This window comes from Primulina eburnea, chromosome 6, assembly GCF_022965805.1.
Source record: "Primulina eburnea isolate SZY01 chromosome 6, ASM2296580v1, whole genome shotgun sequence".
Lineage (NCBI taxonomy): Eukaryota > Viridiplantae > Streptophyta > Magnoliopsida > Lamiales > Gesneriaceae > Primulina > Primulina eburnea.
Window position 1 is genome coordinate 34,235,499 of NC_133106.1, and position 142,966 is coordinate 34,378,464.

General features: G+C 32.9%; 15 protein-coding genes, 1 non-coding gene and 2 pseudogenes across 34 annotated transcripts; 8 read left to right on the forward strand and 10 right to left on the reverse strand.

The window, feature by feature from the left end:
- Positions 1-17,628: 17,628 nt before the first annotated feature.
- Positions 17,629-22,888, reverse strand: LOC140834571 (probable LRR receptor-like serine/threonine-protein kinase At1g63430). 3 transcript variants are annotated; one of them, XM_073199558.1, is made up of 14 exons: positions 22,608-22,888; positions 22,273-22,409; positions 21,853-21,991; positions 21,619-21,690; positions 21,383-21,526; positions 21,129-21,278; positions 20,633-20,749; positions 20,478-20,542; positions 19,557-19,811; positions 19,281-19,486; positions 19,046-19,178; positions 18,781-18,944; positions 18,457-18,672; positions 17,629-18,347 (listed from the first exon to the last, which is right to left on the reverse strand). In XM_073199558.1, exons 2-14 carry the CDS (start codon positions 22,358-22,360, stop codon positions 18,105-18,107), a joined length of 1,992 nt encoding a protein of 663 aa, XP_073055659.1. In that variant the 5' UTR covers positions 22,361-22,409; positions 22,608-22,888; the 3' UTR covers positions 17,629-18,104. The 3 variants fall into 3 exon arrangements, with proteins under 3 accessions (XP_073055659.1, XP_073055658.1, XP_073055660.1); XM_073199557.1 differs by having other exon boundaries at positions 22,273-22,888; XM_073199559.1 differs by having other exon boundaries at positions 17,632-18,347; positions 18,781-18,938; positions 22,273-22,886.
- A 5,022-nt stretch (positions 22,889-27,910) lies between these two features.
- On the forward strand, positions 27,911-28,919 carry LOC140833531 (protein LURP-one-related 11-like). The gene is made up of 3 exons (XM_073197863.1): positions 27,911-28,217; positions 28,311-28,544; positions 28,636-28,919. The coding sequence occupies exons 1-3, from the start codon at positions 27,993-27,995 to the stop codon at positions 28,765-28,767; spliced, it is 591 nt and encodes a 196-aa protein (XP_073053964.1). The 5' UTR covers positions 27,911-27,992; the 3' UTR covers positions 28,768-28,919.
- A 475-nt stretch (positions 28,920-29,394) lies between these two features.
- LOC140834572 (uncharacterized) lies at positions 29,395-34,976 on the reverse strand. Its single transcript, XM_073199560.1, has 9 exons — positions 34,277-34,976; positions 33,593-33,793; positions 33,380-33,502; positions 33,031-33,068; positions 32,532-32,640; positions 30,403-32,430; positions 30,161-30,316; positions 29,896-30,005; positions 29,395-29,823 (listed from the first exon to the last, which is right to left on the reverse strand). Exons 1-9 carry the CDS (start codon positions 34,352-34,354, stop codon positions 29,556-29,558), a joined length of 3,111 nt encoding a protein of 1,036 aa, XP_073055661.1. The 5' UTR covers positions 34,355-34,976; the 3' UTR covers positions 29,395-29,555.
- Positions 34,977-42,627: 7,651 nt separating this feature from the next.
- LOC140834573 (DEAD-box ATP-dependent RNA helicase 8-like) lies at positions 42,628-48,359 on the reverse strand. 3 transcript variants are annotated; one of them, XM_073199562.1, is made up of 10 exons: positions 47,956-48,359; positions 47,389-47,449; positions 46,138-46,372; positions 44,529-44,767; positions 44,092-44,343; positions 43,826-44,006; positions 43,591-43,679; positions 43,415-43,488; positions 43,162-43,258; positions 42,628-43,002 (listed from the first exon to the last, which is right to left on the reverse strand). In XM_073199562.1, exons 1-9 carry the CDS (start codon positions 48,198-48,200, stop codon positions 43,180-43,182), a joined length of 1,455 nt encoding a protein of 484 aa, XP_073055663.1. In that variant the 5' UTR covers positions 48,201-48,359; the 3' UTR covers positions 42,628-43,002; positions 43,162-43,179. The 3 variants fall into 3 exon arrangements, 2 of the variants coding, with proteins under 2 accessions (XP_073055663.1, XP_073055662.1); XM_073199561.1 differs by having other exon boundaries at positions 42,628-43,061; XR_012118736.1 differs by lacking the exon at positions 42,628-43,002 and adding an exon at positions 43,012-43,061 and having other exon boundaries at positions 43,762-44,006.
- Positions 48,360-49,171: 812 nt separating this feature from the next.
- LOC140833532 (LIM domain-containing protein WLIM2b-like) lies at positions 49,172-51,014 on the reverse strand. The gene is made up of 5 exons (XM_073197864.1): positions 50,735-51,014; positions 50,082-50,187; positions 49,948-49,970; positions 49,776-49,865; positions 49,172-49,581 (listed from the first exon to the last, which is right to left on the reverse strand). Exons 1-5 carry the CDS (start codon positions 50,867-50,869, stop codon positions 49,327-49,329), a joined length of 609 nt encoding a protein of 202 aa, XP_073053965.1. The 5' UTR covers positions 50,870-51,014; the 3' UTR covers positions 49,172-49,326.
- Positions 51,015-54,015: 3,001 nt separating this feature from the next.
- On the reverse strand, positions 54,016-55,145 carry LOC140833533 (endochitinase EP3-like; annotated as a pseudogene).
- Positions 55,146-60,153: 5,008 nt separating this feature from the next.
- On the forward strand, positions 60,154-61,783 carry LOC140834577 (CASP-like protein 4A4). Its single transcript, XM_073199567.1, has 3 exons — positions 60,154-60,553; positions 60,840-60,975; positions 61,521-61,783. Exons 1-3 carry the CDS (start codon positions 60,294-60,296, stop codon positions 61,704-61,706), a joined length of 582 nt encoding a protein of 193 aa, XP_073055668.1. The 5' UTR covers positions 60,154-60,293; the 3' UTR covers positions 61,707-61,783.
- Positions 60,679-64,274, reverse strand: LOC140834576 (DEAD-box ATP-dependent RNA helicase 47A). Of its 3 annotated transcripts, none has more exons than XM_073199565.1 (3): positions 64,140-64,274; positions 62,040-63,848; positions 60,679-61,055 (listed from the first exon to the last, which is right to left on the reverse strand). In XM_073199565.1, the coding sequence occupies exons 2-3, from the start codon at positions 63,689-63,691 to the stop codon at positions 61,010-61,012; spliced, it is 1,698 nt and encodes a 565-aa protein (XP_073055666.1). In that variant the 5' UTR covers positions 63,692-63,848; positions 64,140-64,274; the 3' UTR covers positions 60,679-61,009. The 3 variants fall into 3 exon arrangements, with proteins under 3 accessions (XP_073055666.1, XP_073055667.1, XP_073055665.1); XM_073199566.1 differs by having other exon boundaries at positions 62,040-63,841; positions 64,140-64,270; XM_073199564.1 differs by lacking the exon at positions 64,140-64,274 and having other exon boundaries at positions 62,040-64,128.
- Positions 64,275-64,667: 393 nt separating this feature from the next.
- LOC140834575 (pentatricopeptide repeat-containing protein At5g46580, chloroplastic-like) lies at positions 64,668-67,077 on the reverse strand. The gene has a single exon (XM_073199563.1). It carries the CDS (start codon positions 66,934-66,936, stop codon positions 64,813-64,815), a length of 2,124 nt encoding a protein of 707 aa, XP_073055664.1. The 5' UTR covers positions 66,937-67,077; the 3' UTR covers positions 64,668-64,812.
- Positions 67,078-68,020: 943 nt separating this feature from the next.
- LOC140834578 (protein ABCI7, chloroplastic) lies at positions 68,021-71,984 on the reverse strand. Its single transcript, XM_073199568.1, is given in 4 exon segments — positions 68,021-68,591; positions 68,953-69,212; positions 70,952-71,607; positions 71,610-71,984. Coding segments are annotated over 4 exon segments (1,458 nt in total). The 5' UTR covers positions 71,836-71,984; the 3' UTR covers positions 68,021-68,275.
- Positions 71,985-73,087: 1,103 nt separating this feature from the next.
- On the forward strand, positions 73,088-75,211 carry LOC140834580 (heat stress transcription factor B-2b-like). Of its 3 annotated transcripts, none has more exons than XM_073199571.1 (3): positions 73,088-73,275; positions 73,688-73,974; positions 74,288-75,211. In XM_073199571.1, exons 2-3 carry the CDS (start codon positions 73,735-73,737, stop codon positions 74,915-74,917), a joined length of 870 nt encoding a protein of 289 aa, XP_073055672.1. In that variant the 5' UTR covers positions 73,088-73,275; positions 73,688-73,734; the 3' UTR covers positions 74,918-75,211. The 3 variants fall into 3 exon arrangements, with proteins under 3 accessions (XP_073055672.1, XP_073055671.1, XP_073055670.1); XM_073199570.1 differs by having other exon boundaries at positions 73,102-73,213; XM_073199569.1 differs by having other exon boundaries at positions 73,183-73,306.
- A 1,036-nt stretch (positions 75,212-76,247) lies between these two features.
- On the reverse strand, positions 76,248-95,540 carry LOC140834581 (protein unc-13 homolog). 9 transcript variants are annotated; one of them, XM_073199581.1, is made up of 26 exons: positions 95,221-95,540; positions 94,558-94,622; positions 92,740-93,007; positions 91,724-91,790; positions 91,350-91,500; positions 90,239-90,406; positions 89,323-89,415; positions 89,021-89,230; positions 88,843-88,944; positions 88,251-88,481; positions 88,064-88,144; positions 87,572-87,661; positions 87,311-87,496; positions 87,059-87,217; positions 85,943-86,035; positions 85,582-85,653; positions 83,523-83,640; positions 82,703-82,872; positions 81,835-81,919; positions 81,383-81,514; positions 80,008-80,114; positions 79,408-79,485; positions 79,233-79,328; positions 78,387-78,482; positions 78,109-78,292; positions 76,248-76,880 (listed from the first exon to the last, which is right to left on the reverse strand). In XM_073199581.1, the coding sequence occupies exons 1-26, from the start codon at positions 95,399-95,401 to the stop codon at positions 76,705-76,707; spliced, it is 3,459 nt and encodes a 1,152-aa protein (XP_073055682.1). In that variant the 5' UTR covers positions 95,402-95,540; the 3' UTR covers positions 76,248-76,704. The 9 variants fall into 9 exon arrangements, with proteins under 9 accessions (XP_073055682.1, XP_073055678.1, XP_073055677.1 ...); XM_073199577.1 differs by having other exon boundaries at positions 87,572-87,658; positions 92,740-93,016; XM_073199576.1 differs by having other exon boundaries at positions 92,740-93,016.
- A 978-nt stretch (positions 95,541-96,518) lies between these two features.
- On the reverse strand, positions 96,519-103,060 carry LOC140834582 (phytyl ester synthase 1, chloroplastic-like). Of its 2 annotated transcripts, none has more exons than XM_073199582.1 (13): positions 102,201-103,060; positions 101,810-101,861; positions 101,425-101,480; positions 101,129-101,287; positions 100,939-101,043; positions 99,638-99,744; positions 99,249-99,370; positions 98,955-99,063; positions 98,017-98,147; positions 97,483-97,852; positions 97,271-97,384; positions 97,039-97,130; positions 96,519-96,960 (listed from the first exon to the last, which is right to left on the reverse strand). In XM_073199582.1, the coding sequence occupies exons 1-13, from the start codon at positions 102,622-102,624 to the stop codon at positions 96,660-96,662; spliced, it is 2,142 nt and encodes a 713-aa protein (XP_073055683.1). In that variant the 5' UTR covers positions 102,625-103,060; the 3' UTR covers positions 96,519-96,659. The 2 variants fall into 2 exon arrangements, with proteins under 2 accessions (XP_073055683.1, XP_073055684.1); XM_073199583.1 differs by having other exon boundaries at positions 102,015-102,344.
- A 4,428-nt stretch (positions 103,061-107,488) lies between these two features.
- Positions 107,489-110,277, forward strand: LOC140834584 (replication factor C subunit 2). Its single transcript, XM_073199584.1, has 7 exons — positions 107,489-107,731; positions 108,138-108,244; positions 108,344-108,445; positions 108,619-108,814; positions 109,446-109,574; positions 109,657-109,851; positions 109,933-110,277. Exons 1-7 carry the CDS (start codon positions 107,576-107,578, stop codon positions 110,041-110,043), a joined length of 996 nt encoding a protein of 331 aa, XP_073055685.1. The 5' UTR covers positions 107,489-107,575; the 3' UTR covers positions 110,044-110,277.
- A 1,581-nt stretch (positions 110,278-111,858) lies between these two features.
- LOC140834585 (callose synthase 11-like) lies at positions 111,859-117,803 on the forward strand. 2 transcript variants are annotated; one of them, XM_073199586.1, is made up of 2 exons: positions 111,859-112,002; positions 112,156-117,803. In XM_073199586.1, exon 2 carries the CDS (start codon positions 112,187-112,189, stop codon positions 117,509-117,511), a length of 5,325 nt encoding a protein of 1,774 aa, XP_073055687.1. In that variant the 5' UTR covers positions 111,859-112,002; positions 112,156-112,186; the 3' UTR covers positions 117,512-117,803. The 2 variants fall into 2 exon arrangements, with proteins under 2 accessions (XP_073055687.1, XP_073055686.1); XM_073199585.1 differs by having other exon boundaries at positions 111,984-112,002; positions 112,079-117,803.
- On the forward strand, positions 115,149-115,228 carry LOC140835604 (small nucleolar RNA J33). The gene has a single exon (XR_012118927.1). It is a non-coding gene; the product is annotated as a small nucleolar RNA J33 (small nucleolar RNA).
- A 2,370-nt stretch (positions 117,804-120,173) lies between the features above and the next one.
- On the forward strand, positions 120,174-123,412 carry LOC140834586 (scarecrow-like protein 28). Its single transcript, XM_073199588.1, has one exon. The coding sequence runs from the start codon at positions 121,073-121,075 to the stop codon at positions 123,116-123,118; it is 2,046 nt and encodes a 681-aa protein (XP_073055689.1). The 5' UTR covers positions 120,174-121,072; the 3' UTR covers positions 123,119-123,412.
- A 5,487-nt stretch (positions 123,413-128,899) lies between these two features.
- Positions 128,900-131,004, forward strand: LOC140834587 (BAG family molecular chaperone regulator 3-like; annotated as a pseudogene).
- Positions 131,005-142,966: the final 11,962 nt, after the last annotated feature.

The window sequence follows — 142,966 nt, forward strand, 5'->3', positions numbered from 1 at the left end:
TGCAAAAAAAAAAAAAAACAAAACACACGCATTTTTTAAAAATGTATAGATTTAAAATAAAAGTGATGTAAAATGCCTTTATTTCACAAACTTTAAAATATTTGTTTGATATATGTCTATTGTTTCGATGAATCTTTCCACTTAAATCAATTATCTAATATTATGCTAGTATTATACTATACTATATAATAATGTATTTTACTCATAATGCTCATTCTCTTATGACAATTAACTTGTTCATTTTAATTGATAAACAAAATGATCGTTCTTTCGTTCAATTAAAATTATTATAAAAACTTATTTTAATAAATTCTAAAAATAACTAAATGATTCATTTATTATAATCAACAACTTAATTTTTTTTAAAAGTAATTGCTTGTATTAAAAATATATGTATGTAAATTATCGCGTGTTTGGATTGCTAGTATATAATAAGATAAGACATAAGTATTATCGAGTTCAAATATTTCTGAATGTATAAAATTTTATTTTAGAAATTCCTCTTTAAATCAAATTATCACCTTATAATGAGTCTGTACATATATTTACTCATACTAGAAAAATGCACGTGCGTTGCACGTAAAAACTTAAACTGCTGAAAATATATGTGCGAAATTTTGATAATATTTAAATGAATTAAAACATGACTAATAACATTTATCAACTGAAACAAACTAAGCCATAAAAAATAAAAAAATATGACCATAGACGGTATATGAATAAGAGAAATTATCTTATCCACTTGACACACTTTCAAATATTCTTCTTGGTTGATTTTGAGAACTCAACAACTCTTTGTCGTAGTTTGTTATAATATGCATATAACTATTTTGATATGCTCAGCAAATATCTGATCGTCTTTAACATATATTATGTTATTTACAATCCTTATCCGGGATCTGACATGCTCATAGTTTGCTTCTTTATCACGACATTTTTTCGGTTTTCTACATTGTTTTTATCTGATAATCTTATTTTTCTGGCTATTTTTTTGTTGTTAAATGATTTTTCAGCTTTTGACAATCATCAACTATAACAACTAAGAAAAAATGCTTTTATTCGCGATAAGTTTTCACTGTGACTAAAAGTATGTATAACTTATATATTCTTCAACAACATAACGAATGAATGGTGTTGCACCTTCTTCAAATATTGTGATATTTGTGATATCATTTTTATATATTTAATATCAATATTATAAATATATAGCTATAAGGTTAATAAATTTTTAACAACTATTTCTCAATCACTGTGAGAAAAATACTTGAAATCTCTTCAAATGGTTATATCTTTAAATTGTGTCCTCATTTAATTTGACGCTATTCAAGAAAGTCATCTTCATCGTCATTTTTTGGAAGCTTTGAAATAATGATTGTGTGCATCATGTCATGAGGATGATATAGTTTCAATCTCATTTGTTGCGTTTAGAACGTAATATTATATTATTCATTGAAACAAAATAAATTTTTTTCTATCGAGTTTATATTTTGTTTTATAATATTTTATATCTCGTGGAACGATATACAAACTTAATTATTGTATTTTAAAAATCTTGAGAAGAGATACGAATAATGTAATTAAGATATGCATATGAGATATCATTCAAATATATGTCAAAGTATTTGTCTTATTCAATATCTCATCTAATAATATAACCATTTAGATTTCATGGACGAGGAGTTTTCTATGCTACCATCATATATGTTATGAATTAGTGGTTAGACACTTTGACTAAAAAAAAGACAAAAACAATCTCGTAGTCACATCGAAATATATCGAGATAATATTGGAGGAAATAAAGTGAAACTGGCTTAATGTCTCAATAAAATGCACAAAATTGATCTATTATATTGTGTCAACAAAGTTTTAGAATTGTTCTCATACCATTATAAATAGAATGAGAATTATGCACAATTTGTTTTTTATGTATTTTTTTCTGAATTAAGAATTTTTTCTTTTTGAAAAACTATTTTATTGAGAATTATTGACATTTTATATGACATTCATATGTCGGACAACCATGAAGTAACAACATAATCATTATATAACACTTAATGTACACATACAATTCTTCAATTTCTTCTTCATTGTGCTTCGTTTAAATTTAAATCTGAATCATTCTTGATCTTAATATTTTGCTTTAAATATGATTTAATATATATGTATATGTTTCATGTTACTTAGTTGAACCTAATTTCAAATATCTATAAAAAAAAATGTGCTTGAATTATATCATACAGAAATTAGGACATAGTATGTAGGACCGAGCGCTTGCGGCTTTACCAAAATCTATAGTTAGTAGTAATGGTGCAACTCAAATCTTTTAAACTGCACAGCAGCTCAAGCACCACGGTTCGACCGCTCTACCAAGCAGTAACAATTATTGCACCCAACAATCTCCCTCTCAATAATTGCACTATTCGCAATCAATGGGAATCGAACCCGTGACCTTGGCTCTGATATCAATTGTAGGGCCGAGCGCTTGCCGCTTTACCAAAAGCTATAGTTAGTAGTAGTGGTGCAACTCAAATCTTTTAAACCGCACAGTAGCTCAAGCACCACGGTTCGACCGCTCTACCAAGCATGGACAATTATTGCACCCAACATAGTAATACACAACATTATTTTTTTTATTTAACATGTCTATTTTTTTTCATTCACTATGTTTGTCTTAACTTTTTTGTTCAAAATTTGACGCATTTCGTAGACTATATGTATGAAAAACAAAAAAATTATATAATTCACAGAAACCATTTATTATTCTCTTCGTAGAACAGAAGTCCCAAAATACGTGGCTTTGATTGGTATACTATCATACTTATTTTTATAAACAACAAGACACATCATATAATATCAGAAAAATCAATTACCACCAACAATACTAACCAAAACGAATAAAAAAATCATAACACAAACAACCTCGATAAGGAAAAAATGATAACTCAAAGTTTAAAAATATTTATTTAGTACAATAACAAAGAAATTGAAGTATATACGAGCAATAAAAAGCATAAATCACTCTCAAATTAAATATTAACTCATATTATTCATAATTTGTATAAATTTTCCAATATTTTTTTCAAATAAAGAGAAGACGCCTTATTAATGTCATCGTTTTATAGATATTCATTCCACTTCTTTAAAAAAACACAAATGAAAAATGGTGCCTTGAAATCATAAGAAAACCATTTAGAAAATGAGCCGTAAAAATATAATACAAAGTCATACAATTTTTCTTAAACCATAGAAAAATATTATACTATTGACAAAATATATCTAGCAAAAACAAAGCATGTGTTAACTTGTGATATAATTAAAACTTGGAATCATGCATAATCATTGAATTAGAACAAAATCGCATGCCAAAAATCTATTGGATATTATATATTTTAATAATTTATCCATATTTGTCGTTCATCAGAGGACTCTTAGACCTACCAAATTTTGTAGTTCACCTATTATTTTCATAATAAATAATATTACAAAAATAATATAAGCAAGAACATAAAAACTCAAATTAAAATGTCTTCTATCAATCTAAGTAAAAAAAAATTGATTAGAGAATATAATAATGTCGTAAAAAAATTAAATATTGATTTATGGACAGAAGTTTGGAAATACAATTGTCTCAATAAATAAAAAATATTATCTCTTGATATTCTGAGACATAACGTAAAAACGAAGAAATATTTCAATTTTTTTAATATTTTATAAGTCACTTCAAACTAAGTAATCTAAGCAAACAGAAAACATGCATTATGTGTTTAAAAATTAACAAAATATCTCAACAATAAAAAATTGAAAAATAACCATTTTTGTTGGATATTTGATTTTGTTTCTCTTTTCTTCGTGCAAACAAAAAATCACATAAACAATCCAAAAACAATTACATGATCAATACAAATGACATATAACAATCAAACATGTTAACGCTATGGTAAAAAAAACTCTTCATTGCAAGAACACAAAATGATCAAATGGAGCATATTATTTAGTAATATTTATTTAGCAGCATTTATAAAAAAATTGACTAAATAACTTAAAAACAGTGTTTGAAATCACTTACATACAAACATTTCTCTCAATCACATATCTATATTGACACATAAAGAGTTTGAAAATATTTTTATTCTAAATAGGAGAAAGAAATTTTGTATGACATTAATATTTATTAATAATTTATTTTTATTCAGTCCGACTCGTCTCCTTTTGTCTTCTTATTATTATTTGACGGCAATATATAAATTTAAATAATTAAAATTAAATTTAAAAGTAAATTAAAATAATAATTAGTTTGATTGAGTTAAATACACTATTAATGATCTTATTAAACTAAGATAAAAAATGACTTAAATAACAACATTAACATGACAAATTGTAAAACAAAAATAATAATATAATAGTAAGCTTACAAATGAAAGTCATATATTTAATAGATTAATTAATAGATATTATATTATTTAGTAATATGTATTTAGCATCATTTATTGAAAATTGATTAAATAACTTAAATGTTTGCAATGAAATCACTTACATACAAACATTTTCTCTCAATCACGTATTTTGTTGATACATAAGTAATCTATATATATTTACCTTCTAAATGGGAAAAAAATGTTTTATATGACCTTAATATTTATTAATAATTTAATTTTATTCAATCACACTCATCTCTATTTGTTTTCCCATTATTACATTAATGTTCGTAACATTAACAATTTATTAAATTTATAATATTATGATAGTGATTTTCTGTGAATTTGATGTCAATGTAAATATTAAAATAAATAATTAAATTTAAAAATAAAAACATATTAATGATTATTATTAAATGAATAGATGAAAAAAACAAAAAAAATAAATATGTAATTATGATAGTGATTTTATGTGAATTTGATGTCAATGTAAATATTAAAGTATTTAATTTTAAATTTAAAAATAAAAATATATTAATGATTATTATTAAAAGAATATATGAAAAAGAAAATACGTAGTAATTAATTTTAAATTTTAAAATAAAAATATATTAATGATTATTATAAAATGAATAGATGAAAAACAAACAAAAAAAATAAACATGTATTTATGATAGTGATTTTCTGTGAATTTGATGTCAATGTAAATATTAAAGTAATTAATTTTAAATTTAAAAATAATATGATAGTGATTTTCTGTGAATTTGATGTCAATGTAAATATTAAAGTAATTAATTTTAAATTTAAAAATAATATGATAGTGATTTTCTGTGAATTTGATGTCAATATAAATATTAAAGTAAATAATTAAATTTAAAAATAAAAACATATTAATGATTATTATTAAATGAATAGATGAAAAAAACAAAAAAAATAAATATGTAATTATGATAGTGATTTTATGTGAATTTGATGTCAATGTAAATATTAAAGTATTTAATTTTAAATTTAAAAATATATTAATGATTATTATTAAAAGAATATATGAAAAAGAAAATATGTAGTAATTAATTTTAAATTTTAAAATAAAAATATATTAATGATTATTATAAAATGAATAGATGAAAAACAAACAAAAAAATAAACATGTATTTATGATAGTAATTTTCTGTGAATTTGATGTCAATGTAAATATTAAAGTAATTAATTTTAAATTTAAAAATAAAAATGTATTAATGAAATGATTAATATTAAAAAATATATGAAAAAGAAAACATGTATTAATTATTATTATTAAATGAAGGTAAGAATATTTAATTAAATTATTATTACTAAATGAAGGTAAGGATATTTATGTAAATTCACAATTCACATTCATATATTTAGATTAGTATATATATAGATTAAACATCGACATATAAATTTATAATTTCTTATTTTCTGTTTTGTTAAACATAAATTTTTTTTGTATTATTTGTAAAAAAACTAAGATTATGAAAAATATAATTAATACATAAATTATAAAAATAAGTTCGAAACCTCTGTTAGCATAATTTTTTGTATTATTTATTTTAATAAAAGAATGTATAACACTATTACTATTATTTGTAAGGTATTTTCACAAAATCAATTAATTTTATAAATAATATTATTACATATTGTTTCGAATCATTAGTTGTTGAATAAATACTTTGATATTATTTGTAGTCATGCCATGAAAGTGAGTGAAAGAGTAATAAATAATAATCAGTCAATGGATTAATAATTAACTAATTACATAAAAGGAAGAAAAAATATCATTAGAGTACAATTTTAATGAGGATAATAGAAGCAATTCACAATTCAATCCGTATATTTATATAGATATAGATATAGATTATAACATTATGATAGTGATTTTTTGTGAATTAGTATAGATTAACAATTTATTTAAATTTTTAACATTATGATAGTGATTTTTTGTGAATTTGATGTCAATGTAAATATTAAAGTAAATAATTTTAAAATTAACAATAAAAATATATTAATGATTATTGTTAAATGAGTAGATGAAAAAATAAATAACCATGTATTTATTTATAATAGTGATTTTCTTGAAAAAGTGAGTGAAAGAGTAATAAATAATAATTAGTCAATGGATTAATAATAATAATTAACTAATTACATAAAAAGAAGATAAAGTGTCATTAGAATACAATTTTAATGGGGACAATAGAGGAAATTCACAATTCAATCCATATATTTATATAGACTAGAAAAATGCACGTGCGTTGCACGTAAAAACCTAAAATACTGAAAATATATGTACGAAATTTTGATAATATTTATTTGAATTAAAACATGGCTAATAATATTTATCAACTGAAACAAACCAAGCCATATAAAATAAAAAAATAATGACCATAGACGATATATGAATCAGAGAAATTATCTTATCCACTCGACACACTTTCCAATATGCTTCTTGGTTGATTTTGATAACTCAACAACTCTTTGTCGTAGTTTGTTATAATATGCATATAACTATTTTGGTATGCTCAGCAAGTATCTGATCGTCTTTAACATATTTTATGTTATTTACAATCTTTATCCGGGATCTGACATGCTCATAATTTGCTTCTTTATCACGACATTTTTTCGGTTTTCTACATTGTTTCTATCTGATAATCTTATTTTTCCGAATATTTTTTTGTTGTTAAATGATTTTTCAGTTTTTGAAAATCATCAACTATAACTCCTAAGAAAAAATGCTTTTACTCGTGATAAGTTTTCACTTATGACTAAAAGTATGTATAACATATATATTTTTCAACAACATAACCAATGAATAGTGTTGCACCTTCTTCAAATATTGTGATATTTGTGATATCATTTTTATATATTTAGTATCGATATTACAACATATAGCTATAAGGTTAACAAATTTTTAACAACTATTTTTCAATCACCGTGAGAAAAATACTTGAAATCTCTTCAAATGGCTATATCCTAGAATTGTGTTCTCATTTAATTTGACGTAATTCAAGAAAGTCATCTTGATCGTCATTTTTTGGAAGCATTGAAATAATGATTGCGTGCATCATGTCATGAGGATGATATAGTTTCAATATCATTTGTTGCGTTTAGAACATGATATTATATTATTCATTGAAACAAAACAAATTTTCTTATATCGAGTTTATATTTTGTTCTATAATATTTTATATCTTGTGGAACGATATACAAAATTAATTATTGTATTTTAAAAATATTGAGAAGAGATACGAATAATGTAATTAAGATATGCATATGAGATATCATTCAAATATATGTCAAAGTATTTGTCTTATTCAATATCTCATCTAATAATATAACCACTTAGATTTCATGAGCATTTTATGATAGTCAAAATTAATTTGATGAAATATTGTAGAATTTTATTTGAATTTCAATATTTGGCTAAGTGAATTTATTTGACGAGGAGTTTTCTATGCTACCATCATATATGTTATGGATTAGCTGGTTAGACACTTTGACTAAAAAAGAGACAAAAACAATCTCGTAGTCACCTCGAAATATATCGAGATAATATTGGAGGAAATAAAGTGAAACTGGGTTAATGTCTCAATAAATGCACAGAATTGATCTATTATATTGTGTCAATAAAGTTTTAGAATTGTTCTCATACCATTATAAATAGAATGAGAATTATGCACAATTTGTTTTTCATGTATTTCTTTTTCTGAATGAAGAATTTTTTCTTTTTGAAAAACTATTTATTGAAAAATATTAACATTTTATATGACATACATATGTCGCACAACCATGAAGTAGCAACATAATCATTACATAACAGTTAACGTACACATACAATTCTTAAATTTCTTCTTCATTGTGCTTCGTTGAAATTTAAATCTGAATCATTCTTGATCTTAACATTTTGCTTTAAATATGATTTAATATATATGTATATGTTTCATGTTACTTAGCCTAATTTCAAATATCTATAAAAAAAAATGTGCTTGAATTATATCATACATAAATTAGGACATAATATGTAGGACCGAGCGCTTGCCGTTTTACCAAAAGCTATAGCTAGTAGTAATGGTGCAAATCAAATCTTTTAAACCTCACATCTGCTCAAACACCACGGTTCGGCCGCTTTACTAAGCAGGGACAATTATTGCACCCAACAATCTTCCTCCCAAGAATTTAATTCCTTGCAATTAATGAGAATCGAACCCGTGATCTCGGCTCTGATACCAATTGTCGGACCGAGCGCTTGCCGCTTTACCAAAAGTTATAGCTAGTAGTAATGGTGCAACTCAAATCTTTTAAACCGCATAGTAGCTCAAGCACCATGGTTTGACCACTATGGTGCAACATGTCTCTTTTTTTTCATCCACTATGTTTGTCGTAACTTTTTTGTTCGAAATTCGACGCATTTCGTAGACTATATGTATGAAAAACCAAGAAATTATATAATTCACATAAATCATTTATTATTCTCTTCGTACAACAGAAGACCCAGAATATGTGGCTTTGATTGGTATACTCTCATACTTATTTTTATATAAACTAACCAATTGCCGCCAACAATACTAACCAAAACGTATAAAAAAATCATAACGCAAAGAACCTCGATAAGAAAAAAAAAATGATAAGTCAAAGTTTAAAAATAATTTATTTAGTACAATAACAAAGAAATTGAAGTATATACCAGCAATAAAAAGCATAAATCACTCTCCAATTAAATATTAACTCATATTATTCACAATTTGTATATATTTTCCAATATTTTTTTCAAATAAAGAGAAGACGCCTTATTAATGTCATCGTTTTATAGATATCCATTCCAATTCTTTAAAAAAAAACACAAATGAAAAATGGTGACTTGAAATCATAATAAAACCATTTAGAAAAGCAGCCGTAAAAATATAATACAAAGTCACACAATTTTTCTTAAACCATAGAAAAATATTATACTATTGACAAAATATATCTAGCAACAACAAAACATGCGTTAACTTGTGATATAATTAAAATTTAGAATAATGCATAATCATTGAATTAGAACAAAATCGCATTCCAAAAATCTATTGGATATTATATATTTTAATAATTTATCCATATTTGTCGTTCATCAGAGGACTCTTAGACCGACCAAATTTTGTAGTTCACCTATTATTTTCATAATAAATAATATTACAAAAATAATATAAGCAAGAACATAAAAACTCAAATTAAAATGCCTTCTATCAATCTAAGTTAAAAAAATTGATTAGAGAATATAATAATATCGTAAAAAAATTAAATATTGATTTATAAAAATTGATTAGACAGAAGTTTGGAAATATATTTGTCCCAATAAATAAAAAATATTATCTCTTGATATTCTGATACATAAGGTAAAAACGAAGAAATATTTCAATTTTTTTAGTATTTTGTAAGTCACTTCAAACTAAGTAATCTAAGCAAACAGAAAACATGCATTATGTGTTTAAAAATTAAAAAAATATCTCAACAATAAAAAATTAAAAAATAAACATTTTTATTGGATATTTGATTTTGTTTCTCTTTTCTTTGTGCAAACAAACAAATCACATAAACAATTCAAACACAATTATATGATCAATACAAATGACATATAACAATCAAACATGTAACGCTAGGGTAAAAAAACTCCTCTCATTGCAAGAACAAAAAAAAATCAAATGGAGCATATTATTAGTAATATTTATTTAGCAGCATTTATAAAAAATTGACTAAATAACTTAAAAACAGTGTTTAAAATCACTTACAGACAAACATTTCTCTCAATCACATATCTCTATTGACACATAAAGAGTTTGAAAATATTTTTATTTTAAACGACAAAAAGAAATTTTGTATGACATTAATATTTATTAATAATTTATTTTTATTCAGTCCGGCTCATCTCCCTTTGTCTTCCTATTATTATTTGACGGCAATATATAAATTTACCTAATAAAAATTAAATTTAAAATTAAATTAAAATAATAATTAGTTTGATTGAGTTAAATACACTATTAATGATCTTATTAAACTAAGATAAAAAATGACTTAAATAACACTAACATGACAAATTGTAAAACAAAAAAATAATATAATAGTAAGCTCACAAATGAAAGTCAATATTTAATAGATTAATTAATAGATAATATATTATTTAGTAATATGTATTTAGAATCATATATTGAAAATTGATTAAATAACTTAAATGTTTGCAATGAAATCACTTACATACAAACATTTTCTCTCAATCACATATTTTTGTTGATATATAAGTAATCTATATATATATCTACCTTCTAAATAGGAAAAAAATGTTTTATATGACGTTAATATTTATTAATAATTTAATGATATTCAATCGCACTCATCTCTATTTGTTTTCCCATCATTACCTTAATGTTCGTAATATTAACAATTTATTCAAATTTATAACATTATCATAGTGATTTTCTGTGAATTTGATGTCAATGTAAATATTAAAGTAAATAATTTTAAATTTAAAAATAAAAATATATTAATGATTATTATTAAATTAATAGATGAAAAAAACAAAAAAAAATAAATATGTATTTATGATAGTGCTTTTATGTGAATTTGATGTCAATGTAAATATTAAAGTAATTAATTTTAAATTTAAAAATAAAAATATATTAATGATTATTATTAAATGAATAGATGAAAAACAAACAAAAAATAAACATGTATTTATGATAGTGATTTTCTGTGAATTTGATGTCAACGTAAATATCAAAGTAATTAATTTTAAATTTAAAAATAAAAATGTATTAATGAAATGATTATTTTTAAAAGAATATATGGGAAAAAAACATTTATTCATGATTATTATTAAATGAAGGTAAGAATATTTATGTAAATTATTATTATTATTAAATGAAGATAAGGATATTTATGTAAATTCACAATTCACATTCATATATATAGATTTGTATATATATATAGATATAGATCAAACCTCGACATATAAATTTATAATTTCTTATTTTATGTTTTGTTAAATATAAATTTTTTTTGTATTATTTGTAAAAACTAAGATTATGAAAAATATAAGTAATACATAAATTGTAAAAATAAGTTCGAAACCTATAAATTTTTTTGTATTTTTTGTAAAAAACTAAGATTATGAAAAATATAATTAATACATAAATTGTAAAAATAAGTTCGAAACCTCTATTAGCATAATATTTTGTATTATTTATTTTAATAAAAGAATGTATAACACTATTACTATTATTTGTAAGGTATTTTCACAAAACCAATTCATTATTGTTTGTAATCATGCCATGAAAGTGAGTGAAAGAGTAATAAATAATAATTAGTCAATGGATTAATAATAATTGATTAATAATAATTAACTAATTACATAAAAGGAAGACAAAGTATCATTGGAGTACAACTTTAATGAGGATAATAGAGGAAATTCACAATTCAATTGGTATATTTATATAGACTAGATAAATGCACGTGCGTTGCACGTAGAGAAATAACAATAATTTGTACATGATAATCTTATTTAAATATGTTCGAATTATTTTTGCAATAAGAATAACTATTAATAGATTAACAAATAATTATTTGGTTACAAATAAAATCATCATATTTTCTTGACTTTGATTTGAAGACTCCCTGAAATCTTTTTGTACCCATCGATTTTTATCTTCTTAGCTCTTTTTTTATAGGCGGCAATTGGTTCGTCATCTGGAATCTCTATTTTATCTGCATCTTCATGGATCTTTATGTTTCTTTTGATGCTTAATTCATTTGATTTTTCTACCTTTGGCGGTACATTGCTTTGTTTAGTTTGCTTGATAATCTTCCGAGATCTCCGTTTCCTGATATTGACATTTGTTGTTGGATAATTGTCATGTATCTCAATAGCTTTTGCTACAATCTTTAACACTCCATCACGCATTTCTACTGAATTATCCAACTTGAACAAGAATGTGTGGATCTTGGTTGACTTAACAAATTTTTATATGGGTTCTTTGGTAAATTTTGCATTGCAAATTTTTATTGTTAGATTGAAAATCTAAATATTCTATTTATGTAGATATAAAATCATTTGTTTGTTTTATCTTATATCTGGTCATGAATTTGAATGAAATCTTCAATAGAATATCCAACAAAAGATGCTGCAACTTTTTCAAATAATGTTTTTCTTAACGTCTCATTACAATCTTCAATTGTGATTGTTATTCTATACCTGCAACACAAAGAAGTAAAGTAGTGATCATCTTTTTTTTTTTTTTTTTTTTTTTTACCGTGGTCTAAAACTTGGGTTTGGTATTGGTATTTTTTATTACCTTGGAATGATCTTAATTTGATAGTTGAAGCAGTTGGCACAAATTGCTTTGTTTTTTGTTTTTGTAGCAGCTAGGAAACAATGATCACATGCTTCATACCATGGAGTAGCTTTGTTTTCGATTTCCTTTATCTTGCTCCGTATCAAATAGTAGTTGTTCTATGTTAAATAAAAAGCATTTCAAATCTTAGTTTAGTTTGAATGTTAGTTGTTAAAATTTTTAATATTTAGCATGAACAAATTATCTGGTTTTTGTTTTGTATCATTTTAATAATTAAAACTATTAAGATTCATAAACAGTAAATATTGCAATACCTCCGTCAACATAGCTCGGTTTTTTGTTACATCATCTAATGTCACTTATTTGGCATTTGTGAGTGTCCTCGCAACCCAAAGTTCTTTTAACTTATCTTGTTTTGGTCAGCATCCAACATACAAATTTATTATAAATAATAGTCTTTAAGCATTCATATATTATTATAAACAAAATGTCCAATTTTTTTTATCTAGTTTCTAATATCATTTTATATATTTAAAAGAAAGTTGTCATGCTAGAATTTTTGTAAAAAAATAAGTAAGTTCATACAATTTATATAATGAAATGTATAACTCACAAATACGAAGAGTTAAAAATTCAGAAATATGTCCCATGTTTGTATTTCTTTGGCGGTGTCACATAGTGGGTTAAGAATCATTGCAATTCAACGTAGTTTGTAAATATTGTGCGTCTGTTTCATTTTTTCGATTTACACCACACATTAGTCATTTTTGCTGAAAAAAACATTTAAGAAATGAAGAAATAAGGTTTATTTTATAACATACTGAGAAATATTTGCATGGTCAGATTGGAAAATTCAACAATAGGATGTTCATACTCAATGCGCTTCATCAATTGCCCTTCGTGTATTTCCAAGTCTTCCTACATAGTGACAGAAATAGTTTCCATTCTATGTTACAGATTTTAAGATATGCATGTTTATATGTGGCATTTTTTTAATTTAAATTTACCTCATGTTGAGAAGCATAACTTGTCTCATTTGACCTTCTGTTTTATCTGGTATGGTGAAATTGCTTAATGACATGATTTTATTTGGTATACCGATCACATCTATACACATTTCATTGATGTTATGAATATAAATATGACTTCTATTTTCAGCTGGAAAAATTATTTATTCAAGATAAGGGAACTTACGCAGAAGTTTTTTTGCATTTATTATATTGGCGAGTTCGTCAAATTCCTTGAATTTAAATGTCAGGTGTGGCATCTTTAGCATCCGAGGTAGCTCTGAAACTATGGTATTCTTTTGTAAATTCAGCTCAAATTTGGGGGTTGATATTTGAATATCTGGAGTCTATGCATTTGTTAAGAAGGTTGTATATTGTATACCACTTATTGGTTTCCAATAACTTGCGAAAATATTCATTGACATTTGAGAAAATCAATCCATGAATCATTGTATACTGTTTTTTGCAACAAAAAAAAAAAGTAAGAAATATTAATTTGATGGTAAAATACGTGAGTGTGAATATTAAACTTGAGGCAAAAGTAAACTTAAATATGTCTGTTTAATTTTTTTTCAAAGTTAAAGAAAGGAGCCTATGCTGAGAAATAATATTTTTTTATTACTCTGACGGTGGAATTATGTTTTTACATCGTTTTACGGTATATATATATATATATATATATATATATATATATATATATATATATATATATATATATATATATATATATTAGCTATAGTAAAACTTAGAAATATAAAAGCTAATAATTATAAAAAAAAAAAAGAAATATAAAGGCTAATTATTTTCCTATGAAATATATAATATTACAAAAATAAAATGAAATTATTTATTATCTCATTTAATTTTTTTATTTTGTTGGTTTTGTTTTGACAAATATAATAATATAAACTTTATTTTTAATATTTATATGCGAATGAAAAAATGATTTGCATCTCATTTTGGTTCAATTCTTTTCAACTTTTTCAGTTTGGATTTATGGTATTTTCGAGTCACATTAAAGTTAACACCACTATATCAACATCAATGACTTGCCGATACATTTTGAACTATGTCGTATCTGGTTTTATAACGAAAACAAAAAATAAATATGTTGCGCCTAAAATATTTTTCACATATAAATTTTTTGCTAACTCAAAATTTAAATTTTTTTTATCACTTTTTGTGCTTCATATATAAATTAATTTATATGTAAGATAATTAAATATAGAATAAATTATTATTTTTTTAACAATGGTTCAACGTTTATGAGACAAAAAATGGTAATATAAGATAATTTTAAATGATCGTATTCTATGTTAAATAAAAATATTATAAATTAGTTTGAACATCAAATTTGCTTAGGGAAAAATAATTTGGTCGATCTGATTTAATTGATATTTTCTTGAAGAAACTTTAATTATCAAATTATAATTAAATGTTTTTTATGAATTGATTAAATAATAATTCGGGAATTTTTAAAGAAAGAGTAAAAGAATAAAATAAAATTTGTGATAATTTTTGTTATGCAGTTTTACATAAAAAGATATAATAATAAATTATCGGCGTAATATTTCAATTAATGAGGATGACATCGTTTCTAGAGTAGATTGTTCGAATGATAAAAATTATATGAACAGAAGATATCTACTTTTAAAACACGCAACTTTAATATCATATGTGTATGTAGGTTTTCAACTTCAGAAATCAAACTATTATTCTAATTTTTAAATCATTTTCATCAACTAACAAAAAGTTTTTTTAATAAATTGTCGCTGAAAAAAATCAACGAAGTGTGTATACAGAGTCAAAATGCATACTGCTTCCAACTTTCAAGTGACCATAATCGATCAAACATGTAGAAAACATAATATAAACAATAGATATTATAACATATGTCACTGGAAATGTTTTTTTTTTTTTTTGGTGAAAAAGAAGTTGAGATGTTTAACAGTTATTTACTGTTGTGCAACAATTTGATGAAAAAATTGAGGTGATCAAATATGTACATATAAAAGTGAGTGAAAGAGAGTGTACATGCATGAAAATGAGTGAAAGAGTCAATTAAATAAATACAAGGATAACCAATTAAAGATGAGGAAGAGAAAGTGCCACCATGGTACAAATTTAATGATGACACCTAATTAATGAAGACAATAGAGTAAAATCACAATTCAATCTGTATATAGATATAGATTATTATTTTTTGGTTTTGTTTTGACAAATATATCCCTATCTGAACAATATAAACTTTATTTTTAATATTTATATGCGAATAAAAAAATGATTTGCATCTCATTTTGGTTCAATTTCTTTTCAACTTTTTCAGTTTGGATTTATGGTTTTTTCGAGTCACATTAAAGTTAACACCCATATATCAAAATCAGTGACTTGCTGATATATTTTGAACTATATCGTATTTGGTATTATAACGAAAACAAAAAATAAATATGTTGCACCTAAAATATTTTTCACATAGAAATTTTTTGCTAACTCAAAATTTAAATTTTTTTATCACTTTTTGTGCTTCATATATAAATTAATTTATATGTAAGATAATTAAATGAAGAATCAATTATTAATTTTTTAACAGTGGTTCAACATTTATGAGAAAAAAATAGTAATATAAGATAATTTTAAATGAGCGTACTCTATGTTAAATAAAAATATTATAAATTAGTTTGAACATCAAATTTGCTGAGGGAAAAATAATTTGGTCGATCTGATTTAGTTGATATTTTCTTGAAGAAACGTTAATTATCAAATTTTAATCGAATGTTTTTTTTATGAAAAACTGGTTGAAGTAGTAATTTAATCAAATTGATTAAATAATAATTCGGGAATTTTAAAAGAAAGATTAAAAGAATAAAATAAAATTTGTGATAATTTGTGTTATGCAGTTTTACATAAAAAAGATATAATAATAAATCATTGGCGTAATATTTCAATTAATGAAGATGACATCGTTTCTAGAGTAGATTGTTCGAATGATAAAAATTATATGAACAGAAGATATCTACTTTTAAAACACACAACTTTAATATCATATATGTATGTAGGTTTTCAACTTCAGAAATCAAACTATTATTCTAATTTTTAAATTGTCATTTTCATCAACTAACAAAAAGTTTTTTTAATAAATTGTCGCTGAAAAATATCAACGAAGTGTGGTATACAGAGTTAAAATGCATACTGTTTCCAACTTCCAAGTGACCATAATCGATCAAACATGTAGAAAACATAATATAAGCAATAGGCACTATAACATATGTCACTGGAAATGTTTTTTTTGTTTTTATTGGATGAAAAAGAAGTTGAGATGTTTAACAGTTATTTACTGTTGTGCAACAATTTGATGAAAAAATTGAGGTGGTCAAATATGTATATATAAAAGTGAGTGAAAGAGAGTGTGTATATATAAAAGTGAGTGAAAGAGAGTGTACATACATGAAAATGAGTGAAATAGTCAATTAAATAAATACAAGGATAACCAATTAAAGATGAGGAAGAGAAAGTACCACCATGATACAAATTTAATGATGACAACTAATTAATGAGGACAATAGAGTAAAATCACAATTCAATTCATATATTTATATAGATATAGATTATAGATATAGATTTACATGTAGAATATGTTTTTTTTGAGATGGTCTCACAAATCTTTATCCGTATAATCGGTCAATCATATAGATATTCACAATAAAAAATAATACTCTTAAAATAAAAAATAATATTTTTTCATAGATAACCCAAATAAGATATTCGTCTCACAAAATATGATCCGTGAGACCGTGTAACAAAAGTTTTTACCTTACATATATACATAAATAAGTGTGCAATATATATTTGATATTTGTTTTTAAATGCGATTCCCATATAAATCTACACTCTGACCTAAACAATGTCGTTTTTTAATTCAATTCGGTAGATCGTTTTTCAGTCTCCATCAACCTCTTATAGGGTTTTATGCTCCCACTCTTGCTTCTCCATACAAGCACCACCACCATGGAGGGTACCACCGCAGCCCACCGCTCCGCGGTGTTGGAGCAACTTCGTAAAGATGCAACCAGAAAAAATACGGCATAGTTCCAGACTCGACCTCCATTGCCACCATAGATCAACCCCTGCGACCTATACTAATTACCACGATCTTCAAGGCACATGTCATACAAAGAATCGGGAGATTTGCTCCAACCCATGTTTCTTACAGCACGAAAGATTTACAAGAACTTCGATACCTCAACAAGTTCATGAGAGATCAAAGAATAAAGAAAATGGGTAAAGAAAAACATATTGCTACTCCATATTTATGACATGATTTTCGTCGTGTCATGTTTGAATGGACATCAAGAAAGAGCGAGCTCAGCCCAAGCCAAAGAAGACACCTTGAGATCCGCTGATATAGATGTGTCGATCCCGGTTTCCAGCATCGTGCACAAGTCTTGCATCAATGTCCTGATACTGGAATTGGGACGGATGCATAGATTCGCCACTTCGCGAATCACCTTCAGGTCATCCGAACTGAAATGTTTCAGCTCGGGGTCCACCACGTAAGACATAACAACTGACGATTCCAAGAATTCTTTAGCCTGCAGGAGTTTAATTTTAAATAAAACAATTTTCTTTTCATGAATTGAGAAAATTCAAGAATCAAGATAGTAGTGAAAGAAAAAGTTCGAAAAGTTGGTAATTCCTTACCCAATCAACTAAGCATCCTTTATCTTTGCAGTATGGAGGTCTCCCACTGACAAGTTCGAGTAAAAGAATCCCAAATGCATATATGTTTCCCTGGGTGTCAAGACAGCGTCTTTCTAAAGAATTTGGAAGAATACAAACAGCACCTTCGTTGCTTACGGAGCCCGAGCTCTTCTCTGATCTGGATAGAATTGTCTTCCAGCACTCAAAATCAACTAGCTGCAAGAAAAGGTGGAAGTAATCTATTAAGAAACAAATTATGGGATTTGGAAGTGGAAGAACAAACCGTTCTAATATTCGTATGATCAAACAGTGATCTATAGTCACCTTGGGAGAAAATTCATCGGTCAGATAGATGGAACCCGAGTTTATTTCAGATAAAGTAAATGGCGGATTGAGTTCCGCGTGCAGATACTTTAGTCCCCGTGCAATGCCTATAATAATTTTCATACGTCTAGTCCAAGAGAATTGGCATCCTTCTCCATCTGCAACTAACCAGAAACCGTGTCATTTCTCGTGAGGCTGTTTAAACTATGCAAAGAATTTCATAGAAAACAGAGAGAGGAAAAAATTATATCAGAAACTAACTCACAATGAAGGTGCTCATAAAGAGTCCCATTCGACGCATATTCAAACACCAGCATCCTTGTAAATGGACGGCTTTCTCGACAATATCCGAGAAGTTTTCCAACATTCTCATGATTTAACCTTGCCAGATCTGCCACCTGAATAATGAATAACACATAACTCTAAATCTTATTTTCCACAAGAAAAAACGGTCAAGAAAAAATTCATAACCTTCTATTTACCAAGGAACAGACAAATACCTCCTTCTGGAAATAAAGCTCAAGATAGCCGGCCCAATTCTCTTCTTTGATACAAAGGGATATTACAGCAATCTCAGATCCACCTTTCATCGTGCCTTTGTAAACCACACTACCCGGGGACGATCCGATGATGTTGCTGAAATCTTCACAGGCTACCTCGAGTTCTTGTCTGCTGTATCTTGGTACATCTTTCAGACCTTCAGAATCTGTAAGAAAATATTTCATTGAGCTTTGGCACCAGCGAAAAAATCAAATATACACAAACATCTCATTCACCTATGTAAATTGTCATGTACTCCTTTGTACTTGAAGATTTCTTCCAGGGCATAATGATAGAGGGTTTGCTCTTCCATTTCTGAATGGCAGCTAGAAGAGCCATGACAAAGAGTAAACCGACCATTACCCCAGTGACTATTTCAAGAACCAAGAGCCACACAGGTTTTGATGCATTAGATGTATGTTTTGTTCCGTCTTCAGTAGGCATGCGTGTCATGTTAAGTCTTGGACAGGATTTTGAAGTTAGAGTATAACCTGCAATGGAAGTTTATCAATACTAGTCACAACACTGAACGTACATTGACACTAGCTCAAGGCATTTTTTTATTGATTTTCCCAGAAACATGCCCGTATCTTTCAAACTTTTTATCAAAAATACAAATTCATCCCACTTTCACTCCCGTGTAATGCATCACTCATAAAAGACAATTCTATATTATATGATATTTTAAGAAAAAAACATCATGTTTCTAATTTTAAAATATCTAGTCATCACTTGTTACTAAAAAAATAAATACCAACTTATTAATATGATATGCTATGAAATGGCTGTTTGGGAAATATAACCAAACATAAACGACACTTCCCATATAACTTCTAGAAATACATTTCAGGAAACATTTTCTGCTAACACCAGAAACATATCCAGACATTTACCTCAACCATTGGTCAAGAATTTAGAAAGGATTGCATGCCACAAAAACTCATGGCACCAGCATTAAGAAATGCAAATGCAGAATGACAGATTTTATAGTCATTTCAACTATATTTTCCATTTTTCATCAACAAGACTGTCATGGGCACGTGTAAGACCCATGACAAAGACCATAGTAATGTACTATCTATATTCTATATATTTCCTTAATGACAATTGACAAAGCAATCATAGGTACGATACGATGAACAAACAGGGTCACCTACCACATTTTGCAGCAGGCCGCTGTTTGGAACCCTCATCTTGAAAGCAATTTCCCCGAAAGCCTGATCTATATTGGAAGTAAGAACATAAAGTACCTTAAATGAAGGGCAAGGGCAATAAAAAATTGATCAAGGGGAAATGTAAAAAGCAGAAGTACCTCGGAAGATATTCCAAGCATTTGGGTATGCTTCCGATCAAAAAGTTATAAGAAAAGTCAGCCACTTTTAGCTGGGACGAACCACACAAACCCATAGGGTTGCTGTTTAGGGCATACCTGGAACAATTTCCAAAGAGGCGGTTCTAAGAAACAAGTTCTTAGATCGAGTACGCTAGGTATATGTACTAGGTGAAGCAATCAAATAAGACTCCAAAACAGATACGAGTCCACACCTTCTTCTATGAGAGATGTGGGCTTTCTATAATCCTCAAAACCGATACCCATTTATAGACTTCATATTTTTTTTTTACAAATTTTGTATACTTCATTTGGATAAAGTGATTGGAATAAACAAGTCACCACTACTAGGAGGAATCACAATAAGATTTCTGGTCAAGACAGCAAATTCCATGATACAGATAGTGAAACCAACGATCTTTTTGAGTAGGATAGAGTATTCAAAAGTTCACGAAGTTTGTGAGTATTTTCGACTTACATCTCCCGCATATTAGATGAAGATGCTAAGCCATCACTAGCAGGGATAGATCCCATAAGCTTATTTCTATCGAGTCGAAGTTCCTCCAAGTATATCAAGTTGCCTAATTCAGAAGGTATTTTTCCTGTCAATCCATTGGAGCCAAGGTTTCTGTAAAAGCAGAATGTAACAGTTAGTTAACATGAATAAAATGAATAACAGACAGTATAAATATCCATGAAAGAGTTTCGATATCTAGAACTCATTCCACAAACATTTTCACTATGGCAGTTAAGCTTCCAATCTCGGGTGGAATAGTTCCAGTTAGCTGGTTTGAACTTAAATCCAACAACTTGAGTTCTTTTAAAATGCCAATTTCCTTTGGTATTGTGCCAATCAACGAATTCCCATGCAGAATTCTATAAATGAGAGGCAGAAACAATCAATCAATGTGACCATATAGTAACAATTATCAATAAAATCCACTTTTGAGCGTACAATAAGAGCTTACAATTCTTGCAAAGCTGAGAGCTGGTACAGTTGTGGAGCAACAAAACCTTTCAATGATGCCCCGGATACGTTGCTGCAATTTGATCGATGTCACAAATGGGAGTTTTATTTGCCAATAACATCACACTGCTATGCACTCTCAAATTCTCGCTATCAATTTCATTAATTGAAAAATATAAATCCGTGCATGGGTGGCGACAAATTTATATTAAATAGAACCAATGGAAAAGCTTACATCTTTATAACATGATCTCCAGCCATAGAACAAGAAACGCAAGACCACTCACAAGGATCGGAATCCAGAGAATTCCAATTCGACAGAATAAGCATAGGGTCCTCGATAATAGCTCTCTTAAATGAAGTTAAGGCTTCAACTGAACAAAACCCAAAAATTTCTGGTAAGAAAAATACACCTTTGAACTCCACTCAACAATTTGCAATAGCCACATTCTTAAATTCACCAGCCACGTTTTTTAACAACGAAATCTCAGATGTTTATAAGATTATATAAAATAATAACTCCGTACTTGCGGAAAACTGAATAATTATCGACAACATTACTAGAAAGTGAAAAAATCATGCTTCTGAAGTAGCAATAATCAAATCAAGAATCAAGATCTGTGGAATAAAATACAAGTGCAGGGGTAAAACTCGCCTTCATTATTGGGAAATGCAGCAACACAATGAGCAAGAAAGAGCCCAAAACTCAGCAAAAGAACTCGACATGAAGTAAAATATTCCATCTTTTGCCAAGACTTACACACGTACACACACTCAACAGCTTGACAACATCTATAACAGATAAACAGAAGTTTTGAAAAAAACAAAGAGAGAGGGTGAAGATTCTGAATAGTTAAAAGGGAGTGAGTCAAGGATTAGAGTACTTAAAAAAATCTACAACCCAGAAAAGGATAAGCAAGATTCCCTCTTTCTTTCTTGGTGAGATGAAAGAACTAAAGAAACCAAAGTGAGCAATGCTTAACAGAAAACCTGGGATAACAGAATCAGCAACAACCCGTGAAAGCAAAACCACCGAAAAACGACATTGGATTTCAAAAGGAACCCACGAAAAAGAGAGAGACTTGAATCCAAACGGTGGTTTGGTGTCAGAAACAGAGAGAGACATGCGGTGAAAGCAAAAGAAAATGGATAAAAAAATGATGAAAAATAGGGACAAAAATATTACAAATTCGAGTCGCAGAAATAGCTGGAGAGAGTGTGACAGTCATGATTTTGTTTGTTTGTGTTTAGAGTATATATTGGCAGTTATTATTTGTTTCCTTGCTTCTCTTTTTGGTGGTGATGGAAGGTCGAAGCACGAAGATGATAGTGCCATAACAGCTTAACATTACATTAACTACGGCAAGAGAGACTTCATTTTTTTATATCATAATCTATTAAACGTGTCAATCTACTCATATTCACAATAAAAATTAATACTTCTAGCATAAAAATGATATTTTTTCATGGGTGACCCAAATAAGAGATCCGTCTCACAAATACGACTGATGAGACCGTTTCACACAGGTTTTTACCCATTTTTTTTATAAAAAAAAATTGTAGTGTTAAAATTTCCCATTAATTATTATTCGATTTTCGATAACTACGGTTTCCCATTTGAAATCATAAACAAATTTTTTTAAAGAGATTATTAGCTCTTTAAAACAAAAAATTGCCTTCGATCAAGACGTGTAAGATAATATTAAAGGGAAATATTAAGGAGTTTATACGTTATTATGAAAACAAAATGTAAATCATTTGAAAAAATGTGACTCCACGGTTAATATCAAGCGTATTTGAGTATATGTTTAATTTAGATATAAGAATCGTGCCTATCTAAGCTCTCGAGTATATGTTTAATTTAGATATAAGAATCGTGCATATCTAAGCTCGTAAATTTTCGAGACGAGTTTGAACTATTCATTGTCTAGTTTTGTAAATGATCTAATTCAAAATCGTGAATGAATAAAAGTATATTAGCATGTTTTTTGTGAGATGGTCTCATAAATTTTTATCAGTGAGATATATCAACTATGTCTATATTTTTAATAATAAGTAATACTTTTAACATAAATAATAATAATTTTAGTGAGTTACTCAAATAGGAGATTTGTCTCACGAAATTGATTTGTGAGACCTACTTACTAAAGTTTTTGTAAAAGTATTTTATAACAATGCTCTAAAAAGTGGTAGACGATAGTCGGACAGCTACTTACTGCCTAACGCCAAGACGCTTAAGCGATTTTTATTTATTTTTACCTAATATCTAATTTTTTTTATTATCTTCATATTTATCTAATAATTCATCTAAATCAAATTATAACTCTGGTATATGATCTCTTTATCCTGTACAAATTAATTGAAAAAAATTTCAAACTATCTTTTTCAAAAAAATTAAAGATAAAAAAATTCTATATATGCTTAATTACTGTCTAGGTGGCGACCTTTTAGAATATTATTTTATAATATTAATAAATCTGGTTCATCCCAAGCTTTTTGGCATTATTTTAAAAAAACGACAACCGATGATGTGTCAATTGCTGATAGGCTCTAATAAATATAACCCTCCTCTCTAAACCATATTTTATTCGATTCCACACTCCCTACATAAATATTAAATTTCAATATAGCTTTTTTTTAATCAACTTATTTATATTTCATTATTATTAATATTATCATCCATCTAAATCGTAGACTTTCATAAATTTTAAAAATAAATTTATAATTTATATATCAACATTACATATGTCAAAATGACTTATACTTGTTATATAAAATCTAAATGAGTTGTATTGATAATTTCCTACGCTGCCACCTTAAATAGATAAATAGAGATGATAATTTCTCTCGTCTCACCCAACTAATGACATGTTACGATAGATTGCAGGTAAGCTCGTCCCGCTAACCCGTTTATCGAAATATATATTGCTACAAAAAAAGTCCATGATTAAGGATATAATTTGACACCATGCGTAGCAAATTTGGGACTCTCTACATTTGAAAAATGGACAGATAAGATATTATGTGTAAACTGCATTTCGTTCTGCTTTCAAATTATAGGCATCTCTTCATGTGCCATGTTCAAAACCGGCCCCGCAGCTAGGGCCATAGAGATTAATTTAACCTACACTTTTGTGTGTGTGTGTATATATATATATATATATATATATATATATATATATTTTGAATTGATTATTTATTTATTTATTTTTTGTTTATAAATTTGGTATCTACATTGGCAGCTGGAAAACATTAAAGGTTCCATTGGGGTCCTTTGATTATAATGATCTTTTCAACAAGCAATAATTTATGTTCCAACATTTTTGCGTATTTCATGGCACAAATCAACTCAAGAAACTGGTAATATGTGTGAAATCTATACATATTTTTATGAAAACCATCTTTTATATAATTGAAAAGGGCTATCCTTATTTGTTCTAGCCAAATATTTTTTTAAAACAAAAACTTAACCGCGGAAATTTATCAAGCATGTATTTTCTTTAATTATTAAATAATTTATAGATAATTCATAAGTTTAAATCAATATGTACTCCCAATAATCCTGTCTAATTAGTAATTATATAGTTATTTTTCCCTGCTAAGTCAACCATATACGAATGAATTAAGAATAAACTAGTAGTATTGTTATTCTTTTTATCGAGTCAAGAAAGAAGTTTTGTTATCATCGAGTCTAGAATCTAAGATCATATCTCAAATTTAAGATACAAGTAATCGACGTAAACTAAAATTATTATTTTCTAACATGTAAATTAAAATTATATGATGACTAGATTTATTAAATTTTTGGGATGAATGACAAAAAGAGCAAGACAATTGTTTTAAGATTTTTCGTACTTTGTGTAAGGACTGTATTTGGCAGGCCTAATCATAGACCAATGTCAGCCAAAACTTAGTGATTGTCTATGTTAATAAATAAAGAGCTGACTCTCTAACTGATCTACAAGTGTGATAATATCGATCTTATTGAGATATAGAATGAAAAGTGATATTTATAAAAATAATCATTTGTATAATTCAGATAAAATAATAGATATGTCTCATTAAATTGATATATGAGACTATATTATAAAAAAAATTTGTGTTAAATAAATTAAAATAGTTTTATCTCTGAATATCACACGATAATTTCATTATCTAAGGAAAAAAACCTACAATTTAATTTCAACACTAAATAATTAAAAATTACATTGAAAATATTAATAATTTATTATATACTTTTATTTAACCAAAATTGGTTTCACAAATTATCAATATTCCATAATTAGTTACGTTATTCATTTCTAATCAAAGATTTCAAGTAAAAGATGAATATGCTCATATTAAATATGAATATTTTTAATCAAGGAATTTGACAAAATCTATTTTTTTTTTCGGGTCGGATCCTCCTATAGGTTTTTTTTTTTTTTTGGGGGTAAACGCAAACCTGAGGCAGTTGGGCTCCTTTGTAAAATGGTAATATGAAAAGGGTCTCTCACCTTTAAAATTTTTTATTGGGCCGGTCCAAGATCAAATCATATGGAACCTTCATTCCCTTCAGGCTTCAACTACAAACTAGTGTAGCTTATGAGGAAGAGAAGATTGAATAAAATTTTCGATGACAATTTTTTTTTTTAAAAAAGGAAAATTAACTCTGTTAGTTCTAGGTATCACAAGTCAGTACATTTAATTAGTATTTATTTTTAGTGTATATTCGTGAAATAAATGAAATATATAGTATCGAAAAGCTCTCGCGACAACTTACAAAATTTCGAACGATCGTATAAAAGTCCTATGCTGCACGAGAAGAAGTAACATAGTCGACAGTCAGTGTAGCATCCGTTGATGGTTTAAATAGAGCTATATAATGAAGAAATAAATATATTGAATTTTATTATATTTAGAAGGTGATTTCTAAATTTTAAGATCGAATAGAAAAATATGTATTATCACACAAAAAGCTTTTGTGAGACTGATCTCATGCATGACCAAACTCATGATTTTTTTTTATCAAAAATATTGTTTTTCATGATAGATATAAGTCGAATCAACATGTCTAAAAAAAAGTTCATAAAACTTTGTTATCAAATATGTGAGACCGTGATCTTAATCTGTGAGACGGGTCAATCCTACCCATATTTACAATAAAAGTAATATTCTTAGCATAAAAGTAATATTTTTTCATGGATGACCCAAATAAAAGATCCGTCTCACAAATACGACTCGTGAGACCGTCTCACACAAATTTTTGCCTAGATTTAATTGGTTCTAAAAAGAGAGATGATTTGAATATATAATTTTAGCACATAGACATTAAAGATCCATACAAAATCCCAATATTTGAATAATCCGTGTGAGTTATGGATAAACTTGATTTACATTAAACGCAAGTTTTCTAACTGCAATCCAAATAAATAATTAATCAAATTAAAAAATGTCGTAATAAGGTCTTTTATATATATATATATATATATATATATATATATATATATATATATATATAATGTCCTAATTGACTACGTAAGCAAAATGGTCCAAACATAAATAATTTGGTCGTGTATATTTATTTAAGTACACACGTCAAATATGATTTTGTTTTTTCTTAATGATTTATATTTCATTAAAAACACGTGGTCCTTCACTTAGAACAATGTCTATTTTAACAAGTGAATATCATTTTTTAAATGTGTATTCCACCAAAGCTATTTATAATAATTGTCCAGTTACTTAATAAGAGGTCTTCGCTAAGTATGTGTTTTCAAGCTTGTAAGTCCAAATCGATTATGGTTTAGGCTTGTCGAGTCCAACACAATTTTAAAACTAAACAATAAAATTTCAAATCGTAAAATTTAACGACTCGATTCGTTTGTACTCTTTTCAAAAAAAAAAAAGATGGAGTGCCAATAGCCAAACCAATAACCTTCGAGTTGCTTACGATATTGTTTGATTTTTATTTTAATATATTCCACAGGAAACTTCTCAATAGTACACATTTCAAGTGTGTTTAATGCATAACAGTGTGCGCTGATCATAAAAATTAGGTCAAAACAAGCTTCATATATGATATATTTTTACGCGATTTTATATATTGAAATATTTTTATTTATTCAAACAATTTAATTTAAACTATTTAGTCCACGCCTGTCCTCTTCATGACATCAAATGATTATCCAGTGTGTGTGTGTGTGTGTGTGTATATATATATATATATATATATATATATATATATATATATATATATATAACGTTTTGACCAAATCAAAATTACCTACTCATGCTGGACATGCATGTATATATATTTATATATCGATATTAGTTATTTGAATTCTCAAATATTTAGAATCAAGAGTTTTCAATAGTTTTCCACTGTACTTCAAAATGGCGAAAATACACCCTAAAGTAGAGCAAATCACGAACAATAATTCGGAAAAAGAAACATACACTGTGTGGATGAAATCCCTTATATTTCATGGAAATGGTTGCACTATTTTCAATTCCAAAGGTGAAATCGCGTTCCGGGTCGACAACTACCAGCAGAGATGCAGCACCAAAGTGTTTTTGATGGATTCCGAAGGCCAAGTTTTGTTTTCTGTGACTAGAAAGGTAAGCACGTACGTTAATCAAATACAATAATTCCTCGATCGTGTTTGGTATTATTAGTTGGAGACCTTAACATAAATTGGTTTAAATTTGCAGAAACTGCGAATTTTCCCGTGTTGGGAAGGCTTCAAATGGATTGATTGCAAGGGCAAAACCGAGAGACTACCATGGTTTCGAGTTAGAATAAATCCCAGATTATTATGCAACGATATGTCTTGCCAAGTTAGTTTCAACTGTGATGAAAAGATTGGAAGTTGCTACAAGATTTTAGGGTTGGAAGGGAAGTCGATACTCAAGATTATAGACTTTTCAGGTCAAATTTTGGCAGAGGTTAGTCTTATTAATATATATTATACACAGCAACGTATATGTAAAAAATAAATTCTTGAACAATGAATATCTTTGATGCATATATATGCAGGCAATGCAAAAACAGACATCAGGAGTTGCCTTGGGTGATGATGTGTTGACATTAATGGTGGAAGCCGATGCAGATCAGTCACTTATAATGGCTCTAATCACAGTCTATGGCTTAATTAACAAGAAACTGTAGTTATATTACAAGTTCAAAAAGAACACATATTGTACATGCATCATGTACAGCCAACCTAGAAACTAAAAATGATCTGTTTAATTTTAAACTTAAGTTTAGCTCAAATTCAATTTAAACTCATCAAAAATATATAATAATTTTTTTAAACTTTGTTTTCAATTTTTTCAAATTTACACATTTTTATCCAGGATTATTTTTTTCAGGGTTTTCCTCATCTATATATCTCAAAAGATATTATTGTTCCACCCCTTCCATTACTTTTCAAATTTCAAATTTACACAATATTGTTTGATCAGATAAATGTCAAAATTTTAATATGCAGAATTATTGCAATAAAGCTTATTTTGTTATATTTTAAAACATGAAAAGAAAAATAAACTAGATAAAGTAGAGTTAGAAAATCAATCAAGTCCCTTTCGCCCACAGTTGCCTCCATATTTGGTCAAATTATATATCTCATGTGATCCATTCTTGGTTTTGGAGTACATTTTAGACAAAACTTAGCTCGAGTAAACAAAATAAATATCGGAAGTTTTTATAAAAAAACCTTGTTTTAACTCATAATTTCACTCATATAATAACTTTTTCTTTGTTCGCAATAAGCAAACATCTGAAAAATTTATTAGCAATACCAAGCTTTTGCCCCATCATTCGTTCTATGAACACAAACATGTACACGGAGGAGAAGGAAATATCCTTTGGTTTTTTGTACTAAATCATAATATCAATAATTATGCAAATCAAGAAACCCAATTACTGATTTACAAAATAAATAACACTCGTGAAATCTAAATTCGTATTCGGGTTAAGTCGCTTATATATACCGAATCCATGCCGGTTTGTGAGCTCTTCCTCGCGTTCTTGAGGTTCCGCAATTTCATAATTAGCTGTTGCCTTTCACCCTCCACCTCTGCAAACTTGAGGCTTATTTCTGAATATCTTCCCTGCATTTCTTTCAGTTCTTCTTCCATGTTTTTGTTCTTCTCTTTCAGTAATGCCACTTCATTTGTTGTTTCACCGTCTCCACCATTAGTCGCAGCATCTTTTAGCACCTCACTGTTGTAGAAAATGCATCAAGGCTTAGCTGGAATATCAAATAATCATAGTTATAGTTAGCTAGTGTCATACCCCTTTGTCGATGATGGTGCAGAATCGTTTATTGTTGAGATTTCGCTCCCGGGATTCAAGTGTTCGTCACAATTTCTTGATTCTTGGTTTGGATTAAAATTTGGAGCCACCTGGATTTCAAGAGGAATCATCATTCGATTTCAAACTCCAGAACAGTTGTTAGGCATTGTGTTTAAAGTATTCTGAAAACTTACAAACGGCAGAAAAGGAAACTTATGGTGTTGTTTGATCACCGATCAGGGCAGTGAAGTGCTAATTTACTAACCTTTCCGACTTTACTTTCAAACAGATGAGCACCGCTTCTGTTGAGCGCTTCTAGTGTTGCTTCTAGCTCCTCGATTTTGCTATAAAGATCCTTTTCCTTCTTCGAAAACAAGTTACTCGATGTTTCTAGAGCATTGCCCTTTAACATGAGCTGACCCTGTACATCATGGAAACAAGATCAATATCTTAACTTATACAGCACGGGGTAAAATTTGAGCGTGTTTCAAAAACATGCAGATTGACCTCAAGCAACCGTATTCTCTCCTTAAGATTTGTGACCTCTTTGTTTCCCCAATGAGGAGGCGTGGTTTTTTCAGTTGATCCACGACTAGAGCTATCCTTTACCTTCCTCTCCATGCTATGGAGTGCATCTTCTTTCATCTTCAGACCACTTTTTAATTGTGATACTTGCTTCCTCAAGATGTCTCTCTCCGACTTATCCTCCGTTAAAGAATGTTTCAATTCATCATACTGCGATTGAATAGTGTGGAGCTGGGACTGCAGACTCCCAACTAATACTTCTTTTTCCTCCAAAATACGTCTCGTTTTATTTAATTCCTTCTTCCACTCTTCGGCTTCGTTCTTTAGCAATGTAACCGAGCTTTCCAGTTTAGATTGTTCGTAATTCCCTTTCTGCATAAGCAATGCCATTTCTTCACTTGATTTTCTCATATGTCCCAATTCATCTTTTAAGGCTAGAATTTCGTCGGACAGGGCCCTCTGAGTTTCTTTATCTTGTGATTTCTGTTTTTCCAGCTGCTCAATCTGATTCAAATTAAATAACATTTGCCTGGAAATCTGAGCCAATCTATCCTCATAACAACCTGTTACCGATTTGTGTTCCTCAGAAGCATTTTGGAGAATTTCTTCCAGACGGGTTTTTTGCATGCGTAGCTCGTTTGCTTCGGCCAGAGCTTTGGTGGCAAGTTTCTCATTGGCGTCAAATGTTGAGGCCATCTGCGTAGAAAGCCTTTTAAATTCCCCTTGAAGCCGTTCTGCCGTATTTGCATTTTGACATCTCGTCTTTCTCAATGTTTCCTCGGCTCTTATCGCTCTTTTTTCCTGCTCGATTTTGGTCCGTGTGAGAGCTTCAAGATCAGCTTCGAAACCTTGTGCTTGCTTTTCAAGTTCTTCCTCTAAGCTCTTTACATGAGCTTCAAGTTCACTTATCGTAACCAAAGAATCTGCAAATTCTTTTGATCGGCTTTTCAGTTCATTTTCCAGATTTTCTACCTGGCATTCGAGTTCATGAACAATTTCAAATGAGGATGAACATTCATATTGAATTTTCAGCTGTTCTTGAAGTTGGCTCTGCTCCAGCTTATATGAAATCTCGTGATTCTCCTGTTTCATAATCTCATAATCGAGGGCAAGCTGCTCCATTTGCATCTCTAGCTCATCTTTATCTCTCCTGTAGATCTCAATTTCACTACGCAGGTCGATCATCTGCTGTTCATGAAGATAAGATTCCTTTGCACCGCTGTGCTCCTTCAAGAGCTCTTCAAGTGCTTTCTGTTCTTCATCATTTGTTTCACACGTGGAGCCCACTTCTCTCGACTTTTTTTCTGTGTCAATTAACACCAATGATCTGTCACCAAGATTCGACATTTCCTGATTTTTCTGATCCAACATCTCCTCTAGATCCTGAACAGCAAGAATTAATTCAGAATTACATTCTTGCGTCTTTTGAAGTTGGATTCGAACGTTTGAATTTAGTTCTTTCGTGTAATTTAGTTCTTGTCTGAGTTCCTCGATGAGAGCTTGAGGATCTCCTTCAAAATGCATATGAATTTTATTTTTCGATCCATTGGAATGTCTCAGGGACTCTCTAAGTTTTGCACATTCTTCCTTCAAGGAATCATTTTCCTCTTTCGAGCAAGCAATCTCCTTTGAAAGATCTTGCCCCCGCTTACTCTCTTTCACAATTTGTTTACGAAGAGTCTGCAGTTCTAATTCAGACATCTCCAACTTCCTAGATAATGCAGTAATCTCAGATTTGAGATTCTCGATCAAAATACCAGATGCCACTTCAGAGGGCTGCCGTGAAAAAGTTGCTCTAGGAGTGCTTGAAGAGTCATCCGTACTAGCTTCAAGAGCAGCATTTCCAAGCCACTCCCATTGCAATTTCTGATTCTGCTCGTATATTTCTGTCGGAGTATCAGATTTTGATCCACTGTCAGAACTTGACATTGTTACATCAAATTCACTAGATGCTCGACGATCCGTGTTCAAATCAGACACTTTACTAACGGCCTCATTAAATTGCATGTCCTGTTTAGAAGAAGAAACACAAAGGGGAAATGGAATTAGAAATTGTAATCGATCGCATATGTTTTAAAAGTTGTTGAACAGGACCCTGTTGTTGACATTACCTCGACAGCATCTCTCTTGACTGATCCATCCTCAGTCCCATTAACAAAATGTGTCCTCAAGCTATAAATTTTGGGATTCAATTTTGCATTCTCAATTTCTTCAACATCTCTGAAGAGAAGGAATCAACAGAGTAACTACGTAGTCACAGATTAAGCTATTGATACAAATTTTTGATATATACACTGGTAAAATTTAATACAAAAACACTTGGCTTAAAACAGTATATTATTAAGGTGTTTTTTAATGTGATTTTTTTTATGAAAGAACCAGAAGCAGTTTTATGTTTATGTATGGCAGTTAAAGAACACCGTTGTTTTATTTTCTTGACGAGAAGCCAAAGCGGAAGCAGTAAACAATACAATTTGATTTCATCCTTTTAAAACACATTTAAGCATTGAAAAAGCTGAATCACAAATCAATATAAATCTAAAAGCATTTTTTTTAAATTCAACTTCTTTGAACATACTCAAAAGACTTATTTAAGGTACCGATCAGCACCTTTGATCAGTCGACTCCTGTATCCTCTGAATTGATACCTGTTGAGACACATTCATTAAAATGAAGATAGAATACTGAGAAAAAAAATGCAATCGATCGTCAATCATCTTCAAAGCTGCATAGACATTAGAATTCCAAAGCAACTATTCTCTCTCTTACAGATTTGAGTGTGCAAGTGGGAAACAGGATATATAACAGAACCAAGATTTCATTAGGAAGCAGAAGACATTCCAACACACAATACCAAATTTAAACATTAACAAACAGTGAGGATATTACACTTGTAAAAGAACCACACCAGAAAAGTGTCTGTCTTCGGGGTGGGGTGGGGGGGTATCGAGGGACTTACGTGCAATACCGCTTCTGTTTTTGATTTCCCGAGAGGAAGAGACACCAGAGAGACCTTAGTTGCTTCAGCATAACTCGAAAAATCAAAGGATGCTTCTCCAAAAACTCCACCTTTACATGACCCCTAAAATGCACCATTAAGGAAATTCAACGTACACAAATCACTTGGGAGCAAAGCAATGTATAAATTCCATTACCATATAGCATTTCTTACCCTCCCTACAACAAAATAGTATATCCTCTCAAGAACCTTCCCTGATTTAGAATCCCGATTAAACCTCACAGTTTCATACACGGGATTCTCCCAAAAGCAGCTCCCATCTCGAACCACCGCCTTGTCTGATTTTACGGTTGGCTTTCCAGTATCAGCAGGAACAAGAGAAATCATCCATGTCTCTCCTCTAGCTTTGGTCAACTAAAATTTTAAATGGTAGATCAGTTGACAATTGTAAACACAATTTTGCAGAGAAATATATACAAATTTTTATGATTTTCAATAAGACATAGCAAATGTGAAACAGGATGACAACAATCCTAAACTACTTTCTGCTGCTTCTTTTTCCAGTTGTTTTCCCACTCCTTTCTGTATCAAATTACACAATCTTAGTAGATTGACAGAATTAAACATAACCCTCCCCCAAAAAGTATCACTTTAAATTTGTATACAGATTTGGATGCATACAAAATCTGGATTACATTCAATGGTATCTATCTTTTCAGTGACTCAAAATCAATTCACACTGATATTTTCAGAGAGACAAAAAATTTTAAACTTGTAAAGTAAAAGAAATCCAATATTCGTAGTTTCAATCTTGAAATCAGTTTCTTCACCAAACCAAGTAGAGAAAAATACAATTACACCAACAAAATATGCAAGAAAATCAAACAACCCACATACCTGAGCTGCATGAAACTGCAACTTGAAAAGAACTTTGACTTTGTTCTTGTCGCTCCTCCATAGCGCCGACTTGAACATCTGTCCGGCACTCACCGGAGCTCAGCTCATTCACTCACTGGAGCTCCGGCGTCCACCACCAGAAAACCACCATGCAAGCAAAAGCCACCTATCCCCCCCAAATCCCCAAGTACCCCCCCTCCAAATTTCCAGATAAAAATGTCCAAAACAATGATACAGGGGAGAATTCAACCACGCTCCGCGGTTGACTCAGTAAATCAAGGCTGAGTTATTCAAAACAATGAAAACCCAGTATCAAATACAAGAATGAAGTGATAGAATTAGCACCAATTGACCCAAAGATAGTTTCTTTTCCCTTTTCTTTCCGCTCTTTTAAGTAGACTGCGCTCTGGCTACATCTCTGAATTCCTGTGTTCGTGTTCCTTTCTCTCTCTCCATACATGTCTTTAGACTTTACGTAACTATGTATCTACAGAAACAGTGCACCGACGAATCCACAATTTTTGTATACGCCAGGTTTTAAATCTAAAAAAGTTATAATAAAAACCATATTTTTTTATACAAAAAATTCAAGATTTAATCTTTGGTTTGATGTAAAAACAGGGAATATAAATGATCAGAGAAGCTTGTTGAGTATTAAACTAAATATACCATTGAAGGGGGAGTGGTCTGAATTTAAGTAGCATGAAGGAAGGTGGTACGTGTGATGACATAATTGCCTACTTTTGGCATCATGTATTTGCATTTTTTCCCTTGGAGTATTCTTATTTATCACTTATTACTCCATAAATACATACAGAAACTAAATTTATATGATTATAACGTTAGCATAGGATTCCATAGCGTTGAGAAACAGTACGGTTTTCTATATTTACTATCATCTATACATGTCAAAAACGAAGTAGCCAAGTGGATCTACCCAACCTCTCCTTTGGAAAGTTAAAAAAAATCATCACTCATTCACTTCCTATATTTTAGTGATGAATAAATCTAACCAATTTTATCTGTAAATTTAATTAGGGCAACAACTGTGTAATAGACGGTCTTCGTGTTGTATTCGGAGACGGATTTTTTATTTGGGTCATCCATGAAAAATATTATTTTTTATGCTAAGAGCAATTACCTTTTATGTGATTGAGTAGGATTGACCCGTCTCACAAATTAATGATCCTAAGACGGTCTCACATGAATCCCCTCTTTATGAGGTCCGAGGGGGTCATCTCCCCCCATTTTGACAGTCTAATTTTTGACATCATTTATTTATACAGATTTTTTATAGTCAATTTGACATCGAAGCACCAAATTTTGGGAAATGATTTTGTGTTTGATATATAATTGTAACAAACATCTACTTTAACTAAGCGAAAAATTTATCAAAATTTTACTTAAGGATGAGGATTAAAATGTAAATAATTTGTTTTTTATCACAAAAAATATAAATAAATTTGATGTGAAACAGATAGAAAAAAATTATTGTATATTTTAAAATTAATGATTAGTTTATTAGAGAATATAAATGTTAATTAAGGAATTTGGCGAATTTCAAGGTGACATGAAATTAAAAGAGAGTAATTAAAGGTTTCACACGTTTTACGCATATAATGTGAAAGAGCTGAAAAAGAAGTGGAAAAAAATTATTTGATTAATGGAATTCTATGATCGAGGCTAAGGGAATAGGACATGTTTGTATTATATATAGAAGTTTTGATCTAATACGTCTTTGAATTAATTATTGAGTTATTATTTGATATCAATAGTCAATTTCCTTCAAATGGAACGAAGATGACAGCCAATTTGGTTGATATATACTTCTTTTCTTTAATTTTACTGATTTTTCCATCTAATTATTTTCCTTTGATCTATTTAGGGTGAGATCGCGTAGAGACCCGTCCCATAACTGTTCTATTCAATATTCGTTCTAATAAAAATTGAGAATTTTTTCTTTATTTCATACCCAAATGTAGGGACATAATGTTGGGATTTTTCGGGTAAGAAGATGATATGCCGATAATTTTTTTTAATATCTGGAAGATGACGACATACAATATATAATCATTCAAAATTAAATATGATATTAATAATTTTTTTATTGGATTTACAAGAAATATCATGTTTCACTACCATGTGTTAGACATCGGGTGGACTTCTTCCCATATCTAATTTTTTATCATTGACACTAATTTTATTGAGTTCAAGCGACTAGTATTTATACTTATGTCTACAACAGAAAACGCGATTTTGTCCATCTATTTACCAATCAAATATATAAAATATGATTAAACAAATAATAAAAAATATGATTAGATTTTATAATAAAAGTGAATATATAAATTTAGGTGTCTTTGTCCTAATGGAACGAACCTAACGTACGATGTAGGTTTTTGCGTATTCGTGGCCGTCGTATGTGTTATACATCATAATTTAATTAAAATGCTAATTTATTGATTAAATATAATAAATTGAAGTAATTAAAGTAAATGGTTATTTGCTTATTTTAATCTGTTCATTTTCCTTTCAATTATTACCGCACAAACCTTTGTCGAATCACTAAACTATGCTGTAATATTATATGTGCATACCTAAATGAACATCAATGAAGCGACACTCACATATTTTATGTAATGAAACACATCAAAATTGTACATACAATACAAGAGTTTTATCTCATTTATGTTCGTATAAATATAAACTATGCACGTGCAATATATCAAATATATATATATATATATATATATATATATATATATATATATATATAGCTTGCAAGAGGATCATATGTTCATTGTCGGGGGTCTCTTAGACTTACCCGTGCCACACCATCCTATGAATTGATTCCTACCATTTTTTTAATACAAAACTTTACTTTACTAAAAGTTACGTACTAAAATAATGCATTTTTTCAACAAATATGTAACACATCTTGAATCCATCTATTTCAAACCTTTCACGTACAATTCTTTGATAAAATACATCTTTATATATAAAACTACAGATATTTTTATTAATTATTATTAGGTAAAATTCATTTAAATAGTAGACCTATATTAACTAAGTACTATAGTAAATTAAATGCCATAGATAAATAAAATTAATAAATTGAAAACAAAACTTAAACATATTATAATTATAATTTTATAAAATCTAACATTTCTTGTTTTTCTAAAATTTAAACTGATTGTCATGATACAACTCAAATCTTTTTAAACCGTACAACCACCCTACTCCACAATCAGCATTATTCATTCAATCACTCTCAAAACAAAAACATTTATTGTACCTTGATAAATTTTAGAACCTAATTATGTATTACAGTTATTCATATAAGTTAAATTTACAAAGCAAAATAAAATAAATGAGGATGATTTGTAATTTTATTGAAATGTAAAATTTAACCAATATGTTCCAAATATATTGTCACCCCGAATCGGATGATTTGTAATTTTATTGAAATGTAAAATTTAACCAATATGTTCCAAATATATTGTCACCCCGAATCGTGCCACTCGGCGTGGCTTTCCTATAATCATTTCTCGCCCATACGGCCAACTTTTGAGCCCGCAAATCATTTCATTCAATTTGATGCACTTATTTGTCTACCCCAACAATTGTTTTAAGTATATTAATAAATATTATACAAATTCAGTTTAATTGTATTTTCAAAATTATGAGGGTATTTATTTCAGTAATAAGCATTTTGTAGGACCGATCGCTTACCGTTTTACCAAAAGTTATAGCTAGTAGTAATGGTTCAACTCAAATCTTTTAAACAACACAGCAGCTCAAGCACCATGGTTCGATCGCTCTACCAAACAAGGACAATTACTGCACCCAACAATCTCCCTCCTAATAATTGCACTTCTTGCAATCAATTGGAATCGAACCTATGACCTTAGCTCTGACATCAATTGTAGGACCGAGCGCTTGTCGTTTTACCAAAAGTTATAGCTAGTAGTAATGGTGCAAATCAAATCTTTTAAACCGCACAACAGCTCAAGCACTATGGTTCGATCGCTCTACCAAACAAAGATAATTATTGCACCCAATATATTTCATATATAAATCAAAATGATTGGCTCATTTTAAATGCAAACATTATTATTCATTTTATCTCAATCACTCGATATGTACCCACCACAAGCCTACTTGACCAGTTAACAAAAAGTTATATTGCCTACTGTTTTGGCTCGATTATCATTTCACACCAAAAGTAGCGGTGGCGGATGCAGGAAAAAAGACCACATTTATTAATTTTTTGGTGGAGAGGGACCGAAATTTGTAACATTAATTCACCCAAAAAAAACACACAGTCGCATCACCATAATTGATTTGTTTGCACACAATAAATACAAATAGTTCATCAGTTTCGGAAGACACTAAATCCATGATATATTATGTTTAACAAATATAATTATATATGTTGATGAATTTTAAATTAAAATAGACAAAATAAACATTGCTATTCAAATAACTAGGAAAATTTTGATGTTATTTCAATCTAGAGGTCGTGTCGCGACATAGAAAATGACTCTTGGTCTACTAATTTTTCCTATTTCAAGTTTTTGTCTACTGATTTTTCTTAGTTTGACTAGAGCTAATTATTACAATCATATATATGTGTGTATGTAATATAGCGACAAAAGAATCCAATAATTAAAAGTAAGAAAAAGTAGAGAACTCAGCAGCTGGAAATATATTATTATTATTATTATTATTATTATTATTATTATTATTATTATTATTTACACTTCATAATTTGTTAATCAGTTAATTTTGGGGTGAGGGACAGTATGACATTAGTCAAGTCATAACTTAATAATAGTTTGAAATATACTATAAAATCGACAATCATTTTTTAACCATTTCGCCAATAAAAAGAGAGATTGTGAAAAAGTTTTTACGTCAATACATGAAGTTTAGAAGAGCGAAAATTGGAAAATTGTATTCTGAATTTTGAATGTTTGTTTTTTTTATGATTTTGATCATCTATATTATCAAATTTTAGTTTTTTTCTTATATATTTGTTATGATCGGATTAGAGTTTAGAAGAAATTGAATAAACTCTTTTAAAATTTCTCTTCTAAACCTTATCAAATAGCGTGACAAGTTTTGATGATGGTAAACATCAAGATCAGATTTTCTCCAACTTTTTCAGAAATGATTGGACCAAAAATTGTGCATAAACGGTTGATGAATCTTATGATTAATTTATAATCAAATAAGACAATTTAAATAAGATAAATAAATACAGTAAAAAAATAATACAAATGATGTTTATTGATGTTTGGAGATTCAATCTTATGTTTATTTGTTTTACAAAACTTGTAACGACATGCTTCAATCGTAGGACTTATCCACCGTCTAAATTGAAACTCCTAGTAATTTATTACAACGGTTAAGTCACAAAGTCTAACAACCAAAATAGAAATAAGATGATGAATCATTCGATTCAAACTATCGAGAAACTTCTCAAATGATCTAGGCAATAAACGATTTAATATTTTCACAGAAATCCTCGAAGATCCTTGATGATCTGAATGAGTATTCGTTGGAACGAAAACTGATAAGCACTGAATAAGTATCAAAGTGATAAATGCTCGAAAGTCTTTTTAAGAATGCAATCTTGTATCGTCTGTTTTATTTGCTTTTCTTGGCATTCTCTATGTATATTACATTATGTATTTTTCTTTTTAGCTTTCGACTGTAGTTCAATAAATGAACATTAATGCAAAGACATTGTTGTTATTGTTGTTGTTGTCTTTTCTTGCTTTGTTGTACATTTCATTCAATGAGTAGATATATATGTGCCAAATGTGAGAGAAAAAGATCGATGATAGTATAAAGTAACTAGCTCAGCACGTAGACTTTTGTGAAAAACATTCTGATCTTTTGACATCTTGTTTGTTGGATATGATCAGTCTACCAATGTTTATGAAAAAGTAGGTAAAATTCTTGAAAGATATGTTGAGTCGGCTATTTATAGATATTATTAGATACTATGAACGGTTGAATAGTTTGTCATAGACTAATGCGCATGAGGCGGTCAAGTAGCTTGGTATTTTGAGATCATTTGAAAGAATTCTACTGAAGCGGTTGAATGCCTTCAATACAGAGCAAACAATAGTTTGATATAATACAACAAGTTATTATTTATCATCACCAAAACTAAGAGATCCAACAATATTTCAGTTTTTGGTAATCTTAGTCATCGATAGTGCTGATATGAAGCTATACATGTCAGTGGCACATCAATACATCGTCATCACCACGTCGGTAAAAACTAAAATTGCTAAAAATGATAAAGATAAAACTGAAATTTGAAGATATAAAGAATCAATATCGTAAAAATACATATATAAAATAAAACAGCAAAAATACAAATTTTCATTTTTTAAAGGGTTTTGAGAGGAAAAAATATACCATTTTAAAAGAATCACAAATAAAATTTAAAGTATTTGTATAAAAACTGAAAGTTACTTGTATGGAAGATTACTTTGTATTTTTAGGCCACGTGATAAGAGGGCATATCTAACTACACAAGTTATGAGCTTGTCAAGTGGGCTAATTAATAATTAGTTTATATTCATTAAAGGAAAACGAGAAAATAATAAAGAAGAGGAATAATTGAAAGATAGAAAAAGGTCCATAAAATCACAAAGGATAGGCATAGGCTGGCTAAAATGAATATGTGAAGGTTGCAATCATTAGACGACGTAGTCGTGACGGACAACATAAAGTGCTCCATAGACAATTTTTGGTCCATTATCCATTATGCCAATTAATTCACATCGTGCCTTTGAATTTCCTAAATTATTATTATTTATTTATTTTATTGTGTTTTTTCTTAATAATCCTAAATTTATAAAGATATAGTGCATTGAATGACATACATATCAATGTATGTAAATCGTTCGTTCATCATTTCAGAAAATAAATAAAGTATCGAACTGTAGATTTCATTGTCATAAAAAAAATAATGTGAAACTAAAAAAACCTATAATGATTAAAAGCCATGGTCTTGAAACTTTTTTTTGAAAAAGAAAAAATAGAATAATAAAAGAAAAAAGAAAGAGCCAATCACGTGAGCTCGAACTTGTAGGCACCGGGTCTAGAACAGAACTATGATTTATTTGTCCAAGTGCAACCTCATATTGATGAATGGATTCAAATTCGACTTAAATCCAATTCGATCTTTTAGAATCTTTACATGATAAAAAAATTGAAAAATTATTTAAGAATATTTTTGTGTTAGCTAATGAAATTGTATTTGGCTATTTTGTAAGTTGATGATTTTATATTTAATATAGTATTACGAATATAGTTGTACCATAAATTTGAAGAAAGCGTTGTTGATTTGAAACATATACAAGAAAATAACTATCAATAATATATATATTTATTTTTGAAAATGATCTATCAAAAAAATAAATGCATTGGTGAACATTTTGATACTAAGATGGAAGTTTCTTAAGAAACAATTCGGTCAGAAGCACATCTGAACATAGCCTTGTTTGAATAATTGCTATTAAGATTTCTCCCTTAGAGGCCCAACAATTGAGGAAGGGCAAGGTGAATTCATAAAACCAAGAATGGTGAATTATAAAAGCAAGAAATATAACAAAATATATTGAAGGTTTTCTGACACAGAATTACGCAACAACCGTGAAGGTAAACGTAATGTTTTAAACTTCTCCTTTTTTTAATCTCCTTTGACCTTTAGTATTAATTTCAATAAAATTAGACGTTGCAAAAATAGTTATTACGATATAACCGTTGAATGACATCTTGAGCTATTGTAATTCTTCGTTTTAAAAACATATCTTTCGACAAACATATAGACTTAAATTTGTTTCCTCCCAAATGTCTCAATATTCCATCAAGCCCCAGCTCTAGCTCCATAAGTGAAAGCGCAGTTCAAGTCCAAGTTAATGACCTAGGTTATCATTTTGGAGAAAACTAACAAGTAATGATTGATAATGTTAAAATGAAATAGGATGTATGATAATAAAACAGATGTATTAATATAACACATGTTGTTCCTGAGTCGGAGGTAGAATTTCTGCCTCTGAGAATATAAAAAGTAAACATTTTCAACCAACTTCAAAAGATCAAAGTATTAAATAAAACAGTACATTGTGATTCTATTCACTTAATTTATTTTTTATTAGGAGATTATTGAATCCATGGCATCGAACGAACTCCGACTTCGTTCGATCATACTCAAAATCAAATTTAGTTTGGAAGTTCAACAAGAGTTCTTACACATCCATGGATTGCCCAAAGATTTAGGAATGAAGTAGTTTCATAGTAGAAAGAGGAAAAAAACACGAAACCCATTCAATCTTAGAATCCAACCCTACAATCATAATCCATTCAAGATTCTTCCAACTGTTAGTTACTCTAGCTGAATAATGATACAATTAAGAACTACGTCAGAAAAACCTACTCAATCTTTTGCTGATTAGGAAAACATATTATAGCAAGAGAATACAAGCAAAGTCCTATGCAACAGCTCGACATAAATCAAAGAAAAACTACCAAAAAAAATGAATAACAGTACAGCATGCAACGAACACATTAGATGCAATGATGGAGAAACCCCATTTTTTGGTTGATCGTGCTTTCAAAAAAATAAAGCAGTCTCCCAATTACCCAAATCATTCAGATATCCAAGCCTCCAAGCAGTAACCGAACCGTGGTTTCCATCTTGACTGAGTTGCACAAAAATATAATCAAGAACATGGAAACCCCTCAATCGTTATTTGGTATCCTAATAACATACATGAAACATTAAATAAGTCTTGATAGAACCACATTGACACACTAGGAAACGGTACGTCATCTATATAGCAAATGATTGAGGAACTCACCACCATATGGTTCAATTATCACTGACAGTAGACAGCTTGATCAATAAAAGGAGGAATTTGTTTTATTTCTGTACCAAGCTCCTGCTCAATCCTGTACCTGAAAGAAAGGGGAAGCCAAGCAAAAAAGGAGAAAAAAAGGAGAATAGTACCGAAATTCAGTGTTAACTATCAATGTGGTGAACTTATTTCAAGAACAAACCAAAAAAGAGAATTCAAGCAAAAGCTCTTTTAGGGAGAAATATCAGACACGTACAGTTTGAAGCGGTCTTCATAAGTGATCAAACTGACAGCCAATCCGAGATGCCCAAATCTCCCCGAGCGACCCACCTAAAACATACCAACATTATTTCACTATATCAGGTTCCTGTCATTGATCAAGTCCAAATTTTTCTTTGACAAGTTGTTTCTTCAGAAGTTAATTCCACATACCCTGTGAAGATAAGTTTCCGAATTCTTAGGAAAATCAAAATTGATGACAACGTTGACAGCTTGTATGTCTATTCCTCTCGTAAATAAATCTGTAGAATACACGAAAGCAAATCTTGATATTGCTGAACATAGTGTTTAAGCACACAGATATACTACTGTTGCTTCCATTACATTGATGTGACTGACTTTGAACAATAGAATTTCATCAAGGCAGTGAGAAATATCAGTAGTATACCAGTGCAAACAAGATTCCTGCAAGCACCATTTCGGAAGTCATGAAATACCCTGTTGCGATGATCTTGCATCATCTTAGCATGAATATAGAAGCAGGAATAACCCAATTCTGTGATTTTCTTGGCTAGCAACTCCACTCGATTCACGGAATTGCAAAAGATTATTGACTGGTTAATTTGCAGCTGTAAAGAGTAAAAAAGTGTTGCACATTTCCCATAAAGAAGAAGAAGGCTGCCATAAACAAGACTTGAGAAGTTATAATCAAACCTTAGAGAAAAGTGTATTCAGGCAATGAACTTTCTGTCTTTCTTCTACGAAAGCATAATACTGGGTAATACCTTTAAGTGTGAGTTCGTCCATTAAATTAATGACATAAGGTTTATGTAAATATCTATCTTTAAAATCTTTGACGGTCACTGGAAATGTAGCTGAATACATCAAAATTTGCCGATTCCGAGGAAGAAAATTTATCAGCTGCTCTATGGAAGGTTGAAACTCAGGAGATAAAAGCTTATCCGCCTGAAACATTAAATCCAAATGATATTTAAAGCGAGCACATTTTGACCACCAGAATAAGCAAAAGAGAGTCACTACAATGTTCGAAACTATGAGTTTAGCAGGCATAGAGATACATTGATTCTGAATGATACAAAAGAGGAATACTAAATAGCCAAAATGGGGAAAAGGAGTAACAAGCCACAAACCTCATCCATAACAAGCATTAAACAATCCTTCAAAATGCATATCCCTTTTTTGGTCAGATCAACTATCCTTCCGGGAGTTCCAACCAGTAAATGTACAGGCTGATACAATCTCATGATATCATCCTTCAGACTGGTTCCTCCTGTGGTCACCATCACTTGAATTTCCAAGTGCTTTCCGAGTTCCTTACAGACTTGAGATGTCTGAAGTGCTAATTCTCTAGTTGGTACTAACATAACAGCTGCATTCATTTGTGGAAAACACATAAAGCTCAGGATAAGGATTTACAGAACAGTTAACTACATCAGATTTAATTTGATTTATTTTCACAATGGTAATCGACGATCAACATTCACCGGTCAAAAAACATGAGACATGGATCGAGCGGGAAAATGATATCCTTCAAGTGAGCAGGAAAATGATATCCTTCAAGTGGCCGATGTTTCGATAAAATTAGTGAACAAACAGTAAAACCCAGCACCTTAATTAATTAGAAGTGGCTTAGATAATTAATCGCTTAAGAACTACAACTAACTTATATGCGAATATAAGATCTATAACTTTACTATATTTGATGAAATCTGGAAAATCACGCCTTTTCTGAATATAGTTAAATCACTTCTTCCATATAACTTGAAAATGAATTCATCTCAAAGATTAATTTAACGAGCAAATTCAATTCACCGTGTCCATGACAACTACAAAAACTACAAAATATAACTTCATGGAAAGTTGGAAACATGAAACCAGATAAATATAATAATCAAATAACTCTGCAAGATAAAACAAAAGTCTAAAACAACTTGTAAGCGTTGTTGATAGAATAACCAAATGGGAAAAACTAAAAACTTGTGCATATAAATAGTTTTCAGAGAACCATCTATGAAGATGATAACATTTTCTACATCATTAAATATCTGGTACTACATCAGTAGACCTTAAAATCTTCTTGACATATAATATAGATATAGGTTTTGGGTCAATAATTTGACCTTTTGTAGTTTGCCCACCAAATCGGATTAGTAATATAACAAAATATCATTGATCTCACTATTGACTTTTTTAGTAGATTCAGACTGGATTATCAATAAATCAAAATTTGGTTAAAATTTCAATTAGGTTCACAACTTTCAAATTGATAATTGAATCAGGTAAGGTGTGAGCAGCGATCCTTGACCTGGCAAAAACTCATATTTTCTATATTTTGACTCGCATTCTTTATTCCTCCCTGGTAATGATCGAAAATTCAAGTTATAATAGTTCAGCAAGTTTAAAAAAAATACTAGTTTATGAGAAAAATACAATAATTCCTCAACCAAACTGGATTGAAAAGGTAAACTTAGTGCTCGTTTACTCAAAGATTCACTAGTTTTGAGGTATTGTAATGAAGCAAGAGAAATTTCTCCGACAAATCACAGCAGTAAACACTTTCAAAGGTTAAAACGAAAGATTGACTATATTTAATTTCATATTCAGGTTAAAACGAGAGATCGACAATATTTATTTTCACACAACATTTTGAACGGCTACCCATATTAACACAACAACATAATTTTTTGTACAATGGGATAAATAGTTCTTTCGAACAAATAATAACAGGTGCATGGATACCTTGAATGACATTGTTATCCGGATCAATTTTTTCCAGTGCAGGAATGCAAAATGCAGCAGTTTTCCCAGTACCATTTTTAGCCCGGGCAAGGATGTCGCTACCAGTAAGAGCAATAGGGATACTCTCTTCCTGGATGGGAGAAGGCCTCTCAAACCCCTTCTCGTATATTCCCATCAACAGTTCACGTTTCAGAAAGTAATCTTCAAACTCATTTCCTTTTGTTGCAGTTACATCCTGTATGGAAGAAAGCATATTGAGCGATGCAACAGAAAAGCAAGCCAGAGAAACCAGCTTCTTTCCTTGGATGATTTAATTCAGGAAAAATATTCATATTAAGAGGGATAAAAAGGAGGATGACCTCATTTTAACCTGCCACATGAGCATTTATATTCCACGTGTCCAATACAATGCATGTATATATCTACGTGCCATTATATGTGCATGCGGCTTGTATATGAGGCATGCATGTGTGTGTCTGCATTCTATTACAAGTATGGAAACTCAACAGAAAGAGTGACGAAGTAATGAGCGTGTAGCAATCAGTTGGAGAAAATGGTGACTCAGGGCCATGTAGAAAATGAGGAAAAGACAAAGGTAACACGAACTTCCATAATTCTCAAGATCGCTAAACCCTCACCCTAGTTGTAGATGATAATTAGATGCGGCTAATCTTATTACTACTGCAGTTATACGTAAGCAATCAACTGTCGGCGATATCAGATGACAATGCTGGTGGCCTAAGCACATAAAAAGAGAAAAAACAGGAAAAAAGAAGAAAGAGAGTTTATATACATAATTTCCAATCAAAAAAAGAAAAGAAAGAACGTTTATATACCAGCCTCAATCATGAATGCTCGTGATTTCTATATTAATTGAAATTTCCCATTCCAAATATGCGCTCCACTCCTCTTCAGTTTTTAGGTAACGAATCCTTAACTTGGAAACAGTAAAATCACTAAATATTATTTCCCTGTTTAGAATAAATGTCTGCATAGTTGTATTAACGAGGCAGAACCAAAATCTCAATTCCCTGCTAGATTTACATTCTAATGACATTGAAACTTCTGATATAGCACTTGAAACCCCTTCGTTTGGCTGTCCAAGTACTCCACCAGATGAATTACTTGACCAACTTATCTCAATTAATAAGAGAACAGATATAAAGGCTATCTAAGCAACAACTCACATTACACCGGGAATATATAAGTTAACAGCCCAAATGTCACCATAACTAGGAAGGTTCACCATACCTCAGTCTTATACCGGGTATCAGGTGGCGGTATCATCAATTGAGCCTTCCAATCTCGTGAACTAAATGGCACAACCAAAATATAAAAAAGTGAGTTTCCGAGTAAATTCGAGAACAAAAAAAAGGATTAGCACCAGCTGAATTAAATATCGAGTTATTAGTTTGTCAGTTGTCACTCAAAACAAAACAGATGGAAGGTTCTCATGGAATCTTCGTAAAACTAAGATAAAAATGGTAGAAACAATAATCACAATCTCTTCGATTTTTTTAAGAGAAATGCAAACTTTCTTTTTGGTAGAAGAAGTAAAGCTCGTTAGGTTCGCTCGTTCGGTAAGAAAAGTAAAAACGATGGCAATTAAGAGCAAATTACGTGAATTAAAAGATTACATTCTTCACACAAGCATCATTACAGAAAAGCTACCATTTTTCACGTCAATACACATGAAGTTGAAAAATATCGAAAACAGTGAAAAACAAGCCTACGTTGCATGAAGCACAAAAATTTATGGAACATAGATAAGAAAATGAAAAATTCCTTCTAATAGACAATGAAATTGAAGACACGCACGTGGAACCGATGGCCTCAGCCTGAACAGTATTTTCGATTTCATCAGGAACAGTGGAGGCACTAGCGTTTCGCCTCATCCACTGCTGCGGCTGCTGATTCTGTCCCGTTCGTTGAGGGTACGGTGGCTGCTGTTGCGAGTAATGCGGGTTCCTGTTCTGGAAATTAGGGTTCGGGTTTAAGGCTCCGCCACCGCGGCCATTGCCTATCCCTGGTGGATACCATCCTCGCGTGTTATTGTGATTCATCAGAGATTACACAGATTAATAACTGAGTTCGAAATCCAATAACTTAGATGAAATGAAAAGAATTCACCCTAAAATTTCTAAATTGGTTTCCTTTGGAAGAAGATGTGTGAGTGGAAGAAATCTCCACAAAAATTGAAGGACCGGCCCACCGAGTTTAGAAACACCGGTTCTAGAAATATATCACTTTATATATATATATAGTTTTGATATGCTGCACATCTATCGTGCACACCCATATGAGTACCGATGAAGTGTCACTCACCAGTTAGATGTGATGTCCAATTGGTGAGTGACACCTCATCGGTGTGTTCACATAGATGTGCAGCATATCAAAACTGTTCGAAAATATAAACGATATGAATTGTGGAAATTTTAATAGTTTATTTAAAATATTACATTTAAAATCATTAATAATGTATTGTGTTATATATACTATTAAATTTAAATTAATGTCACATTTTAGTAAATAAGACCGATTTAATACAGCACTTATTATTCGAAAACCTAGAATTTGATCAACTAAACACCTTATCCACAGGTAAACTCATACACACAGCTTCTCTGGTTAACCGGCTAGACAAATTTATCAGGAAAAATTAAATTTAGGTTTTATTTGTTTGTCTTTTAATTATAATTTTGATATTTTATCTTATCAAAACTGTAACTTATAAATAATGTATCTTTCAATTTTTGAAAATTTTAGTCATTATTTTTAAAATCGACACCTTACGTGTGAGTTCCAAAATTTGACGGTAACTCCTTAGAAATCTTCTCTTTTCAATTTAATAAATTATTTTTATTTCAATCATATATTTTATTCATCTGTTAATTTCTAAATATATCATTTGCTCAGTTGATTTCATCATGAAGACATAGCTTTAATTAGTTCTTCATTAATGCAAAAGCTCACATTTGTGCTGAAATTCAACTACAATTTAACTTCCTCCAAATATATGTATTACATTAACGTACGTCCAAAACTTAAGAAATTAATATAAGCTCAAAAAAATCCAGCCAAAATAAGGCCTACATATCTTGTATAATATTCAAACAACAATATATATGTATATATGCTAACGGTTCAATGAAAGAATAGAAAAATCAAATCATGTATGTATATATTATATTACTCCTGAGCGACCTCCGGCGTAGGCTCCTCGTTTGGAGGCTGCTGTTCCTGTTCCGGAAGCAATGCATTTTTCTTGAGGGAAGTAGTCTTGGTGAGATGAGTGTAGCTTCCCTTCTCCTTGAAAAGCTGGGCAAAGTGGGGCTTGCAGTAGAGGATCCCGTCCAAAGCGGCATACGATGAAGGTGTGAGGAAGCAGCCTCCATGAGCACATCTGAAGCATGATTTGTGGTAGAATTCTCCCTCTACTGTTACCTGCATGCAAATTAAACGTAAATGACGAATGACGAATTCATATTTTAAAAATAATTTTATTCCTGTTATAATGAGCACATCATGTTTATCAATAATACATATCATATAATTTGTAATATTCTGTTATGTTTTACATAATTTAATTGTCTATAATCTTTTCACTCAATAAAGAATGTCGCGAGAAAAAACGTTACCTTCTCCAGTGGATAAACAGTCTTCTTGCACACTGCACATTTTTCTTGGGTGCCAGAGAAGAAAGATGATACTTTACTAGGTGTTCTGTCCTGCAACATATAATACATATGGCAAATTAATAAAAGAAATTGTTCATTTATTTGGATATATATATGTGCCCGAGATGTGTACCAGAGTTTCTCCTTGCTTGCCAGCTGATTAGAAAAAAATGAAATAAAATAAGAGAGCTATGGTGTCAATAATAATGTATAAAATTAAATAATTGTGAACATGAAGTAGAGGACAATGCAAGAAGGCTAAATTACATGGTGGAACGAGCTTTTTAGAAGTGAAGCTTCCAGTTTCTCTGAAGAGTTGTTCAAAGTGCGGTTTGCAGTATAAGTTTCCTTCCACAGCTGAGTAGTTGCTCATCTGGCCGGGTAAACATATTTTAACGCCACAATTAGTTCAAAGTTTAGACAATATATTCAAAAATAATTTCATTACAGAACAGTATTCGACCAGGAAATTAAATGACGAAAGTTTCAGATTGTCAGAATAAAAAAAATTTAAAAATTGGAAGCAAACTTTATATTCCAAGCAAAGAAAAAATACATTAGGGTGACTTTATGTTAAACTTGAAGAAAAACTCATCATCGTCTCAACATCATTGATCACCTATGTTCCTCGTAAAAAAAGGGGTTCCATATCATTTTTTGATTCAATGGCAATGATTCAACAATGAGTCATATCTGATTTTTGAAATTCAAGGTTACACTTAGGGCGATGTCCTAAGGAATTATCAAATGACATACAATGAGTCATATTTGATTTTTCATGCGAGATTATACATTTGACAACGTGAAAAATCATATATATGACACATTTTGTATGATCAAATAAATCGTTAATCTGATCTCATTTCATCAATCTGTTGAAATAAACGAAAATGTCAAAAATAATTAAATATAACAATTACCGCAAGACGTCCATTGCAATGACTGCATTTAAAGCAAGTCTTATGATAAGCAACTCCATCAGCAGACATCATCTCCACAAAATGTACAGTTTTATCACACGCCTTGCATTTCTGAGTCGTCCCATAATAAGCCATTTTGTCTGGATTCCCTCCCCTAATTTTTTATGCTAAAATTTGCCCTATTTTTTTTTTTTTTGATGAGATGTTCAGGTAAGAAAAAGTTTGGTGCTATTTTTGTGCCATTGGAGACTGACTTTGTAAAGCAATTGTTAAAAAAGGAAAGTCAGAGGCTGGAGATTTAAAACCAATTTTCCGTTAATTAGCGGTGGATCGGAGGTGAGTTTAGCCTACAATTAAGGATAAGCATCGGAAGATCGCTAGTGTTCAAAATTATTTATATATATATATATATAAATATATATATATAATGATGTTTTTGAATGAGATGTATCGTTGGCGGACCATAAATTACTAAAATTTTGTTGAGTCCATGTGAACCTGAGTAACACTTCCTCCGTAAAATGTTATCCATTTATATTTTAATACAATATATTCAATTGATTATATGAACGTATTGTATTAAAATATATAGGGAGTAACTCGAGATATAACATAGATTCACCCCTAAATTTAAGATTCAAAGTAGCAAGTGGAAGCAAGAGGCATAATAAGATTTCAAAACTTAAATATTTTACTTAAAACAAAATGTAATTTATAAGACAAAAAATTAATTTATATTCTTTATTAATTAAAGGGGAATGATATTTACACTTCATTATTTTATAAATGCACTCCATCTTTAATTTTGGTTGTATAAGTTGACAGTATTAACATTTGTTGTTTCAAAGTAATTTTGTTAATGACTCTTGATTCCTAATTTAGATTACAAAAAACTACTTAAAATTAGGGATGTCAACGGGTCCGGGTTTTACCTAGGCCCGCAATAGACCCGCGTGTATAGGATGGGTTTGAGCATACTAAATGGGTTATGGGGTGGGTCTAGAATCCATTTTTCAAACCCGTCCGGATATGAGACGGGTCATGGGTCCTATAAGACCCGCCCCATATATGTTGATATAAATATTTTAGGGTTTTAGTTTTATTAATTTTCATTTTTTTAGTAACTCACCTCAACCATAACGATCTTAGCTATTCTTATGTCAACTGTTGCATTTGAATCTGCTTTTAGCAATAGTGGAAGAATAGCTGGTCATCATTATGTTGCTTGCTCGCTGATTTTATATTGATCTGTTTAAATTATGTTATGACTTATTTTTGGGGATGTCAAGATTTATTTGGAGAGCTAGTAACTGTTTTTTTATGTAATTCTTTATGTCGTAAAAATACTTTGTTTGTTATTATTAAGTATGGTCGAATACATGAATTAATTTTCCACAATGTTGTATTTAGAGGCTTGTCTGTTTCATAATTCAGTCATGTGAGAAAAAATATTATTTTTTTATTTTAAAAAAATTCGGGTCTCACGGGTCTACCCGGCCCCGTTTCGTATTCGAGGTAGGTGGGTCCGAAGAATATTTAACCGGGGTGAGGCGGGTAATGTGTCAAAGTTTTTTTCATGGGAGGGTCTTGGGTTTAGCCATACCCGCCCCATACCCGCCCCATTGACTTCTCTGCTTAAAATTGATCATTAAATTTGTTATTATCCATAAATATAAATTAAAACACAAATAAAAATTTAAACTATTATAAACTAAATTGATTGCTACTTTTATTTGATTTTAATCATATGCATTATTTCTAATTTTTTTCAAATCAAAATTTTTCATCTTGTTTTAATAATCTATCACATATTTTCTTACTTTTTTTTAATAAGATAGAAAACTTCTTTTGATTAATAAAAATGTCCAATAAAAAGAAATATGGAGATTAAGAATCTTAGTATCTTAAAATAAAATGTTATTATCAAATTTATCATTTAAATATTTTGTAAACTTATTCATTTAAAAAGAAACTTACATTAATTAATTTTATATATATCAACATAAAAAATCGAGTGAAAATAACAACTATAGTTTGAAAAAAAATTCAATCACTAGAGAGTTTATTATATATTTGGTAGAAAAATATTAAAATAATGTAAGAATTTAATTTTATTTAATTTCACTTTTTTTCTCAACTTGTTCCACAAAAATTTTTGATATACCCCAAATTATTAGATATTATGAATTTTAAAGATGAACCAAATATTTTATACCCCTATAGATACGTATAGTTTAGTTATTTTATATTATATATATATATATATATATATATATATATATATATATATATATATATATATATATATATATACACGAATTTGTTACCCTACACACCAGGTGTGCAGGGTATCATGAGCACCGCCTACGTGGCGGTGCATGATTGGTCAGCCTTTTTTTAAAAAAACAAAACAAAAAATTTTGTGTGGTTGTGGGCGTGCCACGTAGGCAGGCGCCCACATGTGTGCAGGGAAGAGGTGTGCAGGGTATCATTGCTCATATATATATATATATATATATATATATATATATATATATATATATATATATATATATATATATATATATATATATATATAAAGTGATGCTTAACTTTTTAAATATGATTTTTTTTGTAAAGATACAGTATATTATATTTAAGTTTTTTTGGTAAATAAACACTTATAATTTATCTTCTAAAATTAATTATGTCCAGTGTCCCGGCAAATGACTATCTTTACAAATAACCAGATATGTAAAATCCTTTAGTTATTAACGTGTCCCCGTCCATTCCATCAACTTTGTGGGTAAAGTTTGGCTTACCACGTTGTTCATCATCTCCTGGACAAGGATGCGAGAGAGAGGCCGACCACATAATTCAGGGTTCCCCAAGAACGAATACAAGTCGAAAGTCGTCAAGTGATCGATCGTTCATGGAATTTTGCCCGACAAATTATTGTCCGATAAGTTCATTACTCCGAGATTATTCAGTTGTGAAAGGGCATCTGGAATGCGACCAGTAAGGTTATATCCTGATAAATCAAGAAAGCTTAATAGTTTCACCTGACCAATTGCTATTGAAGTTATTATGTATCTAATGTACTATTTCTTGATGATGATCAGTTTTTCGCGTGAACAAAAAAAATCAATAAAATTTGTGTCGCATTTTATAATTAATTGTATTCTGAAAGAAAATATTCAAGTGTCAAAAACATATAACTAAGAAAGGAAAACAATAATGAAATTAAAAATCTTATTAATGATTTTTATTTCGTATTATTTATAATATGGTTTCCTGCTTCACTGCATCAGTACATATTGAATATTGAAATACAAATTTCTAAAAGCAATTCTTGGACTGAATTAAACATTACTATTACCAGTGCTCTAGCAACTAAGATTCGTACCAGGATCAACTCCAAGTTTATCACAATATTCTCTATAATACTCCTACGCGAGCTCTAACCGTGCTAGGATTCGCCCCAGTTGCATTCAAGAGGGCCGTTGATTGCGCGAATTGTGCCCCCAAAACCCCCCTTTCCCGAAGTTATAATACGGTGACATTGATTCATCCAAAACCAAAGGCCCGTCTTGAACGATATAATTCTGTCCCTGCCCACGATATCCGGATCGTTAAGTCCATCGAAACCTATGCTGTCTCCCGCCGCCCCATAGTTAAAGTTCCATGACAGTTGTACGGGGCCTCGCCCGTAGTAGCCCTTGCCCCTTTGCATGGATACTCCGTGTTTTGTCTGTCACAATATTCACCGTGGGCTGCTTTTGATGGACCGTTTAACTCTTCTATGTGGCACATATCTGTAGTACAATGTAATAATTATTTACGATCCTTACCATAAATGTCTTTGTTATTACTTATTACATAAATTGAATTTTACTACAATATAGATGGTATTCTAGTTCGTTAAAGTGAAGAAAATATATAATCCAACGTACAAACATCGAGTTTGAAAATGCAAAACTTACATCCTGTCTCATGTGTGACATGCGCAAAAAATGCTGCTATTTCCCTCTTTGAAACGTCCGCGGAGCCATCAGTTCCGAAGTTTGGAAATGAACTAAGCGCTTCAAGAAACGCAGCCCGAGTGTAGAATCCCTTCCCCGGGCAGCCTTCGTCTGCTTGATCGAGTATTGCATTAAAGAATTCGTCCGTAACAATGCTTGAAACTCTTTTCCTGTCGATGTTGCGATCTTCTGGGGATGAGTAGCAGCGGCCGCTTCTGCAGCCACGGCCACAATATGCGTCACCGGTGCCGCAATAGCCAAATCGGCTGCAGCATTCGTATGTTGCGCAGCCACAGTTCTGGCCCGAAACCGATCCTGGATGAGTTCCGAGTACCGCGAATAGAGTAAAAATGGCTAAAAAGGAGATCCTTCTTGCTTTTAGAGAAAGCATTTTAGTGCGAAGTAAGGAGAGTGGACGTGATTTTGAAATATTTGTTTGGTGTGGTAAAGAGGTAGTGAGTGGCGACTATTTATATACCATCGTGTCAATAGTACGTGCAGGCGCGCAAATTGACTATGTACATTAATTTTTTTTGGGAAAATGAATTTTTTTAAAAAAATATTCTATAAAAATATTAAAATTTTATACCAAAGGAGTTAGTGGGCACCTATAAAATTTCAAATTATAGCATAAATGTGTGATATAATTATTTAATTTAAAATATTACTAGTAACAAAGACACACAATATGTATCGTTTAATACATGAATATTATCTTTTTTAGATAAATAAATCATTCATTAATAAATACTAAAGCTTCTAGCATTAGCAAATTAATTAGAAAAAGGAACAACGAAAGATAGATAACATGAAATGGAAGTTGAAAAAATTTGGTGTGTGGAAAGTTACAGTGAAAGGAGATGATTCTTTAAATGTACTTTTTAGTCCATAAACAATTTGGGAGCAAGATTTATTTTTCAGGGTTATATACGGAATTCGTTATTAATATCTAAGTCAGATCAAAACATGAGTTACTAAAATTTTATCATATAGTAAAGATTAACACAAAGTTAAATTCAGAGATGAAATGATATGGAGATTTTATTCATCTCCAAAATATATAAATTATGTAATGTATACTAATATTATTTTACTATCCCATAAATGGCCGAAATGAGATGAATTGCTAGCGGTTGTTTTGACTGCTTGCGTGTATTAATTCCAAAGGAGCATCGATATATAGACATACATGTACGTGAGTTTGGACTTGGTCAAAATAAATATTTTTTGCTAATAAAGTTAAGTTGGTACTTCTAAATGGAAAGTAGCATGGGAAAAATTGTTATATTTTTATATATTTGAAGTGTTCTTCGACAGTGATTTAGATGCAGTTAACGTGATGTGCAATTTATTCTGTTGTATAAATAGTTACATTTTTATTTTTTTGAATTGTTTGAACTCGTTTCGGTCGGCTGGTTCAATTGGTTTAATTGAATGAATACTTCTTTCTTGTCGATAGACTAAATAGGCATAATTACAATCGAACCCATGAGAGAATATAACGTTTGAAATTATTATTATTTTTTAAAATATCTTGATGATTTTACTATTATCAAATTTATCTTTCTTTGATAACTAAAGAAAAGAAAATTTCCTATTGATTGTAATTTTAGTACATTTTGTTTTAAAAAGTAATTTTAAGCGAGATAATAAAATGGGGATACGTTGAAGCATTCCAATTTGGACAGATTGTTGTTCTTGCAGGTTATCTGGGCCGCCGGCATTGGAACGCATCTCTTTATAGTTACATGTAATTGGCATCATTTTCAATGTCGGTCGGGAGAATGATTTGCTATAACCAAATCTTTACATCACGAAATGTTTTACGCTTCTAATTAAAAGATTTTTGTTTCTACCATTCACCAAGTAAAAACAAAATATGCATTTTTTAACCAGGCAAGTGCTCCCCAAAAAATTTCTTAATATATTCACGGAGGCATGATTGAGTATTCAGATTTCAGACCATCGTTGGAGCAAGCCATTTTGTCAAGATCTTCATATATATATATAATGAATATATGTCAAATCAAAATGATGTGAACTTTTTACATGTTCCACAAAACGCTGGACCATCAGATGTTAATTAACGTTTCTAGATCAGGATTTAAGAGAGAACATGCTGTTGGATCAATTTATTTATATGGGTTTATATGTGAATAATTATGTGTTGTGAGTTGTCTATTAAGTTAAGTCCAAAATAAAGTGAACAATTAATGTTTCGGGTTATTGGGCTTTAAGGTATCTAATGGGTTGTGGGCCTTTAATGTGTACAGACATAAGTGTAATTTCTGTTTTTATGATAGGCTAAAACAGAAGTATCGGAAGATATTGATAAACATTATCTATAAATATGGGTCATGGTCCCCAGATCTCGCGTTATCACTTTCATTATTTCTCTCTCCCATTAAGAAAATAGTTCTGAAGAGAAACTAAAGGATTCTCCTAAGAAAAGAGTGCCGCGTTATCACTTTCATTATTTCTCTCTCCCATTAAGAAAATAGTTCTGAAGAGAAACTAAAGGATTCTTCAGGTACGCTTCCGCTTAAGTTTTCAGTCAAATTCTTAATAATTTAAACATGAATGGCTCTGATACCACTTGTTGGGGAAAACCCATAAATCGCAGAATCAATCACATAAAACCCATAAGCTGCCCATGTGGTAGATTAATGTTATTTTTTAAATTATTTAAAATATACTTTTAAAAATAATTATCTATCTTATCTTCTTCTTAAAAATATAGAAATAAAATATATATTTTTCAAAAAAGTTAATTTAAGGAAAATAAATAAATTTCCCGTCTCACAAGAGACCTACTCCGTCACTCATATACACAATTTGCAAACATCATTCAACGAGCATAATAAATTTGATTTGAACTCAACGAGACACTCTTCCTCGTATAATTTAATAATTTAGAATTTTATATTAAAACTCAATAAATCTTTAATTCTGTCTTCTCCCACAATATAAAAATAATAATAAATCATAACTTCAAATACGGGACAACTTAGTAAGGTTTGTTCATGGAGAGCAGCAGCAAATTACGTCAACAGGACCTTGTTTGGGTGCATAGCAAACTCCAAATCTAAATCTTCTCGCTATGCAATCTGTCAAGCATTCATCGTTCCCAAACGTCTTCGTGCATCTCACGTAGCAGAAAGGGTCCACAGCTTCATTTTTACCTACACCATCTTCATGAATACAAACAAATTCACAATATATTAAATCAAAACATAGAATAAAAACGGTGATGAAACAAATTTGACTCCTTGACAAAATCGTATAATCGATATCAGGGAGAGAGGCGGTGATTTCGTGATACTGTCGAACATAATTCGTAAAAAAACGACGAGAATATGCAACAAAAGATACGTACTTTGATGTGTTATGGATACAACATTACCGGTGATCACCAAAATAATCAAACAAACCACGATACAATTATATTTGTTTGATCCCATGATAAATGCAAGAGTTCAAATAATTTTATGTAATCATATGTGTTGTAATTCAAGCTTATATACAGTTTGTTTTCAACGAGAACTAGTAAAATATTAAATATCAATATCGGGAAATTATCTAAATGGCTAGATTGACTTGCCATTTTAATGTATGAAACTAATATGTTAATGAAGGAAAAATATTTATAAAAAAGATTTTTGTTAAGAAAAGGGAAACGACTAAATATGGAACATCAATGAATATAGGAAGGAATGCGATCATGCCGCGATTCTTATAATAAATACTATAAGAAAAATATTTCACCATAAATAAATATAACACCAATTAAATCGTACGTGGTGTTTTGTTAAAAGTTATAAATTTTTTAAATTGAATTTGTAGGAGATATAATAAAATAGAAAGTCAAATGTTATTATCATATAGTAAAGTCATGTAGTTATTTTAATAAGATGAAAGATATTTTATTAATTCCATATTTACAACACAATTCTATATATATATATATATATATATATATGGCTGAACTACTTACTATATAAAATACTAATGAAATTGCTCTATGTGTGTGTGTTTGTTTATTCATATTCAATGAACCTGAACCTCAACCTGAGTACCAGATGAATTCATGATCGAGACATCCAACTATGTATATATATATATATATATATATATATATATATATATATATATACTCTAACCTATTTTATGTCACAGATTAAACCGATTTTTTTTTTGACGAATCGATTTTATTTCTGAATGGAATCGTTTCACCACCGCTCAATTGTTAGAAAAAGGTCGAATTGACACGAGAATTAACCTAGCTAGCTGGCCAATAAAAAATCATCCATGTCGGTTTGAATAGGGTGGTTAATTTGATTTTTTAATTATTTATAATTTATTATAAATTATTTGTAAATGAAAACTAAATAAATGATTGAGTGCGTGACCAAACATCCAACTATATATCTTATTCAATTTTATCCTACAGGGACCTGAAACAAACATACTAGGGTTCCAAATAGTTTTGAGCAATAGTACTTATCATCTACGTATTCTGATACATGGATTTGCAAAACTTCTAGGATCAAATACTGGAATTTTCGTGATTGGGTATATTTTCATTAAGATACTTGAGGGAAGCATTGATATTTGGAATCTGATTGTAAATAACAAATAATGTATTGCTCGAGATGGCGGGGTAATGATCAATAGAGGGAGAGATCTAAAGATTCTGAAGGAAAGTCGTTTGAAGATATAAATAATTATATTTGATGAAAGTTGATACATATTTTTATTATTATTTGTATCTTATATTCTCTCATCCAGAATCAAATGGTGTTTTTAGTACAATATTATTGAGTTGATTTATTATGTTTTTTTTAGAGATTTTCCAAAATATAGGTTTAGTATGTTTATGGGAATCGATTATTTTAATGACTTGATTACGGTGTCTCGCCGACCACTTTAGATTTATTACCAGTTCATTTGATTTGGTGGATCCCATAGTTTCTCCGAATTACTTAACCTTTACTTGATGTTGATAAATGGTAATAACTAATAATGCATAACTATGTACGTGATTGAATTTGATTATATAATAAATATATGTAGCTTCAAATATTAATATATGATATAGTTAAAATAAAGTATATTTGAAATTAAAAAAGATTTAGATGCTCATATCATAAAATTTAGTGGTTTATGCCATTATAACATGAAGACATATTTTAGACAATAAAAAATATAAATCAGATAGAAAAAATAGATAAATCGATAAATTAATATATCATGTATAGAAATATATTTTACCAAGCTTGATTTTCGTATTCAATTCCTAGGGAGTCGGCCTTGATATATTACATCATAATATAAAAGTTAAATGTTAAACCATGAGGAAAATTAAAAATTAAATGTTACGACGACGTTGACTGCAATCATGGGGGAAAAACCATAGAGTTAGTTGAACATTAAAAATTAGAAAATTGCCTACGAATCTTCCTTGCAAGAAAAGGGTACATATGTTACAGAAATGAAAAAACTGGACAAAAGACAGTCAGCAGTTGCAGAGATAGCTGAGCGTGGTCTGTAGAAGTGTTATGTCTACTGCCACAGTTTCGCCTTATACATCGCCACAGCCACAGCCACAGCCACAGCTGCCAACACCGTCACCTTACTCATTCTCAATCGCTTCGACCAGATGGAGCTCGTGGCCTCCAATTCAGGTAATCAATCTTGTTCTTCGGTTTCTAGCACTTGTTTTGGCCTTCGGCTCTGCGCTCTCACTAGCAGCAATATCACCGAGAAATTCCAAGCTCAAAAATCAATCCTCCAGATTCTGCAGTTATCCTGAACTACTGTAAGCATCACTAACCACTGCAAAAGTCATTAACCACACGACACATACAAACACAACTTGCTCACGTATACGCAAGATCCTTTTCATCGCGTTATCATTCACTGCATAGATGAACATAAATGACATCGATATCAAAGCTATGGGATAAAATTTTTATTCATGTGTTAAATGCAAGACATTTGGATGACAATAACTGGAAAATAAAAATACTAAAATATGAATAAGGGATAGCTTAAAGTCCTATGATAAATAAGTTTTAACAGTTTTTTGGTTCAACTATGGGCAGGTACTGTTTCAGCGTGAACATCCTTTCATTCCTTTACGCAGCCTATCAGCTCTTCAAATGCATTTGTGATATTTCCCATAGAGGCATTCTCATCTCGGACATGATATCTGACTGCATCAGCTTCATTTTTGATCAAGTAAGTGTACTCTCAGTGAAGACCATATCTTCATTTACACAAATTCATTAGTCTCCGCCTCTGTCAGCTTAATTGTAAGCCTGCACAAAGAAAAGAACACGCTAAACTAAAAATTCACGATGGAACATTTCGAACCAAGGAAATATATCAGTGGACAACAAATATTTTCAGAATAAAAAAACTCATTTCAGGACTGAAGTCACCTCAAAAAAATTCAGGTAAGCACCTTAATGTTGTCCATTTTTGACAACTTGTATGTGTCTTTTCAGAAGTTGGACTACATGTCTAGAGTTCATTCAACATCTTATGTTTAGTCCAACTCCACAATACTAAAAGCTCAGAAGGAAAAATAATCACAGTCCATCAATCAAATTCTCCATTCACAAGAACATCTTCCACCCCAAACAACCAACAAAAAAAAACCCACCCAATACAGAAAATAGTTAGAAATGGAAACCTTTTGAGAATAGAAACCACCCAAACTCGAAATTCTCTCTTTTTATTGAGGAGTGTTCAAAATAGTAATCTTATCACCCGTGTAACAGTTGGCAGGGTATCTCCTTATTTCATCGTCTTCTGTAGCCGTACCAGTAATACAACAGATGGAAAATGGGAATTCACTTAAGAAGGCAGCTATTGCCTCTATCTCCATGTCTTTCGCTTCATTCTTAATTATTGCAGCCAATGCACTCCTATCAGGCTACAAATTTTGTAAGAGGATTATATGGTGATTCTGCATTATGCAGGGAGCCAATTACGTTTTCTACATTATGTATGTTAAGTTAAATGTTTAGTGGTTGAACAATGCTGGAAATGTGTTTCAATTTCGTCCCCCTTCAGAATGATCTAAAGACAATAACATGGAACGGAAATTTACCGAGCCAAGTTCGCAAGCTGTCAGCTATAAAAAAGACTGGCAGTTTACATTCTTCGTTAAACTATTGGAAAAACCACAAGTTGATTCCTAAGTTGCAGTGATAATCAAACCCAAAACAGTGATCTAGCTAGGAATAAACATAAAAGCCACCATAAATCACACGATTTAAAAATAATAATAACATCACCTTGAAACATCTACCGTGTTTTCAACTTCAGCAACAAGTTTTCCCTCTGTGAACTCACAAGACTGGATTGTAACCCCAAGCTGCTTCTGCATCTTTTTCACTACAAAGACTTCTGACTCCTCGCATATGGTGACTACAGTACCTTTCCTGCCTAGACGTCCTGTGCGACCAGCCCGATGCGCGTAATGAGTTGAGTCGGTTGGCAACCCTAGATTAACTACAAGATCACATTCTGGTATATCTAATCCTCTAGCAGAAAGTTCATTTGTCAACAACACCCTCACATCCCCGTTTCTGAACCTTTTTAAGATGGATGACCTTGCAAGCTTTCCAAGATCTCCGTGAAGCTCTGATGCTTTCATTCCACGAGCCTCTAACTTGAATACGGCATCTTTTAGTTGTTTAGTGTGATTCATGAAAGCGATCACGCATTTCGCCTCCAGTGCATGTATACATCGTCTTAACATGTCCACCTTGTGCTGTATCCTTGTGACAGAATAATAGTGTTTTAGTGAAGGAGGTAGACTCTGAACTGGGGCTTGAGCTTGCAAGTTTGTATCTGGACCGGAATCAGAAGGCATTCCTGACGATTCAATCGGTGACGATTCAAGTGGGACTACACTTTTAGCCTGGACAAGAAGTGGATCGCACCCCCAACTTCTAGCTGCCCTAATCACTGAAACTGGTACTGTTGCAGATACCATTATAGTCTGACGCTCCACTCGCCTTGTTTCAGAACCATTCATAGCATGTTGACCACCACTAGATCTTCGACCAACGTGCTCCAGTATACGATGCATATCCTCCCTAAAATTGAATGAAAGAAGTTCATCCACTTCGTCTAAAACTAAGTAACGGCAACTATGTGTATGAAGCTTTCCTCCTGCACTTACTTCTGCAAGCCTACCTGGTGTCCCGACAACAATGAATGGCTTGTTCTTCTTAAGTGCTTCTTCCTGTCTCGACTTGTTTGCACCTCCAACAAGCTGTTGAACCAATCTCTTATCCGCAGGTCCAAGTAGCTTCTCAACTTCTCTCACAATCTGCATTCCAAGCTCCCTAGATGGAGCCACAATCACTGCTTCAATATTCATCTTGTTCTTAGGTTCATCATCCTTCTTTAGTGGCCCCACTTTAGAAAGTATAGGAAGAAGATATGCCAGTGTTTTTCCTGAACCTGTGTAGGACTGAATAACAGCATCACGATTACTAAGGATTGAGGGAATCGCTGCAGCCTGAACATCTGTGGGAACTTTATAACCTTCATTATCCAGCCTCTCAACTAATAAAGGCGGAAGGCCAAGTTCCGAGAAAGACTTTGCAGCAAAAGGAGCCAATGCCTCCATATCAACTTTCTTTTGCATCTGCACCGCATTATTTTCTCTATGACTAACTTTCTTTTCTCTCCTTTTGGGGACTTCAATTGTGGAAATCCCAAGATTTAGTTTATTTTTCTCATTTCCCCTGGTTGTCTCCACCTCATCACTCAATCCAAGTGTTTCAAGAGTTAGAAGTTCATTCCCATTACCAACCCGACAAATCGAGCGCACGCTTCTGTACAAGGGTTTTGCCCGTGAAAATCCCGAAAATTTTCCAAGAGATAAAGAATCACCACAAAAAAGAAGCACCCTCGTCGCTGATAAAGAATGCATTGTTCTTCGTAGCAAATTGATCAGTTGCAATGCAATCTACTCAACGTTGAGTACAGCCTCGCAGATGTAACAGTTCCGGAAATTTAGCACAATAAAGTTGCAAACCCAATTCTTGAAGTAGCGTTTGTATCGATTCAATCTCTGCGCATTCTGTCAACTTACAACAAAAAGGAAAGAAAAAAACGAACAAAACTTTAAGATTGATGCAACGACTATGCCGTGAAAAAACAATATATGTCAACTAAAAAGAATGAATGAACTCAAATAGCTTAGATAGAATGGAAACTTCATGCCAAAACAATTGAGTCATTCTATCAAATAGCTTGAATGCTACCCACGGTTCCTCATATTTCAACAACAAAATTCAAACTATTTGTATTCTGACGCACTCAAGCTCGCACAAATCTACGTACATGCATAATTATATGACTGTGTGAGAGACAAATACCTAAGAAGAAGATGTTGCAGACAACAGCGATGGTGAATGGTAAGCTGAAGAATTCACAGTAAAGCCCCAAATTTTAGCTAAAAGATAATTCCTAAAAAACCCTCTAACTTTGAGATATTTCTATATGAGTATTTTCGTAACTTTTTAAATGGAATTTTTTTTTCCCCTAAAACAAAAGTAAAAGTGAATTTCTATATTTGTTTAAACTTGGAATCACTTATTCTTATTTTAAATTTGGGAAATATTAATTAACTAATAATAGAGACGAGTAGCAAAACAACACAAGGAGAGTGATCACGATTTCAATTTAATTTAAATAATTGAATAATTCGGTTTAATAAATCGTTGTAATTGTTAAATATATTAGTTATTTTAATTTGTTCGAGTTACTTTTTTTCATAATCAACTCAACTAATCAGACTAGACTCAAAGGAAAATTTACTTTTAAAGAAATATTTGGTTTCAATCCTCTGCTAGTTTTATTATTTTGGCTGCTTTGTGGTTCGGGGAGTTCGGTTTTGCGAGATCTCATGTTCGAAACTCAATTGTAAAATATATTTAAGTAGATATGCAGCAATAAAATTTGTAGCAGTTTGGGTCTAACTTCCCAGCATTCAGAATGGAAATCTCAAAGCTACAATTGAACTGACAGTAACATTTTGTTTGTTAACGCTTAAGCCGAAGCAGAAGAAGCCTTTGATTGAACCCATTCCACCAAATCTTCTCGAGTCGCGAAAAAGAAACCAGCTTTCTCCTCACTTTCCCTAAAAGGGACTGCAAGTTTCTCCACATGGGAAGCAAAGGCACTCCCTAAACCTTGAGAAAACTTATGAGTTCCAGCTCCCGTGTTGGCCGAGAATAAAGCAGGTAAAGTTTCTTGTTGTTCGATGGTTTTAGCCAAAATGCCCATCCATTCTTCGAATGCTGTATGAGCTGCACCAACAGAGAGAGATCGAACGTTTAATCGCCACTCTTCTTGTGTTTTGGTATGCAGACCAGGATAGAGTCCATACATAGATCCGATACACAAAAGCTCGTGGGCTCGTGCATGGAGATTTGTGTTTCGGCATATATCAATCAAACAGTTGCAGAATGGTCTCCTAGCTTCAACTGATGTGCTGTTCAGTATGCCCTTGAACTCTTCTCTTATAATGTCTAAGTTAGTGATCTTTTCATTTGACAGTAGCTTCACTAAAGCAACCAATTTCGGGTTTGCTAGTTCTAAACAAGAAAGAACTTTGTTGGCATCGTCCCCGTCGCAGTATGACACAACAGATAGCAAGCAGCCACACAACCTATCATCTGGCTTCACGCCCCAGTCCACTGAGGTTTTGAACATGTTAACCAATTCGTCAATTTTCTTTGCACGTCCCAAGCATTGGATCAAACAAGTGCACCCCATGACATTGAGATTCACACCAGCCTCGGACATTTCCTTGAACAAAACCATGGCCTTATCCACGTTTCCTGCACTCCCATAAATATTAAGCATCGCTGTGTAGCTCCAACTATCCGGCTTGCTTTTCTGGGAACCTTTCATGTCCTCAAACAGTCTTTCACCCTCTTCCACCAACCCAAGATCGGCACACATACTCAACAATGTATTGTACAAAATGAAATCCACAGGCCATTCATTCGACTTCATTCGTTCCCAAAGCTCCAATGCATCTCTAGCCCACCTAGCCCTCCCATAAATCTTTATCAATGCAGTCAACGTCTTCTCATTAGGAGTGACCCCCAATTCCACCATTTCCTCAAACAAACTTCTCGCCAAGCCGGGCTTCCCAACCTTACCCATAGCCTCCAACAGTGTGTTATACACAACCAAATTTGGTTGCACTCCAAGAGACTTCATTTCTTGCAAAACATACCGAATCCCATCATAATCCCCTGCCTCGCCAAACATCTTACCAAGAACAGCAAAATCAATTGGATCAGGCTTCCACCCAGTAGCTCTCCCTTTCTCATACAAACTCAGCACCTCCTCAACCTTACCCAATTTCGCGTACACATCCAAAACAGCAGAATAAGTAACTTCATCAGGCATCAGCCCCGTCTTGTACATCCTCTCAAACCATTCCACCGCCTTATCGAAAATATTACATCTTTTCGCACAAGTAATAATAGTGGAATAGGTAATGTTATCAAGCTCAATTCCTTTCTCGATCATTTCAAGTGCAAGATCCTCAATATGTTGAAATTGTCTGCCAAACCTCAAAGACTTCATAGTAACATTGTAAAATATTGTCTCCATGGGAAAAAAATTCTGGGCTTTCACCCAATTGAAGAAAAGAAACGACTTTTGCCATGGTCTCAAGCCATTCAGCACAAAAAGCATATTTTCCCTACTGGGTGCAGTTGGAATTCCCTCAAGGACAGCCAAGAATTCGGATTCCTCACATTCATTGAGTTTCTTGGAAAACTCTCTCAAGTCTTTGATCTGTGGATTGTATGAATAAGTAGAGCGTTTGTGGCGATGGAGAGAAAGAATGGAAGGCTTAGGCTTTGTGGGGTTAACCCAAGTCGATTTGGGGTTGTTGGATAAAAGCTGGGTTTTATTTGCATTATTGTCAGAAAGAAGAGTGATGGATAAGGGCAAAAGCTGCTCAGCTAAAGATTGATTCTTTTGCTCTTCGGCTACGGAGGAAGGTGGCGCAGGTGCTCTCTTGCTTGAACTGCAGAAAACTGTGAATCTTTTCTTGTTGGGAAGTTGAGCGGGGGTGGTGAAGGTAGGCGGTTGACGTTGGTTCACCGCGGAAGAGCGGTGGTAAGGTGATTGATAAATTTTAGTTGACATGGGATGGAAAAATGGGGTTTGGGAAATTTTATTGGTGAGAATACCTATTTCCCCATGCTTATGGATATGTTTGTTCTGAGAGAGATTTTCCAAGTAACCTTACCTTATCTGCATTCAAATGAAACGAAACAGTACATTAACAGAGTTAAGGCACACAAACTACACAAGATAAAACAAGAATGGTGTGTGTGTGTCTGTGTGTGAATAAACGAGAAGAAACAGGATTTGCCTGCAAAAATTATAAATCTCATTTTAAAAACAATAAATTAAATCTTATTTTTTTAATATATATATATAGCTTATATCGACTACATTATGGTATATGCAAATTGACTATGTAGTCACTCCGAGCTAAGAAATTATTACTACAAAGAACAATAAATTTCAAAAATAAGAATAAAATATCCTATTTTAATTAGTCGTCAAAAAATCCTATAAAAATCATATTTAAAGCTCTTAATTATAATATATTCTAAAATTTTAGACAAAATATATGCCTTTCCCTGATTTTTCGTAAAGTTGAACCAATCTTATGTCTCAACGTCAGATACTTTATTTCTTGGGCAAATAAATATGGATTGAATAAACCAAAGAAAATTAGCGAATGAAGAGTCGTAAGAAGCTTATCAAATTTAAGAATAAATTTTCTATTGACACGATCTCATCACAATTTTTTTGTGCAAATTTGAAGTTATTAAAATTTGACTATTCGATGATGGAATAATTGTTTTTTCGATCCCAATATGGCCTGGAGCAAGAAAGAGTCGAAAATCACTCCAGACAGCGATCAATCATTTACGTAAAACAATATCTTGTCTAAACTTTTCCCCCTCAATCATCATTCTTTAGCATAATAATATTTAATCTAAAATATTTAAAACTGTTTTGCGTTACTCTATATTTAGACTCGATATTCTTTTATATCTCAACACTCGTCATCACATGTCACGAGTCAAACGATGTCTTTGAAAATACTTATTATTATTTTGATGAAGAAACTAATTATACCACTGGTCGAAAATCAACTGAAAACTAATATCAGTTCTTACAGTGTTACGCAATACCTGAATTCAATCAAACGTTATTGAAAATAGAGTTAATCCATACAAGTAACTTTGCATCTATATTACATATATCAAGATTATTATTACACTTGATGCATATTGCTGACAAATAATTTATATCGATTCTCTCTTGAGAGTAAAAAACAAAAGCTTAATACCCCCTATAAGGTAAACTCACATCTAAACCAGTAATAAATCTACAAGAACTTAGGAGTTTCAAATAACAAATTTATTTTCAATTAAATTTTGCGACTTGGTACACGATGAATCTGTGATTACCTTGACGGTAGCGTAGGATTGAGCAGTTTCCTTATCAAATTCTCGGCAGTCTTTTGAACACAAGGGTCAGGAAAACGTTGTATAACCTCACCTGCAAATGAGAAGATGAGAGCTTTTCTTGCAGTTTCTATGTCAATTCCCCGTGCTTGAAAGTAGAATAGCTGGTTCTCTTCCAAATCACTAATCGCAGCTCCATGAGAGCATTTGACATCATCGGCTATGATCTGGAGATTAGGTTTGACATTTACGGTCGCACGAGGCTTCAGAAGGAGGGTCCTCGTTAGTTGTCCTGCATCAGTTTGCTGGGCATCTCTGCACAAAACAGCAGTGATCATGATAGATGTATGAATCTCATGCAATGGCATTAATAGTGAGAATCATCTCAATTATGTAAAATTTGGCACGTGCTAATATATTTTAGCCCTTTCACTTTTTCTTCTCAGGTATCAATAAGAACACAAACAAACCAAGCCGTTTCCTAATTTTTTGAGTTACCTCTAATGATTTCTTACCTAACTCGGATATTATTGAAACTATCTCAAATATTTTATTCCAAAGCTAAAGATGAATTCACAGCAAGTGATAGAACCTATATATGTGGTCGAAATAATTTTTACCCCAGATAATTTGTTGCACCAAATTATCAAAAACAAATGAGAAGAAGTTTCAATACCTATTGACTTGAACATTGCCATCAAAAACAGCCTGCCCTAGTGAATGAGCCACAATACACTTGTGAAGTTGCCTAGAAAAACCACGTGGATAGTCCAACACTAGTTTACTATGCAAATCTTGTAACTGTTCGCCAATCGACAAATGAAATGTTGACAATTCTGTTGTAGTTTCCATGCCGACCTGCTGCACGTGGACATTGTGCCTGCTTAATTTTCCACCAGTGCTGACTTCTGTAAGCTTATAAACACTCATTGATTCCTGTATATTAGATCTCAGTTTAGAACATCAATTGATCAGAAACTTAAGCAATATATTTATAGATTGAAATAGTCGATACAAAATCATAGCCAATAGTGTTAGTCTCTTCTAGAGAGCAATTAAATCAATTGTAGGGAATGTTGCATAATGGTTAAAATTTAGCATCTAGTACGCGTCAGTCAGTTTAGCCAGCTGTTGGGTCATGAATATGACTGCTGTTTTGTCACGTAAGTTCAGGTTTCTACGAATAATCAATTTAATTGTAAGTATATGTTGTTCCATCCAGTAGATTATGCAAAAACTTGAAACTCTCAAATGGAAGGCTTCAAAATACCCTTTATATCGAGTCTTTCGTAGTTATGTGAGGTAAAGGTTTTTACCAGAAAAAATAAATCATCTCGGTAACCAACCTTAGCGAAAAGAATTAGAAACGTATCAGGTACTGTGATCTTCAAAATTTTCATTGATGAGAACAAATAAAATAAACTAAAAATTATAATTTTTCCAGAAAGCGGTGAATACTGGGAACCATTGTGACGTCCGAGCAGAGGAAGGTGAAGAAGAAAATCGAAAAGATTATTGCACTTTCCAGTGTAGGGAACCCACTGGTGAACAAAAGCAATAAAAAAGACAGTTTTCAAAGGTTACATAAGAGTCAAAAAAGCCTTTTGATGTAAGAGCGTGTCATCCTCTCCACATCAAGTTTTGTGCATGCGTGCATTCTTTTCATTTTAAGTCATTTCAACAACAAACTGTTGCATCCATGCTGCTCTCGTGCACTTTTGGCATACAAAGAGTCGTAGGAGCAATAAAATAGAAAACAAGGGGCAGAGACACACTTATTTAGTTCTTTTTATGGTTATATACTTATATTATATGGATTACAGAAGACGTTTTTGACTTCTAAGGTGAAATCAAAAGCTAAACAATTTGACATTACACCTATTCATCTCTTTCCATAGCGCCCAAGAACACATAAAACATCGCCTATTCGCTCCCGCTCTGCCATTAATAGTTGTACAAAGTTAAGAACACAATTCCACATCCACACAATGCTGTATGTTTAACTTGGCGAGCCCACCCAAACTTGAATAGTAGTACAACGTGAAGAACTCATGTTATTTTCCCCAATCTCTGTAGTTTTTGTTCTCCCAAATATTCATTCTTTTGTGGAGCCCACCCAAGCTTGAATGGGAAACATTGAGTTGGAGAATGTACCGAAGCTAGAAACTGTATGGGGCAGTTGGTCCATACTTTTGCTGGCACAGTCACTAGTCGGATTGGATAAAGTCATTGCATTTACAATATCCAGTTTTTCATCTTTACAAAAGAAGTTGTGCAGTAAATGGTCGCTATTAATAAAGTTATCGTATTTCCAATATCAGCTTTCTAATCTTTACAAGAGAAGTGATTACAATCTAACTCTGATGGAGTTAGGCAGTAGAACATGGCCAGATACTATAACGAAGCCAAGTAAGATATCCCCCTAAATCCACAGATCTAAAGTATAAAAAAAACCTTTGCTCCATGACAAGACTAGGTAACTTAATCATGCAAAATGGAATGAATCCACGTGGACATAATGGGTATTCTATTGGGAACAATGTATACTAACTATCATGCAGTTCATCTGCACCAAATTTATTTGTAGAAAGGACAATAACCGCACATCAAAGAAATTTAACAGTTAAGAATGAACATGATATTTGACCTAAAAACTAGATGTTAAAAAATCAAACCTGACGAACTGAGGTCCATTTCACATGCACTGCTTCCATTGACTGTCTTTGAATGTAAGAATGGGTGACCTTGCCCCCATCCCCAATGACAACTTCCATAACTGAATTGGTCCAATAACACTTTTCATCCCCATCTGAACCCATATACTCCTCAATTATACTGATCTCTCCTCCATTCTCTACCAAAACTAGCACCCTTGGATTCGAAATAGGCAGCATTTTCGTATCGCTCTTGTCCCCTTTCAAAGAAAGAAACCTCAAATGCAATGTACTCTCAACCTTGCACCCTTCTGGTACATAGACAACAATAATATCCGGAGCACCAACACCATTAAGTGACCAAAACAAATCCCCCTGAAAACTGGACGCAAATTCAGACACCCTATTCATAATCACGTGAGAATTCACACTCGACAAAGTACCAACAAACACCCCATCGGGCAATTCAGAAAAATGTGACAAAGAATCTACCAAATAACCATCAACTATAGCAAGATTGGGCAAAAGGGTATCGCCCAAAACGTTTAAGGAAGCCAGGGATTGCAAAGAGGAAGGTTGTACCGGTTGGACATCGGAATTCTTGATAAACGAAGTGTCAGTGAATCTAAAAGCCTCGTCCTTCCGAGAGGGCCAGGGAGTAGAAAGAAGGGACTCGATGATATGTCTCTGAGCTTCTGCAGAGGAGGCGGCGGGGAAGTGGAAGATATTGAAGGAATGGAGTCTTCTAGAGTCTCTGCCAAACGCAGAACGTGTGGGTCCGAGAGGATTGCAAGTGTTCGAGGCTGAGAACAAACTCTAGCTCTGGTGGCTCGCGATGGCGATGATAATTTGGGAAGGTAAGAGTCCAGGCTTGGGATAGACATTGAAAGGGTAGTTATCATCATCTGAGTTCTGAGGATTCGATGACACTCACGTAAAAACGAAGACCGCCGCCGCCGGATGAGGTTACGCCGCCGGTAATGTTTCCCGAAGCTCGCCCACCAGCTTTGAAGAGCAAACAAATAAAGAATCAGTGTTTTTTATTGCTAAAGAAATTGGTGTGTGTGTGTGTGTTTTTTTTCTCAGAGGACTCAATAATTTGTTTTTTAGTATAATCATTTTAGGAAAAATAATGTCATGATTAAAGTATGTTAGGAAAGTTATTTTGGATTATAGTTAAATATTTGGTGGATATTTAAAAATTTAATTCTTTACTGTTCAAAAAAAATTAATTAATTCTTTTAATCACCCAACTCTATATTTTATAATTCTATTTACATCATATGGGCTAATTGTGATCTTAACCAAACTTGGAAAGCTTGAAAGCCCAAACAATTCTTTGTTCTTGGTCTCTAAATTCGGCCCATGGAGTGTATGTTTTCTATTCAACCTTATCCAAATAATATATTATTTTTTATATTGAAATTATTAATTATTTTTTATTCTAAATATGAATATGATCGACTTTTATCACAAGTATAATATTTGAGACCGTCTTTTAAAAGACTTACTCAAATCATATATATAACTTAGGAAGGATGATCGGATATATCAAGATTTTCGTAATCTCATAAAAATAAGATGTGGAAAATATAAAAAATAGGAAAGAAAGTGATAATATAATCTCACTTTTATATCTCTCGATAAAATATCAAAATAATTCAAACGTTAGATCAAGAATAGTTGGATAAAGCGTTGGTAAGATAATTGCGATTTTAGGCATATCATTAAATATACATACGATTGATGGATTTTATTATCTCAACGACATATCAAAAGATGGACAATTAGTCTTACGTGTAATTTTTCATGTGGTCAAAATAACAAATTATAGATTTTTATGGTTTTTTTTATTTACAGAGTAAGTCTATTGTGAGACGATCTCACAAATTTTTATCTGTGAGACGAGTCATCCCTATCAATATTCACAATAAAAAAATAATATTCTAAGCATAAAAAATAATATTTTTTATGGATGACCCAAATAAAATATATGTGAAACCGTCGCACTCAATTTTTTGTTAAAATTGAATAACAAAATTAGACTGAGCAAGGATTGCAGCAACGAGCTTCCCAAATCGGAACCACTGGATCAATTCCCTTAGGGAGACAAGCGAAGAAACTTCTGGAAAACAAGAGAGCAGGCACCCTAATCCTGTGGGCCCCAGTAGTTCCACCACTTTCTCGAAACATCGTATTTAATATAATAAAATATTTCATCTCCTTCTCTACCAGGAACCTTCTAGAAAGATAAAAGCCCCAGCTCCCATTCTCACGCCTCCGGTGTGTGTGTTTCTCTCTGCTATAGCTTTGTTGTTGATTGTTCTGGATTCGAAGCTGAAAAAGTTGGGAGGTTTTTTCTTCTAATTATTTCAGGTTATTGTTTTTTGCATATTTGTTCTTTTGTTTATGGGTAAAATAATTTGATGCTAAAATCGAGACAATAGTTGCTTTTGTTTCTATGATTAGGAGATGTTAATGAAGGGGGAATAATCTTGGTTTTTTAATCTATAGGGATCTTGAATTTATCAGGCTTTAGGTGTAACGTGTGTGTGTGTGTGTGTATATATGTATGTGTATATTTTTGACCTTTTGCTGTGTTTTCGCTGTTTATTTCGGGATTCTTCATGTCTTCCTTTTTTGTTTCGCTTCGATCTGATATTTAGCTGGCTGATTGATGTTGTCGAATGCGTATTGCTGTAAAATAATTTGTTGCAGCAATTCAGTGAAGATTTGAAAAAGTTTGTTACGTTTTAGGTTTTCTTAACATTCGGCGCTCAGAGGATATCGAACTTGAATGCGCAATGAGCAGGGATTCTACGACAGGTGGCGGTGCTGGAGAGTCGCAGCGGTCCATTCCGACGCTGTTTTTGACGAAAACATACCAGTTGGTGGACGATCCAAAGACCGATGATTTGATTTCTTGGAATGAAGATGGAACGGCGTTTATTGTGTGGCGACCAGCTGAATTCGCCAGAGATTTACTGCCTAAATGTTTCAAACACAACAATTTTTCTAGCTTTGTTCGTCAGCTCAACACCTACGTAAGTTCTTATTGAAAAATCCCAGTCTTTTTGCTGCTCAAGTAATTGTTTGTATTTGTTTCTTCTGTAATTTAACTTTTGAAATAATTCGTAAAAGACAGTGCTCTTTTACTTTCTGTTTACATGAAAAATTTCATCTATGGAACTATTTGTTCTTCCCATATTTAATTTAATAAGAAACGATCATCCATGCAGATGTTACAAGAAATTAACTTGTTGTTCATGTATTGTTTTAACGAAATTCAATACAATCTGATCAACAAAATTGATTTCTTTCACTAGTTTCAATTATTTGTTTTGGTTAAATGTGCAGGGGTTCAGGAAACTTGTTCCCGATAGATGGGAATTCGCAAATAATTACTTCAAAAAGGGTGAAAAAGCGTTACTTAAAGATATTCATCGCCGGAGAATGTCGACCGTCGTCGCGACGTCAGCGATGCCAACGGAGGCTGTGGCAGTAAATGCTCACGCAGTAACCGTTGCAGCATCCCCGGTAGCTTTTATCCAAGTCTCTCCCACAAATTCGGGGGAGGAGCAGGTTGTCTCCTCCAACTCATCTCCGGGGGTCAACGCCGCCTCCGTCCCCCCGACTGCGATACTGCTAGCTTGCACGTCAGTGTCGGACATAGTTGAAGAAAACGAAAGGTTGAGAAAAGAGAATTCGCATTTAAGTCAAAAGCTCGATGAATTGAAGAATTTATTTAGTGAAGTTTGTGGTTTGATGTCAAGTTATGCTGCAAACCAATGCGAGATAGGTTTGTCAGAGGCGAGAGGATCGGGTGCAATGAAGGTTTCTGAGACGGATGAAGGCTGCGCCACTGTGAGCGACGGCGGAGGGGAGGCGGAAGATGATAAGGAGGACGAGACTTTCCCCAAAATTTTTGGGGTTTCGTTAGCGGCCAAGAGACTGAAGAGGAGCATCGAGGATGAGACCCGGTGTTGATTAAATCAGAGCCACGGAATTCTCGGAGCAGCGCAAATCTTGACCCTCGTGTCTAATTTTAGTGGGGATAAATTAAATGTACGATTAGTGGATAATGACACACGTGTGTGAACAATTGTAATATTTTGAGATATGGACCTTTATAATTGTTGGGCTTGCTCCGAAAGAGGATTTATGGGCTTGATTCTAAAAAAAGGTCCAACTTAAATTAGTTTTCTACGAGCATGACCCCAATCGTAACCAGCATTTCTTTCTTTATTTAAGTTTAGGCAGTAAACAGACCGCGGAATATGAATGGAAATTATACGGTTCAAATTAGTTATAGATAAGTTCAATTTTTTTTTTAATATTCTTTGCTCGAGACGCAGGGCGCATGAATATTTTTGTGAGGTATTCGACTTGCTCATACAAAATAATTTGAGATCGATTTTGGTTTGAAAAAAGTTTGAACATATTCAAATCTGAGTACAAAAAATTTAGAACTCGCGTAATCATTTTGTGTCCATCAGCTTAAAACAAGTGGGGCTTGGTCGGGCTAGTTCCTCCATATTTTAGTCATACAGATTACAGAATAAGGACGGCCTTCGAAATAAAGATGATAAAATGATTACACAAAAAGCACCAAATACTTTGAGAAACCAATTTCCAGAGGCTCGATTTATTGTGGTTTGTCGTACAATAATTCATTTCGAACACGTCCTATAACCTATTGCGTGTAAGACGAAGATGGGACGCATTTTCCTCGAAAGAATGAATTGAATTTGGGCTCAAACTGAAGTTTTGACTTTTACGGTGCACAGTGAATTCAAATGCATTTGTATTGTTTAGATAATTCGGGAAATCAAATCAATCTCCTGCAAATATTCAATTCTAATGAAAATGTTTTTTTTTTCCATTATATATATATATATATATATATATATATATATATATATATAAGTAAGAATATTATGGTATTAAATAACGTATAAATATAAATATAGTTGAATTCGAGCATTTGAGCTGAAGACATAAATTTCTAATATCAATTCAACATTGAGCTTGAATTGAACCACATCGCATCATAATCATGTAAATCTCAGTTTCAATATAGTTTTTATTGACTGCATCGACGTTCATTTTTATTGTATATGATTAAAATTAACGACTAATTATCACTAATGTGGAATAAGTCCAAAAACATCGAACAAAATCTACAACAATCCATATTCAGTTCATCTCTACATCAATCAATATGGTGAAAATGGGCTTTAAAATATTGAAAAAATATTGAAAATGTAGGCCATCGTCAGAGAAATATGAAGGAAGAAAATTCTTTTGCAGCCACCAATTCTCAATCAAGGACACCAACTATAATTGAATACTATATGAATAATGAAGCCTTTATCTAATATTTTTCCTCAATGAGCTGCTAGAGGTGCGAGAAATGTTAGACAGCGTCAGAGACAAATGAGGATGTAATCAATGGCCTAAGAAATGACAAATCACAGTGATTTTACAACTTGAAAATAAATTAATCGTTCAATGTTACAATAATTCTGGACGAAAAGACAATAGCAATCCTACATGAAACATTGCCTCGAAAATTTCCAAATGCCACCTGCATGCGCATGCCCAAGTGTTGAATTGAACTCTTGTTTCATCTCAAAAACATCACAGACAACTCCCTGCACTGATTAGCACTTGAGAAAACTGATCGGTAGAGTTTTTTGCATGCCACACGGTTTTAGCTCAAGATGACTGGTGGGCGCCAACACTGTTTTTTTCTTAATGTGCTTGATTTTATGCTATTTTGACCATGTCACATGCTTTATGTCCCACGTTGCTTCTTGGAGTTTCTTCTTCATAAATTTGAAGCTGCTCTGACTTTTATCTGACCATCGAAAGGATGCACTTCGCTTCACAATATCTGCCAATAAAGGAGAATGGAAACTGGAATCCTCTGATGAAGTTTCGCCATAATCTGTATTTAATTCATTAAATTAGTGATTTTCTAGTTAAGAGGATGAATGGTTCGGAAGCTTTGCACCAGCTCCATGAGGCAAGTACAGGAGACAGGCCTAGTTTCCTAAATATCAAGGAAGTAAAGCAGATAAAGGAAATCGGTTCTAAATATACATTAAAAGGACATCAAATGGGAAAGATAAGGACCCAGGATGAACATCACAATCACCAAAAGATAACAAGAAGACCTATTAAAATACAAAATTTACAGGAAACCCACATTGTTAATTTCCTATAATCCAATACTTGCGTACTGTATTAGATGTTTACAAGAAGATTTTGCACATTTGTGTGGAGATAGTTTTCTAAAAAGCTCTGATGCATATTATATTTTGACTTTCATGTGACCTCCATGAGAATGGTATGTGCCTCTATCCACCAACCGACCTTGGTTTCTCCCCCTTCAAAATTTTAGGTCCAAATTTCAGTTTAATATGTCGAAAAATGCAATTAAGTATTAATATATTTGCCATCCTCATACCAACTTTATTTGTTTGATTATTCCTTGTCAATAGTGAAAAAAGGCTGTTCACCAAGTAGCTGCAGTTATAGTCGAATGAAACACATTAAAGGCTACAAAAAGTTTGTGGTAGCTAGACCTTGTGACCCCAAGCATCGGTTAAGAGAGAGAGAGAGAGAGGAACAGATACTAGTAAAGATCCCACACAACTTCCCACAGGGAAAAAAAAAAAAAGAGCATTCAGTCCCTACATGCTCAAATCACCATGAACTGGAGAGTAGCTGTAATCCAGTGGTTTTCGTAGAAGAGAACTAAACATATGATGTAAGCAAAACTGTACATGGCAGGAAAACAAATTAAACAAGTGGAAGCTTAAAAGATTGTCACTATGTATCACATCACATTTGTCCTCCTATAGTAGGTACTTTTAAAATTAAAAGAAACAAGGTTGGTGCAAAAACTAGCAGTTTTTTACAACAAGAACTTGGGAGGAGATCCAGGTTTCCAATTCCTTGGCTTCTCGTTCAAAGGATACAATAAAAAAACTCTTCAGGTTTGTTACTGATTAGAGAACAAGATTACAGCAGTAGCTCAACACTATGTAACAACCAACACATTTTATAGAATAGAAACAATGACAGCGACAAGAATGCAAAATGCAAGTTAAATTTATTGGCTCGACCACAAGGAGACATAACAATTTATGATCAAAGAAATGAATATTTACCAGAAGACGGAGGAAGCTGATAATGTCTCTTTAAGAACTTTGAGGCTTCCCTATCTTTCTTGTGGCATAATACCCGTATTAATGTTTCGGCATCTCCCAAGTATCGCTGAGCATATCTAGGACTGGTGGTATCTACTGAAATGTGTTCACTAGATTCCATCAGCATCTGGATCACGGATTGAGTCTGCAACAAATTTTAGGAATCGGATAAAATGAAAAGGATCGAGAAAACTGATATATCCGAGGTCGTAAAATACTGAAAGCATGGACATTCAAACCTGAAGAGAGAAAAGGCTTAGAATCTGATGGACAAACTTTGATTCCTCCTCAATTAATGAACGAGGAAGCCCTTCTCCATTGGCAACAAACAAGTCCTAGAAAATATATAAGAATATATTATTTGTTTAAAGCACAAGCAAACATAAAACCATATGCAGAAGTTAGCACCCCTCAATAAATCCTAAGTTTTCATCATATGCAAACCTTTGCTGAAATTGAAGGCTGTCACAGGAAAAAAAATCAGTATCTTAAAGCAGCAGAGTAGGTTGTCGTGTCAGGAAATCTAATGAAAAAAATTGATCGACTTAACATGCACCAGAATTCTTTCTGACCACAGACTACAGATTATTTCGCCTTGTAAGGCAACAAAAATTTGAACCATTGAGGTCTTGGTTTTGCACATTTTAGAGGAGAAGAGTGCTGGAAAAGTGGCACCACGTGACTGGTTCTAGTTCAAAATTCTTGAAGAAGGATTGAGAATGTAAATCGCTATCCAAAATTTTTCAACATCACCGGTCCAGTCCTATAAAACCTCTTAACATGGTAGATGATAACCAGTCTCACGGAAGGAGCAGTTTGCTGTATAACGAGAGTAAATGGTCTATGTTATTCAGACCATACTGACAGGTGACAAGCCAAAAAGATAACAATAAGTCAAAAAAACAGAGAATAAACTGAGTTTCATAGCTTGACTTCAATAAAAATATTCTACCATGGCGCAAATCACCCTTTGTGGAACTCCAAAGTATTACTGGTGTACATGCATGACATTCAAAAAGGAATACTACACCAAACAAAACAAGTATGCATTATTGACAACCCTTGGATTATATCACTTGACTTACTTCAAACACACTAAGATCTTCTTCAATCATTGAAATATCTGTGTCAGAAAATGCACGTGACGGACCCCCGTCAAGTAACAACCATACAAATCCTTCCTGTGCAATAACACAAAAAATCATAGCCAAACAAAAGCAATGAGTCGATGCCGCACACAGAATGAACATAAAATCATACCAGTGATGCCTTATAAATGCTGGAGACCACAAGGTCTCTGATTGTTTCGTCAATCAATCGACATACATTATTGAGGGCCTACAAACATGTCACTCATATTAAAGAAGCACACTAAACCATCAATCAAATATGTAACCACTTGCAGTTTTAGAAATATAGAGCCCCTGCACGGATTTGGAGGTCGGAACTAGTTGAAGGGTAATATAGAACAAGAAGTAAACAGCAATAACATGCTAACGAGGATATAGGTCTCAAAATTCAACGATTGACTTTCAGATTCATAGTTGTTAATAGCACACGACTGAGGGGCCGGGGTCAACAAAATGATCACAAAATTTAAGTACGACCCTTTTGGAAATGAGCCATACGCGTTTGGGAATTCTTGAATTGGTTTGTAATTTGTATCCATCAATGTCTATCCTGTTGCTATGTGTGTATGATGTATGCGTGCCTGTGTGAGTACACATATATTATAGCACACCTGATTGCCTCTGTATGAGCAAAATATTCGTGCCTTTGTGTGGGCACATTCACATGCTCATGAAAGTGTCAGCAAAGAAAAGGATAATGCAGGAGAAAATAGATGGCTCAATATCTTACACTATCAAATTGAGGAAGTAAATCATCCAAGCGGTTGCCTTCAACACCACCATGATACAAATTAAACAGAAAAGAATCCCTCATATCCCAGAACACAATTTTGGCTCCTGGACATCCAATAAAACATAGGTGAGTTGCTTAGGTTCAATTATAAGAGTAATCATGTAATGTTGAACAATTGGAAAACCTCCATACCAATGTCATGATATTATTTTGTAAAAATTCAATCATTGAGATCAAATCTGAATGCCAAAGAACATGTTTTACAAGCTAAAAAATGCTAAAACCTGTGCAATAAGGTAAATCAATTATCATAATAATATGCCAGAGAGTTTGACCATGTAAGATGTAGTTATGGGCTTGGACTAAGGGAGTTCTAAAGGGATGGATCATAAAAATGCTATAGAAAATAGTCCAAACAATTCAAAACCTCCTATATTAATCGTTTACACTATGAGAATCTTGAAAGAGGAGAGATAAAACACATTGCACGTGGGGTGAATAACATAAGGGGGGGAATTAATTATTATCATCAGAAAAATGATTTCCCCAGTAGATTTGCTATCAGGGATATTTTCAACTCCAAGGGCATTTTTTTGTTGAAAGAAAGGTCATTGTCTTGTAATCTTCCATACTGTTTATTGACTGTAACTTTGTTGCCAGAGGTTTTATACGTCGTAAATGGTTACTGTTTTCACTTGTGGATTGTGACTTAAGCTGTACCGGATGATAGCTTAACTAACAAGCAAAGGTGGAACTTACTTCCACGGGTGGACTTCATTTGGAAAAACAATATTCAGGGGTCAGGTGATGGGGATTGATAAGAGTATGAGAGTAAGCCAAACTAAAAGCAAAGCACACGCCAAGACACATTGGGTTGGATGGCACGGGCCACCTTCGAAAGGAGTGGTGATTGTTTGTGACACCCCCTCCCCTCCAATCCCAAAAAAAAACAAAAGGAGCATATCCGACTTCTAAGCCCGTAAAAGTCAAATCATGATTAGACTTGCTGGAGCAACAACTCGTACTATTTCCTAAAGCAGAACAATACGGTTTCCCCTGTGAGGACACTATTTCCTAAAGCAGAACAATGTGGTCTCTCCTGTGAGGACCTTAATCTCTTTCTCTAGAATGAGAAAGCATAAGTTTGGGAACATCTGTGTATGTTTATTTTATTAATCTTTACAGGCTTCCGGTTGTATAAAGAATAGAAACATTGAATGCTTGTAAGCTTTTCCGTCAGAGCATACGTCTAAATTAACCATAGAATGCAAAATATTAACTTAAAAAGAAACAAAAAGTTGTTATCATTCATCAGCAAGAGATAACAAAGCTGGTAGAATGGACCTAAATAGTGAATAATTCACTGACTTACCAAGGAAGTCACAAGTCCTTTTAATAGCATGCCCAGCCGAATCCCTGATGCAATCCAGGGTGGCAACAAAAAGCTCCGTAACTGATTCATCATTCAAATCGACAGAAGTCCCCAAAGTCCCAGGGGTCATCTCTGCGGCAGAACAAAGTGGATGAAGCATGAATCAAAGTCAAGTTAAACTGACACAGAATGTCATGGATCATAGTTGATCCAATTTTTTATAGGTTTTGGAAGTTCAGCAGTGATGTGGGATCAAGGATAATAACAAATTCCAGGCATAAAAAAGAATTTCAGCATCAGTAGAGGTCCTAATATCTCAAATGTAGGCAGGATTTCAGGCATGCGGTATACTGCATTTGATTGGCGTGAAAGGTCAGGAAATGACCTCACATGTTAAGCAAGAGTAACAGCAGTATATTCGAGTCATATGCTTGCAATACATAAGAACTTACGACATCCATATAAACGGCATGGTATGATAGCTTCCCACGACTTCCTAATGCCATCTTCAAGTACTGTGATCTGTTTCTGAATATACTGCAAAAAAGTTAAAAAGGCATATGAGGAACTTAGTGAATTGGAAATCTTCATTATAGTAATTGTGACGACCGCAAATAAAGTGTATAAATTTCAATAAAGTTTTGGTGTTCTGGACCGTCTGCTTTTCTGAGTCTGTGATTCATCTCTAAGTCAAAGAATATCACCACAAACTTCTTGCTCATGTCAGGTTTTTCGGTTCAGGTAACAAATATCAACTTGAAGGAACAAGGATCATTTCTGAAAGCCAAAGGTCCGACTCTTAAAAGGGTGATTCTACCTAAGTAAAATTTGTCCTACGATCACCACTAACCTTATGATGATTCCCATGTTTCAAAATTAAGATTTGATACATGAAAATGATGTGCGTGTGTTGTAAATTTAGAAGAATATACTTTTATAAAAAAAATCCAGAGAACTTTAGTTTTCCGACCAGATATACCCATCATTTCAGTTGGTTCAACGAGTGCTAATTGAAAGATTTTCTTTGAATCTACTATTGCGGATCAACTTTTGTCTACACGGACCTATCCCTCACTATAAAGCTCAAAATAAATATAAAAGATCTGTAATAGATTCTCAAATTAGAAGAATGTCAAATGAGGTACAACTTAGCCTATTGATATTCAGTAGAGCAACACTTGACACAACTATTGAATCCATACACATTGTCAGAGTGATCACAAGTAGCTAAAGTATTATCCTTTTCAACTAGATCATAAAGTGATATTGTCATGTATACTTGGATGTATAATGTTTGCGAACAAATAAATGTACACTCACTCGATAAGTGTTCAATCTGATGCATAGCTTGGAAGTTGCCAATATATCCAACTGTTTATGTACTTCATCATCTAGAATCGAATGCTCTACAACCTTTTTCTTGACAATAGGAAATGCCGCTTCCTTGTAGCGTGTCAAAGGGGTAGAAGGATAAAAAAATTTCTTCTCAACTGCACTAGCGAAATGAAAGCTGATTGTCATCACACTCCTAGCAGCATCCGGAATTAGAGTGTAAAAAAGAAATTACCATGCGTATTCAAAAGTACATAAACTACTTTCAAATATAAGTAAAGCACAAATGAAAAAGATTTTATCCATTCATATGACAATAAAGTACGACTAAGTACTTCTATGGGAATTTACTCTTACGTTGTGACAATAAAATATGCAAGTTTGACTTCTTATAAACAAAAGGTCGGTGATAGTCAACATTCGTCCAAGCCAGCAGGGCTGTTGTAAAGGTTCTAAATAACTTTAGCACATTTGGAATAAATAGTCTTCTGAAGAAAATCAATTCATCTTTTCACTAAAAAACCCAAACCAATTTTAGATTCAGTCAAAAGATATTCCAAGACACACCTAACATCCAAGAGCTATGTCATGATAATATATTCTTCAGGCAAGTAAAAAATGACAAAAAAAGAGAGAAAAAAAGAAAAAAAAGCAGAGGGTTCTCTGGCCCGACAACGCAGCACGCGCAAAAACAGTATCATTCCTGCCTAAAAATGCTGCAAGGGCAAAAATAGGAAAAACTTGTGCAATACCGGTTATGAGACAGTAGCCCTCAAAAGGAAGCAAATATCAAGCTGTCACGACTTACCTAACTGGATGGACATTTTTGACAAATAGGCATCCAAGCTGTGAAAAATTACGGACAATAGAGCTTGCAAATGTGTGATGTCCATTGGAAGGCTAAACTCAAAAAATTGATCCACGGTCTGCAAGCAAAACTTTGGTATAATATCTCCCAAACAACAGTAAGAAAATTCTAAAGCACGATGTCACTAATAGCAAGACATATATTAGCTAAGAAGATAGTAAAAACCTCATTGCCAAGAAACAAGAGCCTGTAAACAAATCTTATCCACATCTGATAAATCTTTTTGGCCACTAAGAAGAATAATAGAAGAAACAATGTCTAAATAATTCACGCACAAATGCATCCCACAAGTTCAACCAAAATGGACATCAGATTGCAAGCTCTGCTAACCATACTTTGTGAAAGAAAATTTCTCTTTTCCATAAAGAAAAAGGTTGATCTGGCTAGTTAGTACTTAGGTTATGATTAGGATGAAGGAAAAAACTGTAGACAGATGCCGTTCATTAGATTTTGTGAAAAAGCAGGGCTCTGAGCTATTGATAATGACTTAAGACCTTGTGGATGGTAATGATATAAGAAAATACATAAAAATTAAGATTTCGTAACTACAGTAAGTTTTATTGGTCCGTTGCAGGGTAGTGCAGGAATAAAGCACATATAAAGCAGAAAGTAACAGAAGTTATCCCGAATTTCATAACACGTCCGTGTGCTCGTCGAGGATGTTCACGTGATCTCTGATTATCTTAGAGTGCCTTCTTCTGCAGCATTCAACATCTCATCATTTTTTATGAGAGCTTCTAATTCCTACAGGAGTTCCTCTTTTTGAAATAAAGATTATGTAAGTCACGTAACAATTGTAGAACCAAATAAGGTACATATTTGGGATGCCAGGCTTCTAGCTGTACATTAGGATATGGATTGGCCTCTTGGACAATTAAATTGAGGGATGTTTAGAAAAAGACAGTTGCAAATTTGGACAGAAATTCATAGCCTCCAATAAATACTAAATAGTGATGGTACAAACACTAGAGAGAAGTACACATTTTAAAACAGATGATGGGAGGTGATTTGGAGTTGGAGTTAAGATGAGAGGGGGTCGGTTCCAGTTCTGCGGTAGAGAAATGCAGAAAACACAGCAAGATAGAAATAAGCAAAAATTTAAAAAACTGAACGAAAAAACTCACACGTGATTTATATGATTTTCACTAGAAACACATAGTACACATGATAGTAAAATAATTCTAGGAGCTTCATATTGAAAACTAAGAAAAAAGAAGCAACAAATTTCAAATCTAAGATCTTTAAATTTTAATATAATCACGAGACAGGTAAGTTGAAACATAATTTAACATGCACAAAAGCAATGTAGCTCAAGTGTGAAAGCTTTCATTGAATATAATATAGGACACTTGCTGAACAGAGTAAAGTACTACTAGAATAATGGAGTTACGCAAAATAAGAAACTGTGGTGAGTGTAATCAGCCAAAGACAGTTGTGTTGAACCAAAGACCACACATAGCTTTTGTAGAACCCATCTTTTTATTTAAGATTTTTAAATGATTATTATTCCCAGCAACTGTAATGCCTTTTTCTCATGCAGCATTTAAGTTTCATCATGAAAGCAGGAAGGATGCAAAGTAATCCAAGGGAAAGCTAGACCTCGAGTGACGAAAGACGGGAGCCACTCTAGTGACCTTTTGAAAAGGTCCGTACCTACCAGTTATTACTGCCTAATGCCAAAACTGATTACAAAGCTGTTGAATAAGAAAATCGGCTGTTTACAATTACACCAAAACAAAAATCTCAACCTCTTACTGAAGATCAAGTTGATAGTAGATCAAGTTGATAGTAATAGAATATGATGCCTTGGAAGTCTTGTTTGACAATTGTCCAGATTTCATACAGTTAATTCGTAAACATACTTGAGCTAGTTGAAGGTTTCTCTACCCCGATAATGCAATTATTTGCAGTGAACTCAAAATAAGCAGGTTGTATTATATTCATCACCTACATCATGCATGATGATCAAAGTATAGAACGCATATGACAATAAAGATACCTCTTCTATGATCCTAAACACTTCAACTGCTGAAGCTGCTTGCTTTTGCTGCAATGACAAAGGTTCCCAGTCCTGAACGCACACAAGACATGAGCAATTAATCTTAGATCATCTATTCAATTTTCACATTCCCAGCAGAAATCAAAGGACGCCAACAACAATTGAGTAGCACAACAGCTCATCACGAGATCAAGATGATCAAAGAGCTCCACAAAAATACCATGAACATTTCAAAAGTATCATGCAACAGATTGCAGTACCCCATTATAACTCCTAACATATTACCATGTATCCCATTTAATTTACCATATCATGGTAAAGATAAGTTGCAGGCAACATCCAAAATAAAAATGAGACAGACCTCAAGCTCAAAAGCACGTGCAGTCCATTCCAGGATTCTTTCATGTTGTGCAACTATCCAGTCAAGAATGATTGGCCCAGAAATTTCAGCAATCTGGGAGGAAGAAAGAAGAATGACCAGAGATCATATCATCATTTGCTAGTTAGCAGGTACAAAGAAATGTGAAGAGATAAATGTCATGATCCCGAATTTTTTAAGTCCCTCAGCATCTTTGCATGGGAAATTGTAGCACCAAAAATTCTCAAATTTTGAACATGTTAAATATAGTAGCTAAAATAAGTGGTACTCAAACCACATTGCAGCTATTCTTTTACTTGTGATAATTTTTTTCAGGAAGGTAGATACTTGGTAAAGAAGGTGTGTTTTTTAAACTCAAGTCGATGTCCCACGGTCTACAGTTTCCAGCTAAAAACCTTTTTGTGGGAAATACTTAGAATCACACTCCCCAGAAGAGATACTATTTAGTTAGCATTCATACTAGAAACAGATGCCGAAGATCTTATTATATCATAAAGCAGCCAATTAATTAAGCTGATGGAATATTGTATCAGAATACAAAAGAACTATATTTAATGTTCAATGATTAATAAAAACTGATTAGAAAGAACAGAAAAGATTAAATGTCTGCCAGAATCATGGAGTAAACACGTATTGACCAAGGGAGATGGGGAAGTGAAGTTCCCACTCTTCTGATCTAGCAAACAATCCATCTCATTCCAGGTAAGGGCGGTTGCTATGCATATACTCATTATGTAGGCACCATCCACGCACCAAAACAAGGCTATACTCATCCAAGCCTAAAAACCAGAAACAACAGAACTAGAAAAATACATCTCCCTACCTTTATCAACATCATCAATTACTAACACTAAAAAATTGCAGGTTAGTGCACCCAATTTGGAAACAAGGCAGTGCAAACGAAAATAAACCAATCGATTTGTGCAATCATATTGGATTTTTCACAGAGCAATTTTTTTCAAAAATACAAAATAGCAAAACCAGAACTGATTATTCTTGCTCTTAGGTAAAGAGTAACCATAGCAACCACTAACAATCCGTGCAAAGAATAATATAGTGTATTATTATCATTGTCAGTCCCTAATCAAAGACACAGACCGGAAAATAGTCAAATGCTGGCTCGTTGGCAGAGGGTGACTTAGTTTCGTTACAAACAGAAGTATGGAGTTTAGTAAGACAAGCCTCCAATGCAACAGCAGCGGAAAGCACCTTCCTTACATCCATGGTAAGGCATGTTACATCCTGGAGAAATGGTTTCTGCAGAGAAGGAAAAAAGAACTCAGGTCACTGCATAATTGCAACCGAAAAATATAAAGAGAAGGCATATAATAATTATTAGTATAATCAGACCAGTCTTTCACCATAAAACTGGTGCAACTTTTTGGCTGAGATCATAGCACATTCACGATACCATTGACTTAGAACTGGGGAAAATATAGAGAGATCCTCCTCAACGATGAGGTTCAACTCATTTGCAAGTGTAACTAGTGGATGAATCGTATCTTTTATATACCCAGAAGAAGGAGAATAAGTAACCTGTGACCACAAATCCACTTTGTTATGATTACAATCACAGAAGTTAATAATGGCCAAGTACAACACGAAGCTTACTCTCCTGCATGCAGCATCCAAAGACTTCTCGACATATCCTCTGATCTTTCCAGTAACAAGCTCACTAGAAGTGCCAGCCCCGGTAAACTGCTAGCATTGAAAAAAAATTGGTTAATAGAAATAGCTACTCAAAGCAATATTGTAGAAACCATCCAGAAACTACAAAAAAGATGGTGATCCCAAAATAAATTGCAAGCATTGGAAAAAAATTGGTCAACTGCAGACAAATTTTCTAGTATTCAAAAGAAGAATACAGTACCCTTAGCGAATTGCTACCCAAAATAAAATTGTAGAAACCATCCAAAAAGTACAAAGAAGATGGTGATCTGAAAAAAATGGGTCCCAAAAATGATGACCTGGCACAATTTAACTTTCACTTACCAACATCAGACCGGACACAATTTATTTAACTTTCACTAACCAACATCAGACAAAGTAGACTGCTAACCCATAAGGAAAAAAATTCGAAATGGACCAATGCAAAATTGCTACCTCGGAATTTATATGCGGAACGAAATCTTCATTGCCTGCAGATAACGCCATGGTTACCACCCTCTCAAAAAATAGTTTTTTCTGCATATTAAAGGACCCTTTCAGTAAATTATCTTCGCAAATCACCACAACACCACAAGATGAGAAAACAAATATTTGCCACTTTAAGTTACAAATGGTAGACAACCTTACTAAAATGCAGATGATAATCCTGCAATTTACTGTCACACCATGAGCTAATTGATAGAAAGATGGATTGCATCAAACTCAATCTCATTTCATGTCCGTTACTGAAAGTAAAGCTTGTCAAACTATTTGTGTAAGCCACTTCTCTGTCATCACACATTTCAGCAGATAAAACTTTATCAACTTCACAAAGTGAATAGTCCAAAAGTGCCATGTCTTCGGTTGCAACGAACTTCCATTAAGAAGAAATGCAAGAGAAGTTTTGTCAGCATTTTAGACTACAATGACATGATGACCAAAACTTTAAGAATCAAGAAAGAAAAAATAATAAGTTAAGTAAGATCACATGAAAATACATTAAAAAATGACATGAAATCAACGCACACAAATCTCAAATATGAGGATGCCCTGCAGTACAACGCTATAAAACTAAAATCAGTTCTATAGAACAATACCAAAAACAAGCTTCCAAGCTAATGTAAAAAAATGCTTTCAGGCAGCCCATAAAAATCTGGCGCGTGCTTGAACAATTGCATGTGTAAGAAAGCAGCTGACATATGATTATAGATAAAGCTACTTCACACTGTGAATACCTGTTGAAAAAGCACCCATGCAAACAATGCATGATGCAGTTTTTGAGTGATGCCCAACATTGACCAAGTCAACTTTGTCAACTCTAAAATTTCCTCTGATTCCTGATATAAAAAAATCTCAAATAAAATCATCAACACACCTTTTTTTTGGAATAAATAATAAAAGAAATTGCTGAACCTCTATTATTTGGCTGTCTTCCAGGATGTCAAATACACTGCAGAGAATCTTCTCATAGAGCCTGATATTTAAATGATAACCAGTTGTCCAATAATATGTCTCCCCTTCAATACCAAAACGCCCAGGCATGGATGACAATGCCAATGCAACTTGACGAATAACTAAAAGAAAGTCACTCCGTTCTGATGGAGACATCTTAAGATCCCATTCCTAAGAAGAAAAGATGAAAATTGTAAAAGTGGAAAACTGATGACACTATTGAAAAATAAGGAAAGGAAAAAGAAATCATAAGATAGAAATACCTCTGGATTTCTAATTTTTGCAAGTGAAGCTCCAATCATCTGTTTCCTGTTCTTATTATGATCAGAAGAAAGTAGTTCTTCAAGAACATTTGCCTATTTTAAATGTGTTTAGAGTTAGAACAACTAAACAAAAATCTCAATCACAAGGAAATTCTGATTAGAAGCCGCAGATAACACATGGAAAGGATGATGAGATATGAGAATAGATTGAGCATATATATGAGATAAACTGCAATGAAATATCTTACACCTTTGCTTCAATATAGACAAACATACATATGGAAACACATACATCTGAAAAGACAAACATCAACTTAAACATAATTTCCTTTCATGACAATCATCCATCAAGTGAAGACAAGGTATATGGATCATCTCTCTGACAGCGGAATCAGAGTTGCACTATGCAGACCCTTGTCGATAACACATTGTACTGTCTTGATCTCCTGTCTCCTGTATCTTAAAGATAGTCTATCCTTTACTGTCAATGGGCTCATTTCAACTCCGCACAACATTTCATCGTACAGCTTATAGCTCATAAGAAAATGAATCCAGCAGAATCAGATCCATACTCGAATGTAACCAACCCATGATTTAACTAAGGGTGAGAATCTAAATTCTCATGCTTAAATTCAGAAGGGAAGGTTCATTGCCAGGCAACAAAAATGAATCATTAGCGTAAAAGTATAGTAATTGTACTTAACTAAAAGGTAATTACAGGTGATTAAATTGTAGCAGCAAGAGAATGGTGCAAGAAGATAAGATAATATTTATGATAACGAGAAAATTACTTGTCTGTTCTTCCAGTGGATGTACGATTTCTCACTGGGAAAATCAGTTCTTAAGATTATAAATTTTAGCAGCAAGAGAATGGTGCAAGAAGATAAGATAATATTTATGATAACAAGAAAATTACTTGTCTGTTCTTCCAGTGGATGTACGATTTCTCACTTGGAAAATCAGTTCTTAAGATTCCAGTCAAAAGCGCCAATGACAGTTGTGGAACATCAACATCTCCACAAGGTTTACTGGAAGCAAACTGTGTCAACCTACGCCTAATAAGTGTATCCGTTGCCTCTGAGATCTAGTGCAGAAGATGGTTTAAGTTACTTTTTTGGCGTGGCAATAGGACATTACATTTACCTAACATAAGAGGCCATGTCAAGTAAAGAGATTTTAACTAGTAAGTTGCAAAGCACACAAAATAAGAATAACAATAGACACAACAAAAATATTAAGTCGAAAAATTAGGATGTTAAGAGGTCTGCAAATTGGTAATACCAACTCAAACAAGAAATGGTATTTCATTCTTTTACTTCCGTCAACGAATGAAATTTCTGGAAAAGGAATTAAAGATTTGATTGTATAGCGACCCATGCCTCAATAGATACAATAAAACAAGATGCTTGATGATATGTTCCCGGGCATGCAATTTAAGAGTAGGTACGAGCCTTGTTACTTTCAAGTTTTTACTAGGCTAAACAGGATTTGGTCAAAGGACGTCCAGGCATAATTTAGGTTCAACTATAAAATAGTGAAGATTCCATGGGTATTCAGGCAGGAGAAATCCAATAACAAACTTATCAGTTCCCCATGAGTCTCTGAAGGGGGCCAATAAGAGATGGCTTGGGTAAATAAAAAGCTTCAATTCAAAGATCTCCTGGTGATAAGATTAAGAATCTTAGATGACATACAAGGACGACAAAGTGCTTCCTATGCGTACAAAAATGTTCATCATAGAGCAAAACATTAGGTGTTCTTACAATAAAAATGCTATCATAAACTTGTATAAAATCTCACATGAAACTTTGATTGTTCAACATTTACATATTGGTCTTCCCACTTTAGTAATGTCACAAAATTTAAGTAAAGCGATATATTCAAGTTTTATCCTCCTTGTATAAGGTATATAAGAACCATGTTGTAAAGCATAGGACACGCAATCAGCTCAATACATCAAAGATATTCATCTGAAAAACATGATAAATAAATTTAAAATTTCGTAAATAATGCATTGCATAACCTGCCTGCATTTGCATGCGAATAGTTTCATGGATCTTCAAATTTCTATCTGGAGATTCATGCTCTACATGTCGTTTCTCTCTTCGATTATTCAAGACACCCAGAAATCTAGCACTTCTTTCTCTCTTTTTTGCCTCAGTTGAATAAATTTCAACCCTATGTATCCAAAAGGAAAAGAGAACAAGAGCCATAATTCATAAGATTACCCTAAAATTAACACTTAGCTGGAGTAGTAGACCGGAATGATTGAAAGATCTTATCGATGAAATTATTAAAACACAATAGCAGAAGATGGAGAGAGAGAGAGAGAGAGAGAGAGAGAGAGAGAGAGAGAGAGAGAGAGAGAGAGAGAGAGAGAGAGAGGGTAGAAGAAGATTACCGAGAGAACATCATACATGCGAGAAACACTTCATAAGCAGATTCCCGCAAGTCATCATCCGAAAACCCTTCAGAAAACCTAAACCTATGTATCAGTTTGCTCAAAAATTGAAACATAACAAAAGATCACTAGAAATATTAATAAGCTAAAGAAACAATAGACCTTTCATCTAAGAGGGTTTCAGCAAACGACGATTATTCGGCCAGTCGACTGGATATAACCAGTTTATAACACAATGACAAGTTAGTCAATAAGGAGTCTACAAATTAGTTTTATCCATATAATAGTTCGGATAGACTGAATGAGGAACAGAAGTGGTATTATATTATTTGGTTCTTGCATATGAAATATTATTTTACACAATTCATCAAACACGCCTTTTTTTTTTTTTGAACAACACCATAAAACAATAGGGAATATAAAGTTCTGTTATTCGAAAATTTGATATCTATGGTTTTTCCATTATTTAGACTATAATTGATGTTGTACAGAGACTCAAAGAGGCGACTTTTCAACCCCAGGCCAAAGAGTGTGCTACATATACTCACAAAAATTCTTGTTTTGGAGCTCGGGAAACTCATAAAAGATTTTAAAATCAGATGTTTCACGTGATGTAGGTGTCATTTATGAAAACATGTAAAAACAATTGCACATATATATCATGACTAGAGCACTTTACATGTATACAAGTAGATCGATTTCGATCATTTATCAACAGTGTGTAATTGGATGTAATCATACTTAATTATACGATAGAAATTATGTCTAGCACATACACTTGCATCTACTAAAATTCTACGTATATCATATGTGACAAATTAATATGAATCATATAATCTTTATTACGTGTTTTAAAATCAATTTTATAGATATATGGTACTGAATATAAGGCACTCGCATGTCAGGGTATATAATGAATTCCATTGATATGTGGAAAACAATCTTCCTCATCAAACTATCAAATTATACCATGACGAATAATAATAATAATAATATCAGATAAGGAATGAGTATACCTGTCTTTAGAGTTGGTAAAACTGCTGAAAGAACAGTAGTATTACCCATACAATTTAAATCTGGAACTGTAGTTTCTTGGCAGTTCTTCCTAGTTTCCTGGAATAACGAAGGTGATTTTTTGCCAGCTGGATAATTAGTTTCAGACTTCCTTAATTCAACAAAATCTGCATGGTTCATGGGCATTGGCGGGGGCATACGAAAAGGTGGAGATCCCATTGAGTTTGGATCTGAATGAAGGTAATAAACATCTCCAGATCGTAAATGCATCTGCAGAAACTACTAGAATTGATTTTTTTCCTCAAAATTTTAACTAAGGAAGAAACTCAAATAAGACTAATTCAAATCAAAAAGAACATCAAAGTTAATGCACAAAATTTCAAGAATAGCAAATGATAGACTGCTTTCTGAATAAAACAAAGTTCAATGCACTAAGGAATGCCTTTCAGAAGCACAGTTTCATATTTGAAAATTTGTGTGGTAGTAAAATCAATAAAATTGCCTGAAGAGCGATAATTGCATTTGCAGAATGCATGGCAATAGCTTCGCAAACAAAGAGAGGTATAGAGAGCTATCATAGTTCTGGATAAAGACTACTCCATGATTGTTGAACGTCTTTTAATATGAAGAAGATAGGACAAACCTTTCAACCAAGTGGACGCCTTCCGCCGGTCTACTTTTAAGGGGTAAAAGAATTCCCTCTTTCCTTTCACACCTTGACTTCAAATTATGTAAAATTTTCTTTCTCAGGAAAGAAAAGAAATTTCAGTGTCTACTGATTTCCTACTTTTTTGTATGAAGCTTTCAAATTACTGTGCTGCGCTTCTCAAGTGGGAAAATAGTTGAAGACAACTTAAATGAGATTTAGTTTGAAATATTTTTTCAGAAAAAAAAACTGTCGTAAAACTCCCAACATATTCCATCAAAAGTTTTTTCTTCAATAACAAAAGGATTCACACAATTCAGTATGTGGGAACATTAGCTCAGTTAAGTACTAAAAAACCTGATTGAAATTGGCACAAAATGAATCCACCGGGTCCTTCAAAAATAGCATATCTCAACATTATTACCTTAAACTGTAATTGTTCACTCGGTATTAATACAACTACAATTTGAATTAAATTAGCGACCAGAAAATTCAATTTTTTAAGTTAATACTAAGGAAGATCAAATGTATCGTGCAGTCTGATACATGATTTTCCCCCTTTCATAACTAAACAAGTGTGCAATCTTCACTTGGGGAGACAACCACCTAAATTTTTCACGTGCATGTACAAAAAATCAAGAAATTATCTCTATATCATACTTCAAGAAGTATAAAAAAGATATTCAACGTGCTCCCCCATGCAAAACACGTGTTCTTTACTAGTATTGTTCGCTTTACTAGTATTGTAAAAGAACGGAGGTGAAATACTGAATTGTAGGTTCGTGATCTTATGCCATATATCATGTGTTTTCATCAGTGATACAAAAATGAACGTCGTCTGTAATCAATAATAAGTAAGTGACCAACAAATTTACTAAAATGTGTACAAACACCTCTTAACAAGGTACAAACTAACTTTCACACAACCAACATATAACAGGATTTAAAGATTAAAGCTACGACTTGAACTCTGTAGATGCAGAAAATGTTCAATACATGGTATGTCAAAAATTTCACGATTCAGCTTCTAAAAAAAACACGAAGAGGACTGTATTCATGCGTAATGTCTAATAAGGAGGAAAGAAATAGTAGAAAATACGATTTAACCAACCAAATGAAAAAAACGTCTATGTTCCACATCATAAAATGCACCCAAAAAAAGAACACTTCCTACCGTTATTGGTTGTGAAGACTCATCATAATATCTCTTCCTTGCTTGAGAAACATCCAGCACGCCACCTAATCAATCATAGTATTTACCATTTCATTACACCGAGAGCATCAGAAATACTGAAGAAATGAATTAGTAAGTAACAAATAAATCCATGCCCAAATATGAAGATACCACTGAAACACAGGTATAAGCATGCAGATACAGAATCCGAACACTCTTCGAGTAAGTTAGCAGCGGTTAAACTGGCCCATCATCTCAAAAAATTGTCGCGTCTAACAAAAAAGTATATGAATTAACGCTCAAGAAGAGTAAACCCAGCATTGTTTAACCCATTAAATTATTTTAAATTGTTAATCATTAAAAATAATAATACTCAAGAGTAAACTCTGTGTTACTTAACCCATTTTCATAATAAATTATGACTGAAGTAAAAGAAATAGTAATAACATCTTCGAGAAAGAAGAAACCCAGTATTATTAACATAAATGGAATGGTGACCAAAGTTTTCAAAAATATCTCTTTAAGAAACTGTATACATAGACTTGTTAAACCCAATTTCACATTCCAGTGACAGCACCTACTGTACACGAAACTAGTAGAAAATCATTTCTTGGTTTAAGAAAAAAAGTCTTCACATTTCTGGAGAAAAAAACACACAAATACCCGAATTAATGCACTCAAGCACATAATCAGTGCTGATAGAATCAAAATTAATGCTGGAAAAGGAGGTGGTGGGGCCCGCCGGAGTTCGGATTTCCTTGATCAGGCCAGATGATAGCACAAATTCAAGAAGCCTCCGTCGATCATCACGGTACTTGCGCAACGTGGGATTCGAAAATTCCATGGAAAGATGAAATCAACGCGTAAATAACACAGGAAAGAGCTCCAGGGCGTTAACAAAGGGAGAAAATGAGTAAAAAATGAGTGAGGAGAGAGCTTCGAGAAGCGCGAAAAAGTTGACGACGAGAAAGCCAAGAGCAAGACTCTTTCGTTTCTTTCTCAAACTTTTTGCGATTTTATTTTTGGGCCGGGCTTCCTGGCCCAAATATTTTCAAATTTTTGAATTTAAAATCTGACATTTTAATTTCTTGAAATCAAATAGAGTGAGTCTCACGTAAGACCGTCTCACGGATCATAATCTGTGAGACGGGTCAACCCTACCCATATTCACAATAAAAAGTAATACTCTTAGCATAAAAAGTGATACTTTTTCATGGGTGACCCAAATAAGAGATCCGTCTCACAAATAAGATCCGTGAGACCGTCTCACACAAGTTTTTGCCAATCAAATAATGGTATTCCTAACATTTCAATTATTATTTATTAAGTCTTAGTAGAGAAAATTTTGGTAAGTTCGATACTTTATTTTAATTGCAAAATCACCCTATTCATTTTAATATGTATCAAATATTAACGGATTTATTGGAAATTCATTCAGCCTTAAATGACATTTCTTAACTTAGTTGATGAAAATATTTCGTCACAAAAAAAGTTGATGAAAATAAAAATATAACATTTTGGCAATTTTAAGCAGTTTTCGTCAATTTTAATACGTAACAAATAAATTTTGAAAAATTTTACAAATATGTAACGTTTACACCAAAATATTGATATGTACAGACGATGAAGTAAAGAAAAACGTTGTTTTTTAGAGTAAATAAATAAATAACAAAAAATGTTAGATTTCAAAAGAGATTGGGCCCAATTGTAAGGGTCCATTTGACCCATTTAAGTCTTAATAATAATTACTCGGTGAGAAACAACCATTTTTTAAATAAATTTTTGCCAAAAATTTCAAATTGACCAACGTTTCGATTTTTCAGCCGACCTCAAGAACCAGCTGGCTGTAAGCTGCAGTTAAGTAAACCATTTGCTTACTGGATGTTCAATTTTCAGCAAGAAAAAAATGATTAGATTTCTTATCAACACTTGTGTGAGTAAAAATTCAGATTTAATGTGTCATTTTCCTGAAAGTAAAAAATTTGATGGCCTCCATGCACGAGGATCATGGCAATAGGAGGTTCTACATGTCATTGAACTTATTCTTAAGACGCCACTGTAATTAATTATTAAACAAGAAAAACTAATGATTAAGGTTCCATTCATGGCTCAAAAGCAGGAACCTGATCCATAGATGCATATAGGGATCGATACACGGTCCTGTCGAGTATACCCCTGTAAGGATCTTCCTTTCTCTTTTCCAGCAGATAGGATATGTTGGCTTCGACTTCAGATTTTATCTGGAAGTACAGTTCTCTGGCTCTTTCTTTGTCCTTCAACATGTCTTTCATTCCCTTTGTATGAATCGGCTTCCCAAACAAGTAGTACAATCGTCCTGGAACTTTGGGAAGAAGTCCAGGAATATATAAAGCTTGATTTGCAACCTCACCTTTCATCCCAGCCCTTTCAGGTGAACAAAAAATTGCTTTGAGCATGTATTGAGATGTAAGAAGTGTATGGTATACGGTATACGTATGTTACCTCACGTTAAACGATTTGGATCTTTCGTTATCTCTTCTTATTCGGTCACTCAAGAAAGGGATCTTCATCAAGTCATCGTAGTCCAACACTAACTGCCAATTTGAAGAAATAAGAATGTAAGGGCATCAATAAACATCAGGAGTTGCATATTGATTTAGAGACATTCAGCTTATCATCAAACTGAAGCACATTAAGAATGTAAGTTTGGCTAATCTTATGTGTAAAACATTACCTTTGCTATGTCATCTTCTCCAACTACTCCAAAAGGTACAATTGTGGCTCCAAATCTTGCAGCCATCCTAACAAACTCGGGCTGGTCAGGCCAAAACAATTTATACTCTTCACCCTGTATAAATTTAAGGCCCAGATACATCAAATTCCTATCGCATTTCTCGCAAGAAAGGAAAGAAAAAGGTAGTTGGTTTAGAAAGAAAAATGGCAAACCTTACGGTGTAGAGCCTCACGAGCACCACCAGGATAAAGTAGCACGTGAGATTTTGTCGAGAACAACTTGAAAAGGCTGCTTGGACTTACAGGCAATGCACCATATACTCTAATATTATCGATGAAAGAAAATTCCTTGTTTTCACCTTCAATAAGATGAGAAAACAACGATGGGTGTGCTATGCCACGAACCATTATCTTTTTCTCCCGCAGAAACTCTTCGACCAATGGGATGAGTTCCAGCCCCATAAGCATGTGATAACCAACTAACAAGACTGGACCTTCATCTGGAACTCCGGATAGGCCTCTCACTATCTTTCCATCTTCCATGGTTGATAATAATACAGGGCCAGTATAATTACGTAGCCATCTGTATTAAGTTGCGCTTGATATTAGCCACTAGAAAACATCTAAAACGAATGAAGTATGAAACTCGAATGTTATTTAGTTGGGAATTTGTTTCAACAACCAAGAAGTAGACCGAATGTTAAATACCAAGAAAACATTAAAGGGCAAAGAACCATGTCCAATGACCTGTTTTCCACAAGTGTTTGCTTAAACTCAGACATACTGGGAGGGAGAAAATCCATCACATAGTCATGTTTTCTTGATCGACGGTAGGTGCAAGTAGCTTTAATAATGGTCAATAAATTAATGCCATCCTCCTGCATCGATACAAATTGCAATGGATCAATACCACTGCGGCATACACAGTTGTAGAATAACCACATCACAGCAAGTGTTTCTGCATCCGACCATGTTTTTTATCCAGTATCTTGACAAGTGTTTCGCATAAAATAAATCTATGGAGTGATTTAAAACTACAAAAATAAAAATATAAATTACGAGCTATTCTTATTAAAATCAAGCAAGTGATAGTATGAACAGGATGATATGAAGCACTTTTTAGCACATTAGATCAACAAATTCAACTTCACATAAATTTGCACATGTCTGTGGTTTTTCCGAAGTTCTTGAACTACTACCTTTTCTAGTACCTCCATGGAGAGTGTCTATACCTCAAATTAATTCCTACTACCTGTGGCTAGCCTAAAATATAAGGAGCGCTGGAGAAAAGTAAAGTAGGCTTTTCCATCTGCTGGCATTGAAATTTGGAGTTGATTCTCTATCACTAGCCCACCCTTCCCATGAACCTTGTTAGATCGAACTTAAAAATAAGAATTGAGTTTAATTTCATGAGTAGCTGAGAACATTGGAGACGGATATGGAAAGAATGAAATAATGAAAGTGGGAGCCATTGCTAGTCGAAACAATGTGTCATGATCCATTGGTTAATACAGAATCCAAGTCCTAAGTGTATCAAAATGCACCGATTTCGCTAAGCATATATAAAAAATTATTTCTCGTAAGAAAATGTATTCTCTACATTTCTTAAAGCAAAATGTTTCGTTAGAGATTTCAGAACACTCACATGCATTTCTGAAAGAAACTGGGGCGAAATTCTCACCTACCAATAATATGGTATGCCCGTTGTCTTTGAAGTATTTTATTTTGCAATTTTTTATTGAGCTTAAAAGCCTCCGAGCTTCGTCTCCACTGGGAAGCATATTATCTTTGCCACTGAGATCCAAATGCATCATCACGATCACAAATTTAAATCATGGTTTTGCATCTTGACTCACACATCAAGAGCAGACTGATGAAAATGTAAAATAAATGGAGCAGTGACTTTTGTCTTAACCCTTATATATCAATAAAGTTAAAATTGCGCTATATTCTGAATGAATCAAAGGTAGAGAAGAAACCTGGTGATAATAAGTACTTCAGCTCTAATGGCATGAAGGCGAGAATTGGCATAAGCAGCAGCAGTTTTGAGCAGCTTCCATTTCCAAAGTAGAGTTGCTTTAGGTATTATATCCGCCAAGCCCTGTGCATATTCAAATTTAAAAAGATAGATCACTTTTTCACGAATATTGACCGTGCATATTTCATCCCTCGCAAAATTGTTGAACCAAGAGAGATACATAATGTTATGTAACATGTATAAATTTTGTTTCAGGTGTTTTATTTTTGAACTAGCCACTGGTCAAAAATATGTTTCTTTTTTTAATTCAGTGTCGGGGGATAAAAAACCCATGTGACTGAGAAAAAAGATCAAAGACAATAAATGTAGGCAATGCAAGAATGTTCTTACAGAAAGGCGTGGAAGCATTGCAGTAAGGTTGCCAGCAAGTTGTTCAAAATATTGTGCCGGAGGTAGCATCGTATTAATATTTACTGCAGCCATCTTCAATGGATCACCTGGAGTGAGCAGAAAATATTTTGCTGAACAAGTTACTCAGAAGGCTTGACAACAGTAACAGCGAAGAACCAAAAGTAATGGGTAAAAGAATAGGCAAAGCAACGATCTCCAAAGCCAAGACGTAAAGGTGAGGTTGTACATTAAGTTGCAACATACCAGAAACTTAGAAACACAAAGACTACTGACAAGTCAGGCGTTACACTGGCTGATTTTGGTTCAGACAAAAATCACAAGCCAGGACAATTTCTTATCCTTGATTTTGGTATAGGATCTAACAGAAATGAAAATGAACTCCCAGCACCATTTCCTAGATATTCTTGAACTTGTAATTAATCTGATACGAGACATTTAACACATCCCTCGCGTCCAATAATGAGACATTAGTGGGTGGTTCATAAAGACAGTCTAACACATAACGGTGATTTGGACTTTGATATCATGTTAAGATCATTACTTTGACCTAATTTGATCCAGAAAGCCAACTCAATTGTCCAACTCAATAATCATATATACAACTCTCAATACCTTGATTTAACCAATGTGAACATTTAACATACATGAATCGAAAAAGTCCGAATAAGTAATATTTACTAAAATCACTGCTAGAAATGGAACATGACCATACACGACGGTAAAAAGTTAAATACATATCATTTATTGTTTGTGAGCTTCCTAGGAGATAAAATTAAATATATGCGGATAAAAAATGAATATAGCAGAACTTATGCAGTTGTGCTCAAAGACTGACCCTTGATTTCATTTTGATGCCGTGACTGATTCATGAAATGCATATCTTAGGTTGCGACTTGGATAGATGCATTTGAAATCAAAGGATTTCGATGGATTTTGTAAATTATTTACAAGGAAACAATATATCAAATTTTGAATTTACGCCTGAATGTTTTACACATGATAACACATTGTAGAATGGATTACAAATTACAATATTATTAGGTGAACTTGAAATTCATCTTAATTAACATTAAATATTATATAAGCGTGTAATAAGTGAATTTGAAGTTTATGAATTTAGTTATCTAAATAACAAAAATACACTTGAATATATGTGAAATTGAAATTTATCGTAAAACCTTGATGTTTAAAGCTAATCACAGATTTCATGTTTTAAATAAAGGTAATCTTCCGAGATCGAACAACGTAAATAAAACTATGAATGCAGAGTGCGTGCATACCCATAACAAAGCTTAGGAGATAAGGAACTGTGACATGCAGTTCATTAGGTAAAGCTTCCAATAGTGGAAACAAAGGCTGCAGTTGTGACCTGCCAAATGAAGTTGCTGAAAAAATGAATTATCAGTGAAGTCATTCAGCTCATGTAACAGTAAGAAACTAACAACGGTATTGCCTGTGTGGTAAACTTACCTGGATTAGCTAACACGACTAAGAGGTCAATTTTCGGATTACGTGCTGCCACTGCGAGAGCCAAGCACCCACCAAAAGAATCTCCAACTAGATAAATAGGCTTTTTTGGGGATAAATAGTGTTCAACCCTGACAGTTTCTTCAACCCATTCCACTAACTCTGGAAATTTATAGAATAAAACTCACTCGTATTAATCAATGTAAAATCTATGCTTGAAAAATAAGCACGAATTCTCAATATCAATGAAACACACGCAAACAATACACAGTAAAACTAAAGCTGTAAGAAGTTACGACCTACAAATGGCGTACGGTCATGGACTGGGATATGCATGCACCGAACATCAAATACCCTGGGACCAAAGAAAAACGTCACGTTCTAATTGACGATGAAACACGATACAGCTAATTAAGCAGTAAGACAATCAGACAGGTATCTAGCACCATCATACAGTTCAGGCTCATAAAAAGAATCTTAATACATGCCATCAAACTAAAGTCTTCTGATTTACTCATTTTAATTGCTGCACAAGAACGTGTACAAACTGTTTGGGTCAAAGAATCCATGGAGTTGGGGGTGTCCATTTCATATCTTTAAAACACACCGAAAAACTATTAACTTCTGTACGATTTATGGACAATACCACGCGCAAGACAAGTGTCAACTCTGTCGCTGACTTACTTTCCAAGAGACTTATGATGCAGAGTAAGGCCGAGTCCAAGTCCATCCATTCCTGCATCAGCAAGCTTAAAGTTAAGCACACGCCTTTCCTATTATTAAAGCACTAGCAATTATCGTATAGTAACTCATCAGTCAAACAAGATAAGAAACGATAAATGTTTGGCGGACCAAGGAAGATGTGAATCAGGGTAAACACCACCATAACCTGTTGCGTCACCTCCTACAGGCATTGGGGGATCCAGGATTCTGGATGAGGTGGACAATTAAATATGTTTTTTTGGGATAGGAAACTTGCATTTTTCACAAATATATCTAAGAAAGCAGAAGTCCATTGATGGATTCACCCAGGCAAGGTCTTTCTCGGTTGCTGGGATAAGCATCAATTATTTACCGGGCAAGAACAGAAGTACAGGCGAATTTCTCAAATGAGGGCCGCATGAAATTGGAGTAAACCACCGAGGTGGCCCACCATCAGGATTAATTAGTTCTTTAGCATGATCAAGATAATCGATCACAGTTTGAGTTCCATATCCATCATCCCACAAAACCTCTAGCTTTTCCTCTTCAAAATCCTTCTCGTTTTTCAGCTCCCAGATAGTTGAACTTCTATTCTCCTCCCCAAAATCCACCAAATCCCTTTTTCTTCCATTCTCCACAGCAGAAGGCGCTCCGTTTACTTTAACAGAATCATGAGATACAACAGATGAATCGCGGCTACCTACACACTGTACATGAAATCTATTACAAGTTAAAGGTTTCCCTATATTCAAAGTGAAATGATGAGTTATCCCAAAAGTTTTGACAGCTGAAGCCATGGAAGCTGCTTCTTCAACCCCTCGAAAATTCACGAAAGTTGCAAAAGAATGGCCTAATGATAGAAGGCTCTTTTACGGTGACTGATTACTTGCATTCCTCTTGTATTCTTGTGTGCTGAATTGGGGAAAAAAATAAATGGTAGATTTTCTTGTAAATAATTAAAATAACGTTACAAGATTACGGCCACAAAATGTGGAATGTGCGTGAATGGTGTGAGTTCTTACACGAAAAATAATCCATAAGATCACGCCACAATTCTGTGGAAAAGAACAAAAACCACCACTATAATACATGCTAGTGGATGTGTAGATTTCGTGAATGATCTAGACAAAAGGGTCAAAATATTGCGATGTGATTCCTGCAAAAGTCAACACACGGTAATCTTCAAAACAAAAAGAGTTGAAACTCAGTGATCACTATGCAGATTCAGATACTCAATAGTAAGATATTATGCTACTGCAGCATGCTACAATGTAAATCTATCTATTTAATATTTATAAAAAAAATTAATTTCTGTTTTATTTTAAAATTCGATGTAAACAATAGATGATGAGAAAGGGGGAATGGGATTAATCTCGCCTCCTTTTTCTGTGTGAGTTTGTTGTACTCTTTGTAAACTGAATTGATCGAATTAAAATCGATTATTTTGGTCGGTAACCAAAATAACTGTTTTTTTAAAAAATAAAAAATTATACACAAAATTGATAATTGAAATATGATATTTTTTATCTTAATAAAAACACATATATCTCATCTAAAAATAAAAACAACAAAAACGAAAGTACAATATTAAATGTGAAAACATTAAACAAAATTTCTAAACTAAAAGTAGAATCTAATTAAAAAACAAAATTCAATGATTTTATAATTTGGTTTATCACGACCCCGAGCCCGGACCCGAACCTGCGTGACTACACAATAGGATCTTATAACAACTATTTCGTATATATCCTCGTTTTACAAAAATGATTAACCAAAGTTGTTATAAAAGTCAATTGTAAGTTCATTATAAACTCATTTTTAATCGCAACCTTCTCTTACTTATTATTATTTTGTTCTTAACACATGTAGTTTAATGGCTTATTTATTGTAGTTTAAATTAGTTATTAAAATAATGATAAATGGTCAATAACGAGGGAAAAAATGGTCATTCAAATTTCCAAGATTATGATTACATGAAACTCAAAAATGTTATGCCAAAAATGAGCTCAAATTTCCTATGACATATACAAGTATTTCCGATGTAAGATTTCGGATCTTCACATCTCTCCCTCCTTAATCATTAAAGTTATTTTCAAATTTTATAATTAATAATATTTAGGAACAAAAAAATCACAATTTTTATTCAAATAATAATCAATAAAAATATGCGTTTTCTTATTAAATATATATTTTTTTCAATATTAAAATATTATAAAACAGAATTATGAGTACAATATTTATTATTACATATAAGAAAAAATATGTGTTTTCTTATTAAGTAAAGACTTGTTCCAGCCTGAGATCCCTCATCAAGCCACTTACTTGGTGTCTAGCTTCCCAACTGGCCTTCATATTTATTTCAATATTAAAATATTATAAAACAGATTTATGAGTACAATATTTATTATAATATATAAGAAAAAATTATAATTATATTAATATATATATACACACACACATGTCAGTTCCGGACAGGTTTAGCTAAACTCGGAACTCGTCCTGGACTCGTTTAGAGGGGAATAAATCCGTCATGTCGGGTCAAGTTTAATACGGAGTTGGATTTCGACCTCGGCCCATTGTCATCCTTATAGATAATTATAATGCTCATTGACAATGCCGTTATCTAACATTTTATGGTTTTAAAACAAGTTTGGAAAAATGAGCTCATCGAATATTTGGTCAAAATCTATATTATATATATAAAAGCAGAGTTTTTGTCAAAAATAGTAATTTCTCGCCAAAATGTCATTTCTAAAATAGGAAATATATCATGAATATTGAAATATGTGTACTGCAATAAATGATAATTTCATTTTTTTTTTGCATTGATTATATCAATTAAATTAGTTCAAATTTGAATTCAATTCATTTTTATAATAATTCAAATATAATTTATGTATTATATGTTTTTTATTATTTTCTATTCAAAATGAAACATCTATATCTATATAAAAGCAGTTTTTTTGCCAAAAATAGTAATTTCCGTCAAAATGTCATTTCTGAAAAAAGAAAGATATTTCATGAAAATTGAAATATATGCACTACAATGAATGATAATTTTATTTATTGTTTGCATTGATTATATCAATTCATTTAGTTCAAATTTGAATTCAATTCATTTTTATATTAATTCAAATATAATTTATGTATTATATGTCTTTTATTATTTTTTATTCAAAATGAAACTAAACTCTTTTAAAAATATAAACTACATTAAAACTTTGAGTAGGTCTCATGTGAGACCGTCTCACGGATCACAATCTGTGAGACGGGTCAACCCTACCCATATTCACAATAAAAAGTAATACTCTTAGCATAAAAAGTAATACTTTTCCATGGATTATCCAAATAAAGATCCGTCTCACAAAATACGACCCGTGAGACCGTCTCACACAAGTTTTTGCCTAAAACTTTTGCATTGATTATATCAATCAATTTAATTTGTGATATGATTTGAACAAAGTATTTATCATTAATTTTATAAATTTGATTTAAAAATATTTATTTATCACATGTTAAAAAATACTAATATAAAGAATTAAATATGTATTTAGGTTGGTGATCGACATTAATATTTTAAACACGATAAGAACCATGTCATTGTATTAGGGTAACACAATTAATCGACATACATTCATATCTAAGAATTTTTTCAAATTTAACGAAAAAATAGTTTTTATTTTTATTTTTTATAATTATATTAATTTTTTAAAATTTAAATATCTATTTTTTTTATAATAATTAATTTTTAATAATATCATCTCGTATATCGCACGGGTTAAATACTAGTTTTGTTTTAATAAACAAGTCCTACATAAACATGAGTAGGTCTCATGTGAGACCGTCTCACGGATCTCAATCTGTGAGACGGGTCAACCCTACCCATATTCACCATAAAAAGTAATACTCTTAGCATAAAAAGCAATACTTTTTCATGGATTATCCAAATAAAGATCCGTCTCACAAAATATGACCCGTGAGACCGTCTCACACAAGTTTTTGCCCATAAACATATATATGTTATTGTTCAAACATTTCAACTAATCGCTTAAACATTACCCATCTCGTTGCTTTAGTCGTAAAGACATAAGCTATGTTTGAATAATTAAGATCGTCGAATATTATTTTTCTCGATTGATAACATAACTAATTCATTTGATATTGACATAGTTAATAAGAGACAAATGTTGATCGACTTCAACTTAAAAAAACTTATTTACGTAGTTGCAATTATAAATGATATGGTCAACAAAATTCATAAAAAAAACCGTAAGTGTTTGGATAACAACCAATCAATTTGTTCAAATTATTCAGCATATAAACTTATCTTTTTGCTTATATCTATAAAATGCATTTCAAGATCAACAACCGCATGGAAAAATCTTATTATCATTATTTGAGCTGTCATTATCTCAAAACTCATTCAAGATTTTCACAAGATCTCAATAAGTTATAATTCTCAATACTCATTCAAGTTTTTTACAATATCTCAAAAAATTATAATCATCATCGCACCTTGACTTTTATAAATAATAAAAACTAAAAGGCAAAAATTTGTGTGAGACGGTCTCACGGATCGTATCTGTGAGACGGATCTTTTATTCGGGTAATCAATGAAAAAGTATTACTTTTTATGCTAAGAATATTATTTTTTATTGTGAATATCGGTAGGGTTGATCCGTCTCACAGATTAAGATCCGTGAGACGGTCTCATCCATTAAAAATTATTATTTTTTATTGTAAATATCGGTAGAGTTGACTCATCTCACAGATAAAGATCCGTGAGATTGTCTCACAAGAGATCTACTCCTATCGCACTATGGTTTCGTTGAATCGGCGCTGCGAGGAACCTTGGCACATATTTTTCATTTTTTAAATATTTAAATAATTCAAATAATTAACAGAAAACTAAATTTAATAATAATTAATAAAAAAATTAACAAAAAGGAAAGAAGTTGTTGGGATGATATGTATTTTTTTTTAAAAAATTATTTTATTTCGTATATTTTTTGTAAGCTTTATTATTCTAATTATGTGTAATTATAATGTTTTAATAATGTGAATTTTTTATTTGTTAATAATAATTATATTTTAATTGAATAAAAAATTAATATTTCTCCTCATATTTACAATATCAATGAGAAAAAGTTATTAACGAACTTCATTTCACCAATATCCTTTAATTATCGAACACGCTCTTCACGATTTCCTCAATTTTCAGTTATATTTTGAAATTTAACAAAAGAGTTACGTATAACATACGCATTTAGATTTTGCCCGTTGATACCTTTATAATTAAAATTTATATATCTGGTTCAAACTTTGTTTTTTGTTTTCCCACAATTTTACCAATTTCCGACAAATCTAACCAAATTTGAAAGACTTTCAATAAATTTAATGAAATTATATCGAATCCTTTCATATACTAAACCCGTTTTAGAATAAAATCTCGACAAAACATAACTTTTAATATTTTTTTAAAATTTAAATAATGGAAAATAATAATATTTATCAAAATATTTAATAAAAAATAAAAAGATTTGTAATAAATCCAAGGAGCCTCGGCCCCTTGAACAATTAAAATATTCAGAGCTCGTAAATTCGCGGAATTAGTAAAAAAAAGGGGTTTCATAGTGGAAAATAACATATATACCCTCAAGTCCGTAAAATTACAAGCAGGAAAAACTCCCGCCCCTCCACTGGCGAGGGTTTTGCAGTTTCGATTATTCTGCAGTGTCTGAATCGCTAATGGCTTCGTCATCTTCATCCGCCCCGGGCCCTGAAATGCCGTGGATAGAGAAGTATCGACCATCCAAGGTGGCGGATATAGTCGGGAATGAGGACGCCGTCTCCCGTCTCCAAGTCATCGCGCGTGATGGCAACATGCCCAATCTCATTCTAGCTGTGAGTTGGGATATATCTTCTGAACTTGAAATTCAGTTCATATTTTGTAACCCGTGTAGGAATTTTTTCACGTCTTTTGTTGGAAACATCCACTCTGACTGTATTGCATGTGGGATGTTGCTGTAATAGGGTTTGGAAATTTGTTTGTCTACTGCAGATTTTCATTTTGTTCCTTATGTAAGTATTGTTCCCGCAAATGATATCATGATCATCTTTAGCCACTTTACACTTATACATCTATGACTGTAGAATAATTCATTATTTCACATCAAGTTGCAAAAGGTTGATGGTCCAAAATTGTATATGGAAAAGGTCACAGTGCAACGAATATACAGACAGAGTTCCTTTCCTAGGTTAATTTATTACTTCCATGAGCACTGGTGAGTACACCTTTTCCTTTCTGCAGGGTCCTCCTGGAACCGGTAAAACTACTAGTATGTTGGCGCTTGCGCATGAACTTCTAGGACCAAATTATAGAGAGGCGGTTTTAGAGCTAAATGCTTCCGATGACCGGTAGTGAAAGTTTTTGTTTAGTTTAATTCAATAGTTTGAATTTGTTTGGTTCTTTTGTCAAGTACTCAAGTTCTTGTTATGCTACTCTTTATCATCCAGAGGGATTGATGTGGTGAGAAACAAAATAAAGATGTTTGCCCAGAAGAAGGTTACATTGCCCCCTGGGAGACACAAAATAATAATTTTGGATGAAGCTGACAGGTGAGTTTGCAGTTTCTGTTTTGCATGCCAATGAAATAAAAGAAGGCATCTTGATGTTATTTCTGTACGTTGTTTAGGTCGTAGTTTGAATAATTAACTCCCCACCCCACTGAATTTGTTGCATTTTGGATTAGTAATTGTGGTACAATTTGAATTTTTTTTATGTAAACTAGCATGACATCTGGCGCTCAACAAGCTTTGAGGAGGACAATGGAAATATATTCGAATTCAACTCGTTTTGGGCTTGCTTGCAACACATCTTCAAAGATTATAGAGCCTATTCAGAGTAGATGCGCTCTTGTTCGATTTGCTAGATTATCTGATCAAGAGATCCTCAGTCGTCTGATGGTGGTGGTTGCTTCAGAAAAGGTATACATACTAATCTTGTTACGCCTCCAGTTTAATGATATCCAAGTTCTGGTGTTTTTATTGTCTAATGACTGATGAAGCTCATTTTCTAGGAATTAACAGGGGAAAATAATTAAATTCCAGATAGAGTGTTTTTTGTTGCATATGAGAAGCTCACTCATGCTATAACTGCAGAAACATTCTTATTGGACCGTTGGTATACTGCTTTCACTCATTAGTCTAGGTCACCCCACATGCGCAGTCAGTCATTGACTGGATGTTCAGCTTTAGAATGTTATGTATTTATTTCAGCCAACCTGTACACTTTCATATTGCCTTGATGCATCTCATTTCCTACTTCTATATGACACTCTTTAAAGCCTCCTGAATGACAAAGCTTATTCCTTCCTCTTAGGTCTATGCTACGGTGATGTAGCCACAGGTTAAAAGTTACTAGCTAGCTTCTCTCTGACTCTGATGTAACTTATATTGCAGATATTTGCATTTGAATTTGTTTATTCTAACCATTAATTAATTGTTTTTCTTTCCTTTGCCTGATAATTTATCTTCCAATTTGTTGCACCAATAGTGTTTCCCAAGTTTTTGTATAAAATGGTTTACCCTTTCTCTTACACCCTGTTTATTGATTTAGGTACCCTATGTTCCAGAAGGTCTTGAAGCCATCATCTTCACTGCTGACGGTGATATGAGACAGGCATTAAATAACTTGCAAGCCACAAACAGTGGATTTTGTTTTGTCAATCAAGAAAATGTTTTCAAGGTCACGAAGCTTCAGGATCAACGTAATATGAGCATTAACCTTCAAATGTGCGTGTAATAACTGCTTTTTTTTTTACATTCAGGTTTGTGATCAACCACATCCTTTGCATGTAAAGAACATGGTACGTCATGTACTCGAGGGGAAATTCGATGATGCATGTGCTGGTTTAAAGCTGCTCTATGATTTGGGCTATTCTCCAACTGACATAATCACTACCCTTTTCCGTATCGTAAAGAACTACGATATGGCAGAGTATCTAAAGTTGGAATTCATGAAAGTAAATAACCAAAGAATCTCAATCTTCCCCTTTTCCATATCATCTGCTGTCAATTTACTCAAACCTCTTCTGTTTTTTAAGGAAACTGGATTTGCTCACATGAGAATCTGCGATGGAGTTGGTTCATATCTTCAGATGTGTGGTTTACTTGCTAAGCTCTCACTGGTACGTGAAACTGCCAGAGCAGCTTAGATAGACATTTCCCCATTCTGTATGTTGGAAACTTGAGTTTACACATGCATCATAGATTCGTGTGATTGTTGCCTCAGTACTAAGATGTTTAATGTTGTGAGTCGTGGTCCTGTATGTATATTTTCATGCAATTCTGGTGCGCTTTAATTCAAGTAGGCGCCGTTTGTGGTCTCTAGTGATGATTAATTGACCTATCTAATTCAAAGAGAACCAAGTGTGAGTGCTTTTCCTACATCATTCTATGGAAGTTTATCTTGAAACTGTGCTGCGGTGCCTGCTGCCTGCAGCATACAAACGTTGTGCAGTGTCAGTGAAATTTGTGACATTTTGGTCCAACTACTGTGTGGATTCATGGCTGCATTTGGATGAGAAAGTTCTGATTTTCTAGAGAAATATAGGGATACCCTAATGGATTTTGAACCCAAGATCACTCAAAGTTTGGGCTTACGGATCTGATAAAGTTTCAAATTATTCGATCAATCATGAATTTTAAATCCGCCGTGATGATAAAAATAGTAATTAAAGGAGTTTAAATTTTACAGATTTGAAATTATGAAATTTAAAACATTTGAAAATTCCTACTGGATTTGAAATGATGAATTGGCAGCAAGGCTTGAAAAAATTTCCCCATTTATTTTAATTCAGAATCTCAATCATTTTTCTTGATTTTAAATTCTTTGCGAGTGGAAGTAATTTGTAATCCTTTTTATCGAGTTTATTTTGTCAAATGTGAAGCCATTGATATAATTTAGGCCTTGGCATTAGAATTCAGGATTGTCTTGCTAGCAAGGGGTTCAAATAATTAAACTTATTTCTATTATTTTACTGGCATTTGATATATTTTGAACGCAAATATTCGAACTACCGAGAATTTATCTTTGTTTGAAAATTACAATTTATTTTGATTGTGCATGTTTGTTACTTTGCGTTTTAGTTTTCTATATTATTAAATTTAAGTAGTAGTATGATATTTTTCAAATTTTAGTCATTTTTCAAAAAAAAAAAATTCATCTGATGATTTACCCGACATGGTCGTAATTTTATATTATTTTGTTCAATGTCACATGGCATTCAATATTTTGTCGAATACCATTTTAACATATTTGATAATTAAAGGAGTTTGTAAGTTGAAAGTCTTTACAATTTTGTCTTTCTAATGCTTGATTTAGCTCAAATAAACTTTGAGTGACATCAATCTTATCTTCTTCCCCTACAATTATATTGTCGATAACACATTTCATGATAGCATCGTTTTAATATTCAACATCTATTCATCGTTGTATTTTATCTTGAATTTCGTTGAAAATTCTTCATTTATATTTATTTCCTCATCCAACAACTATAGGAAAAAAGGCTCTTTTTGCTTTCATTTTTTTTTCGAACTTATTTTTTTTTGGGTTCTTATTGGAAAAAATTTTGAGAAATAAAAAATATTTGAGATCCTTTTTGACTAAGATATGAATTTCCTGAGAATAATAACGAAAACGAGGTCTTGATACTTGGTTCTAATTCCGGTTCGTTCCAAACGTTGTAAAGTAATGGATCGGGTAAAAAAATAGATACTACAAATATAAATCGGGTTAAACCGTATTGAATAAAATATTTCAATATGGAATTATTTGTCTTTCGATAGATATTTTCTGGATGGATACTTGGAATAAAATAAAATTCTTTTAAAAAATAACATGGCACTTGATATACTATTTCTATTCGCATTAGTCCCTCGTGTTTTCAATCTTATTTGCAAAGCTTATCATCCATCGTCAACATGAAAACGACAGCTCAGTTCTCAATAATCGGTACTAATATGTAATGTTCTGTTTTATGTGACGGGTGGGCTTGGATGACCCTGAAGTATTTAACCGCACTCGCTCTCTATAGCGCGTGGTTGGTATGTTTTGAGGTCCACGCATGAAACCTCCAGCCTTAGCTTTGGCAGTCCCAACTCCAAACGCAAAGGTATCTATCTGTCTGCTTTTTGATCCTCACTCTCCCATTACTCAACTCAAACCTTTTTCATGCTTATTACACTTAGATTCGAATAATGTGAAGGCACTTGAAGAATATACTGCTGTGGTGCTAAAGATCCCGCTATCTTCATGCTACTTGCAGTTGCAGGGACAGCCGGCTTTGGTGAACCTGTATGAATTTGAGGCAGCGCCCACCTCCTACGGGAGGCCGTGCAACTCACGCGCCTCCGCAGCGGCTGTCTGACCACCACTTCAACATCATCCCCATCCACGACCTGCTCACTGACCATCCTTCCCGCCAGTACCCGGAGGTGCGTGCCTCCGCTGACGCCTTACGTACCACCGGTGACCTACGGAAGCCGCCGTTCGCCCCATGGAACGAGAATATGGACCTCCTAGACTGGCTGGGGCTCTTCTTTGGGTTCCAAGATGACAACGTTCGGAACCAGAGGGAACACTTGGTGCTCCATCTGGCCAACTCGCAAATGCGCCTCCAGCCGCCGCCCGCTGCCTTCGATCGACTCGACCCCGGTGTCCTCCGGCGGTTCCGCCAGAAGCTCTTGCAAAATTATTCTTCATGGTGCTCTTATTTGGGGAAAAGGTCTCAAGTACGTCTACCGCATCACCATAATCCCGACCTCCAACGCCGCGAGCTCTTGTATGTATGTCTTTATTTGTTGGTATGGGGTGAAGCTGGTAACTTGCGATTTACCCCAGAGTGTTTGTGCTATATTTACCATCATCTGGCATTGGAACTGAATTACATTCTTGATGATCATTTTGATGAGAATACGGGCCAGCGTTTTGTACCCTCTACATGTAAACAATTCGGTTTTTTGAATTATGTTGTGACTCCTATTTACACCATGATGGCGAATGAGGTGCGGAGGAGTAGGAACGGGACTGCCCCTCACTCAGCTTGGCGGAACTATGATGATATTAATGAGTATTTCTGGAGACGAAGATGCTTTAAGAGGGTGAAATGGCCAATTGATTTGAGTTGCAACTTTCTCTCGGCTGATGGCAATACTAGGGTGGGGAAGACGGGGTTTGTTGAGCAGCGGACTTTTTGGAATTTGTTTAGGAGCTTTGATAGGCTGTGGGTTTTGCTGATACTGTATTTTCAGGCTGCTGCTATTGTTGCTTGGGCAGGAAGGGCGTATCCTTGGCAGGCACTCGAGGATAGAGATGTACAAGTACAGTTGCTCACAATCTTTATTACATGGGCTGGTTTAAGATTTATTCAATCAATTCTTGATGCTGGCACGCAGTATAGTTTGGTCACAAAAGACTCAAAGTTGATTGGTGTGAGGATGGTTTTGAAAAGTATGGTTGCTGTGTCTTGGTGTGTTGTGTTTGGAGTGTTCTATGGTAGGATCTGGAGCCAGAAAAATTCAGACAGGTCATGGTCATATGAAGCACATCAAAGAATTTTTGTCTTCCTCAAGGCCGCGTTGGTCTTTGTCATACCAGAGTTACTTGCTTTGCTGCTGTTCATTATTCCCTGGATTCGCAATGTGATCGAAGAAGCTGATTGGCCAATTTTGTACATTCTAACGTGGTGGTTTCACAGTAGAACATTTGTGGGTCGAGGGCTTAGGGAGGGGCTTGTTGACAACTTAAAATACACCATTTTCTGGGTTGCAGTGTTGGCTTCAAAATTCTCTTTTAGTTACTTCCTTCAAATCAGGCCGCTCGTTGGTCCAACTAGAGCTCTCTTGAATCACCGTGCCGTTAAATACAAGTGGCATGAATTTTTTACTAGTACCAACAGAATGGCCGTGGTTATGTTGTGGGCTCCTGTTGTCTTGATATATTTAGTGGATTTGCAAATATTTTATACAATATTTTCCTCTCTTGTTGGGTCAACAATAGGGTTGTTCTCACATTTGGGTGAGATTCGGAATGTGGAACAATTGAAACTTAGATTCCAGTTCTTTGCGAGTGCATTGCAATTTAATTTGATGCCAGATGATCAAACTCTTAGGTCTGAGGCAACTGTTGTGCATAAACTACGCAATGCCATTCATCGTGTTAAGCTTCGATACGGTCTTGGGAAGCCATACAAGAAGATGGAATATAGTCAGGTGGAAGCCACTAGGTTTGCACTAATATGGAATGAAATACTCATCACTTTAAGAGAAGAAGACCTCACCAGTGACCAAGAATTGGAACTACTTGAACTACCACCTAACTGTTGGGATATCAAAGTGATACGATGGCCTTGTGTTCTCTTGTGCAATGAGCTACAACTTGCACTGAGACAGGCAAGGGAACTGGCTGATGCACCTGATAGGTGGGTGTGGTTTCGCATTTGCAGGAATGAGTACAGGCGATGTGCGGTCATGGAAGTTTATGATAGCATCAAATACTTGCTTCTTTACATCATCAAATACAATACAGATGAACATTCCATAGCTACCAAATTTTTCATGGACGTTGATAATTATATTCGATTTGAAAAGTTCACTGAGACCTATGGGATAACGCTTTTGCCTAAGATTCATGAGCAATTGATATATTTTATCGAGCTTCTCCTTATGCCTAAAAAGGATACGGATAAAATTGTCATTGCGCTGCAGGCCTTGTATGAGCTCGCAGTTCGGGAATTTCCAAGGGTGAAGAAATCTATGGTTCAGTTGAGTCAGGAAGGTTTGGCTCCTTGTAACTCTAATCCTGACGCAGGGCTGCTTTTTGAGAATGCTGTTCAATTGCCAGATGATGAGGATGCTTTCTTCTACAGGCAATTACGTCGGTTGCACTCAATCCTCTCTTCTCGGGATTCAATGCACAGTATCCCAATGAATCTCGAGGCAAGAAGACGAATTTCTTTCTTTAGCAACTCGCTCTTCATGAACATGCCTCGTGCACCCCAGGTTGAGAAAATGATGGCTTTCAGTGTATTGACTCCTTATTATGATGAAGATGTGCTGTATGGAAAAGAAATGCTTAGAAGTCCAAATGAAGACGGAGTTTCCACTTTGTTTTATTTGCAGAAAATTTATGCAGACGAGTGGGCAAATTTTATGGAGCGCATGCGCAGAGAAGGTATGCAGGATGATGGTGAGATATGGACTACCAAGACAAGAGAGCTCAGACTCTGGGCATCATGCAGGGGCCAGACACTATCTCGTACTGTGAGAGGCATGATGTATTACTATAGGGCTCTTAAGATGCTTTCTTTTCTCGACTCTGCGATTGAGGTCGACATTAGGCAAGGATCACAAGAATTCAATCCACTCAGTTTACTGAAACAGAATGGTGGCTCTATCAATCAAAGCTCCGGTGCTCCAAATTCTCAAACACTAAGCAGGGCAGGAAGCAGCGTGAGCCTGCTATTTAAAGGACACGAATTTGGTGTTGCTCTGATGAAATATACGTATGTGGTTGCCTGCCAAATGTACGGAGTACACAAGGGAAAAGGTGATCCCCGTGCAGATGAGATCTTGTATTTAATGAAAACTAATGAGGCGCTCAGAGTTGCTTATGTCGATGAGGTTTTACTAGGAAGAGAAGAGAAGGAATACTATTCTGTCTTGGTGAAGTACGATCAACAGTTGAAGAAAGAAGTGGAAATCTATCGCATCAAGTTACCTGGTCCTCTGAAATTGGGGGAGGGTAAACCTGAGAATCAGAACCATGCAATTATCTTCACTCGTGGTGATGCTGTGCAGACTATTGACATGAATCAGGACAATTATTTTGAGGAGGCACTCAAGATGAGGAATCTGCTGGAGGAATTTAAAGTAACTTATGGCATCAGGAAGCCTTCCATTCTGGGCGTTCGCGAAAATATATTTACTGGTTCTGTCTCATCGCTTGCTTGGTTTATGTCTGCCCAGGAGATGAGTTTTGTCACACTGGGGCAACGCGTTTTAGCCAATCCTCTTAAGGTTAGAATGCACTATGGTCATCCTGATGTCTTTGATAGGTTCTGGTTTTTAACTCGGGGTGGCATTAGCAAGGCTTCAAGAGTGATCAATATCAGTGAAGATATATATGCCGGGTTCAACTGCACTCTGAGAGGTGGCAATGTGACTCATCATGAATACATACAAGTGGGTAAGGGGAGAGATGTTGGACTAAATCAGATCTCAATGTTTGAGGCCAAGGTTGCCAGTGGCAATGGCGAGCAGGTTTTGAGTAGAGATATATATCGATTGGGTCATAGGTTGGATTTCTTCCGCATGCTCTCGGTTTTCTACACAACCGTGGGCTTCTTCTTCAATACCATGATGGTTGTGCTCCTGGTCTATACATTTTTATGGGGGCGACTGTATCTTGCCCTTAGTGGAGTGGAGGATCCTGCTAACAAAAATCCCAACGACAATAAAGCCCTTGGCACAGTCTTGAATCAACAATTTGTTATCCAAATTGGTGTTTTCACAGCCCTACCAATGATTGTCGAAAACTCGTTGGAGCATGGATTCCTTCCAGCCATTTGGGATTTTGCCACAATGCAGTTACAGCTCGCTTCATTATTTTTCAGTTTTTCAATGGGCACTCGATCCCATTTCTTTGGTCGGACCATCCTTCATGGGGGTGCCAAGTATCGAGCTACTGGACGTGGTTTTGTTGTGCAACACAAGAAGTTTGCTGAAAATTACAGGCTCTATGCCCGCAGCCATTTCGTGAAGGCAATTGAACTCGGAGTAATTTTGATTGTTTATGCTTCTATTAGCCCCTTGGCTTCAAGTACCTTTGTTTACATAGCTATGACCATATCCAGTTGGTTTCTTGTATTGTCGTGGATAATGTCGCCATTTGTGTTCAATCCTTCTGGCTTTGACTGGTTGAAAACTGTGGAGGACTTTGATGACTTTATCAGCTGGTTATGGTATAAAGGAATTTTAGCCAAAGCAGAACAGAGCTGGGAAACATGGTGGTATGAGGAACAGGACCACTTGAGAGCAACTGGTCTTTGGGGAAAACTGTTGGAGATCATTTTAGATCTTCGATTCTTCTTTTTCCAGTATGGAATTGTATACCATTTGAGGATTGCAGGAGGTAATACAAGTATTGTTGTTTACTTGTTATCTTGGATCTGTCTGATTGTGGCTGTGGGTCTTTGTATAGTCATAGCATATGCTCAGGATAAGTACGCTGCAAAGGATCATGTCTACTATAGGCTAGTTCAGTTCCTCGTTATAGTGATCACGATACTTGCGATTGTTTTGCTTATTCACTTCACTGACATGGATTTTGTTGATTTCATTAAAAGTTTGCTGGCATTTGTCCCTACGGGATGGGGAATGATTCTTATTGCTCAGGTGCTTAGGCCCTTTCTGCAGTCCAGTGTGGTTTGGGAGACTGTTGTTTCACTGGCTCGTTTGTATGACATGTTTTTCGGATTAATAGTCATGGTTCCACTGGCATTTCTTTCCTGGATGCCCGGATTCCAACAGATGCAGACAAGGATGTTGTTCAATGAAGCTTTTAGCAGGGGGCTTCAAATTTCTCGTATTCTGACTGGCAAGAATTCCAACACTAAATCATGAATTACTTAGGATTCCTAATTTCAATGAGAACAGCGCCGCGCCCGCCTTTGGATCATCCTCATTGCTGTTTGAGTAAATTAGGTTTGAAGGGGTCGTTTTTCCTAAATTGTTGGACTGAAATCTTCGTTGCTCTTCATGTTCTTCATCTGTAATGTAGCTTCTTCTTCTTTTTTATTTCAACCTGTAATGTAGCTTGTTTAGCATCAGTAAGTAATCAAGTATTTTTCTGAATTTTACCCCAATTCTCCCTCAAATTCCTTACTCCCCTATACTTATAATATTATTATGGTTATTCTGCTCTTTCAATTGTTGCTTGCTTGTGTGATTTGCCATATCCTAGTTATGTTCGTTTTCGGTTCTGTTGTGTGATTCTAAATAAATGATGTTCCAGATTCTCCTACTTCATGCGCCTGTAAGTTCATCCTTGTAAATGTTTAAACTTCAGGTCTATTTCTTTCTATTTCCTGAAATTCAAATTGGAATAATTACCGTTTTTTCCTGTAACGGGTACCCGTCGATACTTCCCTTCGATGAAAATTTGGTACTTATTTATTTATTTTTATTTTTTGATAGTAGGAACCAACAATGTGGAGTGATCAACCAATTATTTTCTGAAAAATAAAAAAAATTCGTAATAGAATACATTTTGTAAGGTATAAAGATATTAGCTCTTAAAGTTTGTTTTGCTAACAGTGGATGGGCATGAGCATCAAATTTATACAGGGTATAGTTAAAAGTAGGAAATAAATTAGTCCAGCATTCAAGTGGTAAGTTTTAATTTTAAAAATTAATCAAGACAATTTAGATTGTAGTAAAAAATAGATACAAATAAAAAAAATATGATTTACTTGATTAACGTGATTTTAGTATAATTTATTTGATTAACATAACTTGTCATATTTACTTAACGTACAGTAAAAGATAATTACGGATTGCATGGAACTGTCAATGTGGGTTGTGTCTAACCTGCAAACAAAATTTAACGAGTTGGATTGGGAAATATTAATCCATTAACATTCGGGCTTTAACGTGTCAGCATACACAGGGTCGGGCCTAAGGTGGCCAACCCATGACGGGCCGATTTGGCCTGTGGGTTGGGATTTTTTTTATATAAAAAAAATATTTTGTAGTGAAAGTTGAAAATTTCTTGTAATAAATATTTGGAAAAAACTTGTGTGAAACGGTCTCACGGGTCGTATTTATGAGACGGATCTCTTAATTGGGTCATCCATGAAAAATTATTACTTTTTATGCTAAGAATATTACTTTTTATTGTGAAAATGAGTAGGGTTGACCCGTCTCACAGATTAAGATCCGTGAGACGGTCTCACATGAGACCCACTCTAAATATTTTGACTAAAAAGTAGAAATGTATTATGGATGCTAATTTATGCGACAAACTGTCCAAAAAAGTATTGGTAGGAAAAAATAAACTACTAAATTATTGGTCAAACACTCGTATATTTTATCAACTCGATTAACTTTTGAGAGACAATACATTTTTCTTGGTTCACTGTGCTAATCTAATACCAATCAAAGTTTAGATATTAGGGATTTGAGTTTGAAATGGAATATAAGATATAGTCCAAATGTTGACATTTTCAACAAAAAATGGATGTACTTGGCACATGCATCTTCTGGTAAATATCACGATAAATGTCAGATTGTTGTACTATGCCAAAAATTTTCATCAAAATGTCAGCTAATATCATATGACATAACGCTTTTTAACAAATGGGGATGTAGAATAGAAATCCAGGTTGGCCAAAGAATATATATTTTACTCCAAACTTCAAGAAATTATGGAAAATATAGTATTTTATGCAAATCGTGTTTCAACTCTAATAACCTCAACTTTCATATTACATTGAGTGAACATTTTAGAATAAGTAGCATGATAAAATAAATTTAGTATTGAAGTGTAATAATTGTTTTTGTGGGGTAGAACAATCGAAACGTGACGTTTGAGTTGTTATACGATTTAAAATATTTGAGTTGTACTATTAGCACTAGTTATAGTTTTTGGTAAAACGAAAAATATAGACTCTACAATTTGTATCAGAGTAAATGTCATAAGTTTGATTCTCATTGATCGCAGAAAGTGCAATAATTGAGACATACATTGTTGGGGTGATATAATTTTCTGTTGGCTAGAATAATTGAAACGCGATGTTTGAACAACTGTACGATTTAAAATATTTTGAATTGCACTATTACTATTAGCTATAATTTTTGGTAAACCGACAATCATTAGGTCGTACATTATGTTTATACACAAAATCATAATTTATCGATATAATTAAAAAAAATCGAAGTAATAAATTTTTTAGTTTTATGACTTGCTAAATAAATTAAATGGCTCACGATCACGACTACAAACAATCCTTCGAAATTTATCAAAGTAAAAGAGGTAATGTTAAAGTAAATAAACAAAAAAAAAAACAACGGTCGAATTTCCAGGTGAAAGTGAAAAGGGGGCATAATTAGAGGTCAGGCACGTGCGTACCACGTGTCTTCCCTCGAAAACCATAATTTTGTCGTACAACTAAACAACGGTCACATTTCACCGACAAGATCCCCCAACGGTCATATACTCCTCCATTCTCCACCCTCAGATTCTGATCCAACGCTCACGAATCACGATCTGAACTCTCGACCCATATTCTCTTTTTACCGAGCCATCATTTTTTCTCCGTAGAATCAGATTATATACGATGAAACAATACTACAACGAGGAGTTGCTTATTTAATATATAAAAACTTAGCTTCTTTCTGTTTTTTGGGTTTTTGGGTCGTGGGGTTCTTGATAGGTGACTGACGGAGGTTTAGGACGGAAAACTATTATTTTGTTTATTTTCCTGCTTGTTTAATGGGGTTTTGATCTGGGGTTGGGGAGTGGATTTTGTTTTTGAATTGAGTTACTAGCATGGATTTGTTGGAGTCTGTTTATGTTTGTTTTGATCAATCATGCCCCCTGTTTTTGTGCTACCATTGTGAACATAGGTGCATCTTCCGAAGATTCATGCGTAATGTGAAGACATAACAGATTTCTTCCAAATGATTTCAATTTGAAAGTTACGGGATCCGATGATCTGTTTTAGGTAGGTGTTTCTTGATTTTGTTAGTGTTTGATTAATTCTTTGTTTTGTAATTGCTAATGAATATTTTGATGATTCTTTGAATTCTTTGTTGCATATAAGTTTGGATTGATTCTTCAGATAGGACACATGTAAGCATATACACGGGAGATATTATTTTTGGTTGTGATATTTCGTTGATTTTGACATCGGATTCCAATTCTTTTCTTGGTCTTTTCAATCTTGGAACTCACACACTCACGATAGAAAACATTGGTCTATTTCTCTTGATTTCTCCTCATAATATTGTTTGCTCGCAACTTATACCAATTCTACTATAAATGTGCATAGTTTGAAGAGTGTATAAATATAACTAAGACACACGCGCACACAAACAAAGGGAGAGAGAGGGAGCGAGTAGAAGGGTGGGAGAGCTGTATTTTTGTTGAAGGAAAAGGAGAAAAAATAGGTAAACGTCTGAAGCATGTTGGCTGGGTGTTCATCTACATTGTTGTCTCCGAGGCATAGATTGAGAAGTGAAGCATCTGCTCAGTTTCAAGCTTGCCATTTTCCTACAATGAGCACCCAAAGATTGGATTTGCCTTGTACTTATGTGCGAAAAGAAGCCTCTCGATCCCAACCCATCAGGCCCGTTGGTCTTTCTATTGAGGCACCAATTGAAGCCAAGACTACAGGTTGTTCGCTTAGGCAGGGTATCAAGCTTCCTCCTGCCGCAACTACAGAGGGCAGGAGGGAGAAAAAAATTGAATTTTGGGAGAAAGGTAAGGTTCTGAAAAAGAAAAAGAGGTATGCAGAAGAACTATCGTATGACGAGGAGACTTTCATCAGTCCAATGAAGAGAAAACGGGGTAACGGAAAGTCAGATGGTATGCCAGAAGAAGAGGGAAACTTGAGCTTCAGACAATTGGGTGGTGAAAGTTTTTGGTTTCAGCCAGGTTTCAACATTCCACAGTCCATTCCACTAAGTGCAGGCCTCGATAAACCTCAAGTGACATTTACTGTATCATGCTCAGGAGAGGAAGAACGTGTGTGTTTCATGCCTAGTGACATATCAGTGCCACCATTGCCCCCTTTGTCAAATATTCCCTGGTTTGATTCTGTTGTGATCACAGACCTAGGGGACAAGAATGTTGAGGCAAGATGTGGTCCTGAGAAGGAATCCTCAGGATCATCAAGTACCTCATCTGACAGTCATGGTTTAGTTCTCAGGCTGAGTGATAATCCGGTGGAGCATGAAATTGGCAACGGCTCATCTCCACCTAATCCAAGTGAAAGTGCCGAGGCTATAGTTGCAGGGAATAATGGGGAAAATAATAACCAGGAGCGTGAATGTATTGAACTTGTGAGCTTACTAATAGCTTGCGTTGAACAAATAGGCTCAAAGAATGTTGCTGCGATTAACCATTGTCTTGGCAAACTAGGGGAGCTTGCTTCTCCAATAGGTGGCTCCCCTATACATCGCCTGGTGGCATATTTTACTGAGGCTCTAGCTTTGCGTGTTGCAAGGCTGTGGCCACAAACCTTCCACATTGCAACATTTCTTCGTGAGTTTGATTGTGCTGATGATAATAGTGGTGGCACTGCATTGAGGCTTTTGAACCATGTGAGCCCAATTCCAATGTTCATTCATTTCACATCCAATGAGATTCTGTTGAGAACTTTTGAAGGGAAGGACAGAGTTCACATAATAGATTTCGATATAAAGCAAGGGTTGCAGTGGCCCGGTTTGTTTCACAGTTTGGCTTCAAGGGTTAATCCACCTAGCCACATCAGAATCACTGGTATTGGTGAGTCAAAACAAGAACTGATCGAAACAGGTGATAGACTTGCTGGATTTGCTGCAGCACTGGATCTGCCTTTTGAATTCCATCCAGTAGTTGATAGGTTGGAAGACGTGCGGTTATGGATGCTTCATGTTAAGGAGAAAGAAAGCGTGGCTGTAAATTGTGTATTCCAGGTCCACAAGGTGCTATATGATAGTACTGGAGGAACGCTGAGAGGCTTCTTGGATTTGATTCGGAGCACAAAAGCTGAAGTGATTATAATGGCAGAGCAAGAAGCAGCACATAATGAACTCAGCTTGGATTCAAGGGTATCCAATTCATTGAAGTACTATTCTGCCATTTTTGACTCGATTGACTCAAGCCTTCCACTAGACAGTCCAATGAGAATCAAGATAGAGGAAATGTTTGGGTCTGAAATCAAGAACATTGTGGCTTGTGAAGGACGAGACAGATTTGAAAGGCACGAGACCTTTGGTAAGTGGCAACAGTTGATGGAGCATGGCGGTTTCCGATGCATGGGAACGAGTGAAAGGGAGCTACTTCAGAGCCAAATGCTGTTAAAGATGTATTCGAACGAGAATTATAGAGTCGAGAAGAATGGACAAGATGGGGCTGCCACATCTCTGACTTTGAGTTGGTTGGATCAACCTCTTTACTCAGTCTCAGCATGGACAACAGCAGCAGATTTGGTGGGAAGCTCTACATCATTTCCTCACCCAAGTTGAAACGAAAAGTCTTTTTATTCTTCCTCATTCACAAACACGATTTCGTTCTATTCTGGTACACTACAATAGGGAGTTTTCAGTCCATTCTTTGTAGGTAGAGAAATCTTGTTATTCTTTCATTCTTTGTTGCAGATAAGACTATTGAGATAGGGAAAGACTTCTTCAGGTTTTTTGTATTAAGTTGTTTGGTTTTCCTTCTTTTGATTCTTTATGTAACCTACAGTTCTTTGAATCGTCTATTCATATTCTTTGTATTCAAGAGTATCTATTTGAGTCATACACTTTGAAAGATATGTATACTTTTTAATGAAGTGATTTTTGTTGTCCTTTTAAAATTGTGTTTCATTTACTTTATTATTTAACAAACGATTTTAATACCACAGGATATTCGTTTTAATCATGAGTGAGTCTAATGTGAGACCGTCTCACGGGTCATAATCCGTGAGACGGGTCAACTCTACCCATATTCACAACAAAAAGTAATACTCTTAGCATAAAAAGTAATACTTTTTCATGGGTTACCCAAATAAGAGATCCGTCTCACAAATATGACCCGTGAGACCGTCTCACACAAATTTTTACCTTTAATCAAATGCACTTGAGATAGAATAGAACTAGATTTTGCACCCCGAAGAAAGTTCTTATTTTCCATTTGGAGGGGCTTTAATTTATTCTCTCCTTTCAGTTACCCAATTATATGTCATTCTGAAAAGGGAGATTAGACGACAAATGAATTCTAGCGACATAAATAAATTCAGTTTTCTTTAATTTAATTAAAATTTTAAAAATACTAATATATATGAAATTTACTATCAAAACTACGTCACCTCTCATAATATTAGTGATAACAAATCACACCAATGGCAACGGGTGGTGTAGAGTTGCGTCTTGCTTCATATATATCAAATTACTGCATATCTATTTTGTATATGGATATCATCTTGAATAACTTTCCAAACCACAGGTGATGTGATCACGCTGAAATGGGTGAGCCGGATAAGGAGCTCCAACGGATCAAATCAGTAATTTATAATGGTTGGGAATTTGAGCAAAATAGATTGCTTCGATCGTGGCCTGCAAATAATGAAAAGAACTCGTGAATGGGCGCCGGAGGGGTGTCCGGCGTGGCCACTCCGATGCTTAAGTCAGCAGGTTGGAAGATGATGAACACAAACAATATTTGAGGAAAATATGTAAATAACATTAATATCTGCTATTTATAGGAGAGGAATGGGTAGTTACCTCGGTTTCCGCGTCATCTACTAAGTCGGTTTACCACACTAGCTTCTGATGACTTCTCGGACACTCCAAACTCAAGTTGTTCTGACAGAGTAGATTGCCTGTATTGATCACACTCGAGTGCGGTTCACTTCTCGAGGTGGTGCCATTCTCGAGGTTTCCCAATTGGTGGTGTAACCGGGAACTTCACCCGGAAATGTGAGAAATACCCGGATGACTCTATGAGGGCCCGGGCTACTGGTAAAGAACTTCGGATAAAGCCACAATGCCCGGGAAGAGAAGACTTACCCGGGTGTTTAGGAAACTTACCCTATACACAGGTCGTGATCTTGGGTATCGGGTGAACGCCGACCCGGATCCTAACGGGGTATCAGGAAAAAAAAGGTATTTAAATTAATAACCGGGTACTTCATCCAAAGCAGATGCACCACAAGATAAATTAGTTAATAGTCAAAATACGGCTTGGTGAAACCTGATGAATCCTGTTTCTTGAATAACTCAAAAAAGAGTTATTACTTATAGTTTTCACCTGTTTCCCCTGCCAGAAATATGCTATAAACTGTCAGCAAACATCTATGAAAATGACCACTCTAAATCTATGAAACTTCAAAAAGCTCAATGAAGTTGAACTGGAGAGCGTGATTCCGTTTTGACAATGGTGCCACCACTAAAAATCTGCAGACTGCCATGAGGAATACTCTCAATTCTCGATGCATTAGCCAAACTCATTTGTGCCGAGGCTGCCTTAGGTCTTTCAGTAGAATGAAGCCTGTTGTTTTTTGCGCTTTCATCTAAAGGCCATGACTGGCGAGCAGTTTCATTATTTATCTTTTCATTTGCATATTGCGAGCACTTTCCCATGTTGGAAGCCACCATTTCCTGAAGCATTTTATCAATAAATATTGATGATAGCTTTTATCAAGTTCAGAAGGTGATCTTGGCAAGTTACATGGAGGTAGATCAGTATGTAGCCTAGTGATGAGAGGTTGAGAATCATAACATGTGGACCTACTGGACCTAATGGAAGGATCGGTAAATTAGGAATCCAACCGTTTCCTTCTGATGGAGGCGATAGAAGCATTTCTCCTGAATAACTTCTTGTTAAAATCAGCCAAATCCAAAGTCGACTTTGCTAGGCCAGATACTAATTCATTGTCTGTCATTCTACAACCATATTCATTCGTATGATGTTCATGACCAATATGTTGACTCTAAGGACCTGGAAACAGTTCCATTCTTTGTTTCTCCAACTGATCCATTGTTATGCAGCTTTGAATGTAATTGTTCAAACTCTCTACCGAAGGATGTTATATGAATCAAGATACAGAAAGGTTTCAACTTTCAGAGGACAATGGAGAAAAAACAAGTTACTGTATTATCAAGAAAATATGCTTGCAAAAAAAGACTCAATTCGTACGCCAAAGTACAGCTACCTAGCTCGATCCAATGCTCAAGTATAAACGCAAAGAAACTAGCACTGCAAGCCTAAAGTTTCATATAGTCGTGGAACGTTAAAAGAAGAGGAACACCAATGTCGTTTTTACATAGAGCTTTTTATTACATACCAATTGATCTCGTTTTTCTATCCACTGCAAAAAAAATAAATCATTAGCTAGCCACGGTTTTAGACACCGTCACGAGCCAAATTAACGACGGTTTATGTATTCCACGTCGCTAAACTGATTGTTTTTTGTCAAAACTGTCGCTAATTAGCGACGGTTTAGAGCCACACCGTCGCTAATTAGTGACGTACTTTTTAAGAATCGTCGCTAATTTGTGACGGTTTTTGAAAATACTGTTAGCGATAGTATTTTCAAAAACCGTATCAATTAGTATTTTTAGTTTGCGACGATTTTTGAAAATACCGTTAACCGTCGCTAATTAACGATAGTTTTGACAAAAATCGTAAGTTATTTTTTTTTTTTTTAGTGAATGATAACAGTCCCTAGTGAAAACTATGTATCAAAATGAATGGAGGTGTAGTAGGACCAATAGCACCCAGTATGTTCTTAGCTGTGTCTTTAAACACATGCTTGAGGAAAGGCAGCTGGATAGCTTACTTGGCTCCCCATTTATCTTCATTAAAGTAATCCAATGTGGACCACTCGTTGTGCAAAATGCAAATACCCAAAGACTGTGTTTGTGGAGTTAATTCATTGCTCAATGCTCATGCATGTGCAACCCCACCCACCCCATTGTACTTTTCTTCTTCGAATTCCATCCATGAACTGGCCTTAACCTTATAACTCAATCATGCTAAAACCTCCCTCATGGATTGTTATTTTCTATGCATATCATAATTGTTGAGAAGATGTCGGATTTTGGGATCAGTTTGTATTCGAAGTGAAATGTCTCGAAATGTCGTTTTTAGCCATTCTTGGTTTTGGTGGATTTCTATGTCACTCCATACGAATTTGACTCGGTATAGCGGAATAGTATTCAATATATGGTATAGGCAATGGTACATTCTTCTGGTCATATACGTGTTATTCAAATTCCAGTCTATTGATGAAGAGATTATTGTTGCATAAAAAAAAGGTATACATTGTATATATCTTTTTATTCAAACAAAACAATTATTATATTTTTTGCGGTTAAATATTTTCCTTGATTCATTATTATTGGTTATATTAATATGCATAAATAAAATAATGGCATTGTCTGAAAATATTTAATTCCCAAAGAGTTTACAAGAAATACACATTAAACCTGCATCACTCGTTATTCGGGTGGACACGAGAATTTGGGAAAGAGTGTACGTAAACGATGGATACTTCACTTTACAATTCATTTGTCATTTTCATAACCGATGGAAGAGTTAGTTTGATCATATTCTTTGATTATTATGGATAAAATTGTCCATATAAAGAGGTTATATCTTAATGTGGTGCAATGTATTGGTCAAATGAAAAATGAAAAACTTATATTTTTTTGTAATATAGCTCAATTGGTACCAGGACTCTTGATATCAATGTACCTATAGATCCTATGAATAACCCGTACGACGCCTATAGAAAGCCCTTGAGGGAAAAAGACTTTTGAGGGAGCCCAAGATCGGTATAGCCAAGACAGTGGACGATATGAGCGGTCCACTGGGCCAGTAATGAGAGTTTTTCATTTTTCATTTGACCAATACATTGCACCACGTTAAAACATAACTTCTTTATATGAACAATTTTATCGATAATACTCAATGAAATATGATCAAACTAACTCTTCCATCGGTTATGAAAATGACAAATTTGGCGGCTAAACGTGGCACCATGCTGGCCAGCCCATGACTGCATCCACTTTTGTCCTCCCTGGGAGGCAATCGTAACTGCATTTAATGTGCATTTTCACTAATCTTTCCTTTAGTGATGGAGCCATGAGCAGAGCCACTGGGAGTCATCACTTTCATAGGTTATAAATTAATTTTTATTTTAATATATAGAATATAAATGTATTTTCTTTCTACTTTTGAAGATCGTTTTAAAATAAATAAAAGAAAAGATGGCTGTTGGATCCAGTTTAGTGTAAGAAAGTAAATGTCTAACCTGATAATAGAACTATAAATGACAATATTTTAGCTGCAAAAGAGAATTTATTTCCTTTTTTGAAACTTTTTTCCATTTTGATAATTCCTCTCACTCATGGAAGGGGTGGGTGAATCACCACATACACTCAATCGAACCTAACAGAAGTGTTCAGTTGCTTCAAGAAATTGATTCCTTGCTCATTGCTCAACCATTTTCTTTCATATTAGGTCCCGTGACCGTCAGATCTATATTTGAAATAAAAAATAATATTTTTGACATAATTTTTTTTTTGAATCAGATTGAAGATCTGTCTAAAAAAATAATCCATAAAATTGTCTCGTAAGAATTTTCGTGTTTTTTTTTGGCAATTTATCTAATGATTGGAAGTTGAATAAAAGTTTTTATACAAAACCAGGTAGAATGATAAAATTTAGTATAAAAGAGTAATTTTACATATTGTGACATCATTATTGCACTAAATTAAGTTCTAACTCAAATACTTTCATAATTTTATGACCATTTATAGTTAACACAAAAGAGGTGAAAAAGTCTTTTAAAAAATAGTGAAAAGGGGCTAAATTTTTAGTGGTGTAATGGCATAAACATATCTCAATGTGATATGAGATATGTGCGTGTTCGATCTATGTTAAAATAAAAACATCATACCAACAATATAAAAAAAAAAAAAAAAAATTAAGGTGAAAAAGGTGGTGGTGTGCAGCCAATCTTACACCAAGTATATCACATATTTTGGATGAGATTTCGGATTCGAGACTTAAATATACCAATTATGTCACACAACTAAAAAAACAAAAAAGTGAAAATTGAAAAGTAGACCTTAAAACTCGGTTAGGTCCAACCAAAATTGGTCCGATTAATTTCGAATGTTAACTTGATGGGTTTTTCGGGTTAATACTCAACAATCTGACTCCACTGATAATATGAAATGGACGTTAATTTAAACTACAAACTCGGAACTGACCTATCTTTTTCATTATTCATATATATATATAATAAACTCTTAGTTATTCGATAAGGTTTATTATATGATATCCTTTCATAAAACTTTCCAAGTGAACTGAACACAGATTAGCATGCAAGGAACCTTGTTTTCTTCAATGGGTTTCCATTAGTTTTCACAATTTTGTATGCATACATAAAGACCTTATTTTTGTTGTTGGCCTGACAAAGTGTGGGGCAGAATTTGGTTCTTTCTTTATACGTGGTATGTTCTTAGCTTAGCAGACAAGCACTTCGAATTTTTTTCCATTAATTTTTGGTCTCAATGTATTGCTTGCTGCATACAAAGTTTCAAGCTTTCTCCACACATTTTGCAGTGAATCTTGGGCACATCTTTATAACTCCTAGAATTGTTTTGTCTAAGTGCCATGAATAAAGACTACATGTTGAAGACGAGGCCCAAGATCCCCGGAGTTTCTTTTCCGTCTCCGTCAAAAGGCTGCGTCTCTGAGGCGGGCGTACTGGGATGGGAGGTTAGACCCGGAGGAATGTTTGTTCAGAAGAGAAGTAAAGATTCAAGAAATCATGTGCCTAATATTAAAGTCCTTGTGAAGCATGACTCGTCTTATCATGAAATCGACCTCAGTTCTCAATCCAGTTTTGGTAAAATCTGGTTCTTCCCCACAAGTTTTCTAAATGTTGTTGTTGATCTTCTAAGCTTTATTTGAAATGGGTACAGAAAAGAGATCAAATTTTTTGATTAATTTTTATAAATCATTTAAATATGGCCTCAAACAACATATAGGTAACTTTTTGTCCCTTCTGGCATCGTCTTGCATCTGGCAGGACCCAATGGAATAGGCCTCACGTTTAAAAAAAAAAACTTCAAATCTATATGATCATTGAAAAAGTTCAAGTTTTATCCCAAATTTTAAGTATATTTTTGGGGTGTAGGGGAGTTGAAGATAATGTTAGGAGGGGCAACAGGATTGCATCCGCAGGATCAGAAGCTGATATTCAAAAATAAGGAGATGGATTCAAAGCTTTTCTTGATGTGGCTGGTGTCAAAGATGGCTCCAAGATTTTGTTGATTGAAGATGAATTAAGCAAAGAAAGCAGGCGTGTTGACTCCCGCAAGAATGCAACAGTGGAGAAAGCATCAAATGACATTGCAGCCATTAGATTTGAGGTTGACAAGCTTGCAAAACAGGTCATTTGGGTAAATTTCGCATGGTTCATGGTTTTGCTTATTTTCCCAAAAAAAGGTTTTTGTTGATTGGGTTGTTATTATCTCATCATACAAGTCAAGCTGTAATTTTACTTAGCTTTTTCAAAAGACTGACTTCAGTTTGGCCAGTGGTTTGATGGATCTGGTAGGTGACGTCCATTGAATTGGAGATTAATGGTGGGAAGAGAGTTGAGGATATAGTTTTATTGAACATGATCGAATCATTCATGATTCAACTCATAAAATTGGACGCCATTTCTGCCGACGGAGACGTCAAGTTACAAAGAAGGACGCAGGTGTCGATTCAAATCCATAAACTATATCTCGAAATATTAATTTCTTTTAATAATATGATGGCTGATTTTATTATATATAGGTGAAAAGGGTTCAGAAATACATTGAAATTCTTGACGTGCTCAAGGTAAGAAATCCAAGCATGTGCAAAGTGCAATCGCAGCAGCGACAAAAGATGTACAAGGGGCAGCTGCCATCTTTCCAGGAACAGATGAAACAGGGGAATTTGAATTTCACACATAACAAAGGACAGATGAAATGGGAAAAATTTTGAAATCATTAAAAATAATGGGGTTTCGATATTTAAATGAAAATATATCTGAAAATTGTTTTTATTAAAAAAAAAAACATACTCTTGTTTTTGGACAAATGACATGTGTCTCCAAACAGATTTGGAACTAGTTTTCTTGGCACATGTCGTTTGTTTAAATACATGAAATATTGGAACATTAAAGACAAATCTCAATTACTATAACACTTTACATATATTTTTGTCATGTTATTATATTGGTATTTTATAAAGTGGTCTTTCTTTCAGATTTGTACATAATTATTGGTGTAAAGTGAGGTTGAAGGCTTTGTGTATGCTTCTTTTATTATGTGTAAAATTTTAATAAATTAAATGAAATATTATTTATGAGTTTGGACTTCAAAACTTTTTTTTTCTTAGGTGTCATTTGACAATCTAATTTTAAGCTTCAAGTTGGAAAAAAAAAGGTTTTTAGGCTAAATTTTTTATTTTGATTCATTTTTTTGCAATATTAAACGAAGAATCTACGCAAACAACGACTATATATTTTTATAGAAGAATCATATTTTCTAGGGAAAAAAGACATGTATAAATTTAAAAAAAATGTAATTTTATTTACGCTTAAAATTCTCAAATAGCTTCGTAAATTAATTACTACATTAAAACAAAGACAATATGTGTTATATTATTGTGCACCAGAGTTGGCATGCACGTTTCCTGTGTCCAACCCATCGTAAACGAAACATGGTAGAAAAAAAAAATAGAAGTCCAAAATCCTATATTTTCAGTATTTTTTGGGGGAAAAAAAGATTGTTATAATAAATTTATGAAAACTAATAACATAAATCCATACATACAATTTCTATCGAATGATCGTTATAAAATCATAGTAATTGAGAAAAAAAAAAATTAAAATATGTTCATTACATTGAAATTTGAGCCCAAATGTGAGGAGTACCCACACTTGGGCTTAAGCCCAAATCTCTAAAATGTTATTAAAAGATTTTTTTTTGGTTATCAGAATTTGGTCTTCGTAAATTTTAATGGATACCCTTTATCTAGTTTAAATAACAGTTGTAATATTTCTTCTTCTTTTAAAAAAAAAGTTGGGGTTCTAAATTTGGAATTAGTTTAACGTAATATTTAAATTCTTGATTCAATTAAGACCGGTCAATTAGATTGAAAATGAGTTAAAACAAATTTATTTTTATGATGATATATCTCGTAGTTATCATCATTTGATAAGAAGATTCGAAATTATGATCATTGACCAAACAATCACTTATATCATTTACTCGAACTCCTCTTAACTAGAACCGACAAAAACTGCATATAGTTTGAATTGGCTCGCTTAACCCGCAAACCATGGTGGGTTGAGTTGGGTTGAGGTTTTCCCAACCCGCCTAGTGGGCTGATCGCCTAGCCCCGTTTAATGTCAGGATGATGTGGGCCTGCTCGTAGCTCGTCCGAGAGCTCGATCTACATTGGTTGCATGATAAAAGATTAAATTGAATTTTCTCATACATATATATAAGTTATATATAAATTTTGAAAATTTCATAATGGATAATGTGACACGCTATGTTTACCTTTAAATATATAAATAAAAAACTCATCATTTCATTTTTAAAAAAAAAACAAAAATCTTAGTTTAAAAATCGACCGATGTTATTTATCAAACATATTAAAAACAAACTCAACATGTGTTATACATATACCTCAAGTTATCATCACTTGACGGAGCCAAAAATATGGTTCTAATTCGAGCTAAAATTTTAAACTCTAGAATCATATTTAATATTTTAAATTGATCTACCCCATCTAATATCAAATTAATCCAAAATTATACAAAATTTACATATATATAATTTTTTTTAAAAAAAATTCCCGGAGAATGCGGCTCCGCCACTGTGTAAGTATATATTGTGTTTATGCTTTCATAATTATCATGATCATTTTTGTATTGTGATGTAGACTTATGAATATATGCACATGATAAGGTAAGAAAAAGACTAGCATTATATGGAACAGTATGAATTATTTGCGTCTGGTCGGTATCAACACGCGATTCAAAAGAGCTGACAAGTAACTCGTATTTTGTGCTAAAATGAATTTTACTCGTTTTAATTCTCGTGTTGTACGTACGTACGTAGTAGCACACGTGTGATGCAGAAACCTTGATGACTGTGCATGAGTTCCACGACGAGGAGGCATTGTTTCAGATGCCAAAACTGCCGACGGACATGGCGGAGGGAATGCTCCTCAGCCCGCTAAGAGTAACGTCGCCTCCGTCGATTTTGATGTTGAAAGTCTGTGGAACTACTTTTGAAAAACGTTTATCTAGGTTGAAAAGAAGAAGAAATTATTCTATCGTTAATTATCATGATCTTGCTCAAATAAGAGACGGAGATTAATGCGGAATATATATAACCAAACTTTGTTTAGTTAAAAATGCATGCGCGTAATGCATGAACAAAAAACAAACAAAATATTAAATATGGCAGAAAAAAGTAATGATAAATCAATTTTAATCTTTTTTGGTGAGCCAATGTGATAAAAAGAAATTTGTTCTTCGGTGAACAAAGTTTCTACATTGCTCAATCAAACAAGATACAAAAATGATAAATCAATTTTAGTTAAGGACGTTATTTTGTCTACCGTTGGTAAAATATATTCGGCTATATTCCTTATTTGTATGTGAAATATGAAAATATTATAAAAGTACACACACTCACATTTTTTTTATTTTTCATACATAAGAGATTATATTAATTATAATTCAGTTTTTAAGTTTAGATTCATTCATTTATATAATATCATATCAAATTAACTTTATAAAACTAGTTTATGTGATTAGTTTATTATTTAGAAAATTAAATTGTAGTAATATTATATTTCCATGGTGTTATTGGTTTATAAACCTTCAATTTATATTTTTATCAGTAAATTCAAATTAATTATTTTCTCACCCAGCTTGACTGATTTTAAGTTTTTTAAATAAATAATTATTGCGATTATTGATTTAAAAAAAAACACACACACGTACTATATAAATATATATTATATTTTTATGCTAAACGAAAAGGAAAATAATATGTTTTGAAGGGATAAAGAAAGGTAGCATTTGACAATTGAAAACACCTATATATATATTATGGCCGACATGACATATATTACCCAACTCCTGTATATATAGTCGTTGGCGGAGTATCGCTGTCTCATTTGCTGCATGTCGTCCGTCCTCTGCATCATCATGGTAAACGTTTTGTACTATGTCATGCATAGACATTTTAATTTTCAAAAGAAATATATTTAATTTTTATTTAGTGAAAAAATCAAACACAAGAGGCACTGTGTGAAAGTTGATGATTATATGTACGTTCAACAATTATTGCAGTTTAACAATTGTAGGATGAATAACTTATGGTTTTCCTAGAAGTTATAATCGATGTTAATTGTGCAGTTCAAATCTTTCTATCGTACAACAATTCATGAAAATCAATGTGTCGATGGTTTTCTTAGATGCACGATTATTATATCCTAACATGGATTATATAACTTTATTTTTTCTCAAGAGATCAGAAAATACATATGTTTTGTATCCTAAACTTAACTTCTTCCCCTAGAATTATCTAATTTTTAGAATTAAATTGTATGGTGTGGCGACCACTGTTCAGGATAAGTATGTTTGTCAATAATTTCAAAGGAAGACACCAGCTTTCTAACTGCACAAGCAACTAATTCATATTTCAACTTTTTTAAGAGAGAACTTGTTATTTTCCTATTTCATACATGTGTGTATATATATTAATTTATTTATTTAAATTTTAAAATTAAATCAAGTTTTTCTAGCTCGAGTGTTATACAGTCAACTCGAAAATCAATACTCGAATCAAGTCGAGCTCGAGTTCGAGTATTTCAAATTTTTTCGAGTCTAGTTCGAGTCGTGTGACACTTGTGTTCAAATTGGCTCGATTACACCCCTAACACATTGCGACAATACTTGTATATACGAGCATGAATAAAATTCAAATTTATAATGTGTTACAATGTTTTAGCTCGAAGTGGGTAGGCTAGTTGCAAAGGAACAAAATTATTTGAGATTTTCTGGTCCACTTCATCTGATTTTGAAATCATACGAGTTTTTAACATAGCTTTATATTTAACATAGTTGTTCATTATGGTGTTAAAATATACACAACAACTTTTGTAAGACGATTTTAGAATCAATTTTGTTATATAAATATCTTTTTTGGGTTATCTATGGATGTAAACGAACCAAACCGTTTGTGAGCTATTAGCTCGATTAGCTCGTTTGAGCTCGTTTAATGAGGCTCGTTAAGATAAACAAACCAAACTCAAGTTTTACAGTATTCGGCTTGTTAGCTCGTGAACATGTTCGTTGGTATGTTCATGAGTAATCTTTTAGATGAAAAAATAATAGTTTTGATATTTGATTTATTGATTTTACATATTATTTATGAAATATAAAGAAAAATCTATTAAATTTATTTATTACAATAAATTGACAAATTTTAATAAGAATAATATATTTTTCATTAAATATATAATTTACTTTTTAATTAATTTAATGATAATTTAATTATAATTCATATTTATTAAGCTTGTTTAGGCTCGATAAATGCTTGAATAAGCTCGTGAGCCTTGCATATATTCGTTAAATAAAGCTCGAGCTCGGCTCGATTATAAACGAACCAAGCTCAAACATTCAAGAGTTCGGCTCGGCTCGACTCGATTACATCCCTCATCCATGAAAAAATATTATTTTTTATACTAAAAATATTACTTATTATTGTAAATATGATTAGAATTGACCTACTACAAAATATATTCATGGCACATGCATTAATCTATTTAACTTTAAAAGAAGACTATTTAGATAAATATAAAAGAGTGGGTCTCATGTGAGACCGTATCACAGATCCTAATCTGTGAGACGAGTCAATCCTACCGATATTCACAATAAAAAACAATACTCTTAGCATAAAAAATAATACGTTTTCATGGATGTACCTAAATAAGAGACTCGTCTTACAAATACGACGCGCAAGACCGTCTCACACAAGTTTTTTGCCAAACTAAAAAGTTTCTTTTTAAAAAAAAATAGCATTGGGTAAATTAACTAAGTTGATCGAGCTATTGTAGTCAAAATAAAGTTAAATGAAAGACAAACAACAGCTCATTTATATATAGGTTGGCCAAAAGTCCATGGTTTTATCATTTCATGATATTCTAAGACAACGAAAGCTCGAAGAATTGTGAAAAACGTCAAGATATTCTCTTTCACTATATAAATATATAATGTGGACAAATTTATTTGTGAAACAAGACCAAATTTTAATGAAATAGACCAATAATATTGAATTCACACGGAATTCGAAGAGCGTAAAACCGAAACAATCGAACCAGAATAAATAAATAGTCCAAAATACTTGAACCAACGGAGCAAACCAAATCGAAAATGTATACCAAAATTTCTTTAAGTTTGGCTGGTTTAATATCTTCGATTTTAGAAAAAATATTTATTTAAAATTAAATCAAATTAACCAGTATTTTTTTGAACTAATAATTAATTTTTGAATTACTTAAAATTATTTTCTAAAAAAAAATCAAGGTTGGAAAATTATGGTTGGAAAAAGTCTAAGTCGTCCTGTCGTCGGTGACATGTTTGGTTGTTCTCATTTTCGTCTCATCATTGTTCGCATTCACTCCAGACAAAAGACCATCGTAGGCATTTTATTATTATTTATAATTATATTTTTGTATATTTGAATAAATGACTACCGATTTGATCCATTTTTTAAAATCAAATTTATTTATGATTAACTCTATGGATTAAATTTTAACAGGCAAATTAAGTAGAAGAAACATAAGAAATAAATTGTATCGGCCGGCCACCACTCGATCTCGTAATATAATAATATAAACTTCTCCGAATGAGATACATGCATAACGTTGGATTTACGTTAATTAAAACAAGGCAAAAACTTGTGTGAGACAGTCTCATGAGACGGTCTCACATGAGACCCACTCTTAAAACAAAGCATTCAAGACTCAAAATAATTTAAGTTGTCGCTTTAAAATAAGACATATATATTTATATACAAATTGTTTATATAAAAATAAATTTCCATTAATTTTGGTGGAAAAACTTTTTCCCTGTTGCCTGCTGTAGATATATGAGTTATCTACATATTTAAAAGTTTATAGTAAAAAAAACTCATTTTATTGGAAATTTACCCAATTAACTTAATTAAATTCATTAGCTGTGTGTTTGAAATTAGTTACCGAATCTTACGAACTAATTTTGGATACGACAACATAATTTAATTAGACTAAAATAAAATACATGAATTTAAGACATGATGAAAAAAGAAAATTGAAGAAATTTTAAGATAGGATTATATTTCACTTTATAGTGCACCATTTTTTAGGAAATTATACCAATTAAGTTTTTAATAACGATCTCACATATCTTTACATGTGAGACAAATCAACTTTTCCTATATTTAAAATAAAAAGTAATATTTTTAAAATAAAAATAATATTTTTAATTGATAACTCAAATAAAATATCTGTATCACACAATTGACTCGTGAGATCGTCTCATAAAAGTTTTTGTGTTTACTTTTAAACATAAAAAAATATATTTTATTTCAAGTCGTGCAATCAAATAAAAATTAATATTGGACGAAAAAGAATTGATCGCATTAACCAAATCGATTTAATTTGTTAAAAATATTATTAAGATATTATATTACACTGAAAAGGCCATAATTTTAGTCTTAGGAATATAATAGGTCCACCACAACAAGATTTGTACAAAAAAAATTCAAGTTCTAACCCAGACTTTATTACGAGCATTAATTGGAAGCATCTCTTTATATATATATATATATATATATATATATATATATATATATATATATATATATATATATATATATATATATATATATAATTATGATACGACAGATTCTTAAATTGTAGTGTTGAATCAGTTAGAGCTATGTTGTTATTTCAATTAATTAAATCGTTTCAAATGGAGAAAAATGTCTAGTAAAAATTATATTGTTTTGATAAATTTGAAGAATGATGCAAAAAGTCATATTTGAATTTTAATTTCGTATAATCTCTAAAAATAAACTATTTTATTATTAATTTATTGAAAAAAAATCTAAAAATAAACCATTTAGTTCTTACAAATAAATTGTTGATAAACCAAAAAACCACGATTTCGGATATTTTTGTCATTTTCAGACGTGAAACTACTCCATATATAACTGATGAATCTTTCGTCATGCATAATATATATATGCACCATTAAATTATCTAAATGCATAGAGAACTATGATTAATCACTGTAAGAGGGATATCTCCCATTTCATCCATATATTGGTTCCAACTTCAAAATTCACCGCTATATTTTAAAATTTCTTCAAAATTGATTGTTTTCTTTTACTGAAATACACTGAGGTCATGCTTGGATTAAATGATTTTATTCGAAATAAATAATTTGAAATAACTTTCGGTATTTTTAAATATATCGTAATTATTAATACATCTATATAAATTAATAAGAGATGAATTTGAAATACATTAAACATAAATTTTTTGAAACAATTAAATGAATTTAAAATTAATTAATTCAAATTTGTCTATCAAAGTGCAACCTAGAGTTTTGTACTTTTTACTATAGACAAAATGGGTGAGAAAATTTTATTATTAATAAAATATTATTTCAGGATTTCAGTAATTATTTTCCTCTCTTATGCAAAAAATATCATTGTCAAATATCATTATATCACTCATGTTTAATTACTGACAATTTATTGTTTATTACTCTACATGTACGACTTGGGAGTTGTCAAAAGGAGAATAATAAAGAAATAAATTAGGCTATGTTTGGATAAATATATGTAAAATGTTTTCATAAAAGTGTTTTTTACAAAAAAATTATAAAATATTTTATGAATTAGGCTATGATTGATTTACATCATTTCTAAATTTCTAAATATATGTAAACACTTCTTGTTAGATATATATTGTTTTCGTAATAATAAACAATAATTTATTATATTATATTTAGTTTGTCATTTGACCTGTATTACAGGTACTCGACTGCTTCAAAAGAATCTATTCAACCGGTCATGTAATGCTAAGCTATTCAACCGCTTCATCATCATAAGCATGATTGATATACTCGATCATTCATACATATCAGTTTGTGGCACATTGACTAATCAAATGTTTTTTTTATCCAAGAACATTAATCAACGGTCGAGTAAAATTATATTTAGATACAAGACACAACATTTTACAAGGATCTCACCTATTTTGTAAGAAAAGTTCGTAGACTTCTCATGCATAACAAAATTGATATAAGTAGATCAGATTTTTTCCTTAAAAGTCTACGTACATAACTAGATATTTTTTTGTTGTCGATGGTCGTTTCCTCTCAGATTTGATAAATGTCAAATTGCTCATTAATTAAAGTGTTCGATATATAAGAAAATTACTTATTGAGCTACAGTCGAACATTGAATAAAAAAAATGCAATAAGTGCTATATATAGAGAATGCCAAGAGGATGAACAAAAGCAAGATTTTACACACTTGGAGCTTTCTCTGAAAGCAAAAACTTGTGTGAGACGGTCTCACGGGTCAAATTTGTGAGACGAATCTCTTATTTGGGTCATCCATGAAAAAGTATTATTTTTTAAGCTAAGAGTATTACTTTTTATTGTGAATATGGGTAGGGTTGACCCGTCTCACAGATTAATATCCGTGAGACGGTCTCACATGAGACACACTCTTCTCTGAAATTATTTATAAGCACACTTAATCCTTATATAGCTAACACTATCGAAACCGGTCACATTATTTGACAGATTTTAAAGAGAAATTTAAAAATTTATTCATCATTCTAAACTCTAACACGTTTTTAACACATCTAAGTGATTTTTCAAACACTATATTTTAAGAGAACATTTTAAAATGTTTTTTATTTTTTTTTTTACTATTTTGTTATCAAAACACTTACTTGAAATTTTTTTCCACTTATAAGACATTAATATTTTTTGAAAAATATTTGGCCAAACGGAGAATAACAAGGAAACCTAATATTTTATATGCATTCAATATTGATGATAAATTTTCAACTTTCACAAATGTAAACTATTTGAAAATTTATTACATATGGATTTAATCTGAATGTTCAAAAAAAAAATGATATCTACGTGTCATTACATTTTAAAAGGCATGTTTGCAGGATGACTTTTTCAAAATATAATGGGTATTATCGAACAAATTCTACAAAATTAAATTGTCACATAAAAAACGATAATGATATATGTGGGGACCCGGACGCTAATCATCTTCTTAATCTTTTTTGGGGGTTTAATTATCGGTTAAGATAAATAGGGTCTAAAAATTTTTCTTTTAAAATGCGGAAGGTAATGGAATCATGCTATTATACAATCCAGTATAATAATACAAATCCTGTACAACATGCATCTAGTTTAACTAAGGTTTAATTACTACAATCAAGTAATAAAACCTATCTATAACCTGTTGTGGGGACCCGGACACTAATCATCTTCTTAATCATCTTTGGGATTTAATTGTCAATTTAGATAAAACGGGGTCTAAAAATTTTTCTTTAAAAATACAAGTGCGGAAGGTAATGTCATTTAAATAATATACATATCTGTATAAAAGTACAATAATGTACAACAGTCTTTCACCCAAACTAATCTAGGGTTCAATTACTAAATTTCAAGTATTAAACCAAGTCTACAATAAGTCCGGAATCACCACTCTAATCTTGATTTCTCATCTTCTTCTTGACCCTGATCCTGCCCCACCTGTTGTCATGCACACATACAAAACAAGACAACAGCCGGATAACTCCGGTGAGATATGAATATCCCAGTATAAACAATGTATACATGCAATCATATAAAACATAAAAGCATGAATTATATCTTATCACATGTAACATACTCAAACAACATGTATCAATACCAGTCTGTAAATAAAACATGAATCGTAATCTACGAAACATAAATTCATACGGATCTGTAGATCAAACTCTAGTCTCAATATCTAAGACTCGGCTCATCTCTTATTCTAATCTAGGGATCCCGATCTAAGTTAGACTTTTGGTATGCTGTATCGAGTGTCTACGATAGACGTCGATCTACATCTAAAGCTCATCGATACACCGTAAGTCTAGAGTCTTATCGGTTCTGAGAAAGACTCGGCGGTTCTGCGCTAGCTAGGCTGTTCTGCCCTAGACTCAAACTCTGGCTCTGCTATCATTCAACAGACTAAACATATCAATCTGATAATCTGCAAATATCAATGCAATAAAATAAATTATGTGATTTTGGGAAACTCAAGTTAAACCTGACTCGAGTTGTGCAATCCCTAATCAACATTTATTTATACCTTTATCTTCACGATCTGATGAAGACGAGGTCTTGTCTTCCAATCTGTCCATACCCAGTCTGGTAATGACAATCACATAAATACAATATCAGTATATATCTCAGTTCAGAATCTGTTCTGATTAATACTTAAATCAAAATACAATCTGATCAATGTCAATAACGTAATAGTACACTCTCTTTAATACTGTCTCTGATCAAATGTAAATCAACTGATGTTTCGACGGCATAACAATACAATCTGAATAACTCCGTCAATCTCAACATCACAAATATAATACCAGAACTCATAATCAATACTGGTTTAACTCGTAATCTCAATGATAACACAAATCTGATATCGAATCCCAGTCAAATCAACTCTGAAATTCATAACAATTATAGAAACAGTCTGTTCTTTAATTTGACTTCAATTATACAATATCTACTGTAGCAGAAACATCATATCTGATTTATATTCAATTCTGACAATATCATAAATTCAAATCTTGTCTAAACGTAACAAAACTTATCCAGTTGTAGCCTGTGTTGATAGGAACTCAATACTGAAGTCGGATTCAAATTCTGACGGACGGATTGTTCACAACTCACGCTAATACTCTTCGAAGAAAACTTAACATTTCTCTCCTCAATTTCCTTCGTTTCCTTCTAAATTAACGTTTGTATGTATATATATATACAACTCGTGCATGATAACCCAAGTGGCATCGTGCATGTGCTGCACGTTGCGCGCATATGCGCGAACAATGTCGCGCGTATGCGCCAGTTATTTAAACTAGCGCTTTGTCTTCTCGTGCATATGCACCATCTTTGTCGCGCATATGCGCCGATCATTCTGCCCAACTCGCGCATGTGCGCCGATGCTACTGGATGTTCCGCGCATGTGCACCGATACATGTCGCGCATGTGCGCCAATCCTATTCTTCACACATAATGTGATTTCTTCTTTCGGCTCTCCCGATCTGATCTGTTTCGTTTATAATCATATCAATTATCATCCATGATTATAATAATCATTTCCAAGTCTTTTCAGATGAATCGGATTAATTTCTCGGGCCTTACAATATATCAGTCGATAGAAAGAAAAATACCCATGCAGCGTTGATATATTATTTTATAACAAAATTACTTGACCGATTTCTCTTTCGTTAAAAATTTATAGGAAATATGCAATTTTACTTTTGTATGTTTCGTGTTCAACTTTAATATATATTTTTCTCAATTTTAGTTGTTTTTCACGTGGTGTTAGCATGACATCGATATACGTAATATCTAATTAACATTCAGATGAAAAAATAACTAAAACCACAAAATATGACAAATTCAATTGTCAATGTAAATGATCAAATCGTAAATAGAAAGACGAACGTTTCTTTAAAACTATCAATCTTAATCAACTTGAGCTTCGCATCTTATTTTGTTGTTGGACTGAATCTCATGTGAGACCGTCTCACGGATCTTAATCTGTGAGACGGGTCAACCCTGCTCATATTCACAATAAAAAGTAATACACTTAGCATAAAAAATAATATTTTTTCATGGATAACCCAAATAAGAGATCAGTCTCACAAAGATGACCCGTGAAATCGTCTCACACAAGTTTTTATCTTGTTTTGTTGTTGTTATTATATTTATGATTATTTCATATATCTTTTTAATGACTCACCTAGAACCGATGATAAAAATTATTTCTTTTATTAAAAAGCATATAGATTTTTTTTTATCAAATAGCAAAACAATATTTTTTTTATTTTTAATTTATGAATTAAAATTGGAAAAGTGGATTCAATGTTCTACAACCACCTGAAAATGATATGTACATAATTGTACATATCAGAGCACCTCGCGGGGCAACAGCCTTTTTCCGCTGCGGTCCCTTCCCAACTTT

Excerpts from the sequence above, each read along its gene's own strand:
- LOC140834573 (XM_073199562.1), bottom strand. The coding sequence starts at position 48,200 with ATGAATCACAATAACACGCGAGGATGGTATCCACCAGGGATAGGCAAT. Across the intron at positions 44,007-44,091 it reads TGAATACACTTTTCTCTAAG|CTGCAAATTAACCAGTCAAT; the intron begins GTTTGATTATAA and ends TACTCTTTACAG. Across the intron at positions 43,259-43,414 it reads TATGAAGACCGCTTCAAACT|GTACAGGATTGAGCAGGAGC; the intron begins GTACGTGTCTGA and ends CCTTTCTTTCAG.
- LOC140834577 (XM_073199567.1), top strand. The coding sequence starts at position 60,294 with ATGTCTACTGCCACAGTTTCGCCTTATACATCGCCACAGCCACAGCCA. Across the intron at positions 60,554-60,839 it reads TGCAGTTATCCTGAACTACT|GTACTGTTTCAGCGTGAACA; the intron begins GTAAGCATCACT and ends AACTATGGGCAG. Across the intron at positions 60,976-61,520 it reads TCAGCTTCATTTTTGATCAA|TTGGCAGGGTATCTCCTTAT; the intron begins GTAAGTGTACTC and ends CCCGTGTAACAG.
- LOC140834586 (XM_073199588.1), top strand. The coding sequence starts at position 121,073 with ATGTTGGCTGGGTGTTCATCTACATTGTTGTCTCCGAGGCATAGATTG.
- LOC140834576 (XM_073199565.1), bottom strand. The coding sequence starts at position 63,691 with ATGCATTCTTTATCAGCGACGAGGGTGCTTCTTTTTTGTGGTGATTCT. Across the intron at positions 61,056-62,039 it reads AACACGGTAGATGTTTCAAG|GCTTACAATTAAGCTGACAG; the intron begins GTGATGTTATTA and ends TTCTTTGTGCAG.
- LOC140834571 (XM_073199558.1), bottom strand. The coding sequence starts at position 22,360 with ATGGAATATTTTACTTCATGTCGAGTTCTTTTGCTGAGTTTTGGGCTC. Across the intron at positions 21,527-21,618 it reads CTCTCAGCTTTGCAAGAATT|AATTCTGCATGGGAATTCGT; the intron begins GTAAGCTCTTAT and ends TCTCATTTATAG. Across the intron at positions 18,673-18,780 it reads CCGATGAATTTTCTCCCAAG|CTAGTTGATTTTGAGTGCTG; the intron begins GTGACTATAGAT and ends CTTTTCTTGCAG.
- LOC140834584 (XM_073199584.1), top strand. The coding sequence starts at position 107,576 with ATGGCTTCGTCATCTTCATCCGCCCCGGGCCCTGAAATGCCGTGGATA. Across the intron at positions 108,815-109,445 it reads TGGTGGTTGCTTCAGAAAAG|GTACCCTATGTTCCAGAAGG; the intron begins GTATACATACTA and ends TTATTGATTTAG. Across the intron at positions 109,575-109,656 it reads ATCAAGAAAATGTTTTCAAG|GTTTGTGATCAACCACATCC; the intron begins GTCACGAAGCTT and ends TTTTACATTCAG.
- LOC140834572 (XM_073199560.1), bottom strand. The coding sequence starts at position 34,354 with ATGTTCAAGTCGGCGCTATGGAGGAGCGACAAGAACAAAGTCAAAGTT. Across the intron at positions 33,069-33,379 it reads AAACAGAAGCGGTATTGCAC|GTATCAATTCAGAGGATACA; the intron begins GTAAGTCCCTCG and ends GTGTCTCAACAG. Across the intron at positions 29,824-29,895 it reads GCACCATCATCGACAAAGGG|TGAGGTGCTAAAAGATGCTG; the intron begins GTATGACACTAG and ends TTTCTACAACAG.
- LOC140833531 (XM_073197863.1), top strand. The coding sequence starts at position 27,993 with ATGGCGAAAATACACCCTAAAGTAGAGCAAATCACGAACAATAATTCG. Across the intron at positions 28,218-28,310 it reads TGTTTTCTGTGACTAGAAAG|AAACTGCGAATTTTCCCGTG; the intron begins GTAAGCACGTAC and ends TTAAATTTGCAG. Across the intron at positions 28,545-28,635 it reads CAGGTCAAATTTTGGCAGAG|GCAATGCAAAAACAGACATC; the intron begins GTTAGTCTTATT and ends ATATATATGCAG.
- LOC140834585 (XM_073199586.1), top strand. The coding sequence starts at position 112,187 with ATGAATTTGAGGCAGCGCCCACCTCCTACGGGAGGCCGTGCAACTCAC.
- LOC140834582 (XM_073199582.1), bottom strand. The coding sequence starts at position 102,624 with ATGGCTTCAGCTGTCAAAACTTTTGGGATAACTCATCATTTCACTTTG. Across the intron at positions 101,288-101,424 it reads TGACCGTACGCCATTTGTAG|AGTTAGTGGAATGGGTTGAA; the intron begins GTCGTAACTTCT and ends ATAAATTTCCAG. Across the intron at positions 97,385-97,482 it reads GTGAGGCTCTACACCGTAAG|GGTGAAGAGTATAAATTGTT; the intron begins GTTTGCCATTTT and ends AAATTTATACAG.
- LOC140833532 (XM_073197864.1), bottom strand. The coding sequence starts at position 50,869 with ATGGCTTATTATGGGACGACTCAGAAATGCAAGGCGTGTGATAAAACT. Across the intron at positions 50,188-50,734 it reads ATTGCAATGGACGTCTTGCG|ATGAGCAACTACTCAGCTGT; the intron begins GTAATTGTTATA and ends TTACCCGGCCAG. Across the intron at positions 49,971-50,081 it reads TAAAAAGCTCGTTCCACCAT|CTGGCAAGCAAGGAGAAACT; the intron begins GTAATTTAGCCT and ends TTTTCTAATCAG.
- LOC140834580 (XM_073199571.1), top strand. The coding sequence starts at position 73,735 with ATGAGCAGGGATTCTACGACAGGTGGCGGTGCTGGAGAGTCGCAGCGG. Across the intron at positions 73,975-74,287 it reads TTCGTCAGCTCAACACCTAC|GGGTTCAGGAAACTTGTTCC; the intron begins GTAAGTTCTTAT and ends TTAAATGTGCAG.
- LOC140834581 (XM_073199572.1), bottom strand. The coding sequence starts at position 95,401 with ATGGAATTTTCGAATCCCACGTTGCGCAAGTACCGTGATGATCGACGG. Across the intron at positions 94,623-95,220 it reads GCTTGAGTGCATTAATTCGG|GTGGCGTGCTGGATGTTTCT; the intron begins GTATTTGTGTGT and ends ATGATTGATTAG. Across the intron at positions 88,482-88,842 it reads CATGGGTGCTTTTTCAACAG|TTCGTTGCAACCGAAGACAT; the intron begins GTATTCACAGTG and ends TCTTAATGGAAG.
- LOC140834575 (XM_073199563.1), bottom strand. The coding sequence starts at position 66,936 with ATGTCAACTAAAATTTATCAATCACCTTACCACCGCTCTTCCGCGGTG.